The sequence below is a fragment of the Neovison vison genome, chromosome 10 (assembly GCF_020171115.1).
Source record: "Neovison vison isolate M4711 chromosome 10, ASM_NN_V1, whole genome shotgun sequence".
In the NCBI taxonomy this organism is placed as follows: domain Eukaryota; kingdom Metazoa; phylum Chordata; class Mammalia; order Carnivora; family Mustelidae; genus Neogale; species Neogale vison.
In genome coordinates this window covers 10042240-10186418 of record NC_058100.1, presented here as the reverse complement: position 1 = coordinate 10186418, position 144179 = coordinate 10042240, and the positions used below count along the sequence as shown (strand labels likewise).

General features: G+C 44.6%; 2 protein-coding genes, 1 non-coding gene and 1 pseudogene across 3 annotated transcripts; 2 read left to right on the top strand and 2 right to left on the bottom strand.

Moving 5' to 3' along the window:
- Positions 1–75634: 75634 nt before the first annotated feature.
- Positions 75635–75707, top strand: TRNAT-UGU. The gene has a single exon. It is a non-coding gene; the product is annotated as a tRNA-Thr (tRNA).
- Positions 75708–85379: 9672 nt separating this feature from the next.
- On the bottom strand, positions 85380–105017 carry HHIPL2 (HHIP like 2). The gene is made up of 7 exons (XM_044266257.1): positions 104736–105017; positions 100678–101330; positions 99774–99917; positions 96763–97094; positions 95615–95741; positions 89937–90082; positions 85380–85534 (listed from the first exon to the last, which is right to left on the bottom strand). Exons 1-7 carry the CDS (start codon positions 104949–104951, stop codon positions 85449–85451), a joined length of 1704 nt encoding a protein of 567 aa, XP_044122192.1. The 5' UTR covers positions 104952–105017; the 3' UTR covers positions 85380–85448.
- Positions 105018–114172: 9155 nt separating this feature from the next.
- TAF1A (TATA-box binding protein associated factor, RNA polymerase I subunit A) lies at positions 114173–143509 on the bottom strand. The gene is made up of 11 exons (XM_044266797.1): positions 143389–143509; positions 141749–141871; positions 137070–137239; positions 132134–132247; positions 127087–127285; positions 122884–123014; positions 121615–121773; positions 120336–120402; positions 119479–119602; positions 117082–117236; positions 114173–114732 (listed from the first exon to the last, which is right to left on the bottom strand). Exons 2-11 carry the CDS (start codon positions 141867–141869, stop codon positions 114620–114622), a joined length of 1353 nt encoding a protein of 450 aa, XP_044122732.1. The 5' UTR covers positions 141870–141871; positions 143389–143509; the 3' UTR covers positions 114173–114619.
- On the top strand, positions 117338–118165 carry LOC122918412 (annotated as a pseudogene).
- Positions 143510–144179: the final 670 nt, after the last annotated feature.

Here is a 144179-nt window from a genome sequence, read left to right as displayed (position 1 = left end):
AGACATCCATATCTCCCACCAAAAGGTGAAAACTATCCAACATAACATAATCCACATTGAAGTGGGAAGAATCCTACTGCTAAAGATCACATTCTCCGGAAACTTGTGTTACTGGAGAGGAGACAACATCTAGTCATCTCTACTTGAATTACTTTATTAGTTCAGGTCTTCCCCAGCACATTGGTAGGTTTGCCTAATTAAAATGACTTATCCAAGAAAAGTTCCTAAACTATGGAAGTATATCAGACATTTTCACTGGATTACCAAGCAGAATCCAAAGTTCCTTCCGAATTTGGGGGAATCCCTTTGTGCTGGTCCACCGAAGCTAAATGTAGCTGATTCTCAACCTTTCCATACCGTGGCAACCTAATGAAGAACAGGGCTGCTGCTGTGTCTGTTTTTACATTATTCAACTCCAGGTGTGCATAGTCATCCTTGATTTGCGTATTTATTACAACAATATTCTGGCTGAGGAATTTACATGTGAAGGCTCTATTTAGGCCAGTGGTAGTCCTAGCCCCGGCCAATATTTTAAATCATGAGATAGTGGAATAAAGACTAAAGGTCAGAGAGATTAGCTCTGTGGTAACTGCATAGTTGGAAAGCCCTGGAATATTTGGCCAGTGGCTATAGTATCCCATGGTGACAATATCCACTGGCAGCTGTAGGTAGTGCCATCAGCGCTGTATATCAGTGATAGTGCCCAAACTCTGGCCCAAATGTTCATTCTGCTGAGCCTCCATCGATTACTGCCTATTGTCCACACCTGGTTTTCCAGCCTCCCCATTGATTCTCTGAGTTAGCCAAGCCCAACTCCATGCCCACACTGCACAGTGAGAGAAAGCTGCAAAAAACTCATACAGTCATGATTACGAAAACTGCCCAGCAATCATAATTTTTCTGTAGTAAATCTGCTTCCCCACTTTTCAAGATACTATTTCACACCTTTTTCCCTCTCCTCCATAAATCTATTATCTCCTCTGATAGCTCCTCTCCCTATCCCCACTTTTGCTGATAACTTCATGCTTCATTTCACTGAAAAAATAGAAGCAAATGAGAAACATCTGTACATGCATGCTCTCCCTTCCCTCTGCTGAAATGAATGGACCCTTCCCGGTCCTGTCTCAGCAGCCCTTCCCTCGTGCACCGGTACTCATCCCTGCTCACCTCAGCGAAGGACTCTACTCCTGCAATTATAACCTCTCTCTCCCACATCATCAATCTTTCCTCTCTACAGAGTATCACATCTCAACCAGCAGCATCATAACCTATTGATGGAAACAGTGCTCCCACTAGGTTTAAAAAAATAAATAACCTTCAACTCACCAACACACCCTTCTCAGAATCTTGATGGGGCACTGTACTCCAGAGAAGTGAGATTGCAGACAGTGCTTTTATTGGACCCCCTCCCATCATGGAGGGGCATCAATTTGTTCTCACCAAAATAGACGCTGACTTGTGAATGTGAATTTGCTTTCTCTGCATCATCCAACATGATTCTGCCAGGAGATCCATTTGTGGACTTAATGCGTGCCTATTCACAATTACATCCCATAGAACATATTTTCTCAGCAAGAGTTTCACTTTATAGGAAAAGAAATAAGTCAATCTGGCTGATGTCCATGGAATTCAATGGTACTAGAACACACCCCATCACCCAAAGACAGTTATGTAATGGTGCAATGGCCCACCAAATCCTCAGTTACAATGCTGGCTTGGAAACAATATTCTGTGATATATGTGCAGCCCTATAGGATATTGTATGTGCTCTGAACCAGAGCTCAACATATAGTCCTCTAATATGTGTATTTTTTCCAGCCACTCTAAGCAATTAACTCAATACTGACACTATACGCTTGGAGATAGTATGAGATTCCACAAATTAAGGACTTAGTCCAAAAGACTGCCCCCTTTCTTCAGGCACCAATTGAAAATACAGGTTATCACCACCACCAGCAGCTATAGATTGGAGGTTCCAATGACACTTTCCTTGGGTTTGATTAACTTTCTAGAGCAGGTCACAGAACTCAGGAAAACAACTAGATTACTTGTTATAAAAGGCTACGACTCAGGAACAGCCAGATAGAAGAGATGTATAGCACAATGTATGAAGAAAACAAGAGTGTCCCTGCTTTTTGAGTACATGATTTTCCCAGATACTTTGTGTGTTCACCAACTTGGAAGCTCTTCAAACCCTGTCCTTCTGGGTTTTTTGGAGGCTTTATTACATAAGCATCATTGACCAAACCATTGACCATTGATATTTGATTCAGTCTCCAGCTCCTCTCCTCTCTTGAGAGTAGGGTTAAAAGTCCCAACCCCCTGGTCACATGGTTGGGTCCCTGGGCACCCAGCCCTATCCTTAGATTACCTAAATGTGGTCCAAAAGTTATATCTTTAACATAACAAGAGTCACATTTATTGCTTATATTGCTTTGGAAATTCCAAGGGTTTTAAGAGCTCTGTGCCAAGAATAGGACAAAAATTAGGTACATATTTCTTATTATAAATCACAATATCACAAGACCTATGTCAAGCGTAACCATATACAAGACAAAGAACCAGGGTTAGAAAAGGTACAACAGAAGTGGCTCCGTCCAGCTGTAGGAGCTCTGCCCAGTAGCAGGAGAGTCTAACAATGGTAATGATATCCTGAAGCAATGGTCCCACACCCTGGGCTGACTGCTGCCAAGCCACCCTTGGTTTCTGCCCATTTTCCAACCTGAATTCTTCAGCTTTTTTTGGTCTGTTCTGTGAGTTGATATCCTTCCATTATCCTCCTTCAAAATTCATTTTCAGTCTAAGCTATTCAGTCTTGGTTTCTTTGTCTTGAAACCAAGCACACAGACTGTCGAAGAAGGTTTTACACACAGATAATTCAGAAACTGCGAAATCCCCCAAATTGTGGTTTTCCAACTTTAAGAAATTCAACAGTTAATCTCTAATAAGCATACCATTACAAATGCATATATGTGAGAATGAATGAACTCCAGCTTTCAGCTCCCCAGAGTATGGGACCAGGTGTTTAGAACCCCAAAATGGTAAACCTAAGCCCCTTATTTTTTTATAATGCTTGACCTACACATCTTGCAGCATTAAATTATTCATGGGACCAATCACTGGTAGAAAAAAGTTGGGGATTTGGATGCATTGGGGTGTTTTACTTTGGGGCTGTAGAGTAGATGAATCATGGCACTCTTCTGGTTCCTAAATAATTTCTTGATTAAAAGAAATTCTTAGATGAAAACTTATATTTTAAAAATTGTGATTCAAATTGATATAATGCTTTTTGATCATGCTTGCACCCTCAGAGGGCTGCTAGGATGGAAAACAGAACCATGAAACTTAGACATTCTCACTTACACTTGTTTAAAACTTCCTCACCTCCCCACCACCTCCACTACAAAACAAGATAAAATACAACATACCTTCCAAAGAGCATGGGATCCCAACCATCATTACCTATTGCTATGTGAGCTTTGCAGAGTAATTGGCTTTGATGCTCATCAACCCCCTTGGAACAAATACAAAAGTAAATTTTCAACAGGCATTCTCTATTCCCTCCTCCTAGAATATTCATGAAATGGCCTTTTCTGGCATCCCTAACATACCTCCTACTGTAGTATCTTCAGTTCATGACAATGTTTTAAAATACAGATTTTACCACTATTCAGGGAGAAGAGGCCCACAGATCAGGAGATTACAGCCATTGAAAAAATAGCTTGTCACTCACAGTTCCTGAGAGGACAGAGTATACTACATCATTCAGGGCCATAAAGGGAGACAGCAGGGTCAGTCAGGAGAAAGAAAGAGCAGGGGGAAAGTGTGGACAAGAAGCTTTATTGTGGCTTCCACACAAAAAGCAAAGCAGGACAAGGTCAGCAAGTTTGGGATGGGCTAATATAAGTAATTTCAGCAGGCTCTGGAGATAGGGGCTTTCTCTAGTTGTCTGGTACCTGGCCCTGGGATGATTAGGGCAGAGGAATATTCTCTCCTGGAAATTAAGAGCACAATAGAAGAGGTGGCATGGAGAATGGGCCTTGGATCAGTTCATTTTCATATGAAAGGCATGTTCCTGGGAGAGTCCTTCCATGTCTCCTAGAATTGGCTAACCCTGGAAGGGGCAGTCACCCCCAGGCAGTGAGGCCCCAAACGCCAGAGCATCCAGAATGTAGAAAATTAGAAAATACTACTAACACAGAGAATGACCCTGCAAATTCCTGATGGGCCTTCTGAAACATCTAACAGGAGGCAAATCTTATTCGTGATCACTTTGGTGATAAGTCCAGTGAATTCTAGGATTCCTTGAGGTACAAATGACAACAACAAAAGAAGGAGGAGGAGGAGGAGGAGAAAAAGAAAAGAAAGGAAAGAGAGAGGGGAAAGAAAAAGGAATCATATCATTCTGGATCCAACAGGAAAAGGGATGTGTTGGCTCATGCGTCTCAAACACCAAGGGTATGACTGGCTTCTGGAAATGTTTGATCCAAATTATCGGGCCCAGTTTTTCTGCATCTCTTGACAATGTGCTTTTTCAGGAATCCTCACTGGGCCTTCCTCACTATAGAGACCAACCAAAGGGTATCAGTGCTCACATCTCCCTACCAGTGAATTCAGGGGAAGAATTTCCCAGAAGTTCCAGCAATGTTATCTTGATTCTCACTGGCTGTGACCTGACTACATCACCATGACTGAACCAATCATAGTAGCTGGGAGATGGCAATTGGCCTGCAGACTTAAGCCAATCAGAGTACAGGTCTGGAGCCAGGTTGGATCTGTTTGAATGAAACCATGTTGTTGGGAAAAGATGAGGGGTGCTTTCCTAAAGGAAATGTGGACAGCTGTTTCCAACAGAAGAGGTAATTGATGATGAATCTCAACACAGGAAGTCTGCAAATATATATGTTGCTCTTTAGTAAAATGTTCAATATTAATTTATACACATCCAGTCCTTTGTTTAAAAAAAAAAAAATGGGCAAGGTAGAGGGGTTGGCCTGCTTAGGCTGGATTAATTGGTAGAGCATGCAACTCTTGATTTCCTGGTCATGAGATCCATCCCCATATTGGCTGTACAGACTACTCAAAAAGAAAATCTTTTTTAAAAGGGGGTAGGAGGGCACCTGGGGGGCTCAGTGGGTTAAAGCCTCTGCCTTCTGCTCAGGTCATGATTCCAGGGTCCTGGGATGGAGCCCCGCATCGGGCTTTTTGCTGGTTAGGGAGCTTGCTTCCCCCCTCTCTCTGCCTGCCTCTCTGCCTACTTGTGATCTCTCTCTGTCAAATAAATAAAATCTTTAAAAAAAAAAAAAGATAATTATAAAAAAAGAGGGGCTTCAGAACCCCCTGCCCTGGTAACCCCACCTTCACCCCGCTCTACTAATATGACTCAGTTATTAAATTATCATTTGTTACAGGTTGTCTGTTTAGTCCCAACAGTAGCTTTTCAGCATTTGAAAAATAATATATACCACCTATTAGTGAGGATTCAAAATATGCAAATTCATTTTGATTTTTTATCATTTTAAATAAAAGCAGAAAGAAATTACCATTAAAAAAACTTCACACCTTAACTCTACCTGTCATTGGCACTCACTTTCCTCTTAGCCTTGATAATGTTGGCTGGTTTTCTTGCTATATTTTAATAGGAGACAGTATTTGTGGGGCAAAAGGAAGAAGAAAAAGTCAAACAGATCTGCCCTACTTCAACTAAAAGAGATTCCCCCCACCTCAAAACCAAAAGACTCAGCAAGGAGCATTTCTGTAGAGAAACTAGCTACATAGTACGGTGTTTCCCTATCTCCTTCTCTGTCCAGGCCTCCCTAGTCTGGCCCCTCATCAAAGCTGGTGATCCTCAAGAGTTAGGTTAGAGAAGCAGTACACTAACATCAGAAATAATATGTGATTTTTTTTTACTTATACAGAATTATTAAATTAATATAAAAAGTAAAGTTTAACACATACTTTGACATTCAACATTATTGGTATGTAGCAATGGCTCTCAGACGTTAACATAAGTCAGAATCCCCCAGAGGACTTGCTGAAAACAGACTGCTGAGTCCCATCCCCAGAGGCATTGATTCAGTAGGTTTGGGCCAGGCCCTGAGGATCAGAATTGCTAACAAGTTCTCAGATGCCACTGATGCAGATGCACCCTGAGAACCACCCGTACGCCCTGTGTATTTTATTTTACTGGCAGCTGATTCTGTTAAAACACACACACACACACACACACACAATGTTCTAAAATGCCATCCTATCTTCTATAATTCAAAATCTGGCCTTTTGGATGGTTAAGAATGTCGGGAGCCACGCTGGCAGATTAAGAGCAAAATGGCGCATGCGCTTTTGAGGAACAAGATGTGATTGGCTGACAGCTTATGTAAGAGGTGAATGAACACTGCGGGACCCTTAGGTGGTGGAAGGGAATGATCATGCGCGCGCTGCATGATAGGGCTGCTCATTGGCTATTACAAACCGTATATATGTGCATGAACTTCCGTGTAGGGGAGGAGCGCGGGGCCCCGGGAGCGGTGGACCAGCACGGGTTCCGGCGCTGCGGCGTGGTGCGCCCGGCGGAGACCCCCGGGGCCCCGGATGGGGCTGCTTCCAGCGGGGCGTCCCAGGGACAGGGCTGCCCCCAGATCGCGGCGCAGGAGAGCGCAATAAAGAAGCTTGCCACCCTGTGTGCCCCCGGGTTGTTCTTGATGGTGAGAGCGACATAAGAAGATGCTTTACTCTAAATTAAAGCCCGTCCTGCTTGGTTTTGAGACAGCAGGAGAGGAGACGTGAGAAGTCACTACCTCCCTTTACTCCTAGATGATGAACCAGGCAAGATCTGTCACTTGATAATGTTTCTAAGGAACGGCAGCAAGGGTAAGAGTACAGACATAGATACTGTCTCCAGGAAACCCAGGAAATAGGTCCGGGGAAAAGGGCATCTTTCTCTTGTTTCCATTGCAATCAGTGAAAGTTAACGTGGCTGGTTTTGAACTTGGGGCCTTGAGAGCTCAGATTTACAATTATACCAATGGGAAGGAAAATGAACTTGGTAAAATGTGAAGATGTTCTTCCTTTGGGGGCCATGAAACTTCTAGGACCCATTTTATGCTCTGGGCCGACCTGGCTCATTACAGTGACCCGTAAGTTCCTATATGCCAGACATTTAAAAAGAACTCTTGTTGGAAGAGTCCACAATTCATTCCTGCGATGAATTCCCCCTCTTGCTGGACTTGTGTTGCATGAAAAGTAATCCTCTTCCACTGAGCTTCACAGTGTCTCTACTTCAGAAAGTCTCCAAGGAAAGAAGAAGAAATTTTACCAGCCATTGAAGGAAAAAAAGGCAGTATGTTTTTTCACACACATATGGTTTCTATAATAGTTTTATAAAAATTGACTTTGACCTAGCTCTCTGAAAGAGACAGCCTGACTGAGGTTGACAGGCCCAGAGAACCCACTGCTGTCCCCAGGCAGCAGAATGCCTGGGCTTGATTTGTGGTCCTGAATGGAGGCCTTTGCTGTGTGAGGTGATTTTTACACACTTCTGCTTTGCTGACTGACCTCTCCCAAGCTGCTTTCCCCACACGCCAACCAGCTTCATATGTTTCCAAATAGAGTTGGTGATCTGGAATCCATAAATCATGAGCATCTCAAGAAAAATCATCTCCCTCAAATAGAAGACAGAAACTTCTGCCCGCAAAACAGAGTTGTCACAGGGGCCTGTGGTACTTCCCTCTAAAACAACATGGCGGCTGTTAGAACCGCCACAGCCACCAGGTCATACATCGGAACCTAACATACAAATCTCACTAGAACCAGTTGAGAAGAGTTGAGTATACTCTTTCTGACTCCCATCTCCCTAAGCCTATGAAGCCCAGGTTAAAGGCCTGGGCTGTGGGAGGAAAGCTTCCACACATTTGAGGGAAGGTGGGTCAAAACCCTGAGCTGGTTTGTGCAAGCTCCCATTTTGGGGACTCTGCCTCACTGCAACATGACAGCACTAGATCTCTGCACCTCTGGCTTCCAAGAGGCCCTTGAAGAAGTCCAGAACATACCCAAAAAGAGTGAAAGGAATGTTTGGCAGGGTAACTTTTCTAACTCAGAAGCCTTCTTCCATTTCCCACCCTGCTTTCTGCACAGCACCCACTCCGCCATTTTCAGTCCCTGAAGACACCAAGCCTTGGGGATTCACTTAATTTCCCCACCTCGCCTGAAATGCTCTTTCCTCCAGCTGTGTGCGTGACAGCCTCCTTCTCCTCATGCAGGTCACTCTCTTTCCAGAGAGGTTGCCCCTCCACAACTTTCTAGCCCATCACCCTGTTCTAGCTCCTTCACAGCACATAACCCTCCCCAAAAGTATGCATTTGGTTGTTTCCTTTCCTATTATACATAAATATATCAACATTCCCCTCTAGAAAAATTTCCATAAAACAAGGGTCCTTATGGTCCTTGTTTACCACTGGACCCCAAGGACTCCTGGCATTGCAAGTGTTTGGTAAATATTGGCTGAATAAGCGAATGAACCCTGAAGTGATTTCCAACTTGTGGACACTGTTTCAGTTTCTCTCAAAAAAGTAGAAAATTTGGCAACATTGGGCCTATATTCTCATGGGACTATGCCTGCATGGGGCTCAGTAGCAACTCCCCCATTTATGAGGTAGTTAATGTAGTTTAGTTTAATTAGGGATCATTAGCCTAATGCAATGCCTGGCACAAACTAGGTATTATAATAAGTGAGCATGTTGGGTGTTGACCGTGTTTCTCTGTTCATTAGCACTTTTTCGAAACAAAAACAAAAGAAGTGAAAAGACTAACAAATCTAGCTGTGTCATGACAGCTCAGGAAGGCTTTGGCTGAATAAAATCTAGGATAAAAACAGCCTCCCTAACCAAAAGACTCTTTCAAACACATTTTTTCTGGCCCCAGCCTTGGATATCATTGTGCATCACCAAAGATCAAAAGTGGATAGAAGTGGGGGAGAGTGGAATGGATAGAAGTGGAAAGAAGAGAGAAAGTGTCCCTTCCTAAGTAAGTACGTGCATGGGGTGAAGTCTCTCATCCCTTCCCCGGGGTGCGTCTCAGCAGGACGTGCTTGGAATCCAAGGCCAGAATTCTCTTCACTGTAGACAAAGTCACAATGCACAGGATAACACCGATTTACCTAACCACAGCACGGGGTTAAAGCTCTGAACGAATTCTTGCACGAGTTTCCAGCACACGAGTTCTCCATGGGCTGTAGTTTGGGGAAGTCCCTACCGACCTCACTCAACCTCCCTGGTAGCCTGAGCTAAGTGAGCTCCCTGTGCCAATCTCTTCTGTCCCCGGGGAGTGAGGGCTTTGCCCCTGAGCCTCAGTCTACACTCTTTGCCTCTGAGCTGAAATCAGCAGCGGCAGCCAATCCGGCTGGCCTGGACAGAGCCCCCATACCTGGACACCCCTGGATTGGGGCTTTTTCCAGCTCAGGCAACGTGCTCTGCTTTCCCCATTGTGCTCTCATTCTATCTCTGAGCCTACGTTTTCTCTTTAGTGGTAAACCCTGAATACTTTCTTATTCTTCTCTCCTATTAGCCCTTTGTTCCTCCTCTCTATTCCACCTTCATCTGTCACTCATGCTCAGGAATATTCCACTCATCGCTAGAAGGAGACAGACTCTTTTCACACTATGTACATTAATAGGGCCTCATTGCCCACCCCCTCCCCCACCCCAGACCTGACTAAACAGCCAGACCCGTGATTTCTATGGAGATTCTTTTGGTGTCTTTCTTTCATCATATTCATCTGTGGGGGAGGAGAGGCTAAAATAAGGTGGAAAACCCCTCAGTGGACTTCAGTAATCCATATTGTTCCCCTTCTCCAAATCATGAGAAGTCAGGGTGGTCCATGCTCCATCATTAGCAACCCTGTGATCCAGCAAGAGAGCCTGGTTTCCACAGTCCCCCGCCCTCATAATTAACTTTCTCCTTTGCTGACCTCTACCACACCTGATCCCCTTCACACCCACAGGAACAGGAGCCAGTAAACTGGATTTCAGCCCAGGGATCTTACCATCTCCACACATCTGGGTTCTGTCTGGGGCTAATTAGTGAGTTCCTCGGTTGTTGGCTGGAAGAGTTTTGTTTTCATTCACAACTTTTCAGGGAAATTCTGTGGAGGGTTCGGCTTGATTCAGAACCTTCTCCAGGGGTCTCTTCTGATCATTCCCTCTGGACAGGAAAGAGGAAATCCAACATAGTGTTTAAGAAAACAAAGCCCAGTGTCTGACTGGCCAAGATGTAAGAGATTCAGCATACAGGAATGGCCAGAATTCCCTTCAACCTCCCCAAAGCGGCAGAGGGTATGTACCTAGTGAGGCAAAGGGGCAACTCATTCTGACATTCCATGGCTCCCTTGGAATTGTTCACAGGGAGCAGATCAAACAGAAACACTTGCTGCCTGGCACTGCCCTTCCCTTAGACGATCCTATTTCTCACAGCAGGCTCATGTCCCTCTCACGTTCCTGGGCCCCTCCTTTCCTCTGTGGTCTTGACTCTTCAGACATTAGAAAGCCTTTCAATGCTATGGGCTCTGTTCTCTCTGCAGACACAGGGGTATACACACAGCACGTATTTCAGAAACACATATGCACACATGCATGCCCACACACACAGAGCAAAGATTTACTGCTCTGGAAATGTTGCCTCTTTTACAGATTTATTCTTTGAAAAGTGAGAGATTCCTCTCCTGGGATGGACCTAGAGGGGGTTGGTAGGGGGAGAGAGAAAGGCCTGCATATTCAGACAGCCCACCCAGGCTCCAGGCAGCTGGCTAAGGGTGGGTGGGGGTGGCTAGGGAAAGAGGGAGGAGCAAACATAAATCACAAAGATTGGTGGGTTGGAAATGCCACTTGTCCTTTGAGAGAGAGGTAAGGCTTTAGAGCCATTGCAAAGACTGAGATGCTTCAGGGCTTTATAACAACATCTGGTCCGTCTGGATAAGAGCTGAGGTAGGAAAACTCTCGTTTCCAGAAGCAGAAGCTACAGAGCAGTGAATTTCAAGGTAGAGACAACAGCTTAGTTAGATAGCTAGGGAGCTTGTGCAAACTACACATGCCCATCTCTGAGATTCCAAGACACATATCAGAACCTCTGGAGTCAGCTTGCATAGTTTTGCATTCCATTAAGTTAGCAGAGCCTTCCTGATACAGATTTTAGCTCTACAGTCCAGCAGCTCCACCAAGACATGAAGGATGGCAGCCAGCTCTGCAACATGGGATGTCAGGTTGGCAGGGAACTCCAGCTGCCCGGGCAGGCAGACAAAGGAGGAGGGGCCCAAAGATCTCTGTAGACACCTAGGAAAGAGGACAATATTTTGGTATTCCCCGCGGAGCTCTTAAGTCTGCTTGCTACTTATAACCATAGCCTCTAATGTTGTCCAAAAAGCAAATGCAATGAGGGATACCATCTCTAGGAGGTTAGTGTGGGGCCCAAGAGCAACATGATTCTGCTGCCCTTTCTCCATCAGACGCCCTCCCCACCACCAACCTCCCCTCTCCCCGCCCCATTCAGTGCTGGGCCAAGTTCAGTGCTGGGCGCCACTGGATGGGAAGGAAGGCGATAGGTTGGAATTCATGCAGAGGACAGTAGTGAGCACATGGCAGGTACTGGAGAGCTGTCACATGAGCCAATGGAAAAGAAGTTCATTAACAAGGAAAGCGGAAGGCTAAGGGAGAAGCATGACAACCTTCAGAGCTCTGAAAGACCATGCCAGGAAAAGAAAAGGCTGTTCTGTGTCCCTGTAAGAGGGACCATGAGAAGAGAGAGAGGGAGAGCACTGCAAGAAGCCTCGCCCGCCATCACTCTTCAGTCCTTCCCACAGCCTTGGCAGGTGAGGGTTATCATACTCATTTGCCAGGCAGGCAAACAGAGGCTTAAATATAATTTACCCAAGGTGGTCAGTTTCCAAAGAATGAGAATTAGATTCCCATCTACATCTATGTGACTCCCAGCCCTGTTCTTTCCCTGAGTCCATAAAGGAAAACTTGCCCTGGGAGGAAAAATCAGAGGGAGAAGACAGTGAGTTGATAGAAGAAAGAATTGTGACAGATGCAACCAGTGTCTCCCCCTGGGCCCAGCACACATCTGAACCCCTAACGGGCTAATGGACATGGAGGGAGAGCAGGCCAGGCCCCTTGCTTCCCTCCAGGATGAACTCTGTGTGTGCATTGTGTTGCAGAACCTCCTGGGGGACCAGACTAAATCTAGTGGCCAGGAGGAACCCCATTATCGCCTAACACCTCCCTGCCCCATCCACTCTCCCGAATATACAACCCCACTCACTACAGCATCCCCATCTTGGGCTCTGCTTCTGGAGAAACTCTGTGGTGCCTTACATCCCTGGCTCCTTAGATCCCACCATCCCAGTACCCAAAGGGTGTGAGTCTGCCATGACAAATGAGAAGGATAAGAGATGGGGCAGTTGGGTGACTCAGTTGGTTAAGGGTCTGACTTTTGATTTCAGCTCAGGTCATGATCTTGGGGTCATGGGATCGAGTCCAAATCAGGCTCCATGCTGAGTGCGGCAGCTGCTTGAGATTCTCTCTCTCCCTTTCTCTCTGCCTCTTCCCTCACTTCTCTCTCCCTCCCCCCTCCACCACAAAAAAAGGATAGAAGATGGATGACAAGGGGGAAGGATGTAAAGGGGAAACTCGGGGCCCTGTGCTATTGTTACCCTACAGAGATGCAATCTCAGACACTCCCCTGCAAGCAGTGTGACAGAATGAGCCACCACCTACATCTTGGACTCGTGGCCTGGGGTGACAGATGACTACAGCACAACTTTATTTTCAGATAGAGTTTCTACTTAGCATTCAGAGAAAGTTCCAACCCCAGGGTCAAGCCAGAGAAAAATAAAGGGAAGAAACAAAATTAAGTAGCACCATTCTTCATGAATATAAATACCAGAAAGAAACTGTTCTTCCTTCCCTTTCTTCTCCCCTGTGCTCATCAACAGAATTCGCTGCTGAGCCAAATTCTGTGGTTGTGGTTGTCCGCCGTCTGAATGGAGAATGGAAAATGCAAGTCTTTCCAACCCCCTTCTGGGAAGGACTTCCCGCCTTGGCCTTCAACTGTTAGCCGGCAGGGATGACCTCAGTTGCCAAGGGCCACCTCACCTCGGGTCACATTCTTGTCCAGGTGGTCCACAGCCTGTGACTGAGCCACACAGGAGTATAAAGGCCTGGCCATCTCAACCCAGTTTGGGACAGCCCTTGTCTTCTCCACCTCTTGGTGTTCATCCCCCCACGAAATCCCCTCTCTTCAAGTGTGGGCTAGAGCTCGTGACTTGCTCCTAACAAAGAGAATATGGTAGGGGCACCTGGGTGGCTCAGTCTGTTAAGTGCCTGCCTTCTGCTCAGGACATGATCCCAGGGTCCTGAGATAAGGCCCAGTGCTGGGCTCCCTGCTCAACAGGGAGTCTGCTTCTCCCTCTCCCTCTGACCCTCCTTCCTGCTCATGGTCTCAGTAGTACGCTTTCTCTCTCTCTCGCTCTCATAAATGAAGAATCTTTTTAAAAAAGAGAATATGGCAAGGTGATGGAATATCACTTTTGTGACAAACTTATAAAAAGCTTGGACTCTCATTTTTCTAGCTAACTTGCTTGTTCTCTCTCTCTTGCTAGAACTCTCTTTCCCTTTGGCCTGTTCACTCCATTGTGAGATGCTCCGTGCATCAATCCACATAGCAAGGAACAGAGTGGGGCCTCTACCTATAGTTTGTGATGAACTAAGGCTTTTACCTCAGAGCCCATGAGGAACTGAATCCCTCCAACAACCACATGAGTGGGCTTGGAAGCAGACGCTGCCCAGCCGAGCTTGCAGATGAGACCACAGCCCCAGCTGACACCTTGTTTGTAGTCATGTCAGAGTCCCTGAGGCAGCTGACCCAGCTAAGCCACGTCCAGATTCCTGGCCCACAGAGGCTGTGAGGTAAGTTTTGAAGTCAATGCTATTTAGCAATAAATAATGAGTACAACCCTGAGGAGACATGCTAACTCCAGAGCTTCCCAGAGAGCCAGCTAAGGTTGTTGGACCTTCATTTTGGTAAGACCTCTCCTTCTAACCATCTTCCTTTAACCTCTCCCCTCCCTTCCATGGCCATTGATGCCAACAGCATTCCTTAAAAAGCAGCCTGTATGTTAAACCCCACCTCTGACTCTGCTTCCTGGAGACCCCAGTGTGTGGCAGGGCTCATCCAATAAGCACCTTCTAGGATAACTGCAGCCTCCAAATGTAATTCTGACTTAGTGATATTTAATAATTTCCCTAAAGAATATATAATTCAACTCAACACCTATTTATCAAGTACAAAAGTGAACAAGGCAGACAGAAGTGGTCACTGCCTCAGGGGCTAATCACCTGCTGGGGAAGACTGTCATTAAAGGAGTAATTAATGGACTATAACCACAAGCATGCAGATTCCTAATGGAGGAGGATCAAGAGTTAGCATCTCTTCTTTCCTGGTCTCCTATTATTTCCCCTCCCTACAACAGGAGACTGGAAAGGGCACCCATCGTTCTACATCGCCCCAGAGGCTCTTCTCATCCAGTGCACAGCTGGGAAGCTCACATCCTACCAGGACAAAGCTGGGACTTCTACCACTGACCCAGAGTAAACCAGTGGTGATAGAAGAACTGAATCCTGCCAACAACCTTGTTTGCTATACATCTGTGGGAACCCTCCAGAATGTTAAAGATGACCCTAGGGGTGAGCAGTCTCCAAAGTGACCTGTATCCAATGGCTCTTCTGAGCCCCAGGGGCCATCTAACCAAAGTTTAGCATGTCCTTGTCCAGAAAGGACACAAGAGAGAAAAGAATGTTAAGTAATGTTTCAACCAAAACACCAAAACATAATCCCCTACTCTGATCCTAATCAAAATCCTTACCATTTGAGGAACTGTGTTTTGTCCACTATCTTCTTCATAATATTTAACATTACATGAATTATAATACACATTTTTTCAGTTTTTTTTATTTTATGTAACCTCTTAAAATGTAAGTTTCTTGAGGACAAGAAATTTGTGCATCCATCGCAATGCTTTCTGTGGCTAGAATAATCCTAGTTCACAGGAGACATTCAATGGGTATTAGTTGAAGGAATGAGTGAGTGAATGAATAAATCAAATGAATGTGTGAATTAATTTAGTGCCAATCCTCACATCCTCAGATCTTGCTCCACTTTAACAATATAGAAGCTCCCGAGATGTGGGGAAGGTAGTACTTCTATGACCTCCATTTTATAGATGAGGAAACTGATAAACAAAAAGTGAAGAAATTCCCCCAAAGTCACACAACCAGAAACCCACTAAGCCACAATTTTAGTTCAAGTCCTTTTTCATTGCCCTACCCTGCAGAGCTTGTTACACAAAGAGTATAATTCATTTATTTCCACAAATACTTCTTGAGCCTCCAAGATGTGTCCAAACTGTAGGCTCTTCTAAAACAGGAGGCATGTCTGCCTTTACTCAGCATTGATCCCTATACTTGGACTCAGTCCTGGCATAAAGTCACTGCTCAGTAAATATCTGTTGGGTGATGAAAAAAAACCAACCTGCTAGGTGCTTGGACTTACAGAACATGGTCATTTTCCTCATAATGCTTAGAGGGTAGCGGGACCACAGTCTCATAGAAACACACCAGAAATGATGATCATAGGAAACATCACTGAGCATAAACTTTGTACAAGTTGCTTGTCTAAGCACTTTTCCTGGATTGATTTATTGAATCCTTTCAAAACCTCTTTGACGTTGGTGCTACTATTATCCTTATTTTATAGATGAATAAATGGTAGCCTAGAGAGATTAAGTAACTTGCTGAAGATCACAATGCTAGTTAGTGGCAGAGCCAGGATTTGAATGCAATCAGTGGGACTCCGGAGCTTGTGCTCTAACCACTGGACACCGCACTGCCTTCATATATAAATGAAGACCCTAACAGACTTGAGTACCTGCATGCTGAGAACCGCTACTGGCACTGACGGCTTCAACTGGGAGAAGAGTGGAACGATACTCGTATGAGTCAGCCGGGGCCACCATCACAAAATACCACAGACTAGGGAGCTTATACAACAGAAATGTATTTCCTCACAGTGTTGGAGACTAAAAATCCAAGATCAAAGACTCATCAAATTTGGTTTCTCCTGAGGCCTCCCTCCTTGTCTACAGACAGCTGCCTTCTGTCTTCTCACAGCCATTTCTCATAGTCTTTGCACCAGGTACACACACCCATGGTGTCCATTCCTCTTTTTATAAGGACACCAGTCAAACTGGATTAGGGTCCCATCTTTATGACCTCATTAACCTTAGTTATCTCTTTTAAAGCCATGTCTCCAAACACAGTCACATTGGGAGTTGGGGCTTCAACGTGTGACTTTGGCAGGTTGCAGCGGAGGGCTGGACAATTCCGTCCATGACGACCCTGTTTGAAACACAGCACCATTGAAGACACTCTCAATACCCACTTCACCTGTCCCTGGTAAGAGCTGCCAGAAGTCCTTGTGAGCCCAGGTTTAGGTATGGGACAGGGCAGGGCCCTGTCTCTGTCCTGATGTTATCTGTCCATCTCCTCCCCTTCTGCTGAGACCTTCCGGGGGGGGGGGTGCTGGCTCCCTGAAACTGTGCCTTCTTGACCCATTTGCAGTCTACAAATAGAGACCATGTCTGCCCATAGCTGTGAGTTTGTGAAGAATTATTAATATTCTGATGGGGCCAAGCAAGGGACATCTTAGCCCCCAGTAGCAGAGGTGGTCACACAGAGCTTCCCACGGTGCCTTCAAGGAAGGACACATGCTCAGTTCGTAAGTCGAGATTTGGTTTCATGTTGATACTGAACCAATTCTTATGGGGCCTGAGAGAGAATTCTCAGGAGGAAAAGCTTCTTGGGCTGGTTTTGCCCAGAAGTTAGGAGGCGGTTGTGAACTACTTTGTCCATCTCCAGGCTCAGGTACAGAGGGGAGCCATTCAAGGAAATGGTCACTGGAAGGTTGTCCACCATGTCCTCCTGCCCTCCAGTGGGATAGGTCCTAAATAATTCCAAAGTGAGGCACAACTGCTTGGGTTTGTAAAAACTTTCAGAAAAGGAGAGAGAAGAACATACAAACTGGATTTGGGTATCATAATCCACCCCTCCACCAGCAATGACATCAACTGGGAAGAACAGCGTGTCCACCTCATGAACGACCCGCAAGAAAAGAGTGGCCACCACGAGGGCAAGCAGGCATCTGTCTGTAACCAATGTGGGGGGCGGGGAGTTGGGGGTAGGTATGGTGGGGAGAAGGGAAGCAGGGGGCTGTGCTGCATGAATGTCAGCTTAAACAGAAGGATGTTCACCCACACTCCCCATCCCCCTATGAAACAACTTTAACTAATTCTGACTGTAGGAGAACAAAGGGACAGTGTGGATTAAAACTAACACCTCTGAAGAGCCAGCAAGGAGCCAGCCCTGCATACAGAGCACAGTGCCGTGTGCTCTGCATAGGATATCACAGCAGTGACAAGTCCACCAGCGCACTAGAGTAATAGCCACGCATCTCACAGAGTCTTTGCCTCCGTAATCTCTAAAAATCAAATCCAATCTAAAAGTGAGGTGTTGAGAGGAGAGAGATCTTTAATGAGCGTGGAGAATGAATGGCAAAGCACTGTCTCTTTCCCAGCTGCATTGAAGAGAAGCCCATAAGTAGCATGATGCACGACTGAAGGTTCATTTTTTAGGAGGTGCTTCCCATGCGCTGTGTCGGTTTCGGAGCCTGTATGACAGTGGAAATCTGATGGGGGGCGGAGCTCTGGCTAAAACATCTCTTCCAAATAACAGTACTGGTCAAAAGGACTAAGACCATGCCCTTTCCAAAGCTAGGCTTATGGCTCTCTTTGTCTTACAGCCCAACTCTGTAAAAGTCCAAGATTTCTGGTGAAATGAGCAATGAGCACTGTCTTTCTCATTGTTTTCCCAATAGGTAGAACTCACACAGGGTCAGCATATTTCCTAAGGCCCCTTAGCCTTATCCAAGTCATCTGACTCCCAACCCCGTTCTTTGGTCCCAGCTCCACGTGGCCACTCAGAAAAGTAGGGCACAGTGTTGACACCTTACAGAAAATGCACCCATGTGGCCAGCCAGAGGATGGTACCCAGGGGGAAGCACCTCTTGCACATTCCCTGCACTCCTTCCCCATAGTACCTCCACAGTGTGTGAAGAACTTCATTTCCACACACACATACAACTCACACACACATTAAAGTCAGAGACATGGACCACGGAGCTGGGAAAATGGGAGTGTCTCCCCAACCTGGCCAACACCTCATCCTGGGATTTCCTGCTCTCACAGCCCTCGCAAATAGAACCACAGTTACACACGCACAGATATGCATGTGTGCATGCACACACAAACACACATGCACATAACTTCAACCATCAGTCCACCTTCCAAAGCCTCCTACTGAAGTCAGAACTGGCTCTCAGTGGTCCAGTTCAACTAAGCTCCACATACAAATCACACACAGATCAAGATCCAGGAAGGGAGTGCCACCCACTCGCACCTCATCAACTACTTAGATCCAACTCTTGGATCCACTTAGATCCAACCCTGAGTGGGAAGAGAAGCCCATGCCATAGTGACTCAGAATAGAACTTAGGGTCAGACGCAGCTGGATTTACACCTCAGTTCTCCCACTATCAGAGATCACCATCACACTGTCACCTCCAGGGACAACATTCACAGAGACTACAATGTGAACGCTGCTGCCAGAGTGGGGGCATGCCATAGCCCTAGCCACGAACCAGCAGTGAACCAATAGTGTTACTTGAGCAAGCACTTAACTTTCCTGATCCTCAGTTTCCTTTCTTTATAAAGTGACTATTTTGATGTCTACGTCTCCAACTTGTTCTAAGGGTTCCATGAGATGATATTGTGTAATATGCTTAGCACAGAGTCTGATACATTGAAAGCAGTCAATAATTAGTAACAATTATTTTCTCTAAGGTCTGCTAATGGAGGATTGTGCCTACATAAGGACTCTCAGAGGTACTTGTTTTCAGGGCTTCATGCAAGGAAGTCTAAGAGCCAAATGTCTCCCATCCCTATGTATGAGCCTTTATTGATTTTCCAGTCAATCTCAAACCCAGTTATTTTTACTGCCTAAGTCCTTCATGGAAAGGAGAAGAGTTGAGGAGGACAAAGCCACTATGGGGCAGCTGAAGTTTTGGTTAGAATACTAAGAATCAAAGAGCCCATTCCTCCACACCATGACACCCCTAACTGAGTCTCCTGACCCGTAGAGTCACACCACTTCATCCTTAAGGTGGAGGGCCATCAGACTCTCATCACGAATCTCCAGACAATGGATTTGGATATAGAATTAACAAAGAGTTAGATACAAAGGAAAATATTCTGTTACACTTTTACCATGTTATATATGCCGCACAGTCTGCTGTATACTTTGTACAGTGGCCCCTGTCACCTGAGATTCTAGAAGAGAATTAATCTCTAATGTCTGCCTTCAGCAGACACCTTCACACAGGCATGCATCCCCATCAATGAACTGACTTCTCTCCTATTCACTCATACTACTACCTAAAGATCCTAAAGAGAATTGAGAAAATCATCACTTCAATCGTTATCTGTGTTCCTTGATTAGGGGGAAGAATCCATGAGCAGATAAGGCAGAGATCATTATTACATAATTATGGATAGAAAGCTGAGTTTAGAAAGTGAGAAAATCCATGGTGACAAGACAGGTGAGTGGCAAAGGCAGAACTCAGTCTACAAACTCCAAACCAAGTGCTCCCTTGTCACAACAGGTCACAACAGGTCGCAACAGGCCCAAGAAGTGTCTAAATCCCTCACTTGTAATCCTCAGTCACACAAGCAGGATCTCAAAGACTTCCAGGGAGGATAGAACTGAAAGTTCATCTATTGCAATTTTTTCCTTTTGCAGATGAGAAAACTCATCTTACCAGCTACCATGAACACGTCCACCGCTCCCTAATGAGGCTGTTTCCACGATAATTGTCCATGTTAATATCACTTCTCATTGGACAGAGTGGATTCTGCTGAATATAAAAGCTGCAGTGGTCACAGATGGGTTCACAAGTCCTGAGTTTTTAGTGGCGTACTTCTGTCCAGAGCCCTGACTGGCCACAAACCAGCAGTGTGACCTGAGGAAAACCACTTCAAGTTTCCTCATTTGTATAATATGATGATTGGATGAGAGAATTTGACCGCCATTAAGATCTCTTCCAATTCTAATATCCTTTATCTGTCAGATAAGTGGTTTGAGGGGTCATTTACTCCAGCCACCCACGCTCTAGGCATAGAAGTAGCATCTGTTTAAACTCTTCTTTCCTAAAACTAGTCTCAATTCATCCTTCTGCATCTGTGCCATTCTGCAGATGGCTTTGGTGAAGGCACCTAATTAAATTCTGATTAAAGTCCAAGCAAAGTTAGCTCCCGCAGAAGACCGGTCCTTTAGACATTAAAGAAACAAGAGTTGCCCATTCTCCAGACCCAGCCCTGAAGTCTCCAAGCTTTGTGCCAAAGGGAGTGATGTCTACACGCATATGTCTACACTCACATCAGCCCTCTTCCTTAGACATCTGAGGTTTATTGCTCTAACCTGAGGCAGCCACCTGCTTCTACGTCCCTCCATCCCCTGGAAAGAGTATCTCAGTCTTACAGGGCCAAAGACTTTCTGATGCATGCAATTCCTCTACAAAAGAAAGACTGCCAGACATCCAGAAGGGGGGCCCAAAGATAAGAATGGGAAGTCAATGTTTGGATTCAAATATATAAAGGATGATCTAAGGAGATGACAGCAGTAAGTAGCACATTGGACAAGGCAAAATGCAATAGATATTAGAAACGCAGAACTGCTCTTTCAGCTAAGGATTTTGCTTAGAATTTTTTTTAAAGATTTTATTTATTTATTTGACAGACAGAGACCACAAGTAGGCAGAGAAGCAGGCAGAGAGAGAGGAGGAAGCAGGCTCCCGACTGAGCAAAGAGCCCGATGCGGGGCTCGATCCCAGGACACTGGGATCATGACCTGAGCCGAAGGCAGAGGCTTTAACCCACTGAGCCACCCAGGCGCCCCTTGCTTCGAATTTTTAATTGAGGAAGTAAAAAATACAAAAGGCAAAAAAAGAAAAAACTACCTAACACCCATAGCTTCTTTACTCAATTAAAAATTAGCATCTTGTTATATGACTCCCCAAATGGTAAAAAGTAAAAAAACAGAGTAAAAGATGAAGTGCCATTTATGGTCTGATTTTTTTTTAATTTTTTATTTTTTTATAAACATATAATATATTTTTATCCCCAGGGGTACAGGTCTGTGAATCTCCAGGTTTACACACTTCACAGCACTCATCATAGCACATACCCTCCCCAATGTCCATAACCCCACCCTCCTCTCCTGACCCCCCCCCAGCAACCCTCTGTTTGTTTTGTGAGATTAAGAGTCACTTATGGTTTGTCTCCCTCCCGATCCCATCTTGTTTCATTTATTCTTCTCCTACCCCCTTAACCCTCCATGTTGCATCTCAACATGAAGTGCCATTTAGAGGCTACCCTTGGGCCCTCCTCTTGATCAAGACTCCCCTGTACATTCAGACAAATGCACACACACACATACACACACACACAGGCACACCCAGGCTTGCACATGCGAGCCTGCTTCATCACAAGACCATCCTCGTGTAGGGTCTAATCTTCCCACCTATTTAGCAACTCAGTCTTTGTATACAGGTTATATTTAGACAGAGTTACTTAAAGGAGCTTGAAATGCAAGGACAATGTCTAATAACTAATTACAACCTCTGAGTTTTAAATTACCTGCGATGTCTCACAAAGATTTTTGCACTTAGGATGCCTTTTGCTTTTTCTAAGCATAGTGGTTTCCATCATACCAATTATGTTTACATTTTCAAATTTAAATATATATTTACATATATATGATATAATATGCATGTATATGCCATTAATGAAAAGGCACTTTTAATGAGCAGTCCACTCACAAATGCCTGCGGTGTGTCTCTTACAGCTCTTTGGGTCCCTGTGTCTACCACTCAAATGCAAATAGGCAAGGCTCCAACATGCCTACTTAAAAATACTTAGTGCTTGTCTAGCAGAAAAAAGTTATAGGAGGAGAGGTTTACAAGGCATCTGGTTTGAATCAGAGAACTCATGTATATAATCTTGTTTGTCTTATGACATTTCCTTAACATAAGAGAAAGGAGTCAGTCCCATTTTAATGAAGGGGTCTCTAAAACATTGGAGGTCCAATGCCACTATTTTCATAAGTAGAGGAAGGCCAGAGAGGCACCAGGTCCAAGACTTTAAGGAATACGGTCTGCTTCTGACTCTCATCACCAGCCAGCCTCACTTCAAAGGGAAACAATCACACAGATTAATGCAACACTGTCCCTTCACGGCTCTCTTCTGAGAACTGCTTCCAAAGAGTGGTGTCTACACTCATGTCTCCACTCCAGACTTCTGAGAACTGCTTCCAACTCAGCTCTTACAGCTGAGTCATAAAGGACAGAGAAAGTGTCCAGTGCTGGGGAGGGTGGTAAGAAGTCAACTTTCAGATTTGGACCATTTGACTTCATAGGTCAGATAAGGGCAGCACCAGGAAGCTGGGGAGCGAGCAGCAGGCTCCAGCCATACATCTGAGAGGCAGGACCTTGACTTCCAAAGGATGTTCCATGGAGCATCAGAGAGCCACCCCCTCTGTTTCACCAGGGACCTATGGGAATAGGAAGAACAGGGAATGCTCCAGAGGCCCAACCACACTCAACCAAAGTGATTCCACCATTATCAGAGCTTCCAGAAAACAGTTTTGTTTGAGATCCTTTCAGCTCAATCATGTGCCCCAATCCATCACCAGTGACTGCCTGAGGACGGTGTTGATAGAGAGAGACCACTCTCAGGCTCTGCAAGAAAGAATTCTGTGATTGGTTAGCAATGGCAGCCACTGGCGCAGAAGGAAAACCACTTGAGAACGAACCCTGTATTGAAAGTAGCTAACGAAATAAAAATGTTATATTCCTATGAGATGCCGGACAGTTTCCTTAGGATATTCCCCTTCAGACTTCCATTTGCGCGCTTTCCGAAAGTGTTTTGAGAATTTATACATCCCCTCGTACTTTTTAGTTGACATTTCAAATGTTTTCACCATAAATTAAGAGAGTCACAAAGAATGTGATATATGGGTATTGTAAATATCAGTATTTTTTTTCCCAATTTATTTATTTTCAGAAAAACAGTATTCATTATTTTTTCACCACACCCAGTGCTCCATGCAAGCTGTGCCCTCTATAATACCCACCACCTGGTACCCCAACCTCCCACCCCCCCGCCACTTCAAACCCCTCAGACTGTTTTTCAGAGTCCATAGTCTCTCATGGTTCACCTCCCCTTCCAATTTACCCAAATTCCCTACTCCTCTCTAACGCCCCTTGTCCTCCATGCTATTGGTTATGCTCCACAAATGAGTGAAACCATATGATAATTGACTCTCTCTGCTTGACTGATTTCACTCAGCATAATCAGTATTTTAAAATACATTCTCACATTCCTCTCTTAAGTATATACAATGAAATTTAAGTGACATAATTGACAGCCACAACTGCACATTTTTTAACCATGTGAGCGATTTTTTATGTAAGAAAATTTATATCACTTCTTTTCCTCCTTGGTTTTAGTTTCTCTACAAGACTTCTCCACAAGACTTCATCTCAATGTGCTATTTTATTTGCTTAAACATCTTTTATTGATCCACCCATCATGATTTTATATACTAAAATATGTATATTATTTAAATTATTTTTAAAATTTTGGTAACTATAAGACTATATGTGTATACAAAATTTCTCTGGATTTAGTTATTGTTATAGTTATTGATCAACAATTGATCAAAATAACATGAATATATTAACATCTTTGCTAAATAATTATTAAACACTATTGTAATTATTTTAATTTTTTTCTTAATTAGAATGGTAAGACCAGATTTTTTTAATTAGTTCTTCTATCTTTTTTTAAGATTTCTATTTATTTATTTGACAGAGAGAGAACACAAGCAGGGAGGTGGCAGCAAAGGGAGAGGGAGAAGCAGGCTTTCTGCTAAGCAGTGAGCCTGATGTTGGACTGGATCCCACAACCCCGGGATCATAACCTAAGCGTCACTCATGACTCTTAACCGACTAAGCCACCCAAGCACCTCAGTTCTTTTACATTTGGATAAAAATTACTTATTGCTAGCTAGATTGAGACAGAGTTTAGGATTTGTTAAGGAACTCGTGAAAGACTCACAAGAGGCAAATGAGACTCCTGGATGTTCTTTTAATGCAAAGCTGGGTGTTGACTAGAAGGACTACACATCCCTCGTCCCCAGGAAGTTTACCCAGTTCTGTAGGAGTATAGGACTTTGGTTGTGTTTGACAGTTTATTTTAAAATTCTGCAAATTGTAGCAAATTGAAAGTAATAAAAATGATTCTTGTCTAAGGAATATAAACAAATTTTGTCCAAGAAGTGTACATATTTCTGCTCTTTAGGAAACATAATTCCAGGGGCTCCTGGCTGGCTCAGTTGGTGGAGCATACAACTCTTGATCTCGGAGTTTTGAGGTCAAGCCTCATGTTGGGTGTAGAGATTGCTTAAAAATAAAATCTTTTGAAGAAAAAAAATATAATAGAAAAATAAAACATAATCCCAAACATTAGCTTTCATTGCCCTATAGATAACAATCAGTCCTGTACCTATTAACAAATTCATTTCAGCATTTATGATAGTCTATATATACATGTGCCCATAGGGTTTTTTTTTCCTTTTTGAAAATTATCCTGTAAAACTCAGTTATATCCCTGAGACAAAAGCACTAGGAAACTTTGTTCACGCGTACATGATGATGGGAAGGGAAGGAGCTTTGCTACAGCACTGTCCCTCTATTCTCTGACATTCGAAGTTATATGTCAAAACGCATACAATGATCTATAATCAAAACTTATTTCAATCATCTTAGAGCTGAAACCTCAATGTAGTCTTCCTTCAATTTTGGGAACAAAGATTGTAAACCACCTGACCTGTACAAGTTTCCACTACCCAGCCATAACAGTCATTCACATTTCAGAAGCATTATTCTGACATCTCTGGAGCCCTGAACATTTTTATACCCTGGGATGATGTACCATGGTTAAGACTCAAAATGGCTGAGAGGTATTTATTGCTTTTGTAAAGTGTGAGCAGTGTTATTGTAAATAGGGTGGTAAGTGAAAAAATTTTTGGAGAGAATATGTTTATGAGTAGAGGATGTGGATATAGATACCCTTAAAAGTTCTCTGAAAAGTCTGTGTGAACCTCCATGTACATAGGTTCAGTGTGAAAATAGTCCTTTAAGTCACACGAGAGAAAAGCCACCCCATGCAGAAGCAGCTGAAATGAATAGAACCAGCTGAAGGTTTCTCAAGACTTTAGCTGTGTTTCCCAATTCCCAGCCTTAGACTCCTTTCCTGCAACTGCTATTTTGCTTCTGGGATATGCAGTGACTCCATCTTTGATGAACCAATTCCCTGAACTCACTCTGACCTTTCTTGTTTGCTTTTCTGCACAATCCCCCATTATGCTAGGGAGCATTTACAAAATGCTCCTTAAGCTTTGCCCCCCTCCCAAAGCTTTTAGAGGTAAAAGCCTGCGGGAATAGAGTTCAAAGCCCAGAACACGCCACAGAAATGCACAAATTTGTTAAGTCTCCTGCTTCGGGTTAAAATTTCATTGGAAGTTTGCATTTTATTTTACAATTTAACAGCATTCATCTTAGTTTTCCAAGATAATTTAAATCATTTGTCACTGAACAGAAGTTGTGTCAGGATCATCTTGTGACTGCCTGGTATTTCACAGAAAGTTCTGTTTCAGAAGTATATCATTAAGCTGTTTCAAACTGTGACATAACACCTAATCTGGCCAGCCTCAGCAGATGGGCCCTGAGAGAACGCAGCACACATTAGGTAAGTTTTGAAGGTGGGAAGAAGGTAGATATGATCCCTGAGAGCATACAATCGTCCCATTCCAAGGCAACATCACCTTGGAGTTCCGGACAGTTGTGGGAGAAAACAGCCTGAAGCAACGAATGGTCAATGAAAGAAGGCGCTAGGAAGGCATGGAAAGAGGAAAAGAAGGATGTAATTGAGGTGTACAGAGGATTAGACTATTCACGACTTTCTCCAGTCATCCTTCAAACCAATAAAACTGCAGGTTGTAGTAAACAGCATGTAATCAGGGAAGAGACACAGCTAATGCTTTTACTCAGATTTCTAAGCAGCAAGACCCAAAAACTCACCTCCTCTGAGATGCCATCTTCGCTTAGGGGGCCCTCTGAGTCAGCAGTGTTCAAGCAAGAATATCCCGTTAGGAGGTGGTAAGAGAAACCCTGACTCTTCTTCATCAAAAAGGACAATGTAAACCTCTCCTTTTTATCCTGTGCAGAGCTAGAACCATATGTTCACTGTTTTCATGGTTTCAGAGGGAGAAATAAAAAACAGCCTGTTACTTTCATTCCTCGTTTGCATAATGGGCAGAAAAGAACACAGAGCCCGGAGGACAATGGGAATCCTCTTCAGGCCTTTGGGGCAACACAATCTGCAACATCTCTGAAGTCCCAGCAGAGAGGCAGACGTGATTCCCACAGGTCATGCTCAGCAAAGACCAAGAGCTTAGCTTGCTTTGTTGAAAAGAATTTTGTTGTTTCTCATCAGCCTTTCAATCATGAAGAATCTAAATGATAATTTACTATGGCGAGATGGACTGATCACCTTTCAAAAGTCCCCTAATCGTTGGCTCAAGGTGCTGTATCAGGACAACTGGTGGAGCCGCATAGACACGGAAGGCTATACTGCTACCCTCAAGGAGTCAGCTTCCTAATGCACACAAGATAGTTTAACACCCTAGTTAAATATGTACTTAGTGCATGCAAGATCAGTCCATCACTACTTATTCACTATTCATCTACTTTGTATCAAGCATCATGCTAGATAGTATGAAAGACACAAAGAAGCAAAAAATTTGTGCTCTGCCTTGAAAATATTCACAAACTGGTTGTGTAAATGGAATTGTTATGACTTCATTAAATTAACATTTGTTAAGTAAAGCGCTGGGTGCCAGATGGTAAGCTGCGATCAACCACAGACTACAAGAGAAACTGAAATAGAGAAATTTATTACTCACAAGTCCTGGAGAAAGTACACAGCTGCCCTGAGGGACCACCCAGAGAGAGAAGGGCAGACCTCGGGCACATGCTTTATCAGGCTCCATGGTTAGAGTGTTTTGGGTTTTCTAGGCTAAGGCTAGATTGGTCTATTCAAATTCAAAAGAGTGGAATTTTGGTAAGCCCCATGGGGGTCTTGTCTAACAGACACACAAGGGGAAGGTCGTGGGAGATGGAGACACTGCAAGGACCATTGGGGAGTCATGTTGGGAACTTACATTTGCTTATGATGCTGTGGCTGCTATCTAGGGCATGGATGAGGGAGCTGGTGTCCGTTTCAGGTCCCTGCAGGCCACTTGGCCAAACAGAATGGATGCCAAGAGAGCAATACCTTGGAGCAGCTTAGCTAACTTCTTATCAGGGACACAACCTTATAAGACCATCATTGGGCAGACAATAAAGAGTTAAAATGTTCCACAGGTAGAACAGGTGTTCAGAAAATGGAGGAGTTGGTGAGGTCTGGAACAGTCTCAAAAGTTTTATGGAAAAAGAGACATTTAGCCAAGCAAAAAGGGTAAATCGTATGTCAATATATCTGAGAGCAGACAAGACACCTCCTCCTTTAAAGTGCGTGGTCTGGGCAGGACTCAGGAAACAACAGCCATGATAGGAATAGGGGCGAGAGGGAACATCCAAGATGAGGCCTGATTGGCTTGGACCATTCACATCAGGGAATCGTGGGAAGCATTGCCAGGTTACAGAAGGTCAGGTGGAGAAGTTTGGCTTGCCATTGTAATCCAAAAGAAGTTAAATTAGTTCTTGAGTAAGGAAAAGACATAGAAAAGCAATATTTTAGAAAGATTACCTTGAAGCGTGTGCTTTAATCTAACTGGATATCCATTTTATGTATCTTGAATCCCGATCTGGGGAAAATGCTGGAAGAGGTAGGCCCTTTACTCAGTTTGCAATGTTGGCCGCAATGCTGCATGTGTGGTGGTTAGCGTTCATTCACTATCGCATTCGAAGATCACGGAGCACCTGCTACGTTCAAGGCACCGGGGGGAGCCCTGTAAGTGCTGATACAACCAATGAAACACTGTTCTTGACCTCGAGTCTGCAAACTTCTCACCTTGGCTCTCTCGGGCCACAATTCATTTCCCTGGAGGAAAAGTAACATCCACATCTTTGTCTCCATCTCAGAGGACTGGGGTTTATTTCCGGACCCCGATGACTTTGACTCTGGTCTTGTGGCTTCCTGGGCCGTGGTATGTTAGTAAGCATGACACAAGCAAGAGTGGAAGGGTGCGTGTGTGGTTGGACGAGCCCTTGGGAGCTTCTGCCATCACTAGGAGAAGAACTTCCCCCCGAGAGCTCCTTCCCCTTCAGCCTGGGTCCCAGAATGATATAAAGCATGTATAAAGCCGCCCAGCCAGTCCACAAACCTGAAGACTGGAGGCTTCACCTGACCAGTAAATATGCAATAAATGCCTATTGTTACATGCCAGTAAGATTTTTGTGTTTGTTGTACTGGAATAGGTGACTGATAGACTCACCCTCAAGACCCTCCCTAAACATGTCCCAGGCTCCACTTCTCTACACATATCTTAGAGGAGAGCTGACTACTCACTGTGCCCTCCACTGATCCTGATTTCCCAACTTACACCTTTGATTCAAATCTCGCTACCAGTAACATTCTCTCTTCCTATCTCTGCCCATCCTTTTAAGTGCCATCTCATGTGCCATCTTCCTCTTTAAAGCTTTTCCTAACCCTAACAATATAGATATGGACCACCCGAAATTTGATTCTCACTGTCTCCCCACCCACAGCCATACTTGCTTGCCTTAATTCTAGACCAGAGTGACCCTAGTGACAGCTTATGTTGTTCCTACCACCACAAAGTCCAAGCCACCATTGCTCTCACCATAGACCAAGAGGCATCCATGGGTATGGTATGAACAGACCATGGAAGGCTAGATAACAACCTAAAATCATGAGGGGGTTGGTGTCCATGGAGCAGATTTTGACTAATGACAGAACGGTGAGAGGCAAAAGCAAGCCAATAAATTTACCCTCTTCCTTCTCAATGATACGCAGACAACTGTTCTTTGCATTCTCTCTGGAGATGGTCCACATGACTGAACAACCATCTGGTTTCCTGAAAAGCTGTAATCAGCTTGGCCAGGCACCATCTTGCATTCACTCTCCCTTCTTGACTCACTTCTTTTGCCTCACCATTGCTTTCTTGGGATTGTACCCTCCGTGAAGTGTTACTATGTAAGATTTGGGGGGGGGCACTTTTTTCATGGGAATTCAGCTGAAATAATAAATGACCTTCTTCCTCTGACCCCAAATGGTATTTGTAACACCTCTCATTTATGGTATTTATTTCATTCTGCTTCGTATTAAAGGTATTTTTGATGGACCCGTCCACACCAACGGCTATGTACTTTATATATAGTAGACACTCAATAAATACTTCACTTAAGTGAAACTGGATCTCATTGGATTCACGCCAATAAGCAAAACATTCCAATGATCAAAATAGATTAGTCCCACTGGCACTATGAAATAAATTACCTCCAAAACTCTACTCCAAGTTCTACTTTCCCCACAAACATCGATACAAAAACAGCTTTTTGTTCCATTGTACTCACTACAAATTGAAATATGAATATTTTCATCAAATCCATGGGGATGCAGAAAGGCAGAGAAAAAAAGGTGGCTAATTGCGGATCCAGGAGGGCAGATAATATTTCAAAAACCTTAAAGGAAGAGCAGTTACCACTCTCTTGCCACCATCATGACAAGTTACTCCTGTCCAGGAAGAAGACTTCTAGGCCTTTCCAAAGACATCATGTTCCCATAAATCAGTGGCATCAACTGAATCTGCTTAGATGCATAATCTATTTCTATGATGATAACACAAGAAAAATATTGCAAAACTCAATGCATTATTTTTTTAAGATGTATTTATTTATTTGAGAGAGAGAGACAGAAATAATGAAAGCAAGCACAAGCAGGGAGAAGAGGGAGAACCAGGCTCCCCACAGAGCAGAGAGCACAATGTGGGACTCAATTTCAGGGCCCTGGAATCATGACCTGAGCTGAAGGCAGACACTTAATGGACTGAGCCAACCCAATGCATTATTGATGCACCTTGTCACAAATGCCAATTCAGTAATTATGTTCTTTCTTGTTAAAAATATGGGAAAGTGGGGCATCTGGTTGGCTCAGTACATACAAATGGCTAACAGACACATGAAAAATGGGCATCATTAGCCATCAAGGAGATTCAAATCAAAACCACATTGAGATACCACCTTGCACTAGTTAGAATGGCCAAAATCAACAAGACAGGAAACAATGTGTGTTGGAGAGGATGTGGAGAAAGGGGAACCCTCTTACACTGTTGGTGGGAATGCAAGTTGGTGAAGCCACTTTGGAAAACAGTATGGAGATTCCTTAAGAAATTAAAAATAGAGCTTCCCTATGACCCTGCAATTGCACTACTGGGTATTTACCCCAAAGATACAGATGTGGTGAAAAGAAGGGCCATCTGTACCCCCAATGTTCATAACAGCAATGGTCACAGTTGCCAAACTGTGGAAAGAGCCTAGATGACCTTCAAAAGACAAATGGATAAAGAAGATATGGTCCATATATACAATGGAGTATTATGCCTCCATCAGAAAGGATGAACACCCAACTTTTGTATCAACATAGATGGGACTGGAAGAGATTATGCTGAGTGAGATAAGTCAAGCAGAGAAAGTCAATTATCATATGGTTTCACTTACTTGTGGAGCATAAGGAATAACATGGAGAACATTGGGAGATGGAGCAGAGAAGTGAGTTGGGGGAATTGGAGGGGGAGACAAACCATGAGAGACTGTGAACTCTGAGAAACAAACTGAGGGTTTTGAAGGGCAGAAGGGTGGGGGGGTTGGGTGAGCCTAGTGGTGGGTATTAAGGAGAAGGGCACGTATTGCATGGAGCACTGAGTGAGATGTATAAACAATGAATTTTGGAACACAAAAAAAATATATACGGGTGCCTGGGTGGTTCAGTGGGTTAACCCTCTGCCTTGGCTCAGGTCATGATCTCAGGATCCTTGATGGAGCCCCGTGTTGGGCTCTCTGCTCAGCGGGGAGCCTGTTCCTCCCCTCCCCCTGCCTATATCTCTACCTGCTTGTGACCTCTGTCTGTCAATAAATTTAAAAATCTTAAAAATATATATAGATATATAAATAAAATTAAATTTAAAAAATAAATAATTTAAAAATTAAAAAATATTTTTAAAATGTGGAAAGTATATGTTGTAAGAATGAAATGAAGTTTCTCAAAAACTATAAAAATAAATTTGAGGATTTTCTGATTCAAATGCATTGTGGGAATGCCTGTTATGTAATGGTGGGAATATTTGCCCAAAGATACTTATAAGCACCATGACCCTAACGTAAGTAGTGATTCACTAGCTGTTTTTAACCACTTTCCATAACGCCCTTCCCATGTCTCTGCCAAGACCTGCTATGGCCCGCCCTCAGCAGAAGATCCCTTTCTTAAAGCAAGAGGCTAAGAACATGACAAAGTGAGTAATGATGAGGTCAGGGTCTCAAAATGGGATAAACACAGGGAAGGCTTCCAAAGTAATGCCCTTAGCTGTGCAGGGAGGGGTGTGGATAGAACCACAGCAATAGGACAGCTAATGGACAACAGCCCAACTACCTTGAACTCCCTCTTTGGTGCTTCACAACCCATTGGGGCTGGACATGATTTCACTGTAGGACTCAACACTCATTGTGGCCACAAACCAATCCTAAACAGCTCAGACCACCAAAATATAAATGCCCCAAGGATTCAGATCTCCCATCCAGACATCATCCCCAACCAGGTTGTCCTCATATGGCTTCTTTTGCCCTCTGAGTATGGTTCACTTTCATGTGTTTTCTGTAATGACTATTCTGTGAACAGGAGAGCATGTGATACAATGCCCTGGGATCTGAGAAAGCCAGGGATGGGTTCAGGGGATGAGGTAAGCCTTGAGAAGGGGAGGATTCAGTTACATGAGAAAACTAAGTACTTTCTTATTAATGGATAAATGGGATTTTTAAAAGTTTCATTTGCCAGCTTTTGAAACTGACTCCGTCTACCATTTACAACTAGAATTTTAAATACAACTGGTATTTTATTACTAGACTCAAAAAAGCAAAGAGTAAAAGTCAATTCCTTGTCCTCTACTCTATTGTCTCTCAAATCACAACCGTGAAGGGGACAGTGACAACAGGACCCTGTGGACAAAGATGGACGAGACAAGGAGCCTGGAAACTTTGTTCTATCAAGAACAGCTCAAAGGATTCAAATACTGGTGTAGACTGAATTGTGTCCCCCCAGAAAAGATATGCTGAAATCCCAAAATCCAGTACCTCACAGTGGAAGCTTATTTGGAAATAGGGTCATTGAGCTATAACTACTTAGGTGAAGATGAAGTCATACTGGAGTGGGGTAGGTCCTTAATCCAGTGTGACTGGTGTCCTTATAGGGTGAAGAAGAGACATGAGGAAAGATGCACATGTGAAGACACAGAGACACAGCGAGAGTGCCACGTACAAATGGAAGAAGAGACCAGTGATACAGCTACAAGCCAGGGAACTCCAAGGCTGGTATGTCATCACCAGAAGCAAGGACAGAATTGTGGAACAGACTCTCCCTCAGAGGCCCCAGAGGGCCCCAGTGATGCCAGTGAATGGACTTCAGACTTCTAGAATCCAGAACTACATAGGAAGAGATTTCTGTTGTCTTAAGCTACCCAGTTTACAGGGCTTTGTTGCAACCATGCTAGGAAACCAACACCAGTGCCTGCCATGGGAATGTTGTCTCCCCACCTGAGAAGGGCTGCTACTGCCTCTGTGTGGGGCAAGCAAGGCAAAAGAGGACCAAGAAACATAAAAGGAAAGAAACATAATATGTTTCTTATGCAAGAAACATAAAAAGGAAACAGGTAACGGTTAGAGTTGTCCTTCTAACTGAGGGAGTACCACCCAGAAGACCATGGGAATCTTCGCTGTATTTTTTGACTGTTCCTACAGAACTTGGATGACTTTTTATAAGGAGATGATGAAGGGGGTTCATAAGATCTTTTTACCTGTAAAGTTTTTTGTTTTTTGCTTTTGGGGGTTTTTTTGTTGTTGTTGTTTTATTTTGTTTTACCTATAAGATCTTTTTTAATTCTCTGTGATCTTCACAAGTATGATTCGCCATTGTCCCCACCCTGATCCCCTGAGAAGAGTCATACGGGCAGACGAGTCATCTGAAACCCTGTACCTATGTGGCCTTGAGGTGCTTGTGTATTATGTATATTTACCAACACGTTTGCATTTGGGGGCACCTGGGTGTCTCAGTCAGTTGGGCGACTGACTCTTGGTTTTGGCTCAGGTCATGATATCGGGGTCAGGGAATGGAGCCCTGAACAGGGTTCCATGCTCAGCAGAAAGTCTGCTTGAGATTCTCTCTCATCCGTCTCCCACTTGTGCTCTGTGTGTGTGTGTGTGTGTGTGTGTGTGTGTCTGTGTGTCCATGTGTCTGTGTGTCTGTGGTGTCTATGAAATAAATAAATAAATCTTTAAAAAAAAAAAAACATGTTTTCATTTCTTATTTTATTCCATTATGCTAGTATACACCCGTTTATTTTGATGGGAATATGCTGATAGTGATAGGAAATGGCTGGTTTGTAGATAAATACTCGAGTTTTAGGAAGAAAAAAGGAATAAAATCTCTGCCTCAGGACACAGGAGAGCAAGAGCTCCAATTCCCACAGGACACTGGTGAGTCTGTGGTTAGAGCACTTGTTATGTCTTCCTCTAGCAATTATCTCAAACCAGTCAAGACAATTCTTGGCACTTTCTTGGTGGCTTTTCCCAGCTTTGAAATAAAATGTAATTTGCATTCCTTAAAAATCTAAGCAGTGAGGAAGAGTAATGTGTCTCACAATTAATGAGTTGCATTTAAACGCAGAGAAGCAGCTCTTGTGTGAGCTCCAAGTCTAATAGATTGGGGAGGTCTTATGAATGAAATTGCTATTCCGCAAACATATGCCCTTGGCAGTCCCTATTTGTGGAAAGTCAGTGGGAAAAAAAAGAAAATGAGGAAAACCAGTTACTGCAATTTGTACACCAAGAAGGCTTGCATTTGGTCTATGAGGGGAAAATCCCCAGGCATAAATGAAAAATTGACACTTACCTGGTTTCACCACCATTTTTGCAGATGATTTTTCACAAGAATCAAAGGGCAGAGGACAAGAACAAGTGAGGGGAAAAGGGTATATGACAACCAGATAATTTCAGATAATTCTCTGGTTTGGGTTACCCAAAAAATGGGTGCCCCATAAAAACTGTAGAAACATGGGCTTTCTAGTTAATGGGAGAGAGAACTTGCTAATGATTAGTTAAGCCAGGTGACTGCACTGTTTTCATCATGCGTGGGTAGATGGCAACAACTCAGTTCTAACACTGGCTACCTAGAGTTATCACAAGACTCCACAGGTTTAAGGATCCAGCCCTCACAAGATGCCTCTCGTGCAGCTTCCAGCTTCAAGTTCCAGGGGTCCTCAGGCCACCCACACGTCTGACAAACTGGTTACAAACTGGGGGACAGGGGTTTCCCATGATCCCCTTAAAGTGCGATAATTCACCAGAACAAGTCAGAACTCAGGAAAGTGATAACTCAGAATTACAGTCTATTGTGACGGACCCACATAGGTCTGGGTCTGGGACAGAGTGCAAAGCTTCCAGTGGAAGCAGGCACATCACCCTCCCAGCACATCTGTGTTCACCAACCAGGAAGCTCCGCTGACCTTGAGCATGCAGAGTTTCTAGGGGCATTTCTTTATACAGGCATGACTGATTGAGTCATTGACCGTATGATTGAACTCAATCCCTAGCTGTCTCCCTTCCTCAGAGGGTGAGTTGATCCAAAGTTCCAACCTCTTAATCACGTGTTTGGTCTTTCTGGTGGCGCCATCTTGAAGCTATCAAAAGGCCACGATTCACTTTGTTGGCATAACGAAGACACTCCTGTCAACTCGGGAAATTCCAGGGGGGATTTGAAGCTTTGTGCCAGGAACCAGAGACAAATAACAGATATATTCTTTATTACACCAAACTCAGTTATTCCTCCATCTGACGTAAACATTTTGAAAATGTAGTCCACTTGAACTTCACAACATCTTCTCCCTTACTAAAACACAAAGTGGTTGCCATCTGTAGTAGTAAGGGGGAAAGGGACAGGCAGAATCATTGAGCCTGGGCTCCATATCACCTCTCACTTAGGCTTCTCTGAGGACAGACTTAGAAGTGAATCCCTGAGGTTTTTCTATTTACGGCTGTATGGTTCTGGCAGAACCCAAAGGGAAGCGGTTATTCCTCTTTACTAAAAACCACAAAACTAATAGCAGCTAACATTTATTGAACATTGATTCTTTGCTAGGCATCATCCTTAGCACCTTGTATGTATTTAATCACTCAAGCCTCTCAACAATCTTATGAGATGTTAACTCACCCCCTCTCAATGGCCATTTATATTGTTTCCAGTGTTTTTCTTCACAAAAACAATGTTACAATGAAAAACCAAGGGTGAATGCGAAGGTTTGGGTGTCATGATCCAAAACCCCACTCATTTATTATTATGCTTATTTTGTAAGTGAAGAAACCAAGGCATAGAGAAAATAAGTATTATGATTAAAACTTCAGAAAATATGGAAAGACATAAAATAAGTGAATATCTACCTCCCCCTCCAAACTTTAGGCCATCCATTAGAATTAACAACTACTAAAATTTTCTTGTGACTCCTTCCTTACTTTAAGAATATCATTCTAGAGTGTTTTATTCATCAGGAAGAATATTAAGATAGATGATAGATAGATAGATAGATAGATAGATCTTCTCTTTATAAAAATGGGATCATAGTAATATATATATATATATATATATATATATATACATATATCCCTTTTTTACTTAACTCTATTAATTGGTAATTTCTCCATATCAGCAAAACAATTTACTTTATTCTCTGTAATGACATATAATAACTTATTTAACCCATCATCTCTTTTTTTAAAGATTTTATTTATTTATTTGACAGAGAGATCACAAGTAGACAGAGAGGCAGGCAGAGAGAGAGGAGGAACAGGCTCCCTGCTGAGCAGAGAGCCTGATGTGGAACTCGATCCCAGGACCCTGAGCTCATGACCTGAGCTGAAGGCAGAGGCTTTAACCCACTGAGCCACCCAGGCACCCTAACCCATCATCTCTTGATGGACATTTAGAATGTATCCAATTTTGTCTTAATAAAACTACATTACAGTGAGATACAAGAGTAAGACCCAAGGTTTGGACCTCAGAAACCAGCATCCCATTTCTCCTCATCTCTCACCCAAGGATATGGTGGAACCACAGATGCCTTCATACTATTGGCCATGAGATAGCATTGGAAGCTGTGCTCTAGCGTGTTTTGAGGATTCTTTGCAAGAAACATGCTGGATCTGTGTTTCTGGCCAGTGCAGGGATGCAGGCTCCAATCAGGGAGCTGTCCCTACTGCCAAAAAAAAAAGTAGAAGACAAACTTTCCCGATACTGCAGAACAGAGAACACAGAAGTAAAACATCAAAGTAGTTGGCCAAAACACAGAATACTTAAACCGGAGCAAAGCCCAAAACCTAATGTAGACATCACATGAGTGGAGAAGCATCCTGCAAAGGAAAAGGTAGGTATTCCAGGGTCAGAGGCCAGTGCAACTCTGCCTTTCAGCAGTGATCTGATCTGAACATTAGCTCCATTTTCTGATGTCTAAAGGGCAAGAAGGAATAATGATTTGCAGCACACAAAGGAATAATCCATATGAAAATATTTCATAAATATGATAAAATACCAGCTAGTGATATCTTTCAAATATTCCCTCCCTTGTACCCAAGTAGCCAGAGATGCTGGTTATGATCTTGTCTATGCAACACTTCATTCACGCACTTCACACCTGCAATGTGGTTCATCCTGTAACGTAGAAGGAGGCTAGGCAAAATCATGCCCAATTTACAGATGGGAAAAGTGGATCAAAGTAGAGAAGTATGGAAGGGACATGTCGATATAATCATAGTTGAAGGCACTTGACAAAGAAAACCAGCTGCCAGCTCAGGGCTCCTCCCAGTTATTTACAAATGTGTTTTCAAGCGCCTGTGGGCATCAGCATACTAATACAAAGTCATGTTCGATCATCTCTAGTCTGAACTAAAAGATGTAGTAAATGTACCATCATTATTATACACCCATTCTTTGCAAATCTACTTTTTCTTTTTCCTGTACTGGCTTAATTCCCCTGGAAGCACCATTTTCATCCCATATCATTCGCTGTGGACACAAGGTCTCTGAATGGTAGAGTAACAGTAGAGCAAGCCACCTGATTGATGATGGTCCTATGTTCTTACCTCTCCTGGCCAGGATAGCCCATTTCTTGCCAGGAACCACACCCTGAAGCAGGAGGTTCGACGCCAGAACAAATGAAGCCCCATCTCCATAACGCAAGGTAAGACCAAAGGATGTTGTGTGTTAATAGGCTGGATCCGTCTCTGGATTAGATGAAGACCAAGGTCAGGAGGTAAAAGGATTAATAATGCTGGGTGGTTCCCAGGCCCTTAGGATGATGACGATGAATCAGCCCTATCAAGCACTTAGTGGGACCCTTGCCGTGTAACTATACACACTTTCAATACAGCAGCAAGAGCACAGACTCGCATTTCCAAGAGCAGCTTTCTAGTCCAAGTCCTGGAACCTTAGAGCTGCGAGACCTCGGGCCAGTCTCTTCACCTCTCTGGACCACAGTTACTTAACTGCAAAGTAGGGGGAAAGATGCCTGACTTGCCTCGAAGGCTGTTGAGAGAAGGAAACAAGTCACTCATGTGACAGTGTTTTGTGGAGTCTGAGATGGGCCCTCGAGGTGGTTTTCGTGAGACAATGACAGTGATGATGGGTCAGTGGACAGTCTTTCCCAGACAGAGCACAAGTCTCACGACCGTATCCAATTTTAGTGAACAGGTTAGCCATGATGAGAATTTTGTGAAACGGATTGACTCTTCACGGGACTTTCTTTTCTGAAGATGAGACTGTGGTCATAAGCCCGTGGTACACTTTTGTAGTGGGAAGAGATTGAAATCCAGAATCCCCCCATTTTTTCAAGGCCCCGTCAAGAAGCAATGAGGAGTCTGACACCATGTCCACTTGGCTAAATGTTAGTGCCCATGAACAACTAGTAAGTTTAGGCACGTATGTGCATACCTCTTTCCCAAATCAAATTTTCAGACGAGAGCAGGCGCATTAAGGGTGGCATGGCCATAAACTCAAGCCAAATTTTCAATTAAAAGGACTTGTCATTAGAACTGTTAGCTTTGAGGGATACCTGAGTGGCTCAGTCAGTTAAGCATCTGCCTTCGGCTCTGGTCATGATCCCAGGGTCCTGGAGTCGAGCACCACATTGGGCTACCTGCTCAGTGGTGACTCTGTTTCTCCTTTTCCCTCTCCCTCTCCCTCTGTGGTTCCCCCTGCTTGTGCTCCCACTCTCCCTCTCTCTCTCTGTCAAATAAATAAATAAAATATTTTTTTACAAAACTGTTAGCTTTGAAAGCATATCTGTAGACCCTAACTCCCAGGCTTGATATGCAAAATTTTGCAGATTTTAATGAAACTTGAAGAACTACAAGTACACTTTTATTTCCCGAAGTCTAAGATGAATATCCTTGGTTTAGGAAACAGCTACACACACCATGAATTTTCTGATTGTTCTTCTCTTTACAGAGATAGGAACCCCAAGGCATTAATGCAGTTTTCCTCTGTCAGAGTAGAGCTTTGGGGGACAAGGCGCCAACTGGTCCCAGGTGTTCAGTTCCTCAGGCCCAGGGTGGAGCCCCTGGAGAGCAGGAGACAGCCATCATGGTGAAGTGAGTGAGTAAATTCATATGCCGCATCCCACGGGGGAGCCAGGGCCAGGTTGGAAATAGACATTAAACCAGGCTGTCAATCCTGACGCTTCGGCCAGAAAAGGAACAAGGGCAGAGGGCCAGAAAGGGAGGTCAGTCACTGAGGATAAATCCCAGCATCCTACCTGTGGGAGATTCTTGACAACTGCCTGCACACGTTTGCCAATATGATCCGGGTTCGCTTAAGTGAATTCAGACAATGTAACACTTGGCTAGTGGCACAGCTCCAGAAAATGCTCATCTAAATATTTTTAGGGGACACCTGGGTGGTTCAGTCGGTTTAGCATCTGCCTTCGGCTCAGGTCATGATCCTGCAGTCCTGGGATCGAGTCCGTATCAGCCTGCCTGCTCAGCAGGGAGTCTGCTTCTGCCTCTGCCCACTGCTCCCCCTGCTTGTGCTCTCCCTCTCTCTCTCTCAAATAAATAAATAAAATCTTTAAATAAATACATAAATATTTTTAAATGCTTTCTTTAAAATGTGTAGCTCTACTCTTGAATATGGAATCAAAATACACAATGTGGGTCTAGCAATTATATAATCAATGTCTCTACCTATAGCCCGACTTCCCTCACTCATTCTAAGCAAATGAAGGTCTGGCCTCAAGTATTCCAAGAAAGGCAAACCCACAGTTTTCCCAGGTAACTTTCCCAGACGTTTAACCGTGTTTACTGAAAGAAACTCCCCCTCCTGGCATCATGATTCTCTACTCTAAAATCACCACGCCAATATTCTCTTCACCTCCTACATTTTGCCTTGATCCCTGCTATATTTTCCTAATGACCCTTTTTCATGTAGCTTTTCTAATACACCAGTTTGCTCTCTTATTTCCAGGGACATCAAAAAAGAGATTATACCCTTAGAAAATATATTTGCCAGGAGCTACGTAAACGGTCAAATCTAAACTTGACTTAATTTATTTATCAGGCAGGAAGACAGCAGCTCCCTGGCACCTTGCTCAGGACAGGTGTACAATTAAAACAGAAAGGTGCACTGTCCTTGGTCCAGCTGGATGCAAGCCATGGCATAAGCCAGGAAGGTGAACAATGGAGCCCTTCAAGACTTGTAACACATGCATCTTACAAAAAGGATCAGCCCTGAATCTCACCTTTCACCAGGTCATACTTCTTATGTCAGCCACTCAGAGGATGCCCGCTCTAGGTGCCCTGCTCAAAGAAGGAGCTGGAGATGCTGCCAAAAGAGACACCATCTTCCCTCCAAAAAAAATGGATCACAGCAGCATTTGTACACTGCTACAAGGATTGGGTCATTTCTCTAAGTCTGCTTAAGAAAACTCATCTGGGGGTGCGTGGGTGGCTCAGTGGATTAACCATCAGCCTCGAGCTCGGGTCCTAATCCCAGGGTTCCGGGATCAAACCCTGCATCGGATTCTCTGATCCGCAGGGACTGCTTCTCCCTCTCTCTCTACAAGCTGCTCTACATGCTTGTGCCTTCTCTCTCTCTCTCTCTCTCTGTTAAATAAATAAATAATATCTTCAAAAAAAAAAAAGAAAATTCCCCTGGTGCTAGAATGATTCTAGACTATGTATTTAGAAGAAGGAAGCTGCTTCCAGCCTCCCAATTGCTTTCCCATCTCCCTGACATCCCTTCCCCACAAACACACATGCAAAGAGAAGGTCTCTGACAAATGTGTATTGGCCTCTGGAAGAAGTATGACCCTCTCTGCAGCAGTGGTACCATTTGCATTTCGAATTATTTTATCAGGGCAAGAATTTGTTGAGCGTGACACACACATGTCAAATATCCCTTGCAAGTGTTCCCTCTACTGTACAGACTGTGCAGATGCCCTTATCGAGGAGAGCACTAACAGAAGTAGTAATATTAGCAGTACTTCTAGCTAATAGCTACCACTTACTGGCTGCCTCCTACATCTTAGGTACTGTTCTGAGCACTTCACCTACATAATTCCCAAACTTCACATCCACCCTTCGACTTAAAAAGTTTTTGCTGCCGCCTCTTCCACTGATATAGAAATGGAAGCTCGGAGAAGCTTCAGCACATGCACCAGCAGTGTGACAGAGCTGGGACGAGAGCCCAGCTCCATTTTGGTCCAAAGCCTGGGCTCCTCACACTGTACCACATCCAACCCCTTCTCACAGTCAGAACAAGGTGGAAAAAGGAACGTGTGTTCCAACGCGTCAGTTAGCTAAATCTCTTTGGATATAATCTATGACCCAACGTACTTGGTTGAAATAGAGTTGGCTTCTTTTCTGACTTTCTTTTTTTCCTTGCAGACGTTTTGGCTGTCTTCTCGGAGTGCTTTTACCTTTTCTTAATCCACATTTAGCATGTGAACATTTGCACACAGTAATAGTGCCCCTCATTTGCATGTTACCAAGGCACAAGTCAAAATGCCCTTGGGTATATTATCTATCTTCCATTGCTTGTTCTCTGCTTTGCCAGCTCCATGTCTTTCTTTTCCTTTTTTTCCCCCCCAATTCAGTCATGTAGAATAAATCATGCTCTTGTTCTAAACTGAAAGTTAATCTGCAGACAGAGGGTTAAGTCATACCGAATGTTAGGAAGACGGGTCCTCAGGAACCCTTCATCTCCTTCCTTTCACAGTATGTTACGAATGTGAAGGTGTGAAAGGGAGCCCCCAGAAGTCTAAGTTAAATTTTTTAATTAAAAATAACAACATAAGAGCTACTGTAAGTGGAGAAGATTACCAACCTATAGACTATGCTATTTAATAATGGGCTCTGCGTCTCCAGATCATTTTTCATTTTATGAAGTGACACACTTTATAAAATATTGATCTATTTAACATCCCACTTCCCTCTACCTGGAGAAAGCTTATCCTTTTCCTTGCCTAAACTTTCCCTCCCTGGGCTAACCTCACTCACTTTGGGGCGGGAGGGGGGGCAGTCCTCATGTCAGCTATCGCTAGATAGCTAGTAGGGCTCCCAGAAGTCTGTCAGCTTCCCACGTCTGGGTTAGGAGATCCCCCTATGAGTCCCCAAAGCATTATATGCTCCTCCTGTCATGGCTCTTTGAGGGCTCACTCATGATCCTTGTCATCTCTACTCCTACCCAAAACCTAGCGGATATGAATGTCCTAGAAGATGAACCACCCATCTGATAATCCCAATAATGTGATCTTGAAATTCATGGAACTCCCTGACTCCCTGACTCCCTGACTCCCTGACTCCTGCACTGGATTTGGACCACTCATCCTCATAACACTCTCAGTTCTGTCATCATCCAAAAAGCTTAATCTCCAATTTTTTACTCTCTGGCCCTACTTGCCTATCCTCTGAGCTTTCCCACTTCCCTATTCCTCCCACTTCACTTGCCTTCTGGCCTCACAGAGTGCTCAAGGTCCTCGGCTTTCCCATTTTTCACCCAGCAATGCTTTTCCTTCCCCACCAATCCTACATTCCCAGAGTGGTTTTCTGAACTCTCCTCTGACTGCTCACTTGCTTCTCCCTGTCTCTACCACGTGGCTCAGGAAAATCCCAACCCTCAATCAATGCTCCAATCCCTCCCCCATGGCCACCCGTCAGCTGCACACTGCTGAAAAAGTCCTGGATGTTCTCAGAGTCGGCTCCACTACATATTCATGGCTTCAGAATTCATCTGAGTCTCCAGTACCACCCATCTAATCTTTGACTTGCTCTTGGTCAGCAACCTCTTCCATTCCCCACAACAGTTATTCCAAATGTTTACCATTCTACTTGTAACCCTTAAATTTCTTTCTTTCAGTGAATGATCTTTCCTCATCCTTTGTCAGTGAAACCGAGATTATGAAATGGAATCTCCTTTGTCAGTGAAACCGAGATTATGAAATGGAATCTCCCTCATCTTTTTGCATGCCTATCTATTAATTTATTGACATCCATATCAGTTTTGATACCTTTCCTCCAACCTTAGAAGATGTGGTATCATTCCTCTCATCAGTGGTCAGTCTTCCACCCTGGACCTGGCTCCTACCTCCCTGGACACTGTCTCCTCCAGAGCCCTTCCCCATAACTTATCCCCATTCTCTCTCTCTCGCTTCCACTGGGGAAAATGAAAGAAACACAAGGCATCATCCAAGCCTCCAAATAATTTAAAATCTGCTTGGAGAGACAAGATTAAGAGACACTGGGCTGAATAATAAAGCAGATGGATAAAATCCTGAACCCAATATAGTCTCATGAATCTATCCAATCATAAAAAGCCAATACTGGAAGGGATCATAGGTCATATGATACACCTGTCCAAGGCAGGCAGCCAACTAAATGAACCAAGAAAGATAGTTGTCTCACCTCCCATTAAAAACCTCCAGGGACAGAAACTCCAACAAGTTTCCATCCCACATTGGCAGTTGCAGTGCCCTTAAGAGCATTCAGAAGGGATATATACTGATGGTGAGCCAACCCTTTCAATTTTCTCCTATTTCATAAAATGCCTCATTCAAAAAGACCACAAGGCAATCAACTAAAATTACTTTCTGGAAATGAATAATGTGAAACTCTGGGAAAGTACAGTCAGCCTCAGAACTATTGGAGTTACAATAGATCAATTTCTTTGGAGGATTTCATGACCTTTGGGAGATAACCTAAAAGAGTAGGGTGACCTTTGCCTGGTAGCTGAGGGTAACTTGAACATTTATAGACACACACACACACACACACACGCACACGCAAGCTTATAGCCCCGACCAGAATCTCTGATGCACCTCCCTCCCCCTGCTTTATCATTTCTCCTGAGGAAGCTCAGCCTGAAGCCTTGAAATTTGCCTGGTCTGCTTGGTGGAAGTTATCCAAACCTATCCAGTGACTGACAGAGGCTATGCATCAAGGTCATTAGCCCTGGACGGTCAGCCAAAACCAATGCAGGAATCACTAAGCTGATGTTTTCCATTGGCTATGGAGCAACTCCCTTTTGCTCTAGCCTCCAGTATCACAAATAACCACAGATATGCCCTGGAGCTGCAAAGTGAGGACCACTGCACAGAGGCAGCCAGAATCCTCCAAAGAAGATTCCTTCCAGTGAATGTGAGGCCTTCTGTAATAGTCATTAGCAGGATAGAGCCATGTTCTAGAGTTCCTACTTATAAATGTTTTCCTATAATACAGCCAAACTTTATGTCCAAGATATATATTGCCCAAATTTTCTACTCCAAGATATACAACCCCCAGATTTTTCTCCTTGGAAGGATTTAGTCACTGAATGTATGAAGGTTTTAAGCTATTGGAAAACAGAGCAGTATTTTGTATTTTAAAGAACAGGGAACCAGATTAAGAACAGGACTAAGAATCTAGACCTATCACTACCACTAATGGTATGACCATAAGCAAGTCCAAGTCATCTGTAATCATGACCACAAAATAGAGAAAAATTAAAGAACAAGGAGCATGGTGAGGGAAATTAGAAATAAAGATGACATATAGATAAGTAGATAGACAGACATCTCCTATATACATATTTATGACATTATTACCGTTGCATATTTATAAAATGGACTTTATTTTTAATTAAAAATTTTAATGACAATTTATTCATTTCAAATCATTAGCTCCCCCCCCCATCAGCTTGTGAAACATCATGGCATGGAAGAAAACGTACCATGTGGGGAGTCCTTTTCCCTCATTCCAGCAATAAATCCAAGGCCCAGAAAAGCTAAGTGACTTATCCAAGATCTCATAGCTTTTTTTTAAGATGTTATTTACTTATTAGAGAGCTGGAGAGATAACACAAGTATGCAGAGCAGCAAGCAGAGGTAGAAGGAGAAGCAGGCTCTCTGCTGAGAGAGTGGTGCTTGATCCTAGGACCCTGGGATCATGACCTGAGCCAAAGGCAGAGACTTAACCAACTGAACTGACCACCCAGGCTCCCGATCTCATAGCTTTTAAGTGGCTGGGTCCAAATTCCAATCCAGGTCTTCTGATTCAAACAAGGTTCATCCTCTATAAAAGGAAAATGTTACAGGTTCTGCATAGTTTATCAGTCATTCTCTCCAAACTATGGTCCTCCTAGAATATTCTTCCAAATTATAATACCACATGCATTTCATGAGCAAACTCTACCTCAAGTTTGAAGCCTCCCTAAAACCTTCCAAGCTCCACCTGCTCCACCAGGTCCAGTGCTTCCAGCCTCTGTGCTGAACATATGTAATTCTGTAAAATCATCTGCATATATGACAACTATTCCAGGAGAATGGAACCGGGAGACTTGCAGATATAACAAGTGTTTTTGCTGGTAGTCCAGTATCTTATTAGAAATCTGCACTTTGCATTAGGTATGACCGCTTTGGTGTGATCATCAAGAAAAATGGCCAATTTTCTAGACTATAATGGTTAGTTCTCCATGGAAAGAGTTTCAAACAAAATACTTCCATACAGAGGGGCACCTGGGTGGCTCAGTCAGTTAAGTGTCCAGCTCTTGATTTCAGCACGGGTCTTGATCTTGGGGTCATGGGATCAAACCCTGGATCACTGGGATCCCACTCACTGAGAAGTCTGCTTCTCTCTCAATCTCTCCCTCTGCCCCTCCCCACCCACACACACTCTCTCTCTCTAAAATAAATGAATAAGTAAATATTTTTTAAAAATACTTTTGTACAGATATAGCTCACCAACTTACTAAAGCTTACATGAAGTTCTTTGGAATATAATTAGCTATTGAAAGAATGGGTTAGAGCAGTATTGTCTAGTACAAACATCATACAAGTAATTTTAAATTTTTTGGTAGCCACAGTTTTTTAAAGTATGAGGAGTGCCTGGATGGCTCAGTTGTGAAGGGTCTGCCTTAGGCTCAGGTCTTGATCTCAGGGTCTTGGGATCAAGCCCTGCATTAGGATCCCTGTTGGGCAGGAAGCCTGCTTCTCCCTCTCCCACTCTCCCTACTTGTGTTCCCTCTCTTGCTGTGTCTCTCTCTATCAAATAAATACATAAAATCTTTAAAAATAAATAAAATATGAGGAATCAGAAGTGTGTGGCTGGCTCAGTTAGTGGAGCATAAGACTTGTGGTCTCAGAGTCTTGAGTTTAAGCCCCACATTGGGGGTAGAGTTTACTCTAAAAAAAAAAAAAAAAAAAGTAGGGCCCCTGGGTGGCTCAGTTGGTTAGGCCACTGCCTTCGGCTCAGGTCATGATCCCGGAGTCCTGGGATAGAGTCCCGCATTGGGCTCCTAGCTCTGCAAGGGAGTCTGCTTCTCCTCTGAACCTTCTCCCCTTTTGTGTGCTATCTCTCTCTCTTTCTCAAATAAATAAATAAACTATTTTTAAAAAAAAAGTAAAAGGAAATAGGTGAAGTTAACTTTAGTAATATATGTTATTTAACTCAATATATCCAAAACACTGTCATTTCAAAATGTAATCAACGTAAAAACTATTAAAAGATAGTTCATTCTTTTTATCTTCATACTAAGTCCTAGGAATCTGAACTAGCCACACTTAAAATGCTCAGTAGCCACACATTGCCAGAGGCTACTATACTAAACAGAGCAAAGTTAAAGATATCTACTCATCTAGAAGGATATTCATGGTGTGTTTTTAGGGGGAAAAATGTAAGGAAGAGGATATTAGATAGTAAGAGCTCATGTTTAGGGGAAAAAAAGAACCTAGGCATTTCAAGTATGTTTCTGGAGGCTTGTAGGAGCATGAGTTTATAAAATAGGCTTTGTTGTATATAACAATGGTTATTTCAAAAGGCTAGGATTTAAGGTGGCTGTGTTAGAGACCAGCTGTTAGTAGCTATTTTACATACATCTTTGTATTGTTTCACTATTACAAAAATCTTATATTAATTTTGTAGTTTAGTTTTTCCTTAACCTAACTAGCAAAAGTTAGAGGGAGTATTTAAGAAAAGGAGAATTTTACTTGATACAGCAATCAGGGCACAAGCTTTCAGGGAACAAGTAAATTAAAGAAAATTTATATTTTACTTATCCCACATAATGGCAAAAACAAATCTCTTTGGAGATTTTGTAAAAAAAAATAGTAAATTGTCATTCAAATCTTGGAATCAATGAACGTTAGGGAAGCAGAAGTCACCTCTTCCTCTTGCCCCATCAAAGGAACTCTACTATCACACCTTGACAGGTAGACACATGGTGTCTTACCAGATACAGTCAGTGATAAAAAAGTTACTCCTTTGCCAGAAATTCCATTCCATCCCAACTGCCTATCCTCCTGACCAAGGTTCCATTCTGCATTCAAATGAAAGCTCCAAAACTTAAAGAGCAAATTAACAACAGGGCAGAAGTAATAAAATAAAGTGCCAGTCAGACCAAGGCTACAGGATACTCTGAGGGGTGGGAGGCAGACAGTAGGGTGTCAATATAGTTCTGAAGGTAAGTAAGGATCACCAAGCCCAAGCCCATCCCAGGAGAGGAGCCAGGAACAGGCCAGAGAAAGGAGTTCAAGGAAGTCTCGGGATAGATCCCCAAGATCATCCTCACCATCAGTCCTTGATAATTCTGCTGCCTTTCCTTGTAATTCACCAAATTACAGCATCATCTTTGCACAGTACGAAGTAACATGGAAACTGTGTCAAGAATCCTGAAAACGCTGACAAAAATGTACCCTAAACGCACAAATGATGACTCAGATGATTCATGGAAACTAACCAGAAACAACAGTGGTCTAAATAAATGGTTTTTGATTCCATTTGTTTAGGAAAGCAGGCCCCTTAAAAACAAGATAGGATGTGAACCTTAAACTGCTCTAAAAAAAAAAATCTTCATTAAAAAAAAGATAGCATGATAACCCTTTTCTCTGCTGAAATTCTTTTCCATAGTCCTTTCTAAAGGATTATTCTCCATGTCTTGCTGTAATCAACCAAAGAGACTTCTACTTACAAATCCATTCATCCAGGGGCCATATCAACTGATGAGCTGATGTCTTTCACTTTGGCTGACTCTCCTACGAACAAATGTGAAAGAAACTCCCACCATGGTGAACTTGTGAGTCTCAGTTTCAGAGTTCTGAAGGAAATAAATCAGCAGACCCCTGGTGATTAAAAAAAAAAAAAAAGTCAGCTGTACAGAATCAAGGTCTAAAGAAAAGAAGCATGGAGAGAGAAGCCCTACAGAAGATATGGATGAAGTATGACCGGTGAAAATGGTAATGAGACATGTAACAGACACACAGTTTTTTGCTCACAATTATAGCTCTCTGTCGCTATGTCTGTCTTCCAGAAAAAAAGAAAGAGAAATTGTACAAATAAAAACATTACTCGATATATATTATTTAAGACACCCACTTAGGGAAAGAGCATTATCATTGTCATGGGGGGGGGGGCCCTCATGATCCCTGTCTTCCAGTATTCCCTTCTGGTAGGGCCTTTGAGGCAATTTAAATCTTCCATGATGTCAAAACTTGATGATGGCATGACTTCTTCCAGATAGCTCTAAGATTCCCTCAGCAGTGCATTATGAATCCATCACACGTTAATCCATTCAAAATCTTGAACATTTCTATAATCTCAGCCTATGCTACATTTTATAGAATAAATGTGCTATAAAGCAAACCCTATAAAGGTTTTGCTTGTATTTATCCTTAAACTAGCTCAAGCTTTAAGGGTTGCCTCTAAATTCTGTTATTGTGAGACTTGTTATCAATGCCCTGTTTGTTTCCCTTCTAATCACTTTAATTTTTAGTGTACCAACCTCAATCTGTATGTACAGGAAAGCCAGAAAACCCACCATACTGGACTGTTCTTCCCCCTAGAAGGTTTGCACAGTGGATGATTTTCTGTTAGAGAGACTCCAAGAGTCTTAGCCTCAATTAAGTTTCCATTTCATGTCAAGGTATCATGTCCATATGGAACTTCGAAGCAAGAATCAAAATAGAAGAGTGGTTATAAGAAAATAACACCTATTCAATAAATTGCTTGCCAGGCTAAGAGCATTAATCATCTGTCTACAGCTCTTTATCTTCTTAACTCCATTTGGGGGCGGGGGAGGTTTTTCTATCCTTCTAGGTTCTTTTGGCTGGTCTATTAATTAAAGTGGCATAAGACAGATTAACAGGGGAAAAACAAATTTGATTACGCACATACAGAGTCCCATAAAAAATATGAGACCCAAGGACAAATCAGTAGGTTGAGAGTTATATGCCATCCTGAGCTAAGAAACGGACGAAGCACCTGAGTCTACAAAGGGAAGGAGAGTAATTCACAGAACAATAAGAATATCAGATGTTAGGCCATTAGTTGTTTGCCCTGCAATACAGAGGTCTTTCAGATTAAAAAAAAAAGTTTTCCTAGGTAATAATTCTCTTTCTGGGCCAAGCTCTCTATATAAATTTTTTTAAGTAGTTAAGAGAAAGTTTAAAGCTTTTCTTGAGTCTACCAGGTCTTGAATTCCTTCAGCTCTAAGTAATTCATATGCCAAAGTGGCATATTTGGGGTCATATTTTGCTCCCCCCACCTCCTACCCATCCTCTGGTTTAAGATGAGGTGTCACTTCCCCCAGAAAGCCCCATGAGCTCCCAGGTTTAGGTTGTATGCTCTCATGGATTCCCCTAGCAGCTTCTTACTTGCTTTTTCATCACACCCTATTATATTATAATTTCCTCTTGTTACCTGTAGCAGGTCCCCTAACCCAGATCAAAGTCCATGGGAGTCTTGTTCTCAGACATATGCCTGGTACCTAGCACAGTACCCCAGACTGACAATGCAATAAATATATGAAGAATGCATAGATGATGGAGCGCCTGGGTGGCTCAGTGGGTTAAGCCTCTGCCTTCAGCTCAGGTCATGGTCTCAGGGTCCTGGGATCGACCCCAGCATTGGGCTCTCTGCTCAGTGGAGAGCCTGCTTCCCCCTCTCTCTCTGCCTATTTGTGATCTCTCTCTCTCTGTCAAATAAATAAATAAAATCTTTAAAAGAATGCATGGATGAGCCACTTTATCATAAATAACAAACTTTTTACCTGCTGTAATGAAACTAGAAAATGTGTATCCTTGGTGGTTCCATAGCTAGACTGTGCCCATCCTTGGTGGTTCTAGAACTAGATCGTGTGCAACGTTAGTGGTTCTCTAAGCCATTTGTGGCCACAACCCACACGAACCTCCATTACAATTTCCACTCTTGCAGCACTTTAACACATCCCCAAAAATGACCAAACTTCATAATTCATTAATATAAATGAACACTTAATTGATGATTTCATGGGAAGGAAGGGAAGAAGGTCTACATTCTCATGACATATGCAAACCTTTCTATAAAATCCCCTTGATAGGGGCACCTGACTGGCTCAGTTGAAAAAGTATGTGACTCTTAATCTTGGGGTCATGAGTTCAAGCCCCACATTGGGTTTAGAGATTTCTTAAATAAATAAAAAAACTTTAAAAAGAAATAAAATAATATCCCCTGGATACTTTTCTATTCTTTCTTATGAAATTCTCCTGGCACAGCCACTCTGCCCCCGGCTCTCCTCTCGGGCCACCTCTGCAGCTTCGGCAGCTCCCTGAACAAGATTATCTCCTCGCCCAGCCCTTCCTCAGTGTCCTTCCAGCTCCACTTTTAGGTGGAAAGAGTCACTGTAACTTACTTCTACTCCATCATCACCCAGCCCAACACAAAAACACTTGACCTTGGGATCCACCCTCATTAGAAAACTGAACTAACTATACATAAAAATAAGTTCTTTTTCCCTAAATCCTATTTTTTTTTAAATTTATTTATTGGGGTGCCTGGGTGGCTCAGTGGGTAAAGCCTCTGCCTTCAGCTTGGGTCATGATCTCAGGGTCCTGGAATCAAGGCCCGCATCAGGCTCTCTGCTCAGCAGGGAGCCTGCTTCCTCCTCTCTCTCTCTCTGCCTGCCTCTCTGCCTACTTGTGATCTCCCTCTCTCTCTGTCAAATAAATAAATAAAATCTTTTTTTAAAAGATTTTATTTATTTATGGATTTATTTATTTAAGAGAGACAGAGAGAGAGTGAGCAGGGAAGGGGCGAAGGGAGAGGGAGAGAAGCAGACTCCCCACTGAGCACAGAGCCCAACAGAGAACTTGATCTCATGACCCTGAGATCATGACCTGAGCTGAAATCAAGAATGGGACGCTAAACCAACTGAGCCACCCAGGTGCCTCCCAAACCCCATTTTTAGATTACAAGCTTATACTGGGTTAGAGATCATGTCAACTTAACTAGCCAGACCAATTCTGTATCCAATCTACCTGACGCTGTCATCCAAGGGAAGGGTTCCTGCTTTCCCCTCGGGAAACCTCAGCCCTCTTTTTAATGCCTTTCACCTGATTCAGTCAGCCCCAACCAAGTGATCCAGCATAATCTCCCTTACTTAAAGTCACCTGATTAAGGTCATTAACTCTATCTGCTAAACACCTAGATTAGCATTTGTTTGTTTTTTAAGTGATACCTATACCCAACTTGGGATTTGAACTCACAATCCTAAAATCAAGTGTCATTCATTCTACTCACTGAGCCAGCCAGGCCCCCCTAGAAAGATTTAGATCAGTGTTTGTTTGATTGAATAGCTGGGGACTAGAGCCTAGCCCAGCTGACACATCAAAGAAGCCATCACACCACAATAAAAACGAGAAGCAGCAGCACTGTCGCCAAATCCCATGCTAAACTCATACGTTATTTCCTCTAACTTGTCCCAACCACTCGGACGGATACTATTGTCTTCATTTCACACACTCTCTTCATGTGTTTATTCGTTAAAATGCCATCATAAGGCAGTGGCTTGTACTTTGGTTCATTTTACAGTTATTAACCAACTGCTTTCTATCAGTACAGACAGGATCACATATGACAGCGAGGAATCCCTCCTCCAGCATCCAGCGGGGGTGGACCTGGGAAAAGGCTCTCAGTATCCCTCCACCACCGGCCAGGGGGAGCACCTCTTGCCTCCTTTGACAGTGCTTCTGCAGGGAGTTCAGAGGCAGAGAATGACTGCAGACCTAGATTGTCATTTCTCAGGAGCAGCTGTATCGATACTTGGGGCCTGAGACTCTTGGGGGGGGGGGGCTGTCCTGTGCATAAATAGGACGTTTAGCACTATCCCTGGCCTGTACACACTAAATACCAGTAGCACCCCACCCCTCCAGTTGGCAACAACCCTAAAATGTCTGCCAAATGTCTCTGGAATGGGCAGGGGTGGGGGAGGACACAGCAAAATCCAGTTGAGAACCACTGGTGTAGACCACGGAGTTCACACAGATGACTCCTATAAAGAAAGAGACCAATTCAAAAACAGAAGGCAGTAGTCTCTCTCCAGGACAGCAGTCACTCTTCTGGAATACACCTTCAGGCACCCTTCCTCTTTGCTGAGATAATACCCATTTATCCCTCAAACTCCCTAAGCCCCTCAAGTGTGGGAAGCACTTCCACGTTTCCCCTTTCTGAGGCACGAACTGCTTGGTTTCCCAGCCCGTGCCCCCACTACGTACATGTTCCACTCCAGCACCAGCTGTGTCTCACCCAGGACTCTAGATCTTCTCTGCCCGTGATGGTGCCTAAGATTCATGCTCAATTAGAGCCATTTTTACATAATGCTAACTTTTAAATTTTATTAATTGTTCTTGCCCCATGCCAGGCACAGGGTAATTCTTTCTTAAGAAAAATGAAAGTGGGATGCCTGGGTGACTCATTTGGTTAAGCTTCTGCCTTAGGCTCAGGTCATGATTCCAGGGTCCTGGGATCAAGTTCTGCATCAGGCTCCTTGCTCAGCAGAGAGCCTGCTTCTCCCTCTACCTGAGACTCCCCCTTCTTGTGATCTCTCTCGCTCTCTCTCTCTCTGACAAATAAATAAAATCTTAAAAAAAAAAAAAAAGAATGAATGAAAGTGTTCGTTATAAGTGAGGAATGAATGAATGAGTGAGTGTTGAATAGGAAATGTAGAATAAGCTACACATTGTCAATCATGGTCAGAATTGTACTAATTATCTTAATACTGAGAGTATTCCTAAATACAATGTAAAGCCTAACAATTTCCGAAGTATGTAGCCTAGGGTGATATTGTGGGATTTATAATAAATACATATTTGGGTTTTTGTCTCTATAATAAGTATATATTTGGTTCCTTGCTCATAGCTCCCAAAACACTTGGAATTTTCTGAAAAGAAAAATGGGAACATCCTTTTTTTTTTTTTTTTAGAGAGAGAGAGAGAGAGAGCATGACAGTATGGGGGGGTATGGGATAGGGGCACAGCTAGAGAGAGAAAGAGAGAGAGAGAGAATCCCAAGCAGGCTCCATACCCAGCAGGAGACTGCCATAGGGCTCCATCTCATAGCCCTGAGATGGTGACCTGAGCCAAAACAAAGAATTGGATGCTTAACTGACTGAGACACTCAAGCACCACAGGAGCATCTTTTGTTATAGTTGGCCTTTTCTTCTCAGTTCTTGAAATCCCTTCAGAGCCATAAAGATAAAATCAGTGTCTTGTTATTCACAATGAACCCCTTTCCACCATGACTGAGTTTACGTTAATGAGGTGAATTTTGTTTTCTTCTTGGGGTTTTTTTTCTTTCAAATATTTATTTAAATTAGGGTAAGTTAACAAGCAGTGTAATAGAAATGTTGAAAAGAAAGCCAGAGCTAATGGCATCACAGTTCCAAACTTCAAGCACAAAAACAGAAACAAAGATCAACAGAACATAATGGAGAAGCCAGAAATGGACCCTCAACTCTATGGTCAACTAATCTTTGAAAAAGCAGTAAAGAATGTCCAGTGGAAAAAAGGCAGTCTCTTCTACAAATGGTGTTGGGAAAATTGGACAGCCACATGAAGAAGAATGAAATTGGATGATTCCCTTACACCACACACAAAAATAGATTCAAAATGGACGAAAGACCTCAATGTGAGACAGGATTCCATCAAAATCCTTGAGGAGAACACAGACAGCAACCACTTCAACCTCAGCCACAGCAACTTCTTCCTAGAAACATCTCCAAAGGCAAGGGAAGCAAGGGCAAAAATGAACTAATGGGACTTCATTAAGATAAAAAGCTTTTGCACAGCAAAGGAAACAGTCAACAAAACCAAAAGACAATGGACAGAATGAGAAAAGATATTTGCAAATGTCTTATCAGATAAAGGGCTAGTATCCAAAATCTATAAAGAACTTATCAAACTCAACACCCAAAGAACAAAGAATCCAATTAAGAAATGGGCAGAAGACATGAACAGACATTTCTGCAAAGAAGACATCCAGATGGCCAACAGACACATGAAAAAGTGCTCCATATCACTCGGCATCAGGGAAATACAAATCAAAACCACAATGAGATACCACCTCACACCAGTCAGAACGGCTAAAATGAACAAGTCAGGAAACCACAGATGTTGGCGAGGATGCAGAGAAAAGGGAACCCTCCTACACTGTTGGTGGGAATGCCAGCTGGTGCAGCCACTCTGGAAAACAAAATGGAGGCTCCTCAAAAAGTTGAAAACAGAGTTACCCTAAAACCCAGCAATTTTACCTTAAAGATACAAATGTAGTGATGTGAAGGGGCATATGCACCCAAATGTTTATAGAAGAAATGTCCACAATAGCCAAACTATGGAAAGAGCCTAGATGTCCATCAACAGATGAATGGATAAAGAAGATGTGGTAGACACACACACACACACACATACACAATGGAATACTATGTAGCCATCAAAAAGATGAAATCTTACCATTTACTACAATGTGGATGGAACTAGAGGGTATTATGCTGAAGGAAAGAAGTCAATTAGAGAAAGACAATGATCATATGATCTCTCTGATGTGAGGAATTTGAGAGACAGGGCAGGGGGTCGTGGGGGGAAGGGAGGGAAAAAAATGAAACAAGATGCGACAAGGGAGGGAGGAAAAACCATAAGAGACTCTTAATCTCTGGAAACAAACTGAGGGCTGTTGTTGACATTGGGGAGGGTATGTGCTATGGTGAGTCCTGTGAATTGGGTAAGACTGATGATTCACAGATCTGTACCCCTGAAGCAAATAATGCATTATACATTAATAAAACTTAAAAAAAAAATAAAGCTACCCTACAATCCAGCAATTGCACCATTAGGTATTTACCCCAAAGATACAAATGAAGTGATCCAAAGGGACACCTGTACTCCATTATTTATAGCAGCAATGTCCACAATAGCCAACTATGGAAAGAGTCCAGATGTCCACTGACAGGTGAATGGATAAAGAAGATGTGAATATATATGAATATATATATAATATATATAATGTATTATTATACATATATAATTATATATTTATTATATATTATATATAATATAATATTGTGTATAATATATATTACATATCATATTATATATTATACATATATAATTATATGTCATTATAATAATTATAATGTATAACTATGTATATAATTATGTATAATGTATTATTTGTTTCAGATTGAATATATATATGAAGCAAATAATACATTATATATTAATTAAGTGAACTTAAAATAAATTTTAAAAAACATACAGTGTAATATTGGTCTGAGAGGTAGAATTCAGTGATTCACCACTTACATATAATACCCAGTGCTCATGATAAAAAGTGCCCTCCTTAATACCTATCACTTGGGATGCCTGGGTGGTTCAGTGGGTTAAGCCTCCGCCTTCGGCTCAGGTCATGGTCTCAGGGTCCTGGGATCAAGCCCCACATCGGGCTCTCTGCTCAGCGGGGAGCCTGCTTTCTTCTCTCTCTCTGCCTGCCTCTCTGCCTACTTGTGATCTCTCTCTGTCAAATAAATAACACAGAGGACATGGGGAGATGGAGAGGAGAAGGGAGTTGGGGGAAATTGCAAGGGGAGGTGAACCATGAGAGACTGTGGACTCTGAAAAACAATCTGAGGGTTTTGAAGGGGCAGGGGGTGGGATGTTGGGGGAACCAGGTGGTGGGTACTTTGGAGGGCACATATTGCATGGAGCACTGGGTGTGGTGTATAAACAATGAATTCTGTTACACTGAAAAGAAATTAAATAAACATAAATAAATAAATAAATAAAATCTTTAAAAAATATACCCATCACTCATCTAACTCATCCCCCCACCCACCTACCACCGTCAATCCTCCGTTTGTTCTCTATCCTTGAGTCTCTTAAGGTCTCTCTCTGTGACCTTTGGAACTAAGGATGGGTGCTGGTTGCCTGGGGAGCCAACCTGAATAGAAGATTAGAACATCCATTCTCACCTGCTGATTTCTGGGGAGGAGAGAGGGCCTGGAGGTTGAACGAATCACCAAAGGCCAATGATTTGCATGTGTAATGAAGCTTCCATAAGCCTCCCCCCAGAAAAGGACAGGGTTTGAAGAGCTTCCAGGTAGGCAAACCAGAATGTTTCCATGTGCCATCATGCTGGGCCCAAACCCCAAAGGACAGAGGGTCATCCTATCCTATATATCTCTTCACCTGGCTGTTCATTCCTATTTGTGTCCTTTGTAATAAACCAATAATCTAGCAAGTACACTAGTATCCTAAGTCTCATGAGCCAGTGGCAAAATAATCAGACCCATGGAGGGGGTCAGAAGTACAGGTGACACCCCAGACCTGAGACTGGCACCTGGAGTGGAGGACTAAGCCTTTAAGCTGTGGGATCTGACACTGTCTCTAGGCAGATAGTTCCAGAACTGAGTTGTAGGACGCTCAGTTGGTGTCCCAGAATTGCTTGGTGTTGGGGGGAAACCCCACAGATTGTAATTGTCCCCAGAACTGGAACTATGAAATGCATTTTACATTAAAAGTTCAGTGAACAAGATTTGTCCGTCTGTAATGATACAAGGAGCCACGTCACATGTTGCCATCTTGAGAGGTCATTATTCGATCATCAATTACCACATTTCATAGATGGGGGAAGAGTTACGTAAGATTCAGTCCTTGTTGATACGATATCCGGTAAACAGCCTCTTCCGAGGCGAAAGACATGGCTTCAACACAAACTTCGTCACTTTGGAACCCCTGAACCATAGCAAGAGGGTCACCGAATTTTCCCTCCCCCAAAAATCAGTTCCTATGGGCCCAAAGAGACATTTTTATTTGGTGCTTAGCCTGGCTTTTACACAAGGGACTAAAATGTTATATTATTTGGGCCAAATCCATCAAAACTAATGAGGCCTCTGCACTTGATGGCTCTTCTTCTCCATCATGGACTATTATTGGCGACCTACTAGCCCTCCCCTTCTGAGAGCTGCCCAGGGGCTCAGCCACATAACTCGGGCATAACTGCCTCCCGGTCCTGAAACCAGCCCTGCATTTCTGTGCAGATGGCCATGCTGAGAATCAATTCATCAGATGGCTCCAAAGAGCTCAATACAATTAAGACTATGCAATCTGGAAAAGTCCCAAGCCCAGACAATCCACCCAGCGCTCTGTGTTCTGGCCTTCCAAAAGTAATTGGCTCAGCCTTGTTCCTCCAGCGGTACAAGGAGTGACCTAGAAGGAGAGGGACAGGCATGCTCCTGTTCAGTACTCAGTGGCCATTTTCAAACTGCAGAAGGAGAGCAGATGGAGAAGTAACCTCAAATGAATATTCATAAAAGGAAAATCAATTATCCACCTTATGTGCCACCTGCCTTATCAACCCAACTTAGCACACAGCTGTGAGAGGCAGGGGGGCGTATACGCAGATCCCAGGTTCCACCTCGAAGGCATTCACAGAGTCCAAGGGTCCAGTGCCAAACCTGGAATTTTGGCACACCTGACCTGAAAAGATGGAATATGTTGGTTGGTGACCTTTAAAACAGGAACCAAAGCCATAGAAAGATGGCAGGGTATAAGGGAAAGAGCAAAGCTTTCCAAATCAGACTAGCCTAGGCTCCAATCCAGCACTGACCCTTCTTAACCCCTGCCCTTTCATTCTGACTCTACTGGACAGATCACCCACACTCAGCCTCCCTGTCCTCACCTGCACAACAGGGAGAGACACCAGTTAGCGTCGAGGAAGGGGAGAGAGGGCGGAGGATCTCGTGAGATGGCAGAGGCAAAGCACCCAGGCATGGCAGGAATGAATAAATAACTCATAGCTCCTCCTGCCCCAAGGACACTGTGACACAGGGGAGAGACTAGCTCTACGAGCATCAAGACCAAGATAACTGATCGTCTAGTGAGGTGTGGAGATGTGTGATTCCTAGAAGTACATGGCTCCAACACAGGACTTTTTAGGGACCCAAGAACTATTTAAAGGATTTGATAAGAATATAAATTGTTTCTTGACTATTTTCAGTTGTTCTTTCAAATAATATAGCTTCTACGCATAGATCCTTTATTCCTGCATCCAGAACTATTACAAGGACAAGGCCACCAGCGTTTGCCTAGCATTAAAAAATGTAAAGGACCTCAAAATCATAAACTGTGCTTTCAAAAGCATTTTACAAAGTAGGAGAAATGAACGGAACCACAGAGCCAAGGGCAGAGGTACTCATTTGTCCCAGGGCCCCTTTCTGAGCTCAGGATCTATAGCCCCATAATCACACCCCTGCCTCCGCCCCCTCTCCCCAGGGGAGGCAAAGAATGGTCACCATCACCGCCAAGCAGGTGTTCCCTGGCATAACCTATTCCTAACCCTCTCATGAAGCCATCACAAAGGGGATTCGGGCTTCCTACAATGAAAATTCCAGCTTTCAATATAATTCCTTTAATGTGGAAAGTGGGAGGTTGGGGTAGGGAGTAGCAATTAAAAGGGGATCCTAGGGCCCCTGGGTGGCTCAGTGGGTTAAGCCTCTGCCTTCAGCTCAGGTCACGATCCCAGGGTCCTGGGATTGAGCCCTGCATTGGGCTCTCTGCTCCACAGGGAGCCTGCCTCCTCCTCTCTCTCTGCCTGCTTCTCTGCCTACTTGTGATATTTGTCTGTCAAATAAATAAATAAAATTTTTTAAAAAGGGGGGGGGTTGCTATGAAGACAATTTCTATTCTTGAGTGCTTACGATTTGCCTCCAGGCTGTTTTTTGGGGTTTTGGGGGGGGCGGGGGGTTTGCCTGTCGTTTGTTTTCCCAGTTGGCTGATCTGAGTGTGTGTTTGAAAAAAGCAGGCAATAGAAGGAAGAAGAGAAAGGATTTGTGGACTGATCACTCCACCAGATAAACACCCTGACCTTGTGACTCAGTGATGCCAAGAGAGAGAACTGAATCACTCTAATTCAGGGCTTCGAGCCGCTTCCCTTAGCCAAGCCATAACAGGGAGCAAGTCACCGGAGGCAGCGGGGCCCCTCCCTGCCTCTCAAACAACCACATGGCCACTGCTCTGCTGTCCCTCCCCAGAGCCCTCCAACACGTAGAATTCTGCTAGGACCCCAGAATGTCTCACCCTCCCCACAGGAAGTGGGACAAAAGCCTGACTCAGTGTCCCACACAGGCGTCACCATCTCCCAGCCTGTCCCTGACAGTCACGCCGCCACCAATGACTGTGGCTACCCCTCAGGTCCCCTCAGACAGAGGTGGACAGCTACAAGGTGAAAAGGCAGCAAACAGGAGACCCCTCATTCATTCTCAGCGCCTTGTCCACCTAACCAGAGGCGCGAAAGCGCACACACAGTCCGGCCCAACATCAGAAGCGTTGCCCCGTCTCCATGAGCACCTCACCCCGCACCTCGGCCATGAACTCACGCAACTCCGTGCTTGAGGCTGGGACAAAATGCAGAGTTCCCCTCCCACGGGAGTAGTGCAGGACGGCCAGAAAAGGTGGGGGCCGCCTAGGAGGAGGGGGAAGGAAACAGGAGGAAGGGAAAAGGGTTGGTTCTTAAACTCCTGGTGTTTCGAGTCAAGCCCCCAGGCAGGTCTTTTTTCTACAGGTTCACGACTATCCTCCTCCTCCATACCCTGACTGCTAAGGGCTTTGAGAAGGGTCCTACAAGGAAAAGTGTAACTGTTTCCCTGCATTTGGCTCTCTAGAAGCCCTGTCTTCATCTCTCGACCTTAAGACCACACAGCCTGGCCTTCGGGCCTTGCAAGTGATGTACTGGTCCCCCTCCTCCGTGCTCCCCTCCCTGGGCTTCTTGGCACCCAGGACCCTGCCTCTCCCCTGGCTTTTGCTCCTAGGTCCATATGTTTCTTGGGTCTGCTCACCCAGTCTGTCTCTTAACCTGTCTCACTCCCCACTCCCATGCACCAGAAACTCCTGCAGAATTTTGGTGACAGGCCTCTCTCCAGAGCACGAAAAGGAACCTAATAGGCCACTGAGCCGGCAGTGGTCACCGTCACTGCCCTGGTTCTCATCTATGACATTTCCCTGCTACTACTATTTCCCTGCTATTACTCCCTAGAAAAGAAGGTCACGGGGGCTGATTAAGACAAAGAGGAAAAAAGCAAAACAAGTCCTCGCGCATCCTGTTCCAAGGAGGGCCTCGTGCGGCAGGCAGAGCTTCCCGGAAGCCTGCAGCCTGAGCCCCGTGTTCAGCAGCAGAGCCCGGCCCAGCAGCAGCGGCAGCCGGAGCCTGGAGAATTCCATCAGGGAAGACAGATGTGCCCCCAGTGAGCAGGTTGGAGGTCAGCAAGTCGCTTCGTCCAGCTTTAAATCTCTGAGGTGTGACATCTTGGCAGACATGGAGATCTCCTGTATTTTCTTTCTGATAGCGACTCTGGACGTGACTGTAGCCCAGGTCGCTATATATATTCAGGCCCTGACAGCCCTGCAGAAGCCCTTTCCCTGCACAACGGGGGCATTCTCCTTCACTGCCTGCACCTGAGCCGGGGACAGAGCTGCCATTCAGGCCCGAACAGGAAGGCATTTCCACCACAGCCGGGAAGAGGCCCGCTTGTCTGCCCCAAAGTCGAGAGGAGGTGAGGATCCCACCATCACCTCGGTGCGCCCGGGTGGGAGGTTGCTGAGGTGAAGGGTCAGCTTCCAGTGCTGGCGCCGGCGTCGTGGAAGGCTGCACGGAGACCTCATCCTCTCCTCCCCGCCGGTCACTCCTGGAGAAGAGGCAGAGGAGGAGGTGTTAGGTCCAGTGCCCCACACTCGAAGCCAAGCCCGCGATTCTCTCCCAAACGTGATGTGATTGTCCGCACGATGACTCGGCCAGACATGGCACTGAAGGTGCTGGAAGCCGCTCTCCCTACCCCCATACCCTGACCTGTGGTCTTTCTTCCTCCTCTTTCCCTCCTCTCCCTTCCTGGATCCAGAGCTAGTACCTTCTACCTGGGGGGACTCCTTTCCCCATCCTCACTGCTTGGGGAAACCTCTTTTTTTCTTTTCTTTTTTAAAGATTTTATTTATCTACTTGACAGAGAGACAGAGAACGCCGGCAGGGGGAGTGGGAGAGGGAGGAGGAGGCTCCCCGCTGAACAGGGAACCCAACACGGAGCTCAATCCCAGAACCCTGGGATCATGACCAGAGCTGAAGACAGACGCTTCTCCGAGTGAGCCCCCCCAGGAGCCCCTTGTGGAAACCTCTTCTCTTGACGGCACTATAACCTCTGCCTGGAATGCCCTTCCTTCTCTCCCTGCCCTTTAGTCCAAGGAGAAATTCCCACTTCCAAGCTGAGTTTCTCAGACCCCCAGTTCCTGGCTTGCTGACCCCTCCCTGCCCCCACTGTGTAAGTCCCTCTCCTAAGGCACTATTTTTTGCCATTATTTGTTAACCTGCGCCCTCCTTAGGGTGGTTTATTTTCGTCCTTCTGTGCTGTTTTCATTTAAATGACTCGAACACACTGACCAAGACCATGGTCTCAAATTCTTCAATTCTCCCCTTTGACCAGCATTGCTCAGCCAGAGCTGCCTTCTTGTCCTGCATCTCAGTCCAAGGGGGGAAGTCAGGAAGGATGCTCACCTCCCCGACTGTTTGCTGCCGCACCTCTCACTTTATTTTTTTTAATATTTTATTTATTTATTTGACAGAGAGAAAGCACAAGCAGGGGAAGCAGCAAGCAGAGGGAGACCGAGAGGGAGAAGCAGGCTCCCTGCTGTGCAGGAAGCCCATCCCAGGGCTCCATCCCAGGACCCCAAGGTCACGATCTGAGCGGAAGGCAGACGCTTCATCAACTGAGCCAACCAGGTTCCCCCACCGCTCTCACTTTAGATAACACCCTGGGATGAGCCACAGAAAAGAACCCTTTTTAAACTCTGCTGTGGAGTCAGGTTTGCTGTCAAAACCCCCCTGTAACACCAAGAGGCTGGATGACACGCCAGGAAGAGCAGAGATCCCCCCGCACAGGAGAAGGGCCTCCGAGCCTGACTTAGCAGGAATGCCGTCCTCCGTTCTGTGGCCACCAGCCTGACCAGGCCAGCCCACTGCTGGCTCCACAAGCCAGAGACCAGCCCCTTCCCCCGTGTGCTGTCGGGAGCCAGGAGCACCTCCTGGGGAGGGGGGCATATCCCAAGACTGGGACCAGTGGCAGCCATGGCAGTATGTTGCTTCATCGGATGTTTTCCCTCATGGTTTCTGTTAGCCAACTTAAATAAGTGCTTGGTGAAACAAACTAACACCCTTTACTTCCCTGCTGGACTTCTCAGTGTCTTTAACCTGCCAACAAGAGCTGTAAATTTCCAAGAGGTACTGTAGTCTTCAGGCTTCCCAGGCTCCTGTGACCACAAAGCCTCTTCCTAGAACATCACTCCAGGACAGTGCTCTTTGGCTTGTTATTTAGGAAACAATACTTTAAATTAAAGAAAATATAGTAGTTAAATGTCACAGGGTACAGATGACCCCTTCATCTGGAATCTGTAAATGGTCACCATTTCCCTTCAGGAAAGCCATTACCAAAGAAGAGAGTCCAAACTAGGCTTTCTTCCCCCAAACTGCTGCCTAAAATGACTGTTCATTCCCACCCTAACTTTTTCCTAGATGCGTTCCCACTGCCTCAGCCTTCACTACTCATAACTCTGCTGATGTTCCCCGGCACTTACGTCTCAGGAAGAATTGGAGCCAAAAGTTAAAGGAGAGAGGTAAGGGGAGCCTGGGTGGCTCAGTGGATTAAGCCTCTGCCTTAGGCTCAGGTCAGGGTCCTGGGATCGAGTCCCGCATCTGGCTCTCTGCTCAGCAGGGAGCCTGCTTCCCTTTCTCTCTCTGCCTGCCTCTCTGCCTACCTGTGATCTCTGTCTATCAAATAAATGAAATCTTTAAAAAAGAGAGAGAGGGGTGAATAGTTAAAACATTTTTTTTTTTAGGTTTTTGTCTGATTTCATGCCTTACCTACTAATTTACTCTTAATAGAGATTTCTGAGCCCATTTGTAGCTGCAGAGAAATGTTCAGCCATCATCTCAACTTCTCACACCGCTGCAGAGGGAGCCCACTAAGGACTCCCATGGCCAGTTGGCGGAGTTAAAAACAGCCAGCCAGACCAGTTCAGCCAGAGAGCAAGCCACCCTGGGAAGAGGGCACGGCCGCCCCAAGGCCATAGGGGAGCCCAAAAAGCATATTCTGTGATCACAATCACTTCTACGCACCAGCGACAGATCCTGGCATGTTGTGAAACCAGCCATTACTGCCCGAAAGTGGATTTCATTTTGCAGAGGCAGGGAATTAATATGCACGCTCAGTCTTTCCAAACTATCTATCAGGTATGGAGAGCCACTCTGGACACTTCGGTCCAGTAAAGCTCTGCCTAGGGACCTGACTAATAGCTTTACACTTTAGTTTGTGGATTAGATTCAAGGACAGTTTATCCCGTCATGCAGATGAGAATGTCAGACGGCTCACCTTCACCAATGTCCCCTGAACCCAGCGGCACACTTAATCCCACCAAGTCAAATGCAAAGTACAATCGTACCAGCTGGGGAGAGGTAGATGAATTGGAGAAAAGAGCTTTGAAAATAAGGATTAATGTTACCAAGTTTCGATCTGAAAACCCTTGTCTCCCCACACCCCACCCCCACCCCAGCGGTCTCCAGCTGTGTTCCTCCACGCTTAGCAATCTCCCCACATGTAGGGCAGTGCGGGGGTTCCAGGGAAATACACATGCATCTCTGCAGAATAAAAACCCATCTGCTGAGCACTTAGGCTGAGAAGCCCCATGTGGGCTCATCCTCATGCTAAGACAAGTCTTCCCATTTAACAGATCATAACGTCAAGAGTCACAAAGGTTTGGGCGCCTGGGTGGCTCAGTGGGTTAAGCCGCTGCCTTCGGCTCAGGTCATGATCTCAGGGTCCTGGGATCGAGTCCCGCATCGGGCTCTCTGCTCAGCAGGGAGCCTGCTTCCTCCTCTCTCTCTCTCTCTCTCTCTGCCTGCCTCTCTTTCTACTTGTGATCTCTCTCTGTCAAATAAATAAAATAAAATATTTAAAAAAAAAAAGAGTCACAAAGGTTCACAACATACCCAAGGTGGCTCTCGCAGCATCTAAATCACAGGCAAGGCTAGCGATGGGGAAGGAAATGGACCTCCAACCTCCCTACATCTGAAATGCAGAGTGTCCAGCTCCTCACTGGTGGGCTGCCATCGCAGAGTCTGAATATCGCTGAAAATGGAAAACGTCACACTGGTTCCTGCTGTAAGCGCCCAACGATGATGACTCTCCTGCATCGAGGGCTCCCTCTTTACCAAGCATAAGTCTTCACAATTTACATCTGTTACCCACCTCATCCTCATGACCACCTCGCTGACAAGGTCTGAGTCCTGTCCCCCAATTTACAGAGGAGGAAATGAAGGTCGATCAAGGTCAAATGCCTTTTCAAAAGTTTAAGAGCCAGAATTCAAATCCAGACAAGAGAGGCTGGCGGCAGGGTCCCCACCAAGTCTAAGCCTTTAGTTTTTCCACCTGCCCTGCTGTGACTTCCCAGCACGTGGACTTCTTCCCCGTTAGACTGATAGTTCCTTTGGTGTAGTAACCAAATTCCATTCATCTTATATTTAAACATACACACACACACAGACAACCTAAGCACCATCCATGGCACATAATGCATTTTTAATTTCTTCCAACAATTAACCCTATTCTTTTTTTTTTCTTGTTAGGTTCTCATCTGATAGGTAAGAAATCATATATTATTTTGGTCCCATTTTATAGGCAAGAGTTTAACTTATCTCTGCAAAGACCTTTCAGAGTTCATCAAAAAATAAAAAACAAGTTCACTTGGAACAAAATGCCAGGAGTTGTATGTGAAAAGCAGATCTCCTGAACCCAACACTTCAAACCCTCGGGAGGAAGTTTAGGGGAAAAACTGGGGAAACCAATCTGAGATCATCTCCCCAGTGATCACCCACAAACTGCCTGCTGAAAGCCAAAGTCTAGGGAGATTCTCTCCTGCAAGGTTTTGACGGGGACCTGTTTCAATCCTGATGCTACTAGAACCAACTGGGAAACATTAAAAATACACGATGTCCAGGCGCCACCCCTTACAGTGGCCCTGTCGGTCCAGGGAGGGCTCCAGCTCATCAGGATCTTTTCAAAACTCCCAGGTGCTTCTAACATGTAGTCAGAGATGAGCCCTGATATAGTGCACTCAAAGCAGAAAGGATTTATTTGTCAGTAGAGAGACTGAAAGAACATTCCCAAACCACAGCCCAAAGGACTGAGCCTCACCTGGGAATGGGGTGTTGTCTCTTATGAAGGCTCTCAGAGCACCTTCATAGCCCTGGAAAGGGCTTCTGCTCGCAGCCCCTCTCTAGAGCACCTCGGAACAGCCCGCAGCAGGAACCCCAAAGCACACTCACAAGACATCAACAATGTCTCCATCATCCATCACTGGACCCCTACAGTGGGAGGGTATGTTGTAGGCTCTCAACAAACATTTGAAAGTCTAGGGCAAAGGTGATCGACCAGTTCTCAGGAAATCCAATAGGAGGAGAATAACTCAGATGCTGAGGCCATGGATACTCTGAAAGCACTTGTGAGTACTTGTTTCAAACAGCCAGCATTTCATCAGAGCAGCCAAGAGCTAACTGAGCTCTGCATTTTATTCACGTGGACCAAGACTGTCCGAAATGGTTTTATGTGCAATCCAACTTAAGCTTCAGAGCAACCCTAAAAAGCAGAAACTGGTATTAATTTGAATTTTATGGATGAGGAGACCGCAGTTTATAAAGCAACTCGGCCAAGGTCAAACAGCAAGTAAGTGATAAGCCTGCTTGGTACAGAGTCTGCATGCCTCCCACTCCGCTGCCCCCTGGATTCTCTGGATAAGAGACACAGCCACAGAGAGAATTGGAGAAAGAGAGCACAGATGTCCACAGACTAGATCCTCTGCCCCCCCCCCCAACAAGAGTTGCAGGCAACAGCATGACCTTGTCGTGCTGAGAGACTTGTAAATTCTACCAGTCCTCTTAGATTGGGGAGACCAAGATGGGGTCATTGAGGTCACCCAGTTGATTCTCCCTATCTAGGGAACCCCTAGCCATTCTGGGGATGTGGGAACCAAGCTCTAAACAAGGCTCTGAGGAAAAGGGTCCCCACCTTGCTGGGATCTGCACCCTCTCCACCGGAGGAATCCACACCGCTGAGACCACTTGACATTGGGTCCGTGGAGCACACCCTGCGAACTCCACTAGGAATCTGCTGGGTCTGGCTCCACCCTAATCTTATGCACATTTCAGGAAGGAGCTCATGTCCCACTTTCTTCATGAACTTCCACTTCCCACCCAGGTGTCTCTTCCCTGAGTGAGCATTTCATCTCTTCTTATTGGGTATTTGTGAGAACTTGGTATCACTCATTAACTTCCCTCCGTGTAAGTCTTCCGCCCACACTGTGCTGTAATTCCCCGAAGGCAGCAACCATGGCCTGCATGCCCTTGAATTGCTCAAGGTTACCTAGCACAATACTTCTTGCAGAAAAGATACTTAAATAAATGTGTTGATTAAGGCATAAACTTCAATAGTACAAGGCACTGGGAAGAACTCAGATCCGAGCTTTAAACCCAAGTGCATTTGCAAGCTGCCTACTTAGAAACAAGGTCATCCTTAAAGACATCTCTTAATCAGGGCTAATTGCAATGATACTATTTATATACATAAACCAATGTGCAGAAAGCACCCAATAGATGCCTGAAACATAGTGTGCCCTCACTAAATGTTAGTTCCCTTTCCCAAAGCACCCTACCTGAAACTGATGACACCGAACATGCCAGCAGATGGGACCCAGGCCAAGTTGGCAAATGTACTTTACAACACAAAGCCCAGAGATCCTGGTCCAGGAGGCTGGACTCAAGGACAAAGTAGGAAAGACAAGGTGATTTGACTCTAAAGGGGCCTAAAATGAGGTTTGGGAGATGGTGAGATGCTAATCAACTGGAAATCAGAATTATATCAAGAACCACTTCCAACCCAAAGACTGACCTCAGAAGTGTGCTGGAGACGACTGTCTGTCACTTTGTCACCACTGGAAGGTGAGTGTAGTGTTCAACCCTGAGGCATCACTGGCCCAGACAGTCCTGGTTTAATATCCCACGGCTAGGGGTCTGGCCTGTTCTAAACCCTGTGGCTGTTTACAACACAATGAAAATGTGCAACTTAGGATAAAAATGAAGCTATGCATCTATGGGAAGGAAGGTATGCATGGGATCTGTCCTTTGAAGGATCATTAATGATCGAAAAAGAACTCACAGCATATTCCTTCCAGAGCAGCTTTGAGACACTACAGTCTGGAGAAAAAGACAGAACCTCTGCTTCTCCTATGAGCAGTTGATTTTGTGCCCACCTGCCTCCTCCGAAGGACAGGAGTTAGCCTCCAGAATCTCTGGCTCATGGGCCAAAGGATGGTCCCCAGTGACTTGCCGGCTTCTCCTCAAATGAATCCTGCCTCACAGGTGCTTGCAAACACTGAACTGAGGGGATAAGTATTCCTAAAGTGCTCATGCCTTATGCCCAGTGCTGCGACCGTGACAGCTATGGTTCCATCATTAGAGGTCAAGAAACCCAAGAATGGGAGAATAAACTAACAATTTACCAAGCATGGGTTAGCACCCAGGCTAGGCAGCCACAAGCAAAAATGAAAACAGCTAAAAGTGTTGAAAAAGGCATTTGCCCATATCCATTCCAGTTCCCTCTGCTGGGTCTAACACTTCCTTCAGTGAAGTCTGGTCCCTTTATTTGACGTCTTCCCGGTTTCCGCTGCTGGGAACTCATTGGAGCAGTTCTTGCAAGCTCCCTGCCCATTTTATCCACCTTTCACAGATCACCTTTTTCACCAAGGCTTGAGTGACATGACATTTCCAAGGTCAAAGAGCTAGCTGGTGGCGGAGCTGGGATGCAAGACTAGTAGTCCCCAAACCACCTTCTCAGTCCGCCACTCCCACCCTTCGTAAAGCACCGCCAACCTGAGACTGCACGGGGAGGGCTACAAGAGTGGGGACAGGTCGAAATGATTGCGAACTTGTGTCCGATCCTGTGAGTCCGAACTCCCCCCCCCAAAAGTGGTGTTAGACTGCCCCAGGAGACCACTCTGGCCCCGCTGAGGAGGTGGATGGCCCGTCACCATGACAACGCTGAGAGGTCCTCCCCCTTCTCACTCGCATCCCCCTCCTGTGATGGTCACCTGGCTTGCCTTCCAACATAGGTAACGAACGTGATGCCCGTCCCACCTGGAACACGGAGGCTGGGAAAGGCGGCATCTAAGCACGGGGCCAGCCCTCTCCTCATTGGGGAAGAGCCAACCAGACATTGAAAAGGGTGTCCACGGGACAACTGCGCATTTACACAATAGTCATTCGGGGGGAACATCGGTGCCAGATCCCAGACCTCTGGCTGAGTCCAGCGCGTTCTCATTCCCTTCTGAGGCCGGGCCTGCTGCGTGGTTTCATTTAATTGTGTATTTTTATCTCTTGGTGTCTGTGGCCAGATGCCTGTAGGCAGTCAATGCCCTTTTCCATCAGTTCAAGCTAGAAAATGTACCTGCCATTGCAGTACTCGCTTCGCTGGGCTGCTGACTTATTTTAAGAACTAAATCTTTTCTGTTACTCTATTTTTCACTCTGGGGTGTCCGCGCGGCAACACCCACCTTTGCGACGCGCGTCCGGGGCTGAGCCCTCCGCTGCCGCGAGAACGCAGCGCCACCTCGTGCCCGCGCGCTGCTCTGCAGCCGCGTTCCAGCCGCCGCACCCTTGACAGTTTCGTGCTCTTCCGCAGAAATTTCACACGCGCTCTTCCCTCCTCCCATAACACAGCTTGCGTGGCCGTGTCCTACTTATCTTCTCTTAAAGATAAATAAGTTAAGACACAAGGCTCCGGCGAGAAAGCTGAGTAAGTTTTCCACTTGCCAACTCGGTGTCGTACTTTCCAAGTTCGGCGGCTGTCATTTATCAATGATGAGCTAGCTCTCCTGTCATTTATCAATGATGAGCTAGCTCAGGGGAGAGAGGACTGATGCACGTCCCAGGTGCCCAGAGCACAACCGTGGAGAAAGACAGCCCTCCCGCGGGACCCGGTCCGATCGTCTTGGCGTTATTTAAACCTTTCATACCAGCCTCCCGAACTCTAGGTGCAGGATTTTCCTCACAGCTTAGGACAGGGACTCATACGCCAAGACGGAGAAAGTCCGTCCTCTGTGGGGACTGAAAGTAGAGATGGAGCTGCTCACTGTCCCCTAAACTCACTGTCCCCCTGCTTCCTCCTCAGTGCAAGAACCAAGTCATCCTAATACTACCCAATAGCCCTGCCCTTCAAAATCCCAACTCTTTTCAGATATATAGAGCAGGTTTTTATCCTTCGTACCAGGATAGATAACTCTGGGTGGTGTGGGGGAGGGAACCTGTCCTGCACACTGGAAATGTTTAGTAGCATCTCTGACCAATACCCACTAAATGCCAGTAGCATTCCTCTCCCCACCTATTATGGCAATCAACCTATCTCCAGGCATTGCTAAGTGCTCCCTACAGGTGCAAAATCACCCTGTTGAGAGCCACTGCTCTAGAAGGCAAGTACATCAGAATATAACAATAAAACTAATAACAACTCCTGTGACGGCTACCAGTTAAAAGGCACAAATTGTATGCTAAGAGCCTTATGAAAATATTCTATTTAATCTTCTGCAATCAAGAAACCAATCTGTGTTAACTCTCCAAGGAAATATTTACATTGCAGACTGAAGCTCGAGGGGTTAAGTAACATGGCCAGCCTCACACAGCTGGTAGAAGATCTACCATTTTAAACCAGGCTTTTATGACTCCAAAACCTGAGCCTGTCACCATCTCCAGATCCTGAGATCATAGATTACAAATATTGCTGGAACATCTCAGTTCTCCAGAGTATGCTAACACTGTTCCATACTATGTCCAGATTTATGTTTAAAGACATAAACATTGTAGCTATTCTCTCTAGGAACACCAACCCTAAGTGTTAGTTAGAGGAGTTGTTGTTATAGGGTCATGGAGAGACCCGGGGGTCAGTAACTGACTGTAAGGTCTTTATTTAGGGTCAATTATTTAAGCTCTCAAAGTGCCTGTTTATTCATCTACAAGACGAAAAGTATTAGTTCGATCAGTTTCTCAGCTGTGGCTGCACACTGAAAATATGTGCAGAGCACTGAAAAAGGAATGCCTAGGCCTCAGCCCAAGCCAATTAGACCATAATTTCTGGGGCTTGGGCAGTGACATTTTTTAAGTCCCAAGATAACCAATGTGCAGCCAGAATTGAGACCCCTGGCGCTGGATGAACTCTAAGATACTCAGGTTCTGTGTTTCTGCCTTTAGGCCCAACTCCCCTCAAGCTGGATGCCTTCTTTTCTCTGTTCCCACCAGGATCATAAGACATACGAAGGCTCTTTGGGGGAGTTTCTTCGTCTCATGAGACCTCTTGAACAATTTCCTAAGAGGCCCCCACTGTTGCAACTGCCATCTGGTCCCTGAATTAACCATCTCCAATATCATTCTGCCCACCAAAACTATGGACCCCACCCCACTGTCTTGTGGTTGCTGGGGGTTGGAAACCCTTCCAAAGGACTGGGGGGGGGGGCAGGGAAAATGACAGAAGACAGCTGTGTCATCTGAAAGACTATCCTCTTCCCAGCCTCATTGAGCGCTTGCCCTGTCCGACTTGAATAAGGTTAATTCTAATCCCTGTCTTTCAAGAGTGAGAAAATCTCCCCTTTCTGGACATGACTCACCCACTCCTGTATCAGCTGCCAAAGGAGAGTGACAACGTCTCACTCCGCAGGTGCCTGAGAGGATCTCGGGCCACAGAACAGCGGCTTCGGGCCCTCTAAGCTCCAGGCTCTTTATCCCCTCCTCTGCCTCCTGTCTCCCAGCCTTCCCTGAGGGACTCTCTCACCACAGGGGGCTTCGCACACTACTTCTAGGTACAACTGGTAATAAAAGAAATGTGTATCCATGAAGTACTCCCCAGATGCCAAGTTTGTCTATTTTCATGGGGTTTCACCTATTGTTCCCGGGTACCCACGTGAGAGATTATTAGTGTTCACATTATTTTTATCATCAGCATCATCACCCCATCATCATCAACCCGTTTTACATGCGAGGGACCCGAGCTGTCTATATTCACTGTTCCTGCTCCCCAGCCGTGGTCGCTGCGATTGCACCAATTATCCGAACGACGGTGGCCCATGAGTTCTGCAAGGGCGAAGACCACCTCTCGGTTGGCTCACCACGCAGCCGGCCCCTCGCCCCAGGGAAAGTCAGGCTGCAAAGACAGCAGAGAGGCAGCTTCCTGGGAAGTGGGCAGACTCTCAGGAGTGCGGGCCTTAAGGGACACAGAAGAGAGTCTTCAGGGAGGAGAAAGTGGTCAGTGGGGACAAAAGCTGCCAAGACACCAAGGTTTATCCACGCAGAGCGGGGGGAGGGGGGGTGCTGGAAGAGAGAGGGCAAGTTGAGTGGGTGGGAGGTGAGGAAGGAGGGGACCAAGGAAGGCACCAGATCAGAGGAAGGACCCTCCACCTACTTCTCTCCTTCCCTGTCCTGACCCACCAGCGCTACCCCACTCCACCACCCCTGGCACCCACACTAAAGAGACTACTTTTATCTTGGACAAATTCATAGAGCCCCTTTGCCCTCTCTTTTGGGTGGTGGGTTGGTTGGTTTGCACTTTGTTTGTTTTGGCTTTTGTTCCTCACCAAGGTGAGGAAGGAGGGGACAACTCACTGGGGCTTTTATTTCCTATTCTTTCCTCGGATGCTTTCTCTGGGAGAGACTGGAGCGTGTTAAAAGCTGATGGGAAGGGTCCAGCGGAGAGTGAGAGGCTGGATGTTCCCGGAGTCGAGGGCAGAGCGGGGATCCGGGGAGGAGAGAACGGCGAGAAGGACGGCTTTCTCCGGGGCCAGGGACAGCTCCTCGGTCGCAACCCGAGAGAAGGCCAAAAAGCGGGCAGGGGCCGCGCACCTCCCGGTGGGCAGCACCTGCGGGGGAGGCGCGGCCGCCGGGTGGACCACACGCACCCTGGGCCGCACGACCCTTCAGCCCCTCGGCCCAGGTGAGGAACCGGAGCCCTGAGGGGACAGTGACTCCCGTGCCGCCGGCAGGGGGCAGAGCCGGGCCGCGAACCAGGTCCCTCCGCAGCTCCCGCCCGAGCTCGCCGCTGGGGCAGCCTGCGGCCCCCTGCACTTCCGCGGCAGGAGGCCGGGACCCGGGGTCTCCGCGTGTCTTCGGAACTGAGGTCTGCCAGACCCCAAAGGCCAAGATCTTTCCTGCGCCCGCCGGGCCCCTGCGTTTGATCAGGAAGGGAAGAGACGCGAGGCTCGGGGGAGCCCACCAAATGGGACTTGGTCTGAGCTTGTAGACTCGTCCTGCAAGCCAGGTATCGAGGTGGCGGGGCTAGGGGTACCTTTTCTCCGTCCTTCTCTTCGGTCCTCACCCTCCAGACTCCTCCCTCTCAGAGCAACCTAAACAGCACAGGTAGGCCCGGTCCTATCGCGAAGTGGCCCAGCACCTGACCCAGTGCCGTCCGAGCGCATCATCCCGGACTCAGAATTGCGGTCTTTCCATGGGAGTCCACCCCAAAGCCCAGCAATCTAATTAGAAACCTACCCAAGGGAAGGCTTTCTGGTGCGGAATAGGATCAATATCCAGGAGATGAATTTTGTTACAATCATTTCAATAAGTGCGTGCGTTTCATTAGGCCACAGAAGTCCGGCCGGCATTCACTACTGAGCTGCCTACCCACTTTCTGAGCTGTCCACCCTAAGACTTTTCCATCTGGGATGGTGAGAAGGGTTGTGTGCCCTGAGTTACTGGGAAGGATACTACCGCCCCTCCCACCAAGGATCCAGACAAAGGGGAGGAGAGGGTCAGCTGGGACCAGAGCTCCTGAGGCCAGCATCCCAGGTTCTAAAGCTCTCCTGTCTGTGCCCTAGGATCCTGCTGGCCCCCCCATCCAACAGAAAGGGAGGTGGGGGTGGGGGTGGGGGAGTGGGGTGGAAAAGCTCAACCGCCTGGGCCGGGTGGCCAGCTTCATGCAAATCTGTGTTGGGTTTACCAAGCAACATGAACAGCATCCGGCTTCCTGCCCCCCTCTTCTTCTTTAACTTTGTTCTTCCCTCCGTCTGGGTTTCTGCTAGCCATGGGGGTCCCATCCCCAACCTTCCACCTCTAGCTGGGTTGTGGGTGGGTGTAAGAAGGCACCAGATCAGAGGAAGGACCCTCCACCTACTTCTCTCCTTCCCTGTCCTGACCCACCAGCGCTACCCCACTCCACCACCCCTGGCACCCACACTAAAGAGACTACTTTTATCTTGGACAAATTCATAGAGCCCCTTTGCCCTCTCTTTTGGGTGGTGGGTTGGTTGGTTTGCACTTTGTTTGTTTTGGCTTTTGTTCTGTATTGTTTTTTAACTTTCTTGGACCAAGCTTCACAATAGGAAACAAAAACCATGGGAATTCCCAAACCCTACAATGGCAATAAGCCGCCTGCGACAAAGCCCCTTCCCTTCCTGGACCAATGCTTGCCTGTCTTCAAAATGAACTGGAGCTAGATGAGCTTGTACGCTCCTCCTGGCCCTTGCACTCTCACACGCTCTGACCTTGAGTTTGACTTTGAGACACAACATGGCTTCCTCCCAGGAGGAGATGGCTCTGGACAGAGATTCCAAGGAAAGGGTGAGAGAGGGCGGGTGCCCCTGTCCCAAGCCAATGGGAACGCAGTCCGTCCTGCTTCCTCCAGCCCGAGGGCTGCCGTAGAATCACCAGGAGAAACTGAGGGCAGGGGTGAGCAAAGGGAACTGTCGTCTTAAACCAAAAAGAACGTAAAACAGCCAAGGGACCCTGCTGAGACTTCTGTTTTCCATCTCGTCCTCTCCTTCTACCCAAACTGGACCCTACGATGCCTTCCCTCCCTATCACGTTTGTTTCTGGCACTTCACAATTTCCTAGCACTTTCAAATTCACTGTTGGGTTGAATCCCCCAAACCTCTCATAGATAGAGCCAAAATGATCACCTCCATTTCACAGATGGTGAATGTGTAAGTGGGCCATAAAGCCCCATCAGGAGGGGATGGGGAGCAGGAGGAGGGGACGTAAGATTCAATGGAAAGCCCTCCCAGACTTTTTCTTCTGGAGTCAAAAGCAGACTGAAGCCTTTATAGGATGTTCACCCCGCTTAGCCCTCCCTCACCTTGTCCTTTCATTTTACAGCCTTTATCCTACAGCTCACAAGTTAGAGTTGAGAGAAGGAGAGGCTCTGTTTTTCTATCACATCTCTCCTCTTGCTGGGAGGTGCTGAGGATTCATCATTTGATCTGGGGAACAGTGGGGATGAAGCAAGTGAAAATCGCTGGTGAGGTCTGCTAACCAGAGGCGGGCAGCGTCAAGGGAATAAAGGAAGCCTTGCTTCTGGCTTAACTGAATGCCTGACTTTGCATCTGTTACTGAGAAATTGTGTCCCCTCAAAATTCTCAGGTGCAAGCAAGCCCTAACCCCCAGGACTTCAGGGTGTGACCGATGTGAAGGTGATCACAGAGGTGATCAAGTTAAGGGGAGGTGGGCCCTAATCCAAGAGGGCCCATTATTAAATGTCCTTATTAAAGAGAGGGAATATGAAATGCCATGCAGGGGGGAATGTCCATACATATTCCCGTTACCGTTCCCTCGGTAAACAGTTCTTTCAACAAAAAAGAATGAGACACAGTTTGATGATCCCTGGTCATTAAAGAGCCAGAACAGAGCTTTACTTATCCATCCTATCTCCAAAGTCTAGAGCAATGGGAGTACTCAATAAATACTGTTAAATCAATTAATTCATCCACAATCAATAGCTTATTTAATTTAGGAGAAGCAAAGACACTCCCTATAACTTCCCAGTAGATACTAAATTTGATACAATGTGTCATGTAAACAAAGGCTTGCAGACTTTTTTCACATGTAAAAGACTGACTCAGAATAGAATCAGAACATTTCATTTTTTGCGTTTTCCTTTCCAGCCCTTGTCTTTATGCATAACTTAACGCAGGTATGATTTAATGTTTTGTAATCATAAACATAGAACTTTGACATTGGGTTGGGTTTTTGTTTTTTTTTTTTAATGCTTGTCGTATTGAAGGCATTTTTCTCTAGCATTTCATAGTCTTTACCATTATCACTGATAATGGATGCAGGAGGTCACTTGTTTTCAAGCTGCCAGCTAAAGCAATTTTACTTCCAATGTCCCTGAACGAAAGGGAAACAGGTAACGGGCAGGCTCCATAGCTCAGTGGTTAGAGCACTGGTCTTGTAAACCAGGGGTCGCGAGTTCGATCCTCGCTGGGGCCTCTTGTTGCTTTCTAATTTTTTTTTTTTTTTTTAAATACATCTTCCCCTTTACGGAATAGAAATTCCAAAATGGAAAAACAATTTCTGAAAAAGCTACTTCTAGCAGGATTAAAAAATCACTCCTGAAATGCAAATGATGGGCGTCCTTCCAGTGCGTGACCCGGAAGAGAAAATCCTGGGCCGATAGAAAGAGCAGGAAAAAGAAAGATAAGCCGTCCTCGGCGACCCGGCTTTACCGAGACCTGCCACTCGGTTCTCGCCGAGGAGACGCGAGGCCGCACGCGCTCCTTTTCAACGCCCTGCAAGTCGAGCCCCAGCCCTGCATTAAGAAGCCGGAGGGGCGTGCGCGCCGGCTTCCCGGGGTGGCGGGCGGGGCGCGCCTGGGGCGCTGCAGGGGGAGGCGGCGGGCGGGGCCGGCGCCGCGCCTGCAGGGACGCCGCGCGGCCGGCGGGCGGCGCTACCGCGCCGGCTCCCACTCGCCTCCCGGGAGGCTGGCGAACGCGCGTCCCGGCCGCCCGCCCCGCCCCGCCCCGCCCGAGCGCGGCCAACGTGGCCAGGACGGAAGCGGGCGTGGTGGCCGCCACGTGGCAGCCGCACCCCCGCGTCCAGCCCGGCCCGCAGGGCCTGCCCCTGCAGAGGGAGGAGGGGCGCCTCCCGAAAGTAAACAGCCCCGGGCTGCTGGAAAGCGGGCGAGTGCGGCCGCTCTCGCTTCTGCGCGGTTTCCCTGAATTAATTCCCGAGCGCCGCGGGACTGCGGCCACCAGAGTCTTTTTCAGAACAGGCGATTTCCCCCGGATTCCTTTTCCCGTATTTCGGGACCAGGGGCTGATCACGGGCGATCGGCCGCGTAGCCGCGAGCGTCCGCGGCCACGGAGGGTCCGCAGCGGGGCTGATGTGGACCGGGCTGTCCGCGCGAGCGCAGCGCGCATCGGAGCTGCACGATTCAGCACCAGGAGAACGTCAGCTCTCCCCCACTAGGAGTTTTTGGTTACGTGCTGAAACGATATTGTGGATATACTGGATGAAATAAAATACGTAATTACATTAATCTTACCTATTTTTTTAATGTGGCTACTGGAAACCTTTACATGACTCCCATGGCTCCCCTTTGCAGCGTCCGATTTCCGTTGGATGGTGCTGCTTCAGAGAGCCCACGTCCTGTGTGACCTTGAGTTCAAGTTAATTCTTAACCTGTGCTCCACCGGGTAAACCTGGGCTCAGTCTTCCTCATGTGTGGGTTTCCCAGAGCCAGCACTGTGTTTGGCAAGCAGTAAGGATAGCAGTGGTTGAAGTGGAATTAAATATCTTTCCAACATAATAAACTCCACGGGGGCAAGGAAATGTCTTTTCTCTTCTTTCTTTTCCTTTCTTTTCATTTCATTTTTCTTTTCTTTCTTCTCTCTATTCTTTCTTTTTTTTTTTTTTTTTTGAGATTTTATTTATTTATTTGACAAGCAGTGGTTGAAGTGGAATTAAATATCTTTCCAACATAATAAACTCCACGGGGGCAAGGAAATGTCTTTTCTCTTCTTTCTTTTCCTTTCTTTTCATTTCATTTTTCTTTTCTTTCTTCTCTCTTTTCTTTCTTTTTTTTTTTTTTTTTTTTTGAGATTTTATTTATTTATTTGACAGACAGAGATCACGAGTAGACAGAGAGGCAGGTGGGGAGAGAGAGGGGAAACCAGGCTTCCCGCTGAGCAGAGAGCTCCTGAAGCTGGGCTTGATCCCAGGAACCTGGGATCACCACCTGAGCAGAAGGCAGAGGCTTAACCCACTGAGCCACCCAGGTGCCCCTCTTTTCTTTTCTTTATTTCATTTTTGATTTGAGTATAGGTGACAGTGTTGCATTCAGGTTGTAGGACATAGTGAATCAACTTCTCTATGCTGTACTCAGCACAAGTGTAGCTACCATCTGTCACCATATAGCACTATTACAATATCATTGACTCTATTCCCTAAGCCATTTCTTTTATTCCCATGATTTCTTCTGTAATTGGAAACCTGTATCTCCCACTCACCTTCACCCATTTTGCCCATGCTCCCTCCCCAATCTCCCCTCCAGAAACCATCACTGTGTTCTCTGTAGTTATAGGTCTGATTCTGCTTTTTGTTTATTCATTTGTTTTTTAGATTCCACACCTGAATGAAATCATATGGTGTTTTTCTTAAGAGAATGTATTTCTCTCTCTTTTTTTTTTAAGATTTTATTCATTTATTTGACAGACAGAGATCACACGTGGGCAGAGAGACAGGCAAAGAGAGAGGAAGAAGCAGGCTCCCTTCCAAGCAAAGAGCCCAATGTGGGGCTCGATCCCAGGGCCCTGGAATCACGACCTGAGCCAAAGGCAGAGGCTTCAACCTGCTGAGCCACCCAGGCGCTCCAAGAGAATGTATTTCTGAAGCTTAGTTCACTTTGGGAACCAACTAGACATTCTACCTTGGCTTGTGAGATTCTAGCTCTGGAACAGCACCCTCCTACTTTGGTTGGTTACTGGCCGTTCTGCAGTCAGGACAGCTGCTGCTAGGGACGCTGTGGAGGTGAAATGCTCAGAGTGCTCCGAGGAGATGGGCCCCACTGGTGCAAAAAACAAGACCCATAGTGATCCCACAAAGGTCACCACTTCAATGCCTGGATGCATTTTTGTAAGATCATTTCAGGTCCTCAAGTACCATAATACCGAGCCTGCTTGCTTTGAGTTACTCAATCCTCAAGTAACGTAGCAGGAAAAAGATGCCTTTGAAGCACCCCAGTCCTCTCCCTCCAGCAGGACCATTACTTACGCCGCCGCCCCCCTGTCTGTCCTCTCCCCAGCAGGCCTCTAAAAAGAGCAAGCACAAGCATGTATGCCTTTTTCTGAATTTCTCAAAACCTTAGCCTCCAAGGAAGCCAAAACCATCTAGGCTATGACCTAAATGATTGTTCTCTCAGCACTGGCCCCTTTGTGACAGCTCACGGGCCTTGCCAGCCAATTTCTAGAAAAGAAAGCCACGTTGCCAGAGGGGGATATGCTGCTCCTTCCCTACCCCCTGCCAAGCTTCCTGGCATTTCAGGGAGACCTGTTCAGTTCCCTCCCCTAGACCTGCCACCCTCCTGTTCAAAACCTGTGTCCAGAAGGCAGCCTAGAACCTGAAGGACATGGTCCTTTGATGCATGAATTCTGAGCACCTTACCCCCCAGGGCTCAAAACACTTCTAGGCCAGACCCTAGTTCGGCCACATGTCGTCAAAGAAAGATTTTACAGAAAAAAAAATGAGACAAGTGAGTTCAAATACTTGTTCAAGAGGTCAGTCCAATCTCCCCAAACTGACCAGGATGTCCAGCCATCTTTTGACAAAAGGATCCAGGGTAGAATTCCTCCCGCCTTCATGTTGGTGTCTCATCTAAGAAGATGCTAAAAGTGTAAAATGTCAGGGCTGGGTGCCTATCCTAGAGAGTGTTCATAAGAGTTACAAAGATAGGCAAAAGTAAAGAAAAACAAAAGCCATAAGCTAGGCCCTAAAGGAAACAGCTGAAAAAATTATCTAAAAATGATCTTCAGAAAATGATGACCAGTGTTTGGCAGCTCTCTTAAGAGCAGAACAGGAGGAAAAAGAATCAGAAAGAGGCCTGATGTATTTAGGTTAGGTTAGCCTACCATTAAACACTGTTAAAGGAAAAAATGGAATCTGCTTCTTTGGAAATCTAAAAAAAGCTGTGCAGGGTATGTCCAACCATATAGAAAGCAGTGATTACATGACCTCTGAAAATCCTCAACAAACAGGGCATTTCACGTTTTTGTTCTTAAACCAGACTGCCTACACCGTTCTGGATGATTTGCAGGATTTGGAGAACTTCCTAAAGACTGGGATGGTTTCCTCTCTTGGCTCTTCTGTTCCTCAAATACCTGTCTAAAAGCCACCGGCCCTCATGGAGGGCCCCGCACGGGGGGAGGTGCTCAAGACATTGAGAGGGGCTTTGGTTCAAGTCCAGCTGAACGACTCCCTCTTCCCTCCTACTGTGGTCTAGGGCAGGTAGCTTAACCGCACGAGACTCCCTTTCCTCCTCTTCAACAGACATTACATGGCAACACATAACCAGCAAGGTTTTGAGGTTTCAGATAATGTATATAATCTTGGCACATAAGAAGTACTCAAAATGTAGTTATGTTCATGATGCTATTGGCCAAGTCAAATTAGGGGAAGCTGGAGTTTCGGACCAGGACCTGCCCCTAGTCAGTCTGTGTGCTGCAGCCTGGGACAAAGGAGAAGACCATTTTAAAGGAGCTTTCCTTGAAACATGTCTCTACAGGCCTCCTCCTGGAGCTGGGAAGAGGCAAGAGAGTGAAACAGGGCTCTTGGGCAAACAGTAGAAGCACACCAGATTTCTTAATGTCAGGCGAACATCCGAAAGATCAAAGGATACAGGACCGACGGAGCAAATATTGATTTATTACCTTAAGTTGTAGGCATTTATGAAATAAGAGAGACGCGCAGTGGGAGTCCAAGGCTAACAACCACTGCCCAAGGTTAGCCCAGCACCCTGGCGCTGTGGGATCCGATGCCTCCGCAGAAGCAGAGAAGGAGCACCCCTCCATTCAGATGGCAAGGTTCCTGCAGAGAGGACAGCTGCTCCGGCCCTGAGTCAAGTTCCCTCTACCTGCCCCACCTCCAGCTCTGCCTCCCATTCAGCTAATGCCCACCTTCAGCAGCCCCACGAGCAGCTTCCACGCGGCGACGTGGTTCTTCCCTGGCACGTGCCCTGGTCAGCCACCCTGACAGAAGAGGCCGAGGGAGACTTCTGCCAGCTCGCCTCGGCTGTGCTGACGGCTGGACCCGGCCCCTGGGGGGTTTCAGGCTTGGCTTCCTCTTGCCCTGGAGGCCTGGGGACAACACTCTGGCTCTCTTCTTGGTACCAGGCCTTTGAGACGCCTTCCTGCTGCTTGTGGGAGAAGCTGGCTCCTTGGAGGGGCCTTTCTGAGACGACACCCGCTCTGGGCTGGAGGCTAAAGTTGCATTGGAGAACTTTCTAGCAGCTTTCTCCGACTGCTCCTTTAGTAAGTCCAAGACTGTCTCTGGGAAACAAACATTTATTTAGTGAGAAACAGAAATCCTGGCAAGGAACCCTAAGGGAAACACCACCCAGGATACCCACGACTACAGGAGGGTTCTTTCATATAAATTCTTTTTAGGAGCTCCTGGCTGGCTTAGTGGTAGAGTATGTGACTCTTGATCTCAGGGTTATAAGTTCAAGCCCCATGACTGGCCTTGACCTAAATATACTGCTTTTAATAAGTTCACTCCAGTGATCCATGGCTCTGGAATAGTTACTCTCCCTCCTCTATCAGCCCTTCCTGAATCCCCACCCTGCCTCTGCCCCCTCTAGGAGTCCCTCCGTCCCCTGGGCATCCTTCTCTACCAGAACCTCAGTGTTAGATTTATTTCTCCATTTGCCTGCACTACATTTAACTCTGGGCTCCTCCAGGTCAGGTTCACTTGGTAGCCCCAGGGATTAGCACAGTGAGTGCTGCAAACTCAGGGCTGAATGAACAGTGCCCGACGAACTGAAGGACGGACGGAGGACCACGGCAGAAGCACATGTGTACACACGGCAATGCGGAGACGTAGAGACCGAGCCACAGGCACAGTCCCCATCCAGAGCAGAAGCCCTCGGCGGGAAACAGACCTCCCACCCTGGGAGGACTGGAGCGTGTTTGCAGAGGGCACCGTGCCAGCGCCTCGAGGCCAGGGCCTGAGCCCGGGACAGAGACAGACTCACGGGCGAGCGGCCTGAACGGGACACGCTTGCTCTTGGTTTGCACCGGCACTGGCTTGTACTTGCACTTGCCGGGGGGTGCTCGCCTGAAAACAGACAGAGAAAAGTGAGGACACGAGATTCTGAGGACGGGACCAGGAAGCCCAGGTCATACATTTGCAAGATTTGGATTCAGCTCTCCTTGATCCAGGGGGATGGGAGAAATGGAGTAGGAAACAGGAGGAGAGAGAACAGGGACACGGCAGGCTCTTGGGACAGAGTGTAGTGAGGGGTCAGGGGCACAGGCATGGTGACTAAATTAGGTTCAAACTCTGGGGATCACAGGCAAGTAAACCTTGCTGAGCATCAATTTCCACATAGATAAAATAGAAAAAGTAACAGTACCCATCCTTGCAGGAATAAATAAGAGCTGTGTGGGGCGCATGGCTGGCTCAGGCAAGGGACCAACTCTTGATTTCAGCTCAGGTCACGATCTCAGGGTCCTGGGATGGAGCCCCGCATCAGGCTCCCTGCTCATTCAGGAGTCTGCTCCAGGATTCTCTTGCTCCCTCTCCCTCTGCCCCTCCCCCAAACACATGCAGGCACGCATGCTCTCTCCCCTCAAATAGATGAATAAATCTTAAAAAAAAAAAAATAAGAGTGTGTACTTGGCATATTGTAAGTGACTGATCAGTCATTTGTAAAATTATTTTTTTAAAGATTTAAAAAATGACACTCGACACAGGGCCCAACACGTAACGAGTGCCCCGACAGATGATGATCACGGTGAGGAGGAGGATGTCGGTGATGGGTGACTCCCTTTAAAGAGAGCCCCCGGGGACTGCCAGCCTCTCTGCCTATTAGAATAAGAACTTCGTAACTGCTGTCTCCTGGGTGCATCTTCTGAAATAAAACAGCCCCTGGAGACAAGGAGCACTCGCGATTCAGAGCAGACATGGAACCTTCCGGCCAGTCCCCACTGCCTCCTCCTCTGCCTCCCTTGCTCCAGCTCTGTCTCTCCCTGTTGTCAGCCTCATCCCAGGTGGGGAAAAAAAGTAATTTCCTTTATTTAACAGACACTCACCTAGTGCTTTGGCGCCACATGAATGCTTCATACGTATAACTCACCGAAACCTCATGATAACCCTAGGATCCCCATTTTACAGGGGGAAACTGAGTCACACAAAGATTAAAAAACAGGTGCAAGGTCACACAGCTAGTTGGTAGCAAAGTCAAGTTTTAAGCCCAGGGTCCAGGGTCTGTAACTCTCAAGGAGGGCAAGAAGAAAGGATGGAAGGAAGGGGGGAAAAAAATCACACGGAAATGAATCATTTGCTCCTCAAAATGTGTCATAGGTGCATTCAGAGCCAGCCAGGCCGTGTGCGTACGCAGAACAGTGTCTGGATCCAGATCCAGACTCTGGAGAAGTTTTGCAGGTCCGTCCGGCTCCACGTGATGACCACCGAAGAGAGAGATGCTGAAATGACTCTGCTCCTCGGTGTCCCTGTCCTGGACCCTCTCTTGCTAGCTGTCCCTCAGGTGATTAAGTTCCCTTGGCCAAGCTCAGCTAGCTTCCCCATGGAGTGACGGCGCGAGTCTGTCCCCCAGGGGTTCTGTGAGCCCGAAAGGAGAGCCCACCTGCTCGGCACCCAGCACAGTGCCTGGCACACGGCGACAACTCAGTGAGTGTCCCAGCTGAGAGAAAGGTGAGCCCGTAGGCATGTCTTCCAGGTGGACAGGCTGTAGCTGTTTTATGGCTGCTCTTAGGAGAGAACTAAGGAGCTCGCTGATCCCCCAGCCAAGCCAGGAAACTGCCAAAGGGCAGACAAAGTGATTCACACAGGAAAGCTCTGAGGGGAAAGAGCAGAACTCCCCACCTGGCCACTGTCTGCCGCCTGAGGCGCCCGAACTGGGGTGCTGGGTTGACTGTCCCCGAAGCATGGGAGACATGCAGACCCGCGGGGGGGGGGGGGGGGGGGAGGGGGGCGGGTAAACCAGCCCAGTCCCTACGTCGCCCCCTCGCAATCCTGCAGGTGCCATTCGGAGAGCGCCTCAGGCTCAGCCTCAGGGACGGAGCTTCTTCCAGGAACCCCCGAGAACACAGAAACCGAGAACCCACTGCCCCAGGGAGCAGCACCGGGCCAGGCCCCTGAGCCTTGACCCACATGCGGCAGCGCCCAATGGCTGAATGTTGTCTGAACACCCCCCCACCCCGCCATAGGACCAATGTAGCCGCACAGGGAACTCTGCTTCAAGCTGATTTTGGGGGGAGACTTGCTTGCTTTGGGGTGGAATCTGGAGATAAATCCAAGCACTGCCCCAGACCCTCGGGCTGGACCGGTGCATCTCCCTCCCAGGAGAGTGAGGACCACACGCCCGACACCCTCACAGATGGGAAGCTGTCCTGTGGCCGTTGTCTGGGCAACTGGCTAGCCTCTGAGAGAGGCTGGCAGAAGAGCAGAAGTCAACGGTGTGGAACCCACCAACTGAGTAAATATTGCCACAGAATTCCAGCAAGGGTTGGATGAGACACTAAGAAACCAGTTTAAGGTATTTGCCTAGACCCTCCTATATTGTTGGTGGGAATGCAGGCTGGTGCAGCCACTCTGGAAAACAGCATGGAGGGTCCTCAAGAAGTCGAAAATAGAGCTACCCTGTGACCCAGCAATCGTACTATTGGGTATTTACCCCAAAGATACAAATGTGGTGATCCGAAGGGGCACGAGCACCCGAATGTTTGTAGCAGCAATGTCCACAATAGCCAAACTATGGAAAGAGCCCAGACGTCCATCAATAGATATATGGATATAGAAGATGTGGTATATATACACAATGGAATATTACCCAGCCATCAAAAAAAATGAAATCTTGCCATCTGTAACAACATGGATGGAACTAGAGGGTATTATACTGAGGGAAATAAGTCAATCATAGAAAGACAATTATCATATGATCTCACTCACATGTGGAATCTAAGAAACAAAATAGGAGCACCACGGGAAGGGATGGAAAAATAAAACAAGAAGAAATCAGACAAGAAAACAAACTTTAAGAGACTCTTAACGCTAGGAAAGAAACTGAGGGTTACTGGAGGGGAGGTGGGAGGGGGATGGGGTAACTGAGTGGTGGGCATTAAGGAGGGCACATGATGTGATGAGCACTGGTATTATGTAAAACTGATGAATCACTGAACTCTACCTCTGAAACTAATAATATACTATATGTTAATTAATTGAATTTAAATTTAAAATGTTCAAAAAATTAAAAATAGGGACGCCTGGGTGGCGCAGTTGGTTAAACGACTGCCTCCGGCTCAGGGCGTGATCCTGGAGTCCCGGGATCGAGTCCCACATCAGGCTCCCAGCTCCATGGGGAGTCTGCTTCGCTCTCTGACCTTCTCCTCGCTCATGCTCTCTCTCACTGTCTCCCTCTCTCAAATAAATAAAATAAAATCTTTAAAAAAAAAATTTTTTTAAATAAAAAAAAAAAAATTAAAAATATATTAAAAAATAAATAAATTGTCCCAGATTTGGCCAGTAGGCTCCCTTCAAAATTTGCACCTACAGAAGAAAATTATCACAATAATATTCAAAATAAATACATAAATAAGATATTTGCCCAGGACCTTGAGATCTCAACCAAACCCAGGGGAGAGGGCAACAGCACTTAGGTAGTCAGAACTTTACACCCATTGTCAGATGATCCCAGACAGAAGTTTCCAGAAGCATATTAAAAAACAAAAATAAACAGGATCCACGGGTCTAAACTAGTCATCCAAGAATGGCTCAAGATCCTCATTTCCTACCACAAGAGACCATTTCCCAAATTTTTCATAATTCCTAGACACATTGCCCTGTACATTTATTTGCCCAATCTGCTTTTTATCTAAAGCAAAGATTTGCTTCATTGATCATTTCTGGTCATTCCTGGGGAGTCGGGACTATTTTCACGGTCTGCCATGAAGATAAGGGCTGATACAGATGCACCTAAGAAGAAAATGAGACCAAAGCTCACCTCGATGGGTCAACAAATTTGTAAATCGATCCGTGCGGAGCATAGGCGCTGGGGTAGGCGGTGGCCAGGAAGTAGAGCTCCCCTGAGGAAACAGGGACAGGACATCAGTAGGATGGCAGAGACACAGGGCTGGATGCACAGAGAACCCTCGACATGGGGTTAGAGCCCTGAAATGCAGTGAAGGAAGGGAGCCCCAGGAAGAGAACCCCAGAACCCCGACTGACAGCTCAGCCCTCCCCGGACTGTGAGCTCCTTAAGGAGAAAGCCCTTCCCTGACCCCCAAAGACTAGCTCAGAGTGCACCCCAACAGACGTGCATTTCTGTTTACATTCAATGAACCAAACTGGCTTTCCCTTTGTCATCTCTGCTCTAAGAAACTTCACCTTAAGGAATCTCCATTTCCTCCCCTACCTCTTGACTCCTACTAAGGATTCTCTGAGAAACCCTGAAATAGCCGTTCACAGGTTAAGGACCATTTATCTGTCACCTTCTGTTGCCCCCTCTTGAGTCCACTGGCACCAACCCCCACTGCCCCCCTCCCGCTCGCTTCTCCCTCCAGCAGTGCCTTCCTTCCTCGGTCCTTGGGTCCCTCGTTTCCCCTCACCCCCCCCCCAATTCTTCAGACAGTCCTCCTGGCCTTCTCCACACCTCCCAGAAATCACCTCTACCCTCGGTCGAGCCCCGGCTCCTCCCACTTCCCCCCGTTTGAACACTCTCTGCTCACGGTCACTACCTCATTCCGCCTCTTCTCCTGGTTACCTGCGAGGGACAGGAAAGGATGGGTTGACGAGCCCAACTCCCAAGCTGGAGCCTTCTGACTTTGAATCCTGACAACACCAGCTGCTAGCTGTGTTGTCTCAGGCAACCCCTCAACTTGTGTAGCCCTCACATTATTAATTCATCTGTCAAATGGGGCTGATAATACTCACGTGATTATTAGGGATTAAATCAGAAAGTGATGGGGCACCTGGGTGGCTCAGTCAGTTAAGCATCCGACTCTTGGTCTTGGCTCAGGTCATGATCTCAGGGTCCTGAGATGGAGCCTCACACCGGCCTCTGCACTCAGCGGGGGGTCTACTTGAGGATTCTCTCTCTCCCTCTCCCTCTTCTTCTCAACCCCCCCAAATAAATAAATAAATTTTTTTTTAAATTTTTAAAAATTATGATCAGCATTACTCTTACCTTCTTACCTCTTCACGCCCTAATACTTATGCTACTGCACTGAACTGAGCTCACTTGTTGTATGCTCTCCCTCAACCTCATGGAAGTAAATGTCTACTAAACTGTTCATTGGAAAAGCCTAGAACTTTAGACAGCTTGGAGTGATTCCTACAACCTTCTTCCTTGAATTAGTGGAGGACGGTGACCCATGTTTGTCCCATGCCAAATGTGAGGCCTCCGGTCTTCATGGAGCCCCCACGCACAGCCTCCTAATAAACTCTGGATTTGGGGTCCTCACCTTGCCCTGTAAGGAGTCTGAGGCATTAGGATGCACCCCACCCTAGAGCCAGTTTGCCTCGTCTGATTGGAAAGCCAGGCACTGTCCATTTGATAAAAAGAGGGGTCTACCGGGGCACCTGGGTGGCTCAGTGGGTTGAAGCCTCTGCCTTCCGCTCAGGTCATGATCCCAGGGTCCTGGGATCGGGCCTCGCATCGGGCTCTCTGCTCAGCAGGGAGCTTGCTTCCTCCTCTCTCTCTGCCTGCCTCTCTGCCTGCCTCTCTGCCTACTTGTGATCTATGCCTGTCAAATAAATAAATAAAATATTTAAAAAAAAAAAAAGAGGGGTCTACCAAGCGTCTGCATGTCCATGGGGTGACATCACGCAGGAGCCCCTCTAAACCATGCAAAGAATTCCTGCTCTAATTGAAAACCCCACACTGTGGCATAGTCCCTCCACAACACCAGTTTATGTGAATTACATGACCTAAACATGCCATAGACTTCCCATTGTATTTTTAGGGGAAAACAATGCTAGAAGTGAATTTTCACCTGTCATGTCCAACTGACAATTTTAAAAATATTATTTGAGGACCCAAAACGACTACCCCAAAAATCTGTAACATGCCATGCCAAACAAAACGCATGCGACGTAAACTTAGCTCAAGCATTAGTACTTGGACCAGCCCTCTTGAGAATGTGACTGACCTTCAGAAATCCAACCCATCAGGACCCACCCAGCAAGGGGCGGCCCCACCTCCTGCCCTGCCCTCCACAGTCACTTCTTTATGCCAGCTGTCAGCTAGAAAAAAAACCTGGAAGTACACCGCAGTACTGGAGGTTCAACCAAAAAGGACATGTCTACAGCGTGGTGAGTGATAACAAAATAATGAAATACTCAGATCTAAAAATATGTCCTTAAGTGGGGAAGGCTAGGACATGAGCAGAAAATCTGAATTACTCCACACAAACACACCAGATCAAGCAACGTGGGAAGAAAATAACTTGCCTCAGGAGACCTGGGTGGCTCAGTTGGTTAAGCACCTGCCTTCGACTCAGGTCATGATCCCAGGGTCCTAGGATCGAGCCCTACCTCGGGCTCCCTGCTCAGCGGGGAGCCTGCTTCTCCCTCTCCCTCTCCCTCTGCCCCTCTCCTGCTTATGCGCTCTCTCTCCCTCTCTCTCTCAAATAAATATATAAAATCTTTAAAAGGAAAAAGAAAAGAACTCGTCTTGAAAACAGCCTTCCTCGCCTTAGGGCCATTTTGGGCAGTCTGGCTTGGGATCAACACCCTGGCAGGTCCACTTGATAAAATTCAGCCAAGCACACTCAGTCCTGTTGGCCAGACGAACTGACTGGTATTTAAAAGCTGCCTGTTTTCTCCGGTGAGAAGCCGACAGGCCCAGTAAACCAAACCACCCAAGCCAAGGTTTCCGAGGCCTTCTGAGAAGGAGCAAGCGGCAGAAGACAGCAGCCCAGGATCCCCGGGGAAGACCCACCTCCGGGGCTCCAGCGAGCTCCAGCCACCTGGGGGCCCCAGCCTGGAGGGGCTCTGGCAGGACAGACGCCCCCCCCCACCCCTGGCCTCGGGCTTTCCCGTCATCCTCCTTTCCCGGAGCGCCGTCCTGCCAGCCTGTGGTTTCTCTCCTTTTTTATATGATTGGACTTCCAGTTTGGAAGTCACTCAGACTTTCTCTGTTGAGAATGCTTGAATTCTCTCGAATATCCTCCGTTCCTCTAAAACATTCATCTCAAACGATAAGCTAGGAAAAGGTCCAAGAGCTGACTGGATTTCCGTATGTCTGGCTCAAGTGAAGGTCTGGCACAGTCACCCCATGACTCAGAACGGAAAGAAGCCCCTAAGGAAACTAAGGAAACTTCCAAGGCTCTGGTTCACCCTCACAGAGAAGCCCAGGTTTGGAAGGGGCCCTGAGAGACCCTGTCGCTCTCTTCCGAGACCCCAAGCATGGCTAGATGCAGTGCCAAATACCAAAGAGATCACAGGCCCTGTCCTCCTCACGAAAAAAAAAAAAAGTATCTTTCAAAATGTAACCAACTTAAGTAAAGCTGAAATTAAAAATCCATTTTCTGATTACAGAATTTGAGGCAATTTAGCAGAGCAAAGTCTCTGTCTCGTGCGCGCGCACACACACACACACACACACGCTTTGCTTTGCTGATGCCCTTAATAAACACCTCATCTGTCTAGTAAATAGCCTCCCACTGAGCTGTCTACCCTTTTAACAGAGATCTCTCAGGGAAGAAATTCTCCCTGACTCCCTCCCAGCACTGGCCTCACAGACTCCGGCAGGATAAGGAAAGGCCCAGTGAGGGGCTGATCACCAGAGGCGCTCCCTCCCAGGCAGCACCAGGAGGGTAAACACAAGCGTCCACCACATCTGCCCCACTACTGGCCCTACCCACGTTCCTGTGATCGCTGATCAGAATCCAGTCAGGGAGGAGGACATGAATCTCCGTCATGGTCAAAAGACCAAAAGACCAAACTATAGACCTTGATTTGCCCCACACAGGGAGGTGTGGGCCTCAGTCAAGAAGGGGTAGGTTGGCATATTCCGTCTGTTGCCTCAATGGCCAATAAGCATAAGCATTACATCATGGGGATGCTGTAATTATTAAATAACATAAAAAATGTAAAGTGCTTAGAACAGTATCCAGGACATTCTAAAAGCTGACTACAGGGACCCTGGGAGACTCAGTCAGTTAGGCTTCCAACTCTTGATTTTGGCTCCATGATCTCAGGGTTGTGAGATCGGTCCCGAATTAGGACTCTGTGCTGAATGTGGAGCCTGCTTAAGATTCTCTCTCTCTCTCTCTCTCTTTCTCTCATCTCTCCCTCTGCCCCTCCGCACTATACATTTTCCCTCTCTCTTAAAAAAAAAAAAAATTAAATGGTAGTAAAAAATAGGTGTAGTTGTTATTTAAATAACAATAGTAAGAATAATTATTATGCAAATGTTAGTTCACAATGCCTGTGATGATTTAAGTTCCAAAAAGCAGAAACAGCACAACCCTGGACATTTGTTACCTGCTTCATCTTCAGCAAAAGAGATGATAAATTTGCTGTAGGTGCTGATCAGCCCTGGGAAGGCACAGGACGCAGTGTTGCCGAGGCAAATGTCCCGTTTCTTCCATTTCTTGGTTTTCCTATCTTCCTGCAAAGCCATAAGTCGACTAGATGAAAAATAAAACCTTTATTATAGGAATCCATATTTTTACCCTTCAGGATATTCTTCCTCCTGGGAAGAGTCTGGGGCCCCGAGAAGGTTGCATCGCTACAAAAAACTAATGCAATTTCTATGAGTTTGTGACTTTTGGCTACGTCTTCAATGGCTACGCCTCAGTTCCCTCATCTGTAAAATGAATTTACCGCGGACCAAAGCTGCAAAGGTTAAGTAAGATAATATACATGAATAACTCCCCGGGGTGCCTGGGACACAGTAAGGACCCCAAAACTGGCAGCTGCTTTTGTTATTATGTCTATGTAGTCATCTGTCTGACCTAAAAGCAGGTTTTTTTGTTTTGTTTTTTTTTTAAAAGATTTTCTTTATTTGACAGGCAGAGATCACAAGTAGGCAGAGAGGCAGGCAGAAAGAGAGGAGGAAGCAGGCTCCCCGAGAAGCGGAGAGCCCGATGCAGGGATGCGGGGCTCAATCCCAGGACTCTGGGATCATGACCTGAGCTGAAGGCAGAGGCTTAACCCACTGAGCCACCCAGGCGCCCCCAAAGCAGGTTTTTAGAATAAAAAGAAAAGGAAGGTGGGTCAACTAGGGTGTCATATGAAACTCTTTTTTTCACATGAAACATTTTATAGATTCAGAGATGCTCAATCCCAGTGATTCTGGTGCATCGGCTTTGACTAAGAATCACTGACTATCAACCAAGTGATACGTAAGGAGATGGTGGGAACTGTGGGAAAAACAAAGAACCATTAAATCCCAAAGACCTGACAAGTGATGATAAAGGAACTGACCAATTAATGGCTATTCCCCATCTCTGGAACTAAGTATTGCAGTATGAAAATACCACTGTCCTTTCTGACGAAGATGTTCTCACACCTTAAACTGTTAAAAACCTAGATAATATAGAGTGACAATTTTTAAAAGACACTGGAAATCAGCCAATGAAGGACTACATTTCCTAACACATGGGAAACAAGGTAAATCCTAAAAGTTTCCCAGCTTACTACCTTAAGTAAGTTTCCAGCACAAGGAAGGAAAACACAGGCAGAACCAGCAGACTCCTTAAGCTGAAAAGGTAGGGATGAGAGTCCAGGAAGACCTATGGAGGAAGAGTCTGCAGGACAGACTTTGGAGAGAAGAGGGGGATGCAGAGAATAGGCCCCAGAGAGCTGCAAAGTATCTCCCTTGAGTATCCATCACTGCACCTAACAGCACATACATGTGAGGGAACCACCTAAATCAGGGGAAAGAATTAGAAAGGAAAGCACTTGGCACTTACTCAGGGTCAGGCATAGTGTAAGGATGATTCACAGAACATTGGTGGCTCAGTGGGTTAAGCCACTGCCTTCGGCTCAGGTCATGATCTCAGGGTCCTGGGATCGAGTCCAGCATCGGGCTCTCTGCTCAGCAGGGGGCCTGCTTCCCTTCCTCTCTATCTGCCTGCTTCTCTGCCTACTTGTGATCTCTGTCTGTCAAATAAATGAATAAAATCTTTAAAAAAAAAAAAAAAAGGAAGCGTTTCTAGCAAAGTCCTGCTCCAGTATTATCTAAACAAGAAGAAAAACAGAGGATGGGGAAACAAAAACTATTTGAAAAAAAATATAGCCAGGATTTTTCCAGATTTGATGTAAGCTATAAACTCACAAATCCAATTAGTGCAACCAAATCCAAGCACAAAAAATATGACAAAAACTACACCAACACGTATCATAATGAAATTCCACAAAACCAATGATAAAATCTCAAAAGTGGCCAGAGAAAACCTGACATGATAGATATGGAGGAACAAATATAAGGATGACAGCAGATTTCTCATTGGAATTAAGGCCAAGCAGAAGATAATGGACAATATTTTTAAAGAATTAAAGAAAGAGTATGTCAACATAGACTTTTATACTTAGTGAAAATATTTTTCAAAAAGGAAGGGGGAAAAAAAGACAGCAAAAAGCAGAAAGAATTCATCACCAATGAATCCATTTTTCAAAAAATAGTAAAGGAAGTTCTTCAAGCATTAAAAAAAGATGACATCCCCAGAAGGAAATACGCACAAAGTAATGAGGAGTATTAAAAATGGAAACTGTATTTGTTTCTTACCACCACTGTAACATATCACCACAACCTGGTGGCTTAAAACAACCCACAGTTATTCTCTCACAGTTTTGGAGGTCAACACCCTGAAATGGTTTCCACTGGGTCAAAATTAAGGTGTTGGCAGGGCTGTGCTCCCTTCAGAGGCTCTAGAAGAGAATCAATTTCCTTGCCTCTTCCAGCTTCCAATGGTTGTCCTCATGTCTTGACTCATAGGCTCACCACACCGCTTCTGTTGTTACCCTGACTTCTATCTCTTCTGTCTTCAAATTTCCCTCTACCTCCTTCTTCCAACCACATTTGTGAGTATATTTAGGACCCACCAAGATAATCCAGTGTATTCTCCCAAATCAAACACAGTCTCTTTGTGACCACAATCAAACGAAATTATAAATCAACAGCACAAAGACCTCAGGAAAACTTGAGATATTTGGAAATTAACACATTCAAACCAACTTGTGAGAAGGTACGTCAAAGTGAAATTAGAAAATATTTTTAACTGAATGAAAATGAAAACACGATATATCAAAATTTATGGGATCCCATTAAAGCAGGACTTGAGGAGAAATTCAGAACACTAAACTTATGTATTAGAAAAATACTTATATACTTATGTATTAGAAAAAAAATGACAGTCTCAAGGCACCTGTGTGGCTCAGCTGCTTGGGCATCCAACTCTTGCTTTCAGCTCAGGTCATGATCTTATAAGTTGTGGGATCAAAGCCCTGTATAGGGCTTCTCGCTCAGCAGGGAGTCTGCTTAAAAGATTCTCTTCCTCTGCCCCTTGCTCACTCTCTGTCTCTCTAAAATAAATAAATCTTTATTAAAAAAAAAAGTAAGGCAAAGATGACAGTCTCAACTCAGTGACCATAGTTTCCATCCTGAAGTGGCATAATGTTATTTGAATATGGACTTGGATTAGCTGTAAACGTATGCAAACTCTAGGCAACCACTGAAAAAGAAAAAAAAAAGTATAACTGACATGCTAAAAAAGGGAAGAAAATGGGATTACATAGATTGCTCAGTTAAATCCACAAAAGGCAGAAAAAGAGTGGAAGACAAAAACAGAATAAAGAATAAAGGCAACAAATAGAAAGCAGTAAAAAATATGGCAGATATTAATCCCACTATGTCCATAACTATGTGGAATGTTAATGGTCTAAATGCACCAGTTAGAAGACAGGAGAAATAATGGGGGCACCTACGTGGCTCAGTTGGTTAAGCCTTGACTCTTGATTTTGTCTCAGATCATGATCTCACAGTCCTGAGATCGAGCCCCAAGTCACAGCATGGAGGCTGCTTGCCCCTCTCCCTCTTCTCCTTCCCCTGCTCTCTCTCTCAATATCTCTCAAATAAATGAAAAAATAATACATTTTTTAACCTTTTTTAAAAAGATTTTATTTATTTACTTGACAGAGACAGAGAGAGATCACAAGTAGGCAGAGAGGCGGGCACAGAGAAAGGAGGAAGCAGGCTCCCTGCTGAGCAGAGAGCCAGATGCTGGCCTTGATCCCTCGACCCTGGGATCATGACCTGAGCCAAAAGCAGAGGCTTAACCCACTGAGTCACCCAGGCACCCTGAATAAATAAAATCTTAAACAAAAAAAGAAGACCAAAGAAATCACCAGACGAGACACAACTATACATTTTCTATAAGAAAACTTTAGGCCTTGATGACTTCACCTAGAAGAAACATATAAAGAAGAAATAAAACCTATTTTAACAAACTCTTCTGGACAACTGAAGAGGAGGAGACACTCTCCAGCTCATTCTAATAAGCCCTGTATTATCCTGACGCCAAAATCTGGCAAAGATATTCCAAGAAAGAAATCCCTTTTGTGAACACAGATGCAAAATTTTCCAACAACCTGTTAGCAAATCCAATCCAACAATATATTAAAAGGAAAACACATCGTGACCAAATGGTATTTATTCCAGAAATGCAAGACTGCTTCAATGATTTAAAAAAAAAAAGCAATCAATACAATTCACTATATTAAAAACTAAAAATGAGAAAACCACATGATTCTCTCACAAGATGCAAAGATGCATTTGCATCTTGCATTTTGCATTTGTATTTGCAAAACATAACATCCAGACTTACTACAAATTCTCAGAGAACTAGGAATGGAAGGAAAACTTCTTCACCTAATAGATGGCACCTGGAAGTACCTACAACTGACATCATACTCACTGGTAAAAACGAAAACCTTCTAACCAACATTATACTGAAGTTTAAGAAGAACCATTAAGTCAAGAGACTAACAATAAAAGCCTTGCAATTCAGGAAAAGAAAAAGTAAAAGTATCTATATTCATAGACAAAATGATCTTCTTCATAGAAAATCCAACAGAATCTACACACACACACACACACGCCTATCGAACTAATAAGAGTTTGACAAGGGGGCACCTAGGTGGCTCAGTCGTTAAGTGTCTGCCTTCGGCTCAACTCATGATCCCAGGGTCCTGGGATCGAGCCCCACATCGGGCTCCCTGCTCAGCAGGAAGTCTGCTCCTCCCTTTCCCCCTCCCCCTGCTTGTTTTCCCTCTCTCATTGTCTCTCTCTGTCAAATAAATATATAAAATCTTAAAAAAAAAGTTTGACAAGGTTGCTGGACACAAGCTATACACACACACACACACACACACACACACACACACTTAAAAATATATAATGAATATATAATAAATGTGTAGTAAAAAACTGGAAATAGCCAAAACAGGAGACTACATGAATAACTGGTGTTATATTCATGCACTTGAATATTACAAAGCAATAAAAGAGAGAAGCTGATATATGTGACAACAGAGATGAATCTCACTGATGTTACTGAATGGAAGAAACCATGCATGTACAAAAAAAGAATGCATATACACGATTTCATTTATATTAAATTCCAGAAGCAAAATTAATGTGATGGGAGTGGTTACCTCTGGCCGACGTGTGTGTGTGTGTGTGTGTGTGTGTGTGTGTGTGAGAGAGAGAGAGAGAAAGGGGTGGTACTGACAGGCAACAGGCAAGAAGGAACCTTCCAGAGTGATGGAAATGTTCTGCATCTTAACATAGTTACAAGTGTATATATTGTAAAACTTTATCCAGCTGTGCTCTTAGAGACTTTGTCTCACCACATGTAGTTTGTATTTCAATAAAAATGCTGAAATAAAAGAAATGAAAGAAGATACCAATCCTGGGACGCCTGGGTGGCGCAGTTGGTTAAACGACTGCCTCCGGCTCAGGGCGTGATCCTGGAGTCCCGGGATCGAGTCCCACATCAGGCTCCCAGCTCCATGGGGAGTCTGCTTCGCTCTCTGACCTTCTCCTGGCTCATTCTCTCTCTCACTGTCTCTCTCTCTCAAATAAATAAAATAAAATCTTTAAAAAAAAAAAAAAAATTTAAAAAAAAAAAAAGAAGAAGATACCAATCCTTTCTTACCCACTCATGAAGTCCCCAAAGATGTAGAGGCCATTGAGATTTGGGGATTCACACCCACGGTAGACGTATCCTCCAGTGACTGACTTCCCCACTGCATGGCCATAAGCATAGATTGGCAGAATGTCACCTGTCCACGAACAAAGAGAGTGTCACAGCTAAAGACTGAGACCTTCAGGTGCCTGGGTGGCTTAGTTGGTTAAGCATCCAACTCTTGATTTCAGCTCAGGCTATGATCTCGGGGTCCTGAGATCAAGCCCCTGTCGGACTCCACTGAACACAGAGCCTATCTGGGATTCCTTCTCCCTCTTTTGCTCTCTCCCCCCAACCCTGCTCATGTACACACAAACACTTTCTCTCTCTCTTAAAAAAAAAAAATTTAGAGCTTCAGTGAGGAAGATGGGGATTTTAAATGTAGTTGCCTGATTGAGTGGAGAATGCTTTCTCTCTTGGTCTTTGGAAGGGCAGGCAGCCAAGAGAATCATGCTTATTTTTCTCAACACACCAACCACAATATTTGTGAGCTTCCCCTTTGACTGGACTCTGGAAGCTGAGAGGAAGCCAAAGACTCCCCCACCTGTGAGGCAGTGACCTGAGAACCCACACACCTAAGTGTATCCCCTGGGCTGACATGGCAGATACTCAGGTTAAGGATCTGAAAACCTTGTAAGGGTCTCTAAGACTCTTTTGCAACTTATCAGGGTCAAAAAAGATTTGGCACCACTGATTTAAAAAAAAACGCCTGAAAAGCACATCTTGATGGACTGTACCACCAGTTTGCATATGGAATACCATCTCAGTGGGCTGGGCAAAATGGGAATAAGTGAAAAACAGAGCCACCAACTTTCCTCTGCTGGTTTTTCTCAAATTAGCCTAAAAACCCTGTGGGTAACTAATCTAAAACAGAGATTCCTCAGTCAATCCCAGTCCCCGAACCCAGCTGAGACCCGAATGCATCAGGTCAACAAGCACTAACCCAAGGTGTTCCCGGTGCCTGTGAACGGAGACCCAACCCGGAAGCTCGACCCCACCGGCCATAAACAAAGACCCCCGAGTGACCTGCAGGGCAGAATTCCCAGGTCATACTCCCCACCTCCACCTCCAACCCCCTCGGTCCACTCCAGAAATCACCCAGCGAACTTCTGACTTACCCAAAGAGGCATTGTGACAAAGCTTCCTGTCGTAACACTCAAACCCTTCCTTGGCCCTCCAGCCGTAGTTCCCGCCTTTCACAATGATGTCAACTTCTTCAAACCTATTTTGTCCCACGTCCCCACAGAACATCCGGCCTCGGCCCCGGCGTGTGACGGGGTCCCCTCGGTCCACGGCACAGCGCCACATGTTTCTGACCCCGTAGGCATACACGGCCGGGTGGGCCCCAGGCTCGGTCACAAAAGGATTGTCCGGGGGCACTCGGTAAGGTCTGCCGTCTGAGCCTGCCCTGTTCACGTCGATCCGTAACACCTTCCCCAACAGGGAACTTCTGAAAGAAAGAGGGCCGGGGAACAGGCACAGGATAAACACGCAGAAATGGATGGCCAGATCATTGGCGAGTTTTATTTGTTCTGTTTTCAAAGCCTCCCCTTACTGTTTTCCAGAGCAGCTGCACTATTTTGCATTTCCACCAACAGTATACAACGTTTTCTGCATCTTCAGCAACACTTGCTGTCTTTTTGTGTTTGGGGTTTTTTTTTTTTGGAGGGGGGGGAGATAAAGAGCCATCCTAATGGATGGGAGGTGACATCTCACTATAGTTTTGATTTACAATTCCCTGATGAGGACTGACACTTTCCATACATCTGTTGGACATTTGTTAACCAGATGAGTAGGTTCTGGAGATCTGCGGTACGTCGGTCCCTATAATTAACAATACTGTATTTACACCTACAATTTTTGTTGACGCTTAAATTTTTTAAGAGGGTAGAATTCATGTTAAGTGTTCAAAATTTAAAACTAAATAAAATAATAAAATATAAGATAAAATAAAATAGCACCAGACCAGAGACTGCCCAGGAGGACCTACTGATAGTCAACGCCAAACAACTACTAAGAATCACACGGGAACACAGGGTTTTTTAAAGATATACACACGTGTATACAAGATCTATACATAAAGTCATGTCTGTACGAGACAGATAGATAGATTGACTCATGCAAAATGTTAAGACTTGGTTGCCTGGGTGGCTCGGTCGTTAAGCGTCTGCCCTGGGCTCAGGTCATGACCCCAGGATCCTGGGATGGAGCCCCACATAGGGCTCCCTGCTCAGCGGGAGGCCTGCTTCTCCCTTTCTCACTCCCCCTGCTTGTGTTCCTTCTCTCACTGTCTCTCCCTCTCTCTCTGTCAAATAAAATCAAATAAAATCTTAAAAAACAACAACAAAAAAAGTGTTAAGACGTGCCACGTTTTGGCTCAGGGAGAACCAGAAGGCATAAGTCTGATGGGATCCTGGCCCATAGGACCCGGAGCAAGCAAGTTGAAGCTCCAATTTTTAAAATGTTTTCGATGAGATGGTTTCTCTCAGGTTGGGTTTAACGCTATGAATTTTTTTTTTTTTTCCATATGAAACACTCGTGAATGTGCCCATCATGCTTGCAGCGAGGCCATGCTTATCTTTTCTGGAGCGTTCTGATTTTAGTATATGTGCTGCCAAGTGGGCACTAACACTATGAATTTTTAAAAGGACTTGGTTTATTCTTCCTCACAGAGCACTGTGGTCACAGAAAGGACAGAGCTTTCAAGAGGCTCTGCCTCTGGGCCTCAGTTTCCTCATTTGTAAAACGGGCGAGAGAAAGACAACCTCACAGTTGTGGTTGGAAGGGCTAAATGCGTTACCTTGCCTGTAGCAGGTGACTCAATTCCCAACCGTAGGCATCTGACAAATGTTAGCTCTTGATTTTTTTTTTTTTTTAAGATTTCTTCATTTATTTGAGGGGGGCAGGGACGGAGGGAGAGAGACAAGCAGACTCCCCACCTGAGCCGAAATCAAGAGCTAGCCACTTAACCAACTGAGCCACCCAGGCACCCCCATTAGCTCTTGACTACTTTAACTTCAATATTTTATTATCAGGGATAACGGCATTCAAGTGGTTGCTGTTACAAAGGACATCAGGATCATGGGCTTTTATTTAGGTCAGCCCAGACTCACCTGGACTCTCGCACCAGCTTGTCTGAGTTTGAATTTTGGTTCTGCCACTCACTTGCTGTGTGACCTTAGGCAAGCTACTTTACTCCTCTGTGCCTCTATCTTCCCATCAGTGAAACGACTATCATAATACCTATACTTCATAGGAGTCCTCCCTTCCATTGTATTTCTTTTTTTTTAATTAAATTTATTTATTTTCAGCATAACAGTATTCATTATTTTTTCACCACACCCAGTGCTCCATGCAATCCGTGCCCTCTCTAATACCCACCACCTGGTACCCCAACTTCCCATCCCCCTCCCATACCAGGCACTATTTGAGGTGGTGGGGACACATCAATTAACAAACGGATAAAAATCCCTGCCCTTGTGGGATGTTAGAATTATGTTCTTGGGGCACCTGGGGGGCCCAGTCAGTTAAGCATCCAACTCTTGGTTTTGGCTCAGATAGTGAGATCAAGCTCCACGGCAGACTCTATGGTCAGCATGGAGTCTGCCGGAGTTTCTCTCTCCCTCTGTCCCTCCCACTCTGTCTCCCTTGCTCTCAAATAAATAAATAAACAGAATTACATTCTTCAATATACACAAGGTATTCAAAACAGTACCTGACACACAGTAAACATTCAACATATATCACGTATTAACTATCTTCTCACATGTGCGCAGGGCCTAGCACAGAGCCCAGAGCGTGGCACGCAATAACATCCCTGAGTTGAACTGAAATGCGTAAGATCTTGGTGAGGTAAATACCGTCACGCGAGTACATACTGAGCACTCTGAATTCGGATCCCCATAGCACTCTGAGAGTTACACTGAGCATCTACAGTATTACTTTCCAGAATACACTGTGCCTGAAATTCACAGGACAGGAAACCAAATGTTTCTCCCACGTGCCTCAACAGAGGGGGCTACGTCTTGCCGTACATGATTTGGGTTTGACGCTCCGGAGATTCCATCTCAGCAAAAACATCCCAAGGGCTCACCCTAAGGGGACAGGAGCCCAGATCCACCCAGCTTACTTGTTCTGAGCATTTCCAAACTTGCCAAAGGGATCCCCAGCCTGTCCTCCGTCCCCAGTGAAAATGTACATGTAGCCATCCACACCAAAAAGAAGTTGTCCGCCATTGTGATTTGAGGCTGGTTCTTCTATCTCCAAGATGACTCTGGAAGGAAAAGAAACCATGCATTGGGTTTTGATATGAGCTAAAACTTCATCCTTTTCAGACACCCAGAAATGACTGGCCCAAGTCAGCCAAGACCTGCTTCAGAGTTTCCAAGAATCACAAAGCTTGGAGCACTAAGACTCCCCTTATTCCCCAGTATGACTCCTTCATGGATTGTTTTGCTTTCCTGTCATGATTTCATGAGCTGTAGACACAGCCAGGGTAACAATCACCCTTTTCTGGGCCTTACTCTCTTGATTTACCAGAACTCTTAATCCCTTCCTTTGGGCAACCCGGCAGGAGTTAATCTGTCAGTTAGGTGTCCATTTCAATCCCCCAACCTCGCTGTTTGGGACAAGAGACACAAGGCAGAAAGAAGAAGAAGGAAAAAAGACACACTGGTAGGGTGGCAAGACCACGAGCTTGGAGTGAGAATTAAGTCCTTCATCAGACCACGCATCTAGGGCTCTATGGCTTTGTGCCATAGATAATATCCATGTTCAAGTCAAAGGGCCTGGAATTCAAGGACCACACAATAATCAGAGGCCACTATTATATCTAATACATTGATATTATCTATAATCATTTCTCAAACCCTTGTGGCTGCAAGTCTGCCATCTCCCTACTGATGACTCCTTCGTTAGTGTTATAAACTAGTGTCTCTAAAACCGGAAACGCGTCCCTTTATCATCTCGGAGGACGCACTGGCATTATTTTGGAGCGCAGTACAGAGTTGCCCATTCTCACGGGCATGTCTCACCTTTCTGATCTGGGGTCAGCTTTGTTGGGATCAGCCCGAGAAACCCTCATCTCACTAATCCGGATCTTTTCTACCTTCTTCTTGCCCAGACATGAATAATAAATATAGAACTTCCGGTTGCGGCGGAATCTGGGATGAAAAGCCAACCCCAAGAAGCCTCTCTCATCCCCTATCCAGGGAGTAGTCAACACGATCTTCTTGAGGTCCAAGAAGGGTTGTTCCAGGCGGCTGCCATCAGGCAGGTAGACCCATACCACGCCCACCTGCTCGGCCACAAAGAAGCGATGGGTGCCGTCCCCAGCGTGGACCATGGAGACCGGGTTCTTCAGCCCATTGGCCACCTCGGTCAGGCAGAGCTGCAGGCAGCCCTGCTGGTCCTCGGCCACCACACCCAGGTTGCGGTTGAGATGGTCATTCCTCAGGACATTAGGGAAGCAATAGTCCTCGTCAGGAAGGTTGAGGAGGTGGCAGAAATGGGCACCATCCTTTTCATGTGAGCCCTGCAGGTGACGGTCATTGGTCAGTAGGGAGATGGCAGAGTGACAGCTGGAATGGAATGCGGAGCAGTAGTCAGAGCAGAGGCCAGGAAGGTTCCGGAGGGGCGTCCGAGGGTTCTCAGCATCGTAGAGATGAGCGGCATAGGGCGAGCACTCCTAGGAAGAAAAAGGAAGCTTGACTGGTAGCCAGATTGGCCATGGTGGGGCTGGTCGCAGTGTTTGAGCACACACGGTCTAGGAAAGAATCAGGATTCTGGAGTTTCTATGAGCAACGACTGGGAAAGCTCTTTCGGGGACCCCAATTTTCTGGCCAGTTAGCGCTCCTGGAAGGCAAAAAGAGGGAGTAATCTCTCATGTTCACCATACCTTCTTTAGCATTTTAACTTCGTTCTTGACACTTTAAAGTTTTAGTAAGCGATGACTTTTTTTTTTTTTTTTAAGAGTTCTAATTTCGGGCCGCCTGGGTGAAGCACCAGTTAAGTGTCTGCCTTGGGCTCAAGTCAGGATCCCAGTGTCCTGGGATCCAGCCCCACATCAGCTCCCTACTGGGAAGGAGTCTGCTTCTCCCTTTCCCTCTGCCCCATACCCACCCCGCTCAGGTTCAGGAACGCTCATATAAGTAAATAAAATCTTTTAAAAAAGAGAGAGAGAGAACTAATTTCCCTACCGTTCCCTTTATTATAAATGCTGTATCTATAAGACTTTATTTCTTTATTTTTTAAGATTTTATTTATTCATTTGAGAGAGAGCACGCGAGAGAGACATAGCACAAGCAGGGGGTAAAGTGAGAAGCAGACTCCTTGCTGAGCTGGGAACCCAGACGCAGGGCTTGATCCCAGGACCTGGAGATCCATGACCCAAGCCAAAGGCAGATGCCCAACCATCTGAGACACCCAGGTGCCTCAAGACTTCTTTACCCAAATCCGAAGCAATGTGGCAAAAGTTTCACATTTGTTAAATCTGGGTATTGCATACACGGTGTTAAGTATTTAATTTTCTGTGCTTTTCTATATGTTTGAAATAGTTTATGATTCAAAATAAAATCACCAAACTAGACATGCGATGTATCGCTCCCAGAGATTAGGCATCTAGTCATTTCTTCACTTACTTACAAAACTATTTAAGTGCTTCCTGTATACAAAGCACCACGCTGGGAGTTCCACAAATTTGAGGCATGGCTGGGGCCACAGTGCTCTTTACACAGACACACACAGGACCCGCGTGCCAAGTACATGTTCCTCGGGGCTCCCTACACTACGACATTTTTTTAGGAGGAAAATAGATTATTGTGGGCAGACGACCAACTCCTGAGAGTAATGAAAGGCAGGCAACTGGGAATAAGTAATAAAGGCCATTTCTAAAGGGTGCACTTTGGGGCCTCAGACAGAGCCCACTGGCCCAAGAACCCCCTTTCTGATCACTGACCCCTCTCCCAGCAGTTGCCAGGGGGACCATCTCAGCCTACCTATGTCCCCTGCCACCTAACAAGGGAAGAACTGCATTTCTCAGATGTGCCCGAGTTCCCTGTTCACTCTTCAGACCTGATGCGAGGTTGCAGAGCAAGCTCCTAGCTATTAGAAAAAAGGGAAGAAAGAATCCTTCTAGAAGATTCAGTGTCTCTCCTTGGATGGCCTGTTTCAGTTCAGGGAACCTGTCAGAGAGGCTGACAGGAAGCAAAATCAACTGATCTGAGTCTCACCCCACTGGTCTGTCCACTTTGGAGGAGTAGAAAGAAGACGGGGGACAGACATTGGGACGAGCTACCAGGGAACAGAGGGGGTCGTGGAAATATAGCCAGCATGGCACATGCTTAGGCAGAAATTTAGTCTGCAGAATTGCTTCGACTCAATTATCTCAGGACAGCATTTCTCTATTTAAGGAAAGTAAAGCCCAGAAGAGTTTCCCTTGTGGTGTCAGACTCTGTTCTCTGCACGGAGGACAGGGAAGGGGGCAAGATGCACTGAGGCTTTCTAATGGGACATACACTTGGCCCGGTCCGAAAACCATGAAGTAAATGGGTTGGTGCGGTTGGGACTCTGTCTTGGTGAGATATGATCCAAAGGGAAGAAGATTCAGAGCCTGAGCCTCTAGATTTGTGCCTCAGCACGGTCTGACCTTCGACAAGTTTTTAAAAACTCCGGACTCCTTGGGGCCCCTGGGTGGCTCAGTGGGTTAAGCCCCTGCCTTCGGCTCAGGTTATGATCTCAGGGTCTTGGGATGGAGCCCTGTGTTGGGCTCTGCTCAGCGGGGAGCCTGCTTTCCACCCACACCCCTCCACCCTGCCTACTTGTGATCTCTGTCAAATAAATAAATTAATTAATTTAAAAAAATCAGGATCCTAATAACTTCCCGCAGAATCACTGCTGGGAATACACTCCGTGTTCGCGGGAAGAAAGAGGAGGGGGCTTGAGACTTTAAATAAATAGACTGATGTAGTTATTCCGATTCCTCAGATCCCTCCAACAGGAGAGCCGCTGAATTTGACTTTGGGAAACTTCTCCCAGTAGGGAAAGCAGGGGGGAGGGGAGCCCTAGGGAGGGTGGAGACATTCACTAGGGGGCATCTCGGAAATGAACGATCTTGGTGTCGCTCAGAAGAGCCCAGCTTCGGCCCTCCATGGTTATCCCGGAGTTAATTCTCCTCTTCCCCGCTGAGGGCTGGTCCCTGAGGTAGGAGGGTGCAGCCCCGGGGAGATGCCACCGAGGTGGCGGGCTTCTGCGGCGCGATCTGCGGTGTGCCCTGCCCATAGGGAGAGGGGGCGGCCAGTGCGCTCGGAGCGGTGGCGGCAGGAGGGCCCAGCGGATGCGCGGACAGGCTTAGCGGGGTCCCAGACCACAGGTCTGCCTGGACTCCCCGCCTCTTCGCCCCCACCACGTCGTGAGCGCACCCCTTCCCATGGCAGCCTCTCTCAGCGGCCCTCCTCTAGGGCGACTCTCCCCTGCACCCTGAACCCCTCTTCCCAGAGTTCGGTGATGGGGGATGCCTGCCAGGGATGTGGATTTTGGCCCCTGGAGAGCCTGCAGGAGCAGAACCTCTGTGAGTCACTGTCTCCCAGCGGCTTGAAGCCCTGCCAGCCCAGCTCCAGAATGCCGGGGAGAGCCCCCGGACTCTGCCACCACCATCATCACACCGGAGACCCCCTGGCACAAATGGGCCCCAGCAGGTGCCACACTCCCTCCAAGGCCTCGGTAACCACCGCAGTTGGGCACTGCGCCCCGCTCCCAGGGCAGTGCAGGAGGAACTCAAGGCAACGCTGCCCGGAGAGCTCCATGGGGGACACCCATCTCCGCCTTGGGGTGAGAAAGCCTAAGGACCAGCCGACCCCAGGGGGAGACCTCTGGTCTCCAAGTGGAAACCAAACCCAGCACCCCCTCGCTTCCGTGTGCCCATCCAGAGGCCCGAGCTCTACGGTGAGGCAGCTGCCAGGAGAGCTTTCTAAAGGGCCGGTGGCCAAGGAGCTCCCCCACCCCCCTCGCCCCAGGACCCACGCCACCAAGCCCAGCACCCGCACTTTGCCAAGCCGGCTCCCTCACTACCGTACAGGGTTTCACTCAGGCCTACCTGGCAGAGGATGTCCTTAATGTAGCCCCCACACAGCTCATGGCCCCTGAGGTCAAAGTAATCCATGATGTCCTTGTACCGAGCCGCGAGGCGGCGGTCCTTGTGCTGGTCACAGCAGCCGAAAGACTCGTAGTCTGAGCAAAACTCGAGGTGCACCGGGGGCTGGAAGGGGGGCCCGTAATCCAGGCACTGGGGGTGTCCCTGCAGCAAGCCCATCTGGCCCAACCAGAATGTGAGGCAGAGGTGGAAGATGCCAGAAGAAGTAGGGAGTCTGAGGGCCCAGCTGCTCAGAGCACCCCCAGGAGTGGATGTCCTCAGCATTTTGGGCTCTGGAAGACTCTGGCTGCCGCGTCGGCTCAGGTTGGCTCCCCTGCTGTGCTCTAGTTCCCTCCCTCCCCAACCCTGCACTCTCTACCCCCAGGGTGTTTTCTTCCTTCCTTCTATCCCCGCCCCCAAGGAGTTCCCTGAGGTGGTTTGTGAGCGGTGCCCCTTCAGCGGTGTGGGTAGCCAAGTGCCTCCTATGAAAACAGTGAGAGGTGTCCCTGTCCCCTCCAATCCTGCCTAAACATGAAGCTGGTCCAAGTTCTGACCCTTACTGCCTAGTGATTGGGGTGCATGGCTTCTTAGGGAAAGGTTCGGTGGTATCAATGGCAGGTCTGCTGGGATTCATGAAAACTGCTAAGAATTCCTCGGGGGTGGGGGCGGGGGGGGCAGGAAATTCACACTTTGTTTATAATTTCTTCACAAGCCTGAGCTGCTGGGAGTCTCCCAGAGAGAACACATCGGATTACGGATTACGTAGTCCCAGGGGTCGGAGTGTGCAAGGGGAAGATGTGAACCTTCCTTTAGTGCTGAATGGCACCACCGGGACTCGGGCAGGGATCTTAGAACAGGGAGGGGCAGTAGGGGGAGGCAGGGGGAGCCGGTAGGAGGAGGCACGGGGAGCCATGCGGTCCCTGTGATCCGGAGAGGGCCATCCTTGCAGTGGTAGGAAGAGAGGACGTGCCATAAATCCTACATCCACAGCAGGAGCAAGAAGAAAGGAGGGAGCATGGCCCGGGGGAAACAAGGAGTCAGCAATGGGGGCTACTGGACAGCGTCCCCAGCAATCATAGAACATCTGGGTCTATATTTGTGCCAGCTCTATGCTCTATGCTCGCTCTCAGGGCACACCTCTGCACTTAGGATATGTTTCAACATGAGCATTTAAGAATGTGTTTCACTTTATACCTGTCCCTTGCACATAACAAGGCTTGGATCAATATTTCTTAAATGAGGGGCACCTGGGTGGTCCAGTCGCTTAAGCAGCCGCTTCTGATTTCAGTCCAGGTCGTGATCTCAGGGTTGTGAGATCAAGACCCACATCACGCTTAGCGCTGGGCATGGAGTCTGTGTGAGATTCTCTCTCTCCCTCTCCCTCTCCCTTCTCTCAAAAAATAAAATTTAAATATATATATATATATACATATATATATATAAAATGTATTATATATTTTTTTCTTTTTTTATTAAATTATTTTTTAAAAATAAACATATAATGTATTTTTATCCCTGGGGGTACAGGTCTGTGAATCGCCAGGTTTACACACTTCACAGCACTCACCATAGCACATACCCTCCCCAATGTCCATAATCCCACCCCCCTCTCCCGACCCCCTTCCCCAGCAACCCTCAGTCTGTTTTTTGAGATTGAATCTTTTATGGTTTGTCTCTCTCCCGATCCCATCTTCTTTCATTTTTTTTCTTTTCCTACCCTCAACCCCCCCACGTTGCATCTCACGTTGTCTTTCTCCAATTAACTTATTTCGCTAAGCATGATACCCTCTAGTTCCATCCACGTCGTTGCAAATGGCAAGATTTCATTTCTTTTGATGGCTGCATAGTATTCCATTGTGTATATATACCACATCTTCTTTATCCATTCATCTGTTGATGGACATCTAGGTTCTTTCCATAATTTGGCTATTGTGGACATGGCTGCTATAAACATTCGGGTACACGTGCCCCTTTGGAGCACCACGTTTGTGTCTTAGGATATATACCAGTAGTGCAATTGCTGGGTCATAGGGTAGCTCTATTTTCAGTTTTTTGAGGAACCTCCACATGGTTTTCCAGAGTGGTTGCACCAGCTTGCATTCCCACCAGCAGTGTAGGCGGGTTCCCCTTTCTCCGCATCCTCGCCAGCATCTGTCATTTCTTGACTTGTTAATTTTAGCCATTCTGACTGGTGTGAGGTGGTATCTCATTGTGGTTTTGATTTGTATTTCCCTGATGCCAAGTGATGTGGAGCATTTTTTCAGGTGTCTGTTGGCTATCTGGATGTCTTCTTTGCAGAAATGTCTGTTCATGTCCTCTGCCCATTTCTTGATTGGATTATTTGTTCTTTGGGTGTTGAGTTTGCTAAGAAAATGTATTATATATATTATATTTTATATTATACATTATATTATTTATATTATACATTATATTATTTATATTATATTATACAGATTATATATGCATATATATATATATATATATATATATATATATATATATATGGAATGAGTGGATGAAGGACATGGAGTCCCAAACTCAAACAACCCCAAGCCCAGACAGAGGCCTGAACCTAGGCATAAGCCTGCAGAGGCATCGTCAGAGTTCACTTTCCTTCTGGTACCTTCCATGGCACTACTTCACCCTCAAATTTCCTTATGGGCAAAAATTGCCCTCTGAAATGCAGATGAAATCAAGATTCTTCTCAGCCTAGATGGGCTTCTATGGAGGTTTCCTGCTCACCACCCAGAAGAGCCTTTCCAGGGTGTCCTCAAGAGGGCACAAGGAGTCCCAGTCTAGTCAAGTGTGTGCTGTGGCTTACGAAGGCCCCTGTGGCACCTAAAATACAAACAAACATCATTCTTATAACTAAGGGAAAAGTCAGGAGGAGGGAGTCGTTAAGAATATTCGACAACACACCTCTGCTTTCCTATTTGTACTGTTCAGTAACATCCCTAGTTGAATACTGGTTTTTAAAACATAATACCGCACCCGGGCGCCTGGGTGGCTCAGTGGGTTAGGCCACTGCCTTCGGCTCAGGTCATGATCTCAGGGTCCTGGGATCGAGTCCCACATCGGGCTCTCTGCTCAGCGGGGAGCCTGCTTCCTCCTCTCTCTCTCTGCCTGCCTCTCTGCCTACTTGTGATTTCTCTCTGTCAAATAAATAAATAAAATCTTTAAAAAAAAAAAAACATAATACCGCACCCATGAGTCACTGGTGACTGTGCTGTTTCCACGGGACTGTTTGCTGGAAGGTTAGATAACGTCATCGCTCTGGAAGCCTTGGGCAGGGGGAGTGACAAACACGATGGCCAACTGCAGCCAGCGGACTCATGCACCATGACCTTCTCGGAAATGGGAGGTAACAGCCTGACCCCATGAGGTGTAAGAATCAGTGCATTCTCTCATTCCATGTGGGACCTGAAAGTAATTTTAGGTCTTTTATTGACATTTATGTCTCAGTTTTGCCTTTGCCACAAAATATACTGAGTTCAAAAGGATTGCCTGCTTCTCAGAAAATAATTCTTAATGACTGTGTTTAAAGAATTATAGCAGGGACACCTGGGGGACCCAGGGGATTCAGTGTCTGCCTTCGGCTCAGGTCGTGATCCCCAGGAGGGCAGTAAAAATCTTTTAAAAATAATAAGAAAAATAAAGAAGTTTAGCTCAGTTTGTTGAGTGCCCAGCTCTTGGCTTCAGCTCAGGTCATGATCTCATGGGTCATGGGATCAAGCCCTGAGACCTGGGCCATGCTCAGAAGGGGACTTTGCTTGTCTTTCCCTCTGCTTCTCCCTCTACTCGTGCATGCACACACACACTCTCTCTCTCTCAATAAATAAGTAAAATTTAAAAAACAAAACAAAAAACCTTGGACATAATAATTCCTATCCACCCAGGACATATAAATTCAAATCAGATCTTAATATTTTAGGCAAAGAGGGATTTTAAAATTACCAAGAAAAGATCAGCTAGTAGGTTCCACCAGACATATTGACACATACATTTCTGATTATTAAAAGATGCAATATTTCAGATGGAACAACATAATATTTCCAATATAATTACATATGTGATTATATAATCATTATGCAGTTATTAATTTACCATCAATATGCTATTATCATGCACAAAGCATTATGCTGAAGGAGGAATGTTTGACAGAAAACGGATGCACAAAACACACTTTTTCAAGGATTTTATGCTCTGAGAAGAAAGGACCAAGTAATACTAGGCAGATGATATGAAGGTAACAATGAGGAACAAACTTGCCACTAGGAACCCCCAGGAGGAAGAGAGGGCATCAGGCTGGAGTGGCTAAGAAAATCCTCAGGAGGGTTAAGCAGGGTGCTCAGACGAGGTACAGATGGAGAAGACCAGGAAACAATTTTTGACTCTTACGTGAGCTTTGGAGCTAAGTCTGAACTACAAGTTGGGACCAGACTGAGTATCTGAAATCACCTGTGCTCCAGTCTTGGAAGCAAACAGAACTTTAAAAAAAAAATACTGTATTCATTTGCTGGGGCTGTTGTAACAAAGTATCACAAACCGGGGCTGAAACAGCAGGTGCCTCATGCTTCGGAAGCCTAGAAGACAGAGGTCAAGGTGACAGCAGGATTGGTTCCTCTCAGGGCCATGAAGAATCTGTTTACGGGTAATCTAGAACATTCCTCAGCCTGAGGATATGATACCCCATTTTCCGTCTTTGTGTTCGCATAGAATTCTGTTTGTGTGTGTCTGTGTCCAGATTTTCCTTTTATGAGGACACAATCATTTCGGATTAGGCCCACCTTTATGACCTTACTAAATTTAGCTCATCTCCATAAAGACCCTCCCTCCAAACAAGGTCACTGCTGTGAAGGACTGGAGCTTAGGTCTTCACCATATCTTTTTGGGAATACACAGTTCAACCCATTTCAACCCAACACGCTATTTCATATAGCAAGGGCACTTTTCTTTTTTTTTAAGTTTATTTTTTTAGTAATCTTTATGCCCAACTTCAGGCTCAAAGTCATGACCCCGAGATCAAAGTTGCCTATTCTCTTCCAGCTGAGCCCACCAGGCATCCCTGGCAAGTGCCTTTCAAAAATATTGTTGGAAGGTTCAGGTTTGGTGTTTATTCTAGCATCATGTCATGGAATAAGACAGAAAAAAGTAGAAAAAGAAGTGTTCTAGCTCACCCCCTTCCATATAGTTCAGTTTTCTCTCTTGGTTTATCTGCCTTCTCACCGTATGGAAATGAACAGGTGTGTTTGAGATTAGGGAATGTATTAATAACTCTCTTCATTTGTATTACAGTTTATAAAGTATTTCTTAATCTCCTTTGAACTTCACAAAAATTCTCTGAGGTAAAGGGGAAATGCTGTATTCCCAGCGTACAGACAAGTGAATTATCTCAGACATGCTCCATGAAACGTTTAGGGTCCTGCTTTGGGTGAATGGGAAAAACGGCAGTAAAATTTAGGTATTCTGGAACAACTGGGTGGCTTAGTCGTCTAAGTGGTTAAGCATCTGACTCCTGATTTCAGCTCATGTTGTGGATCGAGCCCCGCATTGGGCTCCACACTGAGCACGGAGTCGGCTTGTCCCTCTCCCTCTGCTCCTCCCTCTGCTTGCTCTCTCTCTAAAATAAATAAAAATCTTTAAAAAATTAAAAATCAAAAAATTAAATTTAGGTGTTCTGGAATATAGGCCAGATCTTGTGCATTCCACCATGATGTATCAAAACACGAGAGCACAGCAATCACTTCTACTTGTTTATCTTCATTTGGAAAACACGTGCGCCAGACGCAGCCAGCCAGCTGAAGAGTATGTTGGTAAGATTATGTGAATTCTTGGTACAGGCACAAGGGGAGCTTTAAGCAGACAGCGGACAACTGTCATCATGGGGCTGACGGGACAGAAACTCAGGATCTGCCTCTACTTGCTGAGTTAAAGCAGACATCTGTATCTGTCTGGACCCACAGAGAAGGTTCTTTGGAGGACTGAAGAGGACTTTTATTTGGTGTGTGATTATTTCTTTGGGGAGCATGAATCTTGGATGGAGGAGTTTCAAACAAGTTCTTAAACTTTCTTTTTTCTTTTTAACTTGACTCCACACCCACCGTGGGGCTCAAACTCACAATTCCGAGATAGGGTGTCCCACGCTCCAAGCACCGAGCCAGCCAGGCACCCCAAATACATTAAATTTTTTAAAAGATTTTATTTATTCACTTGACTGACAGAGATCACAAGTAGGCAGAGAGGCAGGCGGTGGGGGGAAAGGGGAGGCAGCCTCCCCGCTGAGCACAGCGCCCGATGCGGGGGCTCGATTCCAGGACCCCAGGATCACGACCTGAGCCGAAGGCAGAGGCTTTAACCCACTGAGCCACCCAGGCACCTCTCAAATAGATTAATTTTCAAAATTAACTTATTCAGATGTTAGTCATGGGATTTGTAGACCACACTCATCAAGGGTCTGCTTATATCCTTTTGAAATATTTAAAATACATTCTAATCCAATCCAGCCAAAAAAACCCCTTGTGCTATAAATATGGATAAATAGCTAGATCCAAAAAGGCCACATTTACTCCTTCATTCAAGAATAGTTTGGTCTTGTGTTCGTTGTTCAGTCTCTTTTCCTTTTTTTTTTTTTTTTTTGTTTTGTTCATAATAACAAATGTTACCATTTATTGAGAAAAACACATCAAGGCTCATGCTAAACATTTTTCAGATCACCCCATTTTATAGAATAAACCCGAGGCTCAGTTAGGTGAGGTGCTTTGTTGAATCCAGACCTGACTCCACAAAGCTTATTGATTTTTTGGTTTTATTTCTTTTTGTTAAGTGTCATTGATAAAATTCGCACACCATAGAGTAAACTCATTTAAAGTGTACAATTAAATGCTTTTTAATATATTCAACAGAGGTAACTGTGAAACCATCACCCCAAATTAGGGATATTTTTCATCACCCCCAAAAGAAACCCTGTACCCTTTGGTTATCACTCCCGCCTCATCTTCCCATCCACCTCCCTTCCCCTGCCTTAGGCAATCTCTAATGTACTTTCTTCCATTTCTGTAGACTTGCCTACCCTGGACATTTCATATAAATGGATTCTATATTGTATGGTCCTTTTCATTAAGTGCACCAAATGCAGTAAATCACAATCCTTGGCCCATGATACACCGTCAACATTACTCCAGGAAAAGCCTGCCGCCTCATTAAAACACTAGACTATTAGCAGTAATTCACATCCCTTACCCTGCTTTTCCTCCACCCTATTGCTCTGCCTTCTCCCATCCAGAGGTTACCACCTGTTTTATTTATATGGGGTTTCATCACAATCTGTATGCATTTATAAACATTTTAGTCATTAGTTTGAACTTTATAGTTTGAACTCTAGGGAGGCAGAAAGTATTAAGTTGGGACTCATTTCTCCCACCCGGTATGTTACTGAGATCCGTCTATGCTGATGTATAAAGCTATGGTTTATTCATTTTTCTTTACATGACTCTACCACAATTTGTCCAATCTCATGCCAATGGGCATTTGTGGGTTTTTTTTTCCTAGTTTTTCCACAATGATGAACAGTGCTATTGTCTCTTGGCTTACAGGTACAAGCATTTCCCAAGTAAACACTCAAGGACAGTCTTAGTAAATGGTAAAGCAAGTGTTTCCCAAAATGACTCCAGTATTTTACATCCCATTAGCTACTATGAGAGACCCTGTGGATCCACATCTCTTCAACCTCAGTATCTCCATTTTTGCTCACTGAATGGGTCTGAACTGGTATCCCACTCCACTCTGGATTTGCATCTCCTTGGCTTATGTGTTTATGGTCCATGTTTACCCTCTGCTGTGAAATACTTGTTCATGAGCTTGGCCCATTTTTCTCTTGGGTTCTTTGTCCTGTTTACTGATTTGAATTTATTTTAATCTTTTGTCAGCTCATGCATTGCAAATACATACACCTATAAACATCTTAGTCATGACTAAAGTATATGTTGAATGTATATGTTTATATCTTTTTCTCAACAAGACTTTTTTTCCTTTTTTTAAAAAAAATTTAAGTAATCTCTATACCCAACATGAAGCTCAAACTTACAACCCAGAGGTCAAGAGTCACATGCTCTACTGCCTGAGCCAGCCAGGTGCCCCACAAATATTTCTTTAATAGGCTGTACTTAATTTTCTTAAAGGGATCTTTGATAGGAAAAAGGTCCTAATTTTAATTTAGTTAGTTTACATATCATTTAATCTAGATAAAATACTCAAGACAACTGTTTTCAAAGTAGTGGGCAACAGACAACACAAGACTGGCATTATACTAAACTGAAACTCATAAAATAAGTTCTACAATAATAGTCTAACCTCTCTGTCTTGGGACTTCTGCGCAGTGCACTGCATCAGAGTCCAAGGAAAGCATGACAGTCCCACTAAGCTGGTGAACCAGAGATCACAGTTTGGGGCAGGTGAGCAAGGAGGAACCGTGTGTGGTTGCAAATGTGTGTGAAGCCCTCAAGTCCAAGGTTGATGGCTGCACGGTACGCAGCTTGAAAGACAGGGGTGTTTTAGTAGGAAGCATTAACCCAACTATTATACGATCTCTGTATTTCAGAGGTTTCTAGGAGAAAACAAGACTTTAAATTATCTTTATTTAGTTCCTGTTACTTAGTGTCTAAAACCAGGATGAAGGATGGTCACTTACTTAAGATTTGTTAAGTATTAATTATTACCCTAGGCATTCACTATATTTTTCATTATTCAGAGCAATCTGATGAGATAAATTCTACTGTCTCTCATCTATGAGTAAAGAACTATGAAAGCTCAGTAACCTGCCCAGGAAGTCACAGAATTACGTAGTGATAAACCCAGAATTCAAGCCGACCAGTCTCTTGAGACCTCACACTTGACAAAGGCACCCTTTGCCCCTTGTCGTAATACCAAAAAAGGAAGTGGATTCCTTTCCTAAATCCTTCTCTGTTTCCAAAATCCTCAACAGAACTCGTGACATCTATATAATTTTTTAAAAACTTATTTATTTGAGAGAGAGAGAGAGCATGCACACACATGAGCTTCCAAGCACCTGGGAGCAGGGGAAAGGGTAGAGGGGGAGAAGCAGACCCCCGCCCCCACTAAGTGTGGAGCCCCATGAGGGGCTCAATCTCATGACCCTGAGATCATGACTCAAGCCAAAATCAAGAGCTAAACACTCAACCTACAGAGTCACCCAGGCGTCCTCTACTATATTCTTCATGATGGCAAACCTAACATGGATCATTAAGAATCTTAAAGAAGAGGGGCATGCGCCTGGGTGGCTCAGTGGGTTAAGCCTCTGCCTTCAATCCAGGTCATAATCTCAGGGTCCTGGGATCGAGCCCCACATCAGGCTCTCTGCTCAGCGGGGAGCCTGCTTCCTCCTCTCTGCCTACTTGTGATCTCTGTCAAATAAATCAATTAAAAAAAAATCTTAAAAAAAAAATTAAAGAAGAATATAAATTCACTTAACAATACAAGTTGTGTTAATTACACAACAGATATAAGCACATTATTCACAAATGGCAGTCACTGCTCTACAGCTGTACTCTCTATACATTAAACAAATGTATTTCTTATGTGGAGGTTATTCCATTATAAATATTATATTTCACAGTACAAACAAGGAAAAATATGTACTTACAAAGAACAAAGGCACTGAGACTGTTTTTTTACATATAATTATAATAAAAAAATACAGAAAAATATAAAAATAACTTTTTGGCAGCCATATAAACTCTCCTCCTAGAAACACCAGATAAATAATACATTCAGCAATTACCCACTGAGCTACTATTCTGTAGCTCCTCATCTGAAATAACTAGCATTCAATATCAGAGTCCTGGATTTACAATACTGTGATTTTCCACTGACTTCTTTATCCGCTTAATTTTTTTCCTTAAGACTTCATCATCTTGTTTGGAAATAAACCGAAAATATCTGCAACCTAAAAAACAAAATAAACGAAGAGTTTTAATACTTACCAATGCTTCAAATATATTTCTACATTTTAAAAAATTTTGCTTCAGCTCTGACACAGTAATGATTATGAAAATGGGGGGATCTGTATGAGGTTTACCAGTATGAGCACATTCTGAGAGCCGTCGCCGGTGAAATGTATGCTTCCTACATACGAAAATGTTTCCGACCCGTCATAATTCGAGCGCACACTTCATCTGCCTTTCCACCCTGCCTCCCAAACCTAGTTAAGGTGATATGTGTACTATCACATACTCATGTATTGAGTATGCCTCCTCCAGAAGCAAATTACAATCGCTTCCCTTTCAAGGTTAGCTTGAACAACAGCCCAAGAGGCATCTGTTAACAGTAAGAAAGTTCTCTGTAAGGAAACCCTGAGGTGAAGGATGAGGATGAACTCACAGGTGAGAAGAGTTCAGAACTGGGCGAATCCAGCACCCAGTGAGCAGTGGGGCGGTGACCGTGCGACTCCGAGAAAGGGGCCTCGTGCTTATGACAAGTTCTTCTACGAGCTTGCCACAGTCTCACAGTGCTAAGCAGATCACTGGTTAAGTATTTCAGACGTGAATCAAATCTCTGTTAAAAAAACTGTAAACTAGATATTACAGGGTTTTTGTTTTTTAATTCGATAAATGAGTGAGACCATAATCACCTAAGAAAAACTAATTTCATCATAGTCTCAGCATGTATCTAATCCAACCATCATCTCTGGCAAATTGCTAGGAAACATCGCACCTCCAGTAACCATTTTATCGTCCCTGAAAACAGGGTGCCAGAATGACTACTATTTTGTTAGCTGGGAAGCAGCGGCGTCGGTGGTGTTAATAACCTGTATTTCTAAACACACCTACCACTTCAGCAAAAACAAAATACTTTGGACCCAGACCTCTGCTTCTATCTAGAATACTGAAAGATGGAAAGAATTTTGCTCCCACCCTAACACAGAGAAAAAGCCAAATCAACTACAGTAAACTCCCACCAGACATGGGAGTCGAGGGGACAGGGCCTGGCTCGCCTTAGCAGAGACGGGAAGACAGGCAGCTACCACACCCGACTCTTAAGCATGGAACAAAGGCAGACCATGACCAGAATTTGAATCCTGTGATATAATGAGCAGAACCAGCTCAACTCCTGACCAGACTGACTGAAGCCCGACACTAAGGCCCAAAACAAGAGATGGACTTTTCAGGCATGGTTATGGCTGCTCAGACAGTACTTCTGAATTTCTCAAGCACTTCGATGTGACGCTCACCTGAAGCTCGCAACCATCCTGGAAGCATCAAGGACAGGTGTTAACAAAGCCCCCTCAGAGAAGGCTCCCAAAGGTTCACTGACCTAAGTGACAGGGCAAGATGACAGAACTGGAAAACCAGCCCATGTTTTCAGACTCTGCGCAAACACAGACGCCTTTAGGTATCTGTACTAGATGCCTCTATGCTCATAAGGAAGTAGGAAATCACAGTCTGAATCACATTTCTGTTCCTTGGTGTGTGTTCAGAAATCTTAGGATTGCTTTCACTTTTATTTGTCCCTTTCCTCTGAGAAACCGGCACTTTATTAACCTTAGTAACCATCTGAAACACTCACTGAGAATACTAACTCCAAAATACTAACTCAATCAAAATGGTTGATACTTCAACCATATCTAAAGCCAAGCTGAAGATGCTCTTTAGGAAACTCTGAATTCTCTAGCAACCGACTGCTTACTCATGAACATGGAGACATTCACTTCATCTCTGGACAGACCCAGCCGCGGTCCCATCTCTGTCCTCACCAGGCAGTGCCAAAAAGCAGTAAGAGTTTTCACAGTCAAGATAGACCACAGAGATAAGATCAATTTCCCTTTCTTTTAAGAGGATTTTTAAATAAGTTATAGGAGGTATAATTTTTTATAGGGAAAAATGTTTCATCCTTGTAGGAACAGACAACTAAATATAACAGCAATTATACAACAATGAAATCACCAGAGAATATTCTTCTCTTTCTAATACTGGAAGGTAGACAATGTCAGTTGCTGTGAAAACAGTCCGCATCCTCTATCTTACTTGGCCCCTAAAGATAGTCAAGTTACAGCATAAAAACAACCACCACAATTAACAAGATGAAATCGCTGCTTCTAGTTCACAGACGGTCGTGACTAGCACATCAGCTGGCTCCAACTCAACATCCATTTTCCCATTCCCCAGTTATTTCTCCAGCCTCTAATGTCCTCGGGCACTATACCCAGTAACCTGTGGCACGAATGAATGGTCACACTTTGTAATTTCAAAATCATCCAAAAGCTATGCCTAGATAAGAAGAAAACAAACCTTCGTACCTTTTCCTAACAATATTCCAGCTACCAAAGCTTTCTCACAAGCCAATGTTTTATCCTCTTTCCAGTCGTTTTTTGCCCAAAAGGAGCTGAAGTGAAAGTCTGGCCACCAGTTTTTCCTGGAGTTCCACTCTTCTTGAACCCAGGCAAGGTGATTCCTAGAAAAGAAAAATGTCAGACGGGAAGGTCAGTGACGGGAGGCGGACCATACCGCCGGCATTTGAACACAAGAAAGCCCTTTTGTCACACAGCTGGAAAGATGGTGGACATTCAGACTGAGGCTTCCTACCAAAGCAGCCGACCACCTCTCAAAATGACAAGGGGGTCCTGCTTGGAGCAACAGGCCACATTACAAAAACATCAGTCTGGGCTTCAAGACGCCCAAGGAGGCCACTGAGGGCACCTACACTGACAAATGTCCCTATCCACGGGCAGATCCTGGCTGGTGTGGTGACTGACCAAGATGAAGCTGAGAAGACCACTGTCATCTGCTAAGACTACCTCCACTACATCCAAAAGTACTTCTTCAAGAAACACCACAAGAACATGTTCATGTACCTGTCCCCCCACTTCAGGGATGTCCAGATTGGTGACATGGTCACAGTGGGCGAGTGCCAGCCCTTGGGAAAGACTGTGTGGTTCGGGGCGCCTGGGTGGCTCAGTGGGTTAAAGCCTCTGCCTTCAGCTCAGGTCATGATCCCAGGGTCCTGGGATAGAGCCCCGTATTGGGCTCTCTGCTCAGCAGGGAGCCTGCGTCCTCCTTCTCTCTCTCTCTGCCTGCCTCTCAGCCTACTTATAATCTCTGCCTGTCAAATAAATAAATAAAATCTTAAAAAAAAAAAAAAAAAAAGACTGTGTGGTTCAACGTGCTCCAAGTCCTAAAGGCCCCTGGCACCAACAAGCAATTCCAGAAATTCTGAGATTGGAATCTGTCCACACCCCCAAAGAAAATAATTATTTTCCCAGTCACACACACACACACACACACAAAAGTCTGTGGAAAGATGACAAGGAAGATGTTCTCAAAGTACGTTCTAGTGTGGCCATCCATGGTATAGCACATGCATGAAAGCAAATCCTTTTTAGTTCTCTTTGATTTCTGCTTTCCGTTTAATTAAATAGCCAGTTTGTATACGCAACGGTTAACAACACACACCCTGAACTCAAAATCCTGGATTTGAATCTCCAATCTCCCATTTACTATGTGATCCTGGGCAAGTTGCTTAATCTCTCTGAGCCTCAATTTCCACGAAGCTATTAATGGTCCCCATCTCAAAGCATTGTCATTAAACTGGCCCAGGAGTATAGTGTCTCATATAAAGACCTTTGCATATTGTCTGGTACTTCCTAAATGTTCAATGAATGTTAGCTATGATGATTTTTACTTAAAAATAACTATAAAACCTTACTTTATATGTTACAAATTACTACTCAAATTAAGATGCCATTATTATACAAATATGTGAACACACAGGTTTGACAGTTGAACCCAGACAATGCTAAGTGTTTGTCAATAACTTAATTGAGCAAATATTTATTAGCACCCATGTGTGCCCTGTGGCAGAACTTCTAGAGGTTTAAAAAAATGAATAGTACACTTCTTTGCCTTCACAAATCTTGTGGTTAGTTGGGGGGTTTTATGCTGCTGTAGATGTGAAAAGTGGTTTACAGTTATCACACCAAAAACACTTTATAATCAGCCCTCTTCTCTCTCCAAGGTCAAGTCGTATCTGTAGCCTGACACAAGTTCCCATCGATGCTAAAGATTCTAACCAACTGAAATGGATATGATAAACAAATGAACCTTAACATTATCACAAAGTTAACCCCTTCCTCTCACGAAGTAAAAATGACTAGGGCCACTCCTGTTTTCACTTGAAATGTGGCACTAATGACCTCATGATCACAGGTGTAGTTTCAGATATGCAGCTCACAGTGGACTTAACAAATATTTGCTGAATGAACATAACCTATGACGATCTTATGAGGCCTGCAAAGCCCCACTGAAAATTACTGAAAAACAGCTGGAAGAGAAGCTGCTTCCTATGAGATTTTACAAGATGATGACACAGATCACCAAGAGCTTCACGAAGAGTCCGGTGAAGAGTGGGGGTGACCACTGTTTGCCAACATTTCCAACTTGAAAATGTACACCTTCCCCAGTACCACAGTGGTAAGGTATGGTACTTTTTTTGACAGCATAAAATATCTTGACGGTATTTTTGTATGTTTCACTTGGGAATGTATTTTCTTGCTTCTGATGTACTCAGAACAGCTGAAGACATAGTTCAAGAAATCAAAAAACATAAGCAAAGAACTTTAAACAGTAAAAGGTATCAGCTAAAATACGGGAAATTTTACTGATCTGATCCAATAATAAACACTGTGTCTTTTACTTACCCCATTAAAATCTGTCTCAGATATTTTGCCAAGTATTTCCAAGCAGTTATATTTTTAGTGCATCCAGCAAAATCTAAGACTCCAAATAAGACCTCTAATCCCAGTTTACGGTGGTCTTCTTTTTCTGTAATGGGCACAATTAGAATTTACACAAGGTATTGAGGTGCACAAGGCTAAAGATATATATTTGGTTGATAAAATACTACTAAGTTGTAAGCCTTCTAGTTTGGTTAGCAGTTTAAAATAATTCATTACGCTCATACTCTCCAGTAAATTACTGAATTCTTACCTCTTTCAGTATTTTGAAATTCATACTCTTCAGTAAATTACTGAAAAATTCAGTAATTTAGTTCCAGCTAATGAAGTCAGAGTGGTGGATCTGATTTCTAAATGGGCTACATTCGACTGAGGGAGGACACTATTTAAAGAACCTCCCCTCTCTTCTAACAGATGAGGGACTGACATAGCCCCAGTACCTACTGGACTTAGCTGACTTCCTTCTATGAAGAAGTATGTGCTTTTCTATACCGAGCTGAAATGCAGTAAAGATTAAAACGAGGTGAATTATACAAATTAAAGCCATTTATCTTGTGCTATTACCTAATATTCTACAGCAGAAGTCAGCATACTTTTCTTATAAAGGGACAAACAGTAAATATTTAAGCTTTGTGAGCTGTATGGTCTTTGTCACAACTACACAACTCTGCTGTTGTAGTACAAAAGTCATAGACAACACAAAAGTGCTCCAAGAGAACTTGATTTACAAAAATAGGTGGGGGTGGATTTGGCCCACCTACCCTAGTTTTGCTAGTCTATAGCTTGTCTGCACAAAGAGATACAAAACAAAAACTATTTACCTGACTTTCTCAGTAAGCTATGGAATTCTAACATCAATTTATGAGATGGTACAATCTGATACAAAATCTGGAAGAAAAAAATAATCTTGTAATTTGTATATATTACAAAGGCATTTCTTTACTTTTAAGCAACCTCTACACTCAATGTGGGCTCAAACTCACAACCCCAAGATCAAGAGTCGCACACTCTACTGACTGAACCAGCCAGGTGTCCCAGCTAATGTATTTTTTAAAAGAAAACTGGCAGCGCCTGGTTAAGCGTCTGCCTTCAGCTCAGGTCATGATCCCAGGGTCCTGGGATTGAACCCCACATGGGGCTCTCGGCTCAGCAGGAGCCTGCTTCTTCCTCTCCCTGCCACTCCCCCTGCTTGTACTCTGTCAAATAAAGAAAATCTTTAAAAAAAGAATAAAACAAATAAATAAATAAAAGACTGAAAGGTAAGAATTTTTCTTGGGGCCCCGTTGGCTAAGTGTCTGACGACTGATTTCAACTCCGGTCATGATCTCAGGGTTATGACTGAACCCACATTACACTCCACACAATGAAAGATTCTCTCTCCCCCACCCCCTCTCTCCTTCTATACATAAATAAATAAATAGTATTGTTTTGTTTTAAGATTTTATTTATTTATTTGATACAGAGAGAGAGAGGACAAGTAGGCAGAAAGGCAGGCAGAGAGAGTAGAGGACGCAGGCTCCCCACTGAGCGGAGAGCCCGATGAGGGGCTCGATCCCAGGACCCTGGGATCATGACCTGAGCCGAAGGCAGAGGCTTTAACCCACTGAGCCACCCAGGCACCCCAATAAATTGTTTTTAATACATTCAAGTGTATACTTAAAATAAGTGTTTTACTATATGTAAATTAAATTTCAATAAAGCTGATTTTCAAAAAGTATCAAAGCAGAATTTTCCCGAAAGGTTGACAAAGGGTTTCCAAAATACTGATCCTTTGCCCTCAGCGTAACTTGGAGAAAGCAGTGGAGGAATGGCAGTGGAGGGTCACCCAAGTCACCCAAGCCTCACACGTCCACCTCAGAGCACACACAATCATTTGCTATGAGTGCTAGAATTTCAGAGCTGGAAAGCATGACCTAATGATGTTTCAAAATTTACTTTTTTTTTCCCCCTCTTCTCAATCTCTATACCCAACATGGGGCTCAAATTCATGACCCTGAGATCAAGAGTTGCATGCTCCACTGACTGAGTGAGCCGGGCACCCCAGGATGTTTTAAAGCAGATCCCCAATCATGTTCGAACATTGAAATAAACATTTTATACCTTAAGCACACTTATCAGTTTCTCTCTTGGTGCCTTTTCTCTCTTCAGAAAGTTATATAAGTAGACATGAGCGTTTGGATTTGATGGGAACTTTTCATCATAGGCATAATTGGTGAGCACCTCTCGGGCTCCATCTCGATCCCCATAGAATTCCAGCATCTATATAAAATAAAAGTTAAAATGTCTTAGCTAAATCCTGTAAGACAGCTGTATGAAAGATAATGCATAACTTAACTCTATTGATGGGAACAAAAATTAATTAAAATGATGAATAGGAAAAATAGTAATGTCACTGGTTGCTCTCACCAACGTACGTCCTGACCTCTATGGAACACAGATCACTTACACCAACGGCCTATGTGGGTTCCCACGTCCTCCTTATCACATTTTTGTTACTGAAAAATGCAGCAAGTTCAAGCTAGGAACTATTCCTATCAGAAAAAAGTCTTCCAAGGAGGGCATACGACCAACTGAGAAAGACCATATGATGCAACTAACCTCAGCGCCCGACATAACTTCAGCCACAAAGGGAACATGGGAGAACTACAATTCCTTTCCTTTCGTTCCCACCCATATGCGGCATGTGGTTTCAGAGATCATCTTTTGACAAAATAATTATCATGTTAGCATCCAGGAAACTCTCAAAAAGCCAGTTACTTTGAAGATTTATTCCTAGTGCCCATGCCAAGGCTCCCTGTCCTTTCACACTGACTTTGAGAGGGCATGGCGTGGCGCCCTAATAAACTTCCTAAAAGCCATTCGTCTTCATCCATCCCACATATTGTGACCCACATTCAGATTTTTGTCCCCTGGTCTTCTCTACCCCACCAAATCGTAAAGGATCTCTCTGCTTTTCTTCTAACTTCCGTTAAGAGTAATACAAATTTAACATTTACAAACTATATTGCTATTTATTTTATAAATATTTGACCATGACACATTATCCAGTGATGAAGGGGGGAAAAAAAAGTAACATTTACAGTATATTAGTAAAATAAAAATTCTTCAGCCCAAAAAGAGACATATTCTCTCTTTTTAATTTTTACAGATTTTTATCTATTTTAAGATTTTGTTTTAAGGACTCTCTATACCCAATGCAGGGCTCAAATTCACAACCTGGAGATCAAGAGTTGCGTGTCCACTGGCTGAGCCAGCCAGGCACCCCTCTTCTTTTTAAAACAATTTCCTCCACTTAGTCACCATCAGATCAATAACAATAAGGCTCATGACACAATGACACTAATAGAAGTTTATAAGACGGCTACTGGCCTCTACATAACTCTTCACAAAAGGGTCCCAAACTCCAGGAGTTTGAATCAATGCACCAAGGTTTACAGATGTCTTGCAGCTGTGGTTGAGCATGCTCTGGGACGCTGCGTTGTAAGCGTAATCATCTTCATCTGTCCAGAGACAACAGATTCTTAAAAGTCATTCAGTACTGAGGGCTTTGTTCACAGTAAGAGCAATCAATAAACTATCCACAAGAAAAGTTCAGGCCCTGATGGCTTTGCTAGTAGATTCTAAGAAAGAATTTTAAAGAATAATTTATATTTAAATTATTTATTATTATTAAATATTAAACATTTAAAGAATAATACTAATTCTTCACAAACTCTCCCTGCTCCCCACCCCCCAAAAGACAGAATGGGAGGAAGTGCACACATGGGGAACTTTAAGAATGAATCTAAGTGGTAGCTACGCAGATACCTGTTTTATTTTATTATTATTTTTTTAAAGATTTTATTTATTTATTTGATGGAGAGAGATCACAAGTAAGCAGAGAGGCAGGCAGAGAGAGAGGGGGAAGCAGGCTTCCTGCTGAGCAGAAATCCCGATGTGGGGCTCGATCCCCGGATCCTAAGATCATGACCTGAGCCGAAGGCAGAGGCTTAACCCACTGAGCCACCCAGGCGCCCCTCAACAAGCCTTTTTTAAAAGAAATGGTATACCAGGAGTTATGGCAAGGTTAACAAAAGACAGAAGATAGGTACGTGACCTCAGAAGACTGATGAGTCTAGAAGAAGAGAGACAACATAAAACAGGTATGAAAAACTTAGGACAATTAATTAAAGAGCAAGTGGTAAAGATCTGATCAATATACGTTGAATGTGCAGCTAACACATGAGGGTGTGGCACTGGAATGACAGGTGTAATGAGCCCTGCAGGGCAGATGGCATTCCAGATGGGGAGGCAAGCTTATCACGGTGAAGACAGTATTTCAGAATTGTCCCGGAAGAGATCCTACTCAGAAAAAGGGGAAGGAATTTTTAAGATTCGGGAACCTACACATCCACGACACAAAGGAAATACTGCTTATCACAGAAGAATAGTAAGGAACCACTACTTATACTTATGAGCCAATGTATGTGGGAAGTGAGATTGGGATGGAGGATGAGAAAATTAAAAGGGTTAATTCTAGAGGAGCTTTGGAGAAAAACTATACAAGGGAAGGAAGATGCAGAGAACTGAACATGAATCTGTGGAGAGGAAAGGACACCACTACCATTGGAAGTAAGAGAAAGGGAATTCCATTGGAGAAGAAAGGACACACAGCCAGTTCTTGGTGTGGTCAATCAAGAAAACTATCTGTTATGACCTTTGTACAGAAATAAAACAACTTTACCTTGCCCTATTCTCTAAACCTATTATTCTGATGAATAATATTATACAACCAGGGCGCCTGGCTGGCTCAGTTAGAAAAGCCTGAAACTCTTGATCTCAGGGTCGTGGGTTCAAGTCCCACACTGAGTGTAGAGATTACTTAAAAATAAATAAATAAACAAACATCTTTAAAACAAACTAAACTCCATTCTAAACACACAGGAAGAAATAGTTATTATAAGCAATAATGTCTACTGGAAAAATTAGTAATCTTAAATATTTTAAAAAGCAATAAATCTAAGATGGTCATGGACTTAATTTATGAAACATCTAATTTTTGTCTGAAAAGTTTGATAAAAACAGAAATATTATAAAGGATGATCAAGGAAGTTTACGTCAATAGAAATGTGTGCTCTGTGCGGTATCTGGGAAGAACCAGGCTTCAGAGTGGGGGCATGAGGTTAATCCTTAGGATCCCGAGTGTCCCTTGTCCACTACCACCACTGCTATTCAATATAGTACTAGAGGTCCTAGCCTCAGCAATCAGACAACAAAAGGAAATAAAAGGCATCTGAATCAGCAAAGTAGTCAAACTGTCACTCTTGGCAGATGACGTGATACTCTATGTGGAAAACCCAAAAGACTCCACCCCAAAATTGCTAGAACTTGTACAGGAATTCAGCAAAGTGGCAGGATATAAATTCAATGCACAGAAGTCAGTTGCATTTCTAGACACTAACAACAGGAGAGAAGAAAGTGGAATTAAGGAGTCGATCCCATTTACAACAGCACCAAAAACTGTAAGATACCTAGGAATAAACCTAACCAAAGAGGCAAAGGATCTGTGCTCAGAAACTATAGACCATTCATGAAAGAAATTGAGGAAGACACAAAGATATGGAAAAACATTCCATGTTCATGGACTGGAAGAACAAATATAATTAAAATGTCTATGCTAACTATAGCAATCTATACATTCAATGCAAATCCTTCAATCCCTATCAAAATATCATCGACTTTTTTCACAGAGCTGGAACAAATAATCCTAAAATTTGTATGGAACTAGAAAGAACTCCAAATAGCCAGAGGAATGTTGAAAACCAAACAAACAAACAAACAAAAACCAAAGCTGGTGGCATCACAATTCTGGACTTAAGGCTCTATTACAAAGCTGTCATCATCAAGACAGTATGTTACTGTCACAAGAACAGACACAGAGATCAATAGAACAGAATGGAGAACCCAGAAATGGACCCTCAACTCTGTGGTCAACTAATCTTCAACAAAGCAGGAAAGAGCATCCAATGGAAAAAAGACAGTCTGTTCAACAGATGGTATTTATATTTAAACATGCATAAGAATAAAACTAGACCACTTCCTTACACCATACACAAAAATAGACTCGAAATGGATGAAAGACAAAAATATGAGAAAGGAATTCATCAAAATCGTAGAGGATGGGCACCTGGGTCGCTCAGTACGTTAAGCCTCTGCCTTCAGCTCAGGTTATGGTCTCAGGGTCCTGGGATAGGGCCCTACATCGGCCTCTCTGCTTGGCGGGGAGCTTGCTTCCCCCACCCCTCTGCCTGCCTCTCTGCCTACGTGTGATCTCTGTCTGTCAAATAAATAAATAAAATCTTAAAAAAAAAAATCATAGAGGAAAACACAAGCAGTAACCTCTGTGACCTCAGCTGCAGCAACTTCTTCCTAGAAACATCGTCAAAGCAAGGAAACAGGCAAAAATAACTCCTGGGACTTCATCAAGATAAAAAGCTTTTGTGCAGCAGACAGCTGACAAAACCAAAAGACAACCCACAAAATGGGAGAAGATATTTGTAAACGACTTATCAGATAAAGGGATAAAATCCAAAATCTATAAAGAACTTATCAAACTCAATACCCAAAGAACAAATAATTCAATCAAGAAACGGGCAGAGAACATGAACAGACATTTCTCCAAAGAAGACATCCAGATGGCCAACAGACACCTGAAAAAGTGCTCCACGTCACTTGGAATCGGGGAAATACAAATCAAAACCACAACACATACCACCTCACACCAGTCAGAATGGCTCAAATTAACAAGTCAGGGAACAACAGATGTTGGTGAGGATATGGAGAAAGGGGAACCCTGCTACCCTGTCGGTGGGTATGTAAGCTGGCGCAGCCATTCTGGAAAACAGCATGGAGGTTCCTCAAGAAGTTGAAAATAGAGCTTCCTTATGACCCAGCAATCACACTACTAAGTATCTACCCCAAGATACAGATGTAGTGATCTGCAGGGGCACCTGCACCTCAGTGTTTACAACAGCAATGTCCACTATAGCCAAACTATGGAAAGAGCCCAAATGTCCATCAACAGATGAATGGATAAAGAAGATATATATATATATATACATACATACGTATACGGGCGCGCGTGCGCGCGCACACACACACACACACACACACACACAAAATGGAATACTATGCAGCCATCAAAAATGATATCTTGCCATTTGCAATGACGTGGATGGAACTAGCAGGTACTATGCTAACAGAAATAAGTCAATCATTGAAACACAATTATCATATGTATGGAATCTAAGAAACAAAACAGAAGATAATAGGGGAAGGGAAGGAAAAACAAAAGAAGATGAAATCAGAGAGGGAGACAAACTGTAAGAGACTTTTAATCATAGGAAACAAACTGGTTTCAGTTGGTTCCAACAGGGTTGCTGGAGGGGAGGCGGGTGAGGGAAGAGGATAACTGGGTGATACACTATATGTTAATTAATTGAATTTAAGTTAAAAAAAAAATCTTGACTGTCAATATCTGGACTGTCCCTGTGATTCAGTGTCATCGACACAAGTACATTCCTTTTCACTTACCAAGTGTAGACAATTCCAACTTCTTTTTAGACCAAGTATAATACTGCAAAAGCCCTTTATATGCCTGAATAAGGTTGATTAACACTTCCTGGGAAGATGACTTTTCACCGTATCTCCATGTTTCTGCGTGACTGAGATTTCTGTTTGCATCTTCAAGCATTCCATGATGCACAAGGTATAAAGCATGTTGTAAGGAGATCTGCATTTGTAAGAAAAAGCCCAGACAACCAAGTCATTAGATAGCCATTAATCCAAAAACTCAGTGAATACAGATGCTAGGCTAAGACCCTGGTAGCATACAGATGATGTAACGACATTGTCTCTTTCATCAAAAATGTCAATTCAGCAAAGAGAAAAGATACATGAAATAATTAACACTATGGAAATGAGCTAAATTATATACACTCACAGAAGACAGTGTGATCTAGTGAAACAAACAGGGGCTTTCAAGACAGATGCTCCTGGTTCAGCTGCTACCTAAAGCTGAGTATGTTATTTGCCCTTTGTGAGTCTGATGGGTTACATGGAACAATTATTAACCCTTTAGAGGGCTGTTATGAGAATTAAATAAGATATCTGCGGGGCGCCTGGGTGGCTCAGCGGGTTAAGCCGCTGCCTTCCGCTCAGGTCATGAACTCCGAGTCCTCGGATGGAGCCCCGCATTGGGCTCTCTGCTCAGCAGGGAGCCTGCTTCCTCCTCTCTCTCTGCCTGCCTCTCTGCCTGCTTGTGATCTCTCTCGAATAAATAAATAAAATATTTAAAAAAAAAAAAGATATTTGCATACCACCTAGTACCTACTTTGGTCCATAGCAGGATTATTCTATACATGTCAAACAAGCTTAGAGAAAACATCTTAAGAAGGAGCATTAAAGAATGGCATTGGTTCAGATGGAAAAGTCAGTGCCTGATCCAGAAACCATAAGAATAAATACACCAAGGATGAGCATCCCAGGTAGGGAGGACACTAAAGAGGGGAATAATGAGAAGTGCAGTTAATCATGTGAGAAGTGTCAGAGTTCAAGGCCTTCATCACAAACTATCACAACGATTTCTCAGCTGGTCTCTCCACTCCTGCCCCCACTACAATCCACTTCCATGTGACTGCCAAAGAAATCTCATTTGCGTAAAACCCCTCAATGGCTCCCACTGCCTACAGAATAAAATCTAAGCTCCTTGGGAATGACACAGAGGGCCCAGCTGACTTCCCGTGGCTTCTACCCAGTGACTTTTAGAGTAACCAAAGCACTGGATGCAGGGCTAGCAAACCTTGCCATTCCCGCCCATCCTCTTCCCTAATACTCCCAGGGAACACCCACTCACTTTTTCAGCCTCTTCTGAAGCATCACTTCCTTCCCTGACTCCCCTACTCATTTACTCCCAGCACTCCCCAATTCCAGAGAGCTGACCATTCCCCTCCTTTGCCTTCTCACTGTATCTGGCGTTTCTACTCTGATACGAGTAATTTATTCCATGTACATGGCTGTCTCCCTCTGCAGCAAGGTCTACGTCTAGCACATTATCTGGAAGATAGCAGTAAGTGGTTTTCTTAAATTATTAACAAGAAATGTTTTACTGCCTATCCTAATTATCACCCTCAAACTCTGGAGTGTGAAATAGGTTTCTTTCAGGTTTCTTTACTTCAACTGAATAGATTCTATGGGTTTAAAAGAACCCAACCAATAATTTAGTTAAAATTTGACTCTCCTATTATGTAAGATGGAATGGGGAGTAATTGCTTAATGGGTACAGGGTTTACATTTGGGACGATGACAAAGTTTTGGAAATGCTGGTAATGGTTGTACAACACTGTGAATGTCATTAATGCCATTGACCTGTATACTTACACTGGTTAAAATGTTATAAAATATGTTATAAAATGTTATTACGTTATTTATGTATGGTATGTATAAAATATGTGTTTACAGATTTTACTGCAATAAAAAAATTAGAAAGAAGGAAAAATCAAAACAAAACAAAGAACCACAGAGTAAATATTTTAGGTTTTGCAGGCCATATGGTCTCGGTCACAATTACTCCACTCTGTCATCTGTCATGCTAAAAGGAGCTGGGACAACAAAGTGAATGGGTATGGCTGTGTTTCAGTAACTTTATTTAGAGATATTGAAAAAAAATAAAAAGCAAAGCATTTTAAAGCTTTATTGAAAAAGTACTCTTTCAGTCAAATATATACTACAAAGAGGGAGGTATCTAATATTCTGGAAACACCTCAGTGTTTTGGGATGAGATTTTAATTAAAAAAAAAATCTGGAGAGGAAGTTCCACCTACACATTAGGAATACTAACACATTTTTATGAATGGAATGAGAGTTAATATTGCTAAAATGTTCATACTACCCAAAGCCATCTATGAAGCCAATGTAATCCTGTCAACATTCCAGTGGCATTTTCACAAAAACAGGGGGGAAAAAAATCCTAAAATTTGTATGGAACCACAAAGACCCCAAATAGCCAAAGCAATCCTGAGAAAGAACAAAGCTGGAGGCATCACACTTCCTAGTTCAAACTATATTATAAAGCTACAGTAATTAAAGTGGTATGGTGCTTGCATAAAAACAAACATATGGACTAACTGAACAGAATCAAAAACTCAGAAATAAAACCACATATTTATGGTCAACTAATATTTGATAAGGAAGCCAAGAATACTTGAGAGAAAAGATGGTCTCTTCAATAAAAGGTGATGGGAAAACGGGACACTCTCAGAATAATGAAATTGGTCCTCTCTCTTATACTACTAACAAAAAATTAATTCAAAATGAATTAAAGACTTAAATGTTAAGACATGAAACCATAAAACTCCAAGAAGAAAACAGAGGAAAAAAGGTCCCTGACACCAGTCTGGGCAATTATTTTTTTTTTGGATATGACACCAAAACCACAAGCAACAAAAGCAAAAATTAACATATGGGACTGTATTAACCTAAAAGGTTTCTGTACGGCAAGAGACTCAATCAACAAAATGAAAAGGTGGTTTACGGACTGGGAGAAAATACATGCAAGTCACATAACTGACATGGGGTTAGTATCCAAAATAAATAAGAACCCCTACAATTCCATAGCAAAAAAAACCCAGGAGTGCCTGGCTGGCTCAGTCAGTGGGGTATACGACTCCTGATCTCAGGGCTGTGAGTTCGAGCTCTATGATGGGTGTAGAGATAAATAAATAAAACCTAAATATATCTATAAATATAAATAAATACACACACACACACACACATTCATTTTAAACATCCAATTACAAAAATGGGCAGAGGACTTGAATAGACATTTCTCCAAAGACACACAATTGGTCAACAAGTACATAAAAAGGTGTTCAACATCACCACCATTAGGGAAATGCAAATCAAAAACAGAAGGAGCTATCATCTTACATTTATCAGAATGGCTATTACCAAAATGAGAGATAACAAATGCTGCCTAAAACGTGGAGAAAATGGAACCCATGTACCCTATTGATAAGAATATAAATATAGCCACTATGGAAAACAGGATAGAGGTTTCTCAAAAAAACTAAAAGTAGAACTACATATGATCCAGCAATTCCACTTCTGGGTCTATATCCGAAAGAAATGAAATCACTATCTTAGAGATTTCCGTACTCCCACGCTCACTGTAGTGTTATTCACAATAGCCAAGACATGGAAACAGCTATGTGTCCATCTCACAGATGAATACATAAAATAACATATATGTCTACATAAATACATATGCACAATGGATTATTATTCAGTTAAAAAAAAAAGGAAGAAAATCCTGCCATTTTTGGTTAACATGTGGTGGATGGACTCTGAGGGCAGTATGTCAAGTGAAGTAAGTCAGAGAAAACACAAATACTGTGTGGTTTCACCACTTACATGTGGAATCTAAAACCATCAAACTCAAAGAGAGTAGAATGGTGGCAGGGGGGTGGAGGACACGGTGAGATGTAAGTCAAAGGGTACAAACTTTCAGTGAGAAGATGAATACATTCCAGGGATCTAATGAATGGGATGGTAACCAGCATCGTAACAAACCAGCATCATGACACTGGATCGAATACTTGAAAGTTGCTACGAGAGTAGAGCTTTACTGTTCTCACCATAGCAACGACAAAAAATGGTACTATGTGAGGTGAGGGATGTGTTAACTAACCTTATGCGGTAAACGCTTAACAATAAAAACATGGGTTGGGGCACCTGGATGGCTCAGTGGGTTAGGCCTCTGCCTTCGGCTCCGGTTATGATCTCCGGGTCCTGGGATTGAGCCCTGCATCGGACTCTCTGCTCAGCAGGAAGCCTGCTTCCCCCTCTCTCTCTGCCTGCCTCTCTGCCTACTTGTGATCTCTCTGTCAAATAAATAAATAAATAAATCTAAAAACCAAAACCAAAAACAAAAAACCATGGGTCAAATCATCACACTGTAAGTCTTAAACTCACACAATGTTATATGTAGATTATTATCTTCATGAGGCTGGGGAAAACCCCCTTCCCACACATTCAAATTCCCAATTTGTTTTCGCTCTTTCCTTTTTCCAAAAGCACCAATTCCTAGAGAATGACTTAATAAGCAAATGACGAAATGACTAAAGCTGAAAGGTTAGGATTTGGCCCATCACCATAAGAAAGCACGAGCGCCATTGTTCAAGGACCGGTTTTGGCCCCCACAGATATACAAACAGAAGGTATTTTCTCTCAGAGAACAAGGTAAGGTAGCAGGAAATGGAGAAGCAAATGGTTTTCACAACACTTCCTTTCATCCTCTTTTATCTTTCCAGGTGTCCTACCCTTTTCCATACCTTTTACGTTATTACCTACCTTATTACTGAGACAAACAATTTCTTTAAAAAATGAACACTGCAAATGTAAATTCACAAAACCTGCATTCTCAACTTTTTTTTTAAACTATTTTTTTATTTTTAAATTTTTTTTGCTTTTTTTTTTTAAATTTATTTTTAGCATAACAGTATTCATTGTTTTTGCACCACAGCCAGTGCTCCATGCAATCCGTGCCCTCTCTAAAGCCACCACCTGGTTCCCCCAACCTCACCTTTAAATAATTCATGACACCAATGTTTTTCATCCTGTCAGCAAAGGTATTGAAAGTCTCCATGTTGCTTTTGGGATGATAAAATAGAATTTCACTTCCAAGCTTCCAAATAATCTGTCAAAACAGAAATTACGAATGAAATTGTAAAATCCCTGCCTTAAAAAATTTCCGTCTAAGAATGCTATATTTTTCTCTGCTTACAACCAGTAATTCATTTCCCTGGATACCACTACTGTCGACATTTTGCTGTTTCTCATTTCACCCAGTAAAACTATTATATCTTATGTGGTAAAGCTTCTTCCATCCATTAAATTAAAATAACAGATGGCTATACTAGTGCAATTTTAAAGTCTGTAGTCTAGGGGCGCCTGGGTGGCTCAGTGGTTAAGCTGCTGCCTTCGGCTCAGGTCATGATCTCAGGGTCCTGGGATCGAGCCCCGTATCGGGCTCTCTGCTTGGCGGGGAGCCTGCTTCCTCCTCTCTCTCTGCCTGCCTCTCTGCCTGCTTGTGATCTCTGTCTGTCAAATAAATAAATAATAAAATCTTCTTAAAAAAAAAATAAATAAAGTTTGTAGTCTAGAGAAGGTAAGAAGTTAAGACCCATACTGAAGATAGAATTTTTAATTAATATGAGGGCAAGAATATTTAAGGCAGAAAACTTGGTTTCTATTAACACTGGCTTCTCCACTGCTCTTGGTCTCATCTTTATTATCCACAAAATGAGAGCAACGGACTAGATGTTTCCTGAGATCCATCAAGCTTGTTAACTCTTGACTATATTTAATCTATATTTAGAACTCCAACTTAAAATTTGTTATCAGCTACAGTCAAATTTTAATAAAATATATTTCCTCCCCAAAGCACCAAAATGGCAGTGACAGAACTTGGAGCCTTTCTTTTTCATGGAACTGAGTCTCTGTTTCTCTTACCCCAATTTAAAGTATTTCATTTAAAAAAAAAAGATTTTATTTATTTATTAAGGGGAGCATGCATGCAAGGCGGGCGGGCGGGGAAGAGGAAGCAAAAGAAGCAGACTCCCTGCTCAGCAGGGAGCCTGATGTGGGGCTCGATCCCAGGACTTTGGGATCATGATCTGAGACAAAGGCAGGTACTCAACCAACGGAGCCACCCAGGTGCCCCAAGAATCTGTATTTTCAACAAAAGCCCCAGCTAACTCAGGAAGAGGCAGACAGGGCCACCTACGTGGCTCAGCTGGGTAAGTGGCTGACTGTGGCTCAGGCTGTGATCTCGGGGCTTTGGGATAGAGCCCCCTGTGGGGCCCAGCACGCAGCAGAGAGTCTACTTCTCCCTCTCCCTCTGGCCCACCCCCCATTCATCTCTATCCCTTTTTCTCTCTCTCAAATAAATAAATAAAGTGTTTAATTAAAGAGGCAGACAAGTATCTGAAAACCAATGATTAAAATCCTTCATTTTATAACACAAATTTTCAACAGAAAGTACATAACTTGTCCAGTGTTTTATGGATGCACATAGCTTTGTCCATAAACTAAATTTTCAACCAACAGTTAAATTTTCTTTGATCAGATTTTTTTTTGGCTCTACTAAATATCTAAGTGGTGTAATGTTTACTATATTAGTAAAAGCTACTTGAGATATTCATGTGAAGTTATTTATGGATAAACTGTATTTTACTGAACAAATTTGAAAGTATATACGCCAAGCCCTGTTCTAGACCCCTCCCCTCATGAAATTTACATTCTACTGTAGAGAGACAGGCAATAACCAAGAAACAGAATAATTAAACTGCAAGTACTGTGGGAAAAGAACGGAGCAGGCAAAGGGGATCAGGAGAGACAGCTGGAAAGTGAGGGGTGTGGTATGGAGTTGCCATTTTTAACAGTCACGGCAGGCCTCAGTGAAAATGAGACTTGATGGATATCAAAGTGACATCTGAAGAAAGACCTTTCCAAGTAAGGCAAAGGCAATCCAGCAAAAGTACATACGGCCCCATTCAAGCAAGAACCAGGAGCTAGTGAGGCTGGAGGAAAAAAACAAACAAGTCTCTGAGTAACAGGAAATGAGGTTAGAGAGGTTAGAGAGGTTAGAGAGGTCAAAGGGGGAAAGACCATACAGACCACTCGGAACTTGCAGGCAGTCGTGAGGACGTCGGCTGATACTGAGTGAAATGGGAAGTCACTGTAGTTTTCAGCACAAAAATGACCTGACCTGACCTATGTTTTATTTTTTTTTATTTTTTATTTTTTTAAAGATTTTATTTATTTATTTGACAGAGAGAAATCACAAGTAGACGGAGAGGCAGGCATAGAGAGAGAGAGAGAGAGAGAAGCAGGCTCCCTGCTGAGCAGAGAGCCCAATGTGGGACTAGATCCCAGGACCCCGAGATCATGACCCGAGCTGAAGGCAGCGGCTTAACCCACTGAGCCACCCAGGCTCCCTTTTTGTTTTGTTTTGTTTTTTTTTAAAGATTTTATTTATTTATTTGACAGAGAGAAATCACAAGTAGACGGAGAGGCAGGCAGAGAGAGAGAGAGAGAGCTGACCTATGTTTTAAAAGGATCATGCTGCATCCTGAGTCACTGGGGAAATACAGATCAAAACCACAATGAGATACCACTCCACAATCACTAGGACAGCTATCATCAAAAAGACAAACAACAACAAATGTTGGCAAGGATGTGCAGAAATAGGGACCCTCACAAACTGCTGGGGGGAATGTAAAATGGTGCAGCTACTTTGGAAAACAGTCTGGTAGTTCCTTAAGAGGTTAAAAACAGTCACCATATGACCAGCCCTCCACTCCTAGGAACATACCCAAAAGAAATTTCAACAAACATCCCTAACAAAAACACGTACACGAATGTTCATAGCAGCATTATTCATAATAACCCAAAGTGCAAACAACCCAAGTGCCTAACAACTGATAAAGCAATACATAAAGTGTGATGGAATATTACTTTGCAATAAAAAAAGGAATGAAGTACAGGGTGCCTGGGTGGCTCAGTCAGTGGAGCGTCCAACCCGATTTCCACTCGGGTTATGATCTCAGGGTCATGAGATCGAGCCGTGCACTGGGCTCTGCTGAGCCCTGAGTCTGCATGCCCCTCTTCTTCCCCCCTCTGCCATTTCCCCCTGAACGTGCACACTCTCTTGCTCTCTCAGAATTAAATTAAAAAAAAAAAAAAAAAAAAGGAATGAAGTACTAATATATACTGCAATTAAGGCTAAACTTGAAAACATTGTTTGGAGGAAAGAAGTCATGCACAAAGGTCATATGTGATAAAATACACTTACGTGGAATATCCAGAGTATCAAGTAGATTAGTGCTTGCCAAGGGCTGGGGAGTGGGGTAAGGAGGGGTAGAACAGCAAGTGACTACAAGTAGGCACAGGGTTGTTTTGGGGGCGGGGGAGCAAAAATGTCTGAAATTTAGGCGGTGGTAAAGGCTGCACATCTCCATGGATACGTGAAAAAATACTGAATTGTACAATTTAAATATGTGAACTGCATGGTGTGTTAATTATAAAACTTTTTTGGTAAAGGATCACCCTGGTCACCGTGTTGAAAAGAGACTCGGGGGTGCAGGAGGGCAAGCAGTCATCTAAGTGAGGGGACGGACAGTGGCTTGGATCAATGTGCGGCAATGCAGGTGTTGGGTAGTATTCAGACTGAATTTTTTTTTTAAGATTTTATTTATTTGAGAGAGAGAGCATGCACGAAAGCCCATGAGTTGGGGAGGGGCAGAGGGAAAGGGACAAGCAGAGTCAGGGAGCCTGACATGGGGGCTGAATCCCAGGTCCCTGGAATCATAACTTGAACCGAAGTCAGACACTTAACCAACTGAGCCACCTAGGTGCCCCTCAGACTGAATTCTGAATGTAGAGCCAACAGGATTTTTTTCACAGTTTGGATATGGGGTATGAAAGAAAGAGAACTTCAGAGTCTGGCCTCAGTGATTAGATACATAAAATAACCATCACCTCCGATGAGAAAAATTAGGTTTGATGGTGAAGAACAGATCATTTTAGAGATGTTAGTGTGATAGGGCTGTTAGATATCCAAGCGGTGATGGGGAACAGACAGCTGGAAACAGGAACGCAGACATGAAAAGATGTCAGGGCCACAGATACACAAATGGGAATCATCTATCATAGAGACTAAATTTAAGGCCATGAAACTGAATGAGCTCATCAGGAGTGAGTTCAGATAAAGAAGAGGACAAAGGACTGAGTTCTGGGGAACTCACAAGTCCAAAGGCCAGGGAGAAGAGGAGACTTCACAGGGGACCGAGAAGGCCAGTGAGGCGAGAAAAAACTGAGAGAGACCGCAGAGTCCTGGGAGCCGGATGAAGACAGTTTATCACACAGGAGGCAGCAATCTACTGTCTCAAATCCCGCTGACAGAGCAGGTTATACGAGCAATGAGAACTGGGCACTGTTGACCTTGACAAGATAATGTGGAAGAAATGGTGATGCTGGCTGTTGGGGGAGCCTAACTGGAGAGGGTTTAGAGAGAACCAGTACACACATTCTTTCAAGGAGTTTTGCTGAAAGCGGAAGTGGAAAACCGGGGCACACCTGTGAAGGAAGTGGGGCGTCAAGAGACAACGTTAAGATGGCAGAAATACCATGTCTGTAGGATAGGGACCATCATCCCACAGAGAGGGGAAAATAATGACACAGGGAAAGAAGGAAGAATACTGGAAGGAAGGAAGAAGGAAGGGTAGGGAATCCGAGAGTTCAAACTATTCCGGGTAGCCTTTAAAATCCTAGTAAGTAAAAAGAAGTGCGAGAAACAACGTCCCAATACAAACTCTCCACCCAAAACTACTTTAAGTAATTTTTAGAAAAATCAATTTGAGATCCTGCAAAGGCTCTTCAGGACGGAGCTGCGCAGGCAGAAAGGCCCCGGGTCTGTGATGGCCTCTGGCCGACTCGCGCGTCCCTTAGTCACTTACCTCGGGAGCGGCCTGCCTCTTGTGGCTGTCCGAGTCCTCCAGGATCTGGAGGTAACTGTGCATGTACTCGGCAGCTTGCTGCCACTGGTGCTTCAGCAGCGCTTCCTGGATAAAACTCAAACAAGCACTTGTTGTCTGGGCAAAATCCTTCTCCTTTTTTCCTCCGGTTGCTATGATTAAAAAGAGAAGAGTCTTTACCCACAGTGATCCCAATTCAAGTTTAAAAAACTGATTTCGGATAAGCAGGTTTCATTTTTTTTTTTTAACAGAGTTCTTTTCCTTTGTTATTTCTAGTAGTCTTTTCTTCCCCCCCCAAAATTTAGTTAGTTATTTGGCAAAGAGTGAGAGCACACACACACAAGCAAGGGCGAAGGGCAGAGGGAGAGGGAGAAGCAGACTCCCCGCTGAGCGGAGAACCTGATGTGGGGCTAGATCCCTGGACCCCAAAATCATGACCTGAGCTGAAGGCATTTGCTTAACCCACTAAGCCACCCAGGCACCCTGATAAGCAGAAGTTTTAACAAGTGGAACAGTAGATTTTACTGAACCCGGGCTATCCCTCATATCAAAGCTAGCTTCACTTGAAAGAAAACTCCCACATCCAGCTCTGAGCTCCGCAGGGAGTGGGCTTGGGATTCTCTCTCTCCTACCTCCCCTTTCCCCAGCTGGCGTGCTCTCTCTCACACTCAAGTAAATAAATAAATCTTTTTATAAAAAAAAAAAGTGAAAGGATCTAATAATTCTTTATAATAGAGCACTATGCAATTTCTTCATCAGTGTTTCAAGAATTCCAAAACCTGATACATTGCTATAATTACACTCTATCTAGTGCCATCTACTTAATTATGTAACTAAGACTTCTCAGAATTATATCAATGAAAACAAAGAATTTAAGCCAAATCGTTTCCTCTTTTTTTTTTTTTTTTAAGATTTTTATTTATTTATTTGACAGATCACAAGTAGGCAGAGAGGCAGGCAGAGAGAGAAGGGGAAGCAGGCTCCCTGCTGAGCAGAGAGCCAGATGTGGGGCTCGATCCCAGGACCCTAGGATCACGACCTGAGCCGAAGGCAGAGGCTCAACCCACTAAGCCATCCTGGCGCCCCTAAAATCTTTTCTCATTCTGGAAGTACATAATATTCTTTCATAGATTTATGAAAAAATTGGAAAAACGGGACCACCGTATTTATCAAACTGAAAAAGAAATTAAAATTTACTTTCAAATTTTAACACAACTTTTATTTATTTTTAGACTTTATTTATTTAAGAGTGAGAGAGAGAGAATGTGCCCATAAGCAGGGGTAGCAGCAGAGGAAGAGGGAGAAGGAAGCTCCTCACCTGAGCAGAAGCCCAATGCAGGGCTGATCCCAGAGCATGGGATCACGACCCAAGCCAAAGCAGATGCCTAACCGAGTAAGCAACCCAGGCACCACCAGCCCCCCAACAACTTTCTTTAGATTTTATTTATTTATTTGAGAGATAATTTTTTTAAAGATTTTATTTACATTTTCAAGACAGAAAGAAAGAGTGGGGGGAGTTGGCAGAGGGGGAACCAGACTCCCCACTGAGCAGGGAGCCAGACTTGGGGCTCAATCCCACGAATGCCAAGATCACGACCTGAGCCAAAGTCAGATGGACCAACTGAGTCACCCAGGTGCTCCTGAGAGAGAGTATTTTAATACAACCTTTCATACTTGTGTTATTTTCATCAGCTATGTATAATTACTAATTATGATGTGCCACTCCAGATGAATTTAATACTTAAAGCCTTAAAATTCATTAAAATGAATTTTAATACTTAGAGCCTTACAGAATATTAACAAAAAAATAATTAAATGTAGATATACAGTTTTATCACAAAGATGAAAGTATGAAAGGAAAATAAACAGTATAAAATCTCCATCAATTAAAATCTTTTTCATAAATATTTTTAAGTGGATGATGAAAGGCATATCACTTTCCTATGCTGTTTAGATTCCACTGGATATACCAGTAAAAGCAGTAAACTAATTTCATTTAAAAATGTCAATCTAGTTTGGAAATTAAATCTTTTGCAACTATTAAACTTCCAATATGATTCTCTGATGGCATCTTAAAACCATACAAGGCAATACATAATTAAAAAAAAAAAAAAAAAAGAAAGGAAAAGCGAGCAAAGAAGTTTGAAGACTACCGCTCTACACTAGTGCTTCTCAAACTCAAACTCAAAATAGAAACACATCACCTGGGGATCCTGATGCTTGCTATTCAGTGTGGTCCTGGAAAGAAAAGCCTTTAGGATCACTGAGGAATCTTATCGGGAATGCAGAATACTATGCTGCCCTAGATCTCTGAGTAAGAAGCTGCATTTAGCAAGATCTACAAACAAGCTGCCCAGGACCAGCAGCAACACCAGGGAGGTAGTCTGGAAAACTGACAGAGCGCTTCTTCTCTAAAACCTCATTTATTCACATGAAGAACTGACCTCAGGCCACGCTCCCACCTACCCCCTCAAGTTTTCACCACTCAGACTGGAAACTGGACTTCCCCTTCTGCCTTCCAACTTAGCCTAGTTACCTCAGGAATATCTCTCTCTCACTTCATTCTTTTATGAGCAAAGGATCATCCTATTTGCTGCTGATACACTTTCAACAATAATTGCCTAGGAAAAGAAATTTTGACATGGAATGAGGTAGAATAAAGAGCCAGTGCCATCAACCCATCTCTAATACCCTTGAAAGAACGTGGAAACTTGCCAGTCAACAACTACATTTAAGACTTATTTATTTGACAGAGAGAGAGACAGCACAAGCGGTGGGGGCGGGGGGCAGAGGAGGGAAAAACAGGCTCTCCCCTGAGCGGGGAGCCCAATGTGGAACTCGATTCTAGGACCCTGGAATCAAGACCTGAGCCAAAGGCAGACATTTAACTGACTGAGCCACACAGGTGCCCTCAACAAGTACTTTTTGAGCACTATTTTGAATCAGGTACTATTCCAGGTACTCAATTCTTCTAGGTACTCAACATACAGTTTTAATCCAGATTGGCCCCTGCTTTCAAAGTTTTTAGTGTAGGGGGCATACTCTTCAGAACCCTGAAAGATATCTACTAGGAATAAAAAAAATTGCTAGGCAATTTTGTTTTCCTATTATGGTTATTGATTACTACAATGTCAGTATTACCTGAAATTATTTTCTCATTGCAGACATGAAGTATTTTGGGTTTAACAGGCTATCCATAACCTGTGAAACACTTCTAAGCACATAAATTCTGGTCTGAAACCTATCTGATTTAGACTGACACAAGCTCTCTATAGAACACTGATGACAGAAACATGCCCAACTATGTCTTAACTAGCAGGAACTTCAGTGACTATGGGACTATCCCTACTATGGGAGAAAACAGCACTCCCTCTGAGGACCATCCATTCAAACCTTGTTTGAACCACGTGCATTCATTAGCAAAAATAAAATGAGAGGAAAGAAGTTATTTTTTCCAACACTCACTAAGCGTGAGACTCTGTGCTAGGCACTTTACATATATTATCTCATTTAAAAAATATATTTGTTATTGGGAAGTATAAGCTCTGAGATTCAACAGACCTGGGTTGAACTCCAGAGACCAACATAATAGAGTTTAACTTCTTTGAAATTCATTTCTCTCATCTCTAAAATACCCAGCACGTGGATTTGAGGATGAATTTCCTGAGATAATATATACACTAAAAGATAAAGAAATTGGAGCAAGTTCTAGGAGCTAAAGAATCTCAGTCAAGGGGAAAGAGGGCTAGGCTAGGAGAGATGCATTTGAAGACAGTAAGTGTAAATTCTAATATATTCCCACAACTCCTCCATCCAACATGCCCATATACAGATAACCTCTTCTTTTATATATCCTTACAGAAAAGATAGCCCACAAAACTCTTATTTATATTTACTTGTTTATACTTATATTTATATGGGGAAATATTCTTTTTTGGAAACCTATTATAGATCAATTCTATTAGGAATAATTTCAATGCAATTCTTTTTATTTTGAAGATTTTATTTATTTGATGGAGAGAGAGACAAAGAGAGAGGGAATACAAGCAGGGGGAGTGGGAGAGGGGAAAGCAGGCTTCCCACTGGGCAGGGAGCCCGATGCAGGGATCAGTCCCAGGACCCTGGAATCATGACCTGAGGCAAAGGCAGACACTTAATAACTGAGCCACCCAGGCGCCCCAAATAGTGCCTTTTTAAAGAGTATTTTCTTGGCTCAGTTTATATTTTAAAAGCATCAAGGTAGAAGAGGCTACAACTGAGTCATCCAGGCGCCCCAGAATTTCAATGCAATTCCACCCAAACTTCTTAAAAACACTTCCTATGTATGTGCTCCTCAATGGCCCTATATTCTTCATCTATGTATCTCCAGTATTAGGCCAATGCTAGGCATATCAGTGCCTAGTAAGTATTGTCAGAGGAAAAAAAAAAGTGTATCTTCCATAATACAGACTGTTATTACATCAAAGGAAAAGTAGTAAAAAAAAAAAGTATTCTTTTTTATGATTTTTTTGCTTACAGCCTCAAAAACCCTCATATAGTTCCATCTTGAAAACTGAATAAAGCAACTTGTTTATTCAACTTGATTACTCACTTTGTATCCATATTGAATCTTATCATCTCCTTACATTAAAGTTAAGATGGCTGTATATTATTTTACTTACCAATAGTCCCTATATGATTTTGGAGCCAAGGAAAAGACATTCCTGTACCAGAGAATACATATGATTCCTCCTGGTCATCCTCTGTCTTGGACTCTATCAATTCCTCACTGAAATCACTCATACCTGTTTCAAATTGAGAGTATCAGTTACTTTCTGTACATCTTATTCCACAGCCTTCTTAGTTATAAATACTGCCACCTTTTTACCTAATAAATAACATTTGTTCAGTGAAATTAATTCTACCAGGCAGCTTCTTTAAAGTAATAAAATTATGTCAGCAACAGCCAAAATAAATGATTTTTTAAAAATTTTATTTATTTGACAGAAATCACAAGTAGGCAGAAAGAGGGAGAAGCAGGCTCCCTGCTGAGCAGAGAGCCCGATGCGATGCGGGGCTCGATCCCAGGACCCTGAGATCATGACCTCAGCTGAAGGCAGAGGCTTAACCCTCTGAGCCAACCATGCGCCCCAAAATAAATGATCTTTTAAAAACAATTTTAATCTTTACTCCTGTTACAAGAACATACAAAGATAACTAAGATAGTGCTTCTTAATTTAAATAAAAAAACACAAAAAACACATAACTCTAGAGGAAGTAACAGCAAAATGACACATAACAAAACAATACAAGCATACTAATAGGAATAGTAGTTAATATATCAATCCCTCTGTACACACCAAGGATATAAATTATTTTTTTAAAGATTTTATTTATTTGACAGACAGAGATCACAAGTAGGCAGAGGTAGGCGGGGGAGGGGGGGAGCAGGCTCCCTGCTGAGCAGAGAGCCAGATGTGGGGCTCAATCCCAGGACCCTGGGACCATGACCAGAGCCGGGATCATGACCTGAGCGGAAGCAGAGGCTCAACCCACTGAGCCACCAGGCGCCCCTAAATTATCTCTTTCAATCCTTATAAATACCCTAAAAAAAGTACTATTATTTTCTTCCATTTTCATGTTGAAAAAACCGAGGGGCTTAATTAAATTACGTAACCTGACCCAACGTCCTAAGAAAGGTGAGGACACTATTGTAGGAACTAGATCGTCAAACTACTTGGCATGAATAGAGTCCCGGGTCTGCGGAGAGGAGGGGGTCAGAGACAGAACAGATGATGGGAAACGAATCCAGAGAGACAGCCACACCCCCAGCGGAGTGTGGACTTCATCCTCAAGATGCTCAGGGTCCTTGTCCCTCTTTCCCCACGTCCAGCTGATTATTAGGTCCTGCTGATGCTACTTGTTGGAATGACTCCAGCTTCCCCTCTTCTCCGCAGTCCTAACCACTACCCTAGTTCAGGACATCTTCAAACTGTGTCTCCATCACTTAATTAGCTTTCCAACGAGTTATCCGCCTCCAACCGTGCTCCTCCGCATCACAGCCAGAGTACACCTTTTAAAGGCAGCTTCTGTGGTTGAGGAGCACGGGTGTGAAGTGAAATTTGCATGCGACGCCCACGTGTTTTAACGAGCCCTTCCATAAGCTCTCCCTTCCCAAATTATCAAAAACGGAGCCGGTGCCGCGCACTTGCCGCGGGAACCATCAGGGCTTCTCCGCCCCTTCCGCCTCGTTCTCAGAAATAAAGGTTTCAGGACACCAGGAGAAAGTATCAGCAGGACATGGGTGAATCCTACCACAGACCTTCAGGTTCTACTTTGAATGCTGGCGATGACCGATGGACAGAAGAAGCGGCCCAAACCTTCCCGCAGCTCTGAACGCAATTTCGTAACTCAAGCACCTCGTGAGGGACCCGCCACCGGAAGCGTAGAGGCGCCTTCGTGCGAGCATGCGCAAAGTCCGCCGGCGCTTTCGGCTGCGCGCAGACGCGGCTCCGCCCCTAAATCTTCCTTCCGCGGCGGAGGCGGCGCCGTGCGCCGTCGCCCCCGGAAGTGACGGCGCCTGCTGCCCTGTCTTTGGGTTGGTGGTGGTTTTACGCGTTAGTGTACCCGGGTGGGAAGATGCGAGACTGTAAAGGCAAGTGGAGACCGGGACGAGGGGGTGGTGGCTGGATGAGGTGAGCAGTCAAAAAAACATGTCACTTTGGAGAATGTGAAACAATGTCACTTTAGTAATTCACGGGTACAAAACCTTCAAATTTTTGCTTAGCTCAAGGGCGCACTGCGCAAGCCTCCGGGGCGTGGCTGGTGGTCCTGACCAAAATCAGCTTAACCTCTTAATTGCTTCCTCGACATCTTTTTTTCTCTTTGATTAAAGTTTTAGCTTTGAGTTTAAGGGATTTGACACCACCTCCACCCCCAAATTTGGGCAACAGTGTCTTTTTTCCTCGCCGAAGAGGTGGTTCCAGGACACACTGGGGTCACGTTGCATGAGGAACATTCATGAACTCACATGAAAGAGAGGTCAAAAGTAAGACGATTAAATGTGAAATAGGGAAAATTGCGAGTTCTGGGGAAGATGACCCTGAAGAAGCA

What these genes read in the sequence shown, in the direction of transcription:
- HHIPL2 (XM_044266257.1), bottom strand. Translation starts at nt 104,951, where the DNA reads ATGGGCTTGCTGCAGGGACACCCCCAGTGCCTGGATTACGGGCCCCCC. An exon ending in TTTGGAAATGCTCAGAACAA is followed by an intron (nt 97,095 to 99,773) that starts GTAAGCTGGGTG and finishes TCTTTCTTTCAG; the next exon opens with AAGTTCCCTGTTGGGGAAGG. An exon ending in TTGTCACAATGCCTCTTTGG is followed by an intron (nt 95,742 to 96,762) that starts GTAAGTCAGAAG and finishes GTTCGTGGACAG; the next exon opens with GTGACATTCTGCCAATCTAT.
- TAF1A (XM_044266797.1), bottom strand. Translation starts at nt 141,869, where the DNA reads ATGAGTGATTTCAGTGAGGAATTGATAGAGTCCAAGACAGAGGATGAC. An exon ending in TTGTGAAGAGTTATGTAGAG is followed by an intron (nt 121,774 to 122,883) that starts GCCAGTAGCCGT and finishes TATTTTATATAG; the next exon opens with ATGCTGGAATTCTATGGGGA. An exon ending in CTGAGACAGATTTTAATGGG is followed by an intron (nt 117,237 to 119,478) that starts GTAAGTAAAAGA and finishes TTTCTTTTCTAG; the next exon opens with GAATCACCTTGCCTGGGTTC.